A 122,343-nucleotide genomic window follows, 5' to 3' on the forward strand; every position below is an offset into this window, starting at 1 on the left:
GGTTTACATGATACACTGTGGATTCATTTTTAAATGAGCAGTGACGCGTTGGTGGGGATAGCAAGGGAGGAGGGGGGTTTGGTTGAATGAAAGTATATCCACTACTTATTACCAGACTACACCACTGAATGACGCCCACTGTCAGTATCTGAGAAGTCTGCATTCTCAATGCCTTAGACCCGAGGAAGAGTGGACCAAAAAGTTACCTCAAGGTTATTCTCAGACTCCTTGCTATTCTCAGTTAGCAACGTACACCTCTGTTTCCCCTCTCTCTCTTCACTTGTTTCCCAAAATATTCACTTTCAACCATGAGTGAACATAATTACAGCATCTCCCACCCGCTCGACTGTAATCCTCGTTTCATCCAGTTTTTGTGTGAGGCGGGCGGCAGTCTTCCAATGGCTGACCTCGCGCTGGGTTCCCACATCTCTTGAGAGCAATTAATTTACCTACCTGAAGAGTGGGAGAACACTCCTCACACGCCCGACACAGCCACGACAATAAACACACATTTACTTTCACAACATTTTTCTCTCTCTTTCTCTCTCTTTCATTCTCTCTCTCTCCATCTGCCTCTCTTTCTCGACTTGGAATCGAGTCATAATAAACTCTGACAGCCTCTCATAAGCATCAGGGTTCCTCTGGGATGATTACAGTACTGAAGGATGAAGGTGATCATCATCGTTTCAACGTCCCTCCAGAGACGTCGTGCTGGTGAGTAGGTTTCTGGAGGTGGACAGACCCAGAGACGTTGTGCTGGTGAGTAGGTTTCTGGAGGTGGACAGACCCAGAGACGTCGTGCTGGTGAGTAGGTTTCTGGAGGTGGACAGACCCAGAGACGTCGTGCTGGTGAGTAGGTTTCTGGAGGTGGACAGACCCAGAGACGTTGTGCTGGTGAGTAGGTTTCTGGAGGTGGACAGACCCAGAGACGTCGTGCTGGTGAGTAGGTTTCTGGAGGTGGACAGACCCAGAGAGGCACTCAGCGGCCAGGAGGTCCAGCACAGCCATCATCCACATTCTCATGCAGTCGTGGGTCATTTACATTTAGTCATTTAGCAGACGCTCTTATCCAGAGCGACTTACAGTAAGTACAGGGACATTCCCCCCGAGGCAAGTAGGGTGATGTGCCTTGCCCAAGGACACAACGTCATTTTTTTGGGCACGGTCAGGAATCGAACCGGCAACCTTCAGATTACTAGTTTGATTCCCTAACCGCTCAGCCAAATGACTTCTCATTTGTGCATCGGACGGTTCACGCCTACGCCTGATAATGTGCACCTCGTAGGGCATTATCCCTTACATGACCTTTTGCCAGTTGTGCTACCCAGTCCAATTCCAGAACAGAATGAAATTCAAAGACACTAGTTTCCTATCGCGTCAAAGCTGTAGGTTTTTTCGAGTCCTCCAATCATAGGGGTCCTCAGACTCCTCTTCAGTTTGGTGATGAAGATGTACAGTGACTGCGAGCCTTTGCAGGCTTACAGAGATGTGAGGCTTCACCCAGACTGACGACTAAGAGAGAGATTAGGCAAAGCTTTACTCCTAAGACTTTCTGCTGAGTTTGGAGTCTGGAGGGTGAGGAGTCAGGAAGCTTGGCTCCGCTGTCGTCAATACAGACAGGGCCGCACAGTCTGGGCTTCTACTGGGACAGACAGGCCCTATTTGGTTTCCACAGAGGGTGTCAGGGGACTGACTTCAGTTCCACCCCCAGGTTGGCACCCCTTTCCTGGGTAATACAGTTCGATCAAAGGGGAGTCAGGCGGCTTCCTTCCTCTGTGGCACATGGTTGTTAATATTGCCCCCTACTGGCCTGATTCACTCATTAATTCAAGTTTGCATCTGTGAGGGAAAAAGTTTGTACACAAATCCATCTAAACCATCTCAGATGGATCTCACCATGAAGATGTAGGGGACATCTGCCCCAATTGTATCAAAGCCTTTCAAATAGATGATGGGCAGAAAAGGCTCCAGTCCTTGGAAAGCATTCTCACTGTTATTATGGCCTGCTGAAACGCTACTGTAGTGGACATGGTGGGCAGGAAGAAGCTCTGAATGCTCTCCCAGTGCTGGGAGTAGGGTCCATCTGGTCATGTTTTACTAGCGAAGAAATAACCTTACCACAAATTTCACCTGCTCCCCAAAGAGAGACCTTCAACAGGCCATGAAAATGCAACAACATTGCCCTTGTTGAAATCTATAAAAGAAAGAGCCCAGAGTCTCCCAGAATTTCTCCATAACTCCCTCCCTCCATCCCTCAATCCCTCCAAGAGCTACCGTAGGATCGATAGCACTGAGAAGGCATCAGAGTGTTATTATATGCCTGAGCCTGATCCCAGATTGGAACTCCTAATCAAGTTGAAGCCGGCGGAGATTCCCAGCTGTGCTCTGGACTCCTGGCAGCCAGGGAGAGAGGGATGGAGAGGGATGGAGAGGGATGGAGAGAGAAAGAAAAAGAGAGAGAGATACGTCAACTAAATCAATACGCCCCAGCTTTATACATCATTCTGCTCTCCTCCAGCCTTCCTGTCCATCAACCTGAGGCTTGTTTGGTTTGTTGCATGGTGACAGCCAGAGTCAAAGGTGAGACAGTGAGTTGTCTGGGCTCTATCCTTGTTTGTTACTTTACAGCAAGGCTGTTGAAATAAAGAAATAGAGTTCTGTTGGAATATAGCCATAATAACTTTGTGTTATATCTAACTATATCTCTTTAAAGTTAGCTAACCCTTTGTTGGGTACTTAGCCTAGGTCCTAGGACATTAAAATGTTTGAATTCATATGATTTACTTCCGATATAAAGTGATTGACAGTCTTACAGCAGAGCTTGACTGCATATTGAGGGGTCAGTGTTAATTACATAAGTATGAATTATTTAGCTTTTTAACGACTCAATGAAATATAGATGGCCTCAGTCGATACTCCCCTCTATCTAAGCAGCTCAGGGACCCCCTCTGGTAGACCACAGAGAGACACTGGGGTTGGATTTCAAACACGGATCCTGGTGGGCTTGCTGCTTCAGCACTCTCCAATAAACCCCTGGAGACCCACCTCAGTCTGCCTATTGACTGATCTCAGGCTACAGTGTCAACTTGACAGAGTTTGAGGATTTAGTTTCAAGTACTTGCCTGCCATCTAGTGGTGAAGATTGTGAAGCAAACATCCAAGTTGAATTTTTGAGGTATCTGTTCAGTGGATGAAACAGTTTCCATTATATTTTGAACTGTTGGTGGATTTTTTTTGTATACGTCAATCAGTATTATTATGACTATTAAGTGCTTTATTTGCTAAAGGCAAATACATTTCTTAAAAACAGCAAGCAGCTTTTGTGATGAAATGTAAACACCCAGCTGCTGCACTTTGGAATGAAAGCTAAGAGCGTGTGTGATTGTGGTTATGTATGTACCTTCTAGAAGCATATGTTTAATCAACAGGGATGGTGGCAGTCCATCTATCTTTGCTGTGGTGCCTACTGGTGCTGGACTGCTTGCTAGGCTATGGTGCTCCAGACCCAGACCCAGGCCCAGGCCAAGGCCCAGGCCCAGGCCCAGACGAGGTGTTCCTGTCAGGCCAGGTAGCCGATAGAGTGCTGAGGAGACAGAGGCGATACAACACTGGCCTGTTTGAAGAACTTCTTAAAGGCAATCTGGAGAGAGAGTGTCTGGAGGAGCGGTGTGACCTGGAGGAAGCCAGAGAAGCCTTCGAGAACGACGAGAAGACGGTGTGTGTGCATGTGTGTGTGTTCTGCCGTCACCTGCTGAGGTCCTGAAGTTTGAAAACATATCGTTCTAACCGAAGGTTTCTATTTTCAGATGGAGTTTTGGGCCGGCTACGCAGGTAGAACTCAGCTTAATGATTGACTGTCATGTTGACATAAACGGAGCTGTGCGATTCAACAGCTGCCTCTAAACGTGTGTGTGTGCTCATGACAGAGATATCTAGGAAGATAGGAAGAGTGTGTATGTGTGTGTGTGTGTGCCTGTGTGTATGAGTAATAGGGTTCAGACTTGTGACCAGTGTTTAGCCGTGCCAGATGGTTCAGCACTCAGAGGTTTCACGCGCTGTGTGTCGTCAGATGGGGACCAGTGTAAGTCTCAGCCCTGTCAGCACCAGGGGCTCTGTACAGACCTGCGCGGCTCCTACACCTGCTCATGTCAGCCAGGCTTCACCGGCAAGAACTGTGAGATAGGTCAGTGATCGCTCTCTCTATTCCTTTCTGTCTCTCTCTGTCTTTCTCCCCCACTACCCACCCCCATCTTTCTCTCCCTCTCTCTCTTTGGGGTCTATCAATGATTTATGACAGAGCAATGATACTGGACTCCCCTGGTTTCCACAGTGACGGCCAGACAGTGTGAGATGAACAACGGAGGCTGCCGCCACTTCTGCCGCTCTGTGGTCGAGGCCGGGGCCCGGTGCAGCTGCGCAGATGGGTACAAGCTGGCAGAGGACAAGCAAACCTGTCTACCTGAAGGTACACCACGCATTTACAAAGCACCTACTCCACAGGACTATCTAACAAATGCAGCCATTGGAACAGCAGTGGATTAGGATGGATTAGCGTTATTGGCATAATGTGTGCATGTGTGTTGCCACCTCGCCAGTGGAGTTCCCATGTGGCAGAGATGCACGGATGGTGTCTACCAGATCTCTACTAACCAAGGAGAGCTCAGGCCTGGTGAACATCACCACAGTGGCCCAAATCCCTCCGGCTCCCTCCCCCACCTCAGACAGCACCACAACCCGTCCTCCCACCACCACAAAGATAAGCCGCTCCCGGAGCAGACTGCCAAACTGGGTGTACGGCCCTGCCAAGCCCCCCCCCACAGAGCCTCACCGAGCCGAGCCCCCCCCTACAGAGCCTCACCTCACCGAGCCCCGCCCCACCAAGACGGCCCACACTAAGCCCCGCCCCACTGACATCCTTCCCACTGAAACACTGTTTGACAAGACTCGCATCGTTGGGGGCTACGCAGCCAGCCCTGGGGACATCCCCTGGCAGGTAAGAGAGCTTGGGTGGATGGAGAGGTCTGTCATGGACTATTAATGGGGATTGCCATCCGTAAATGAAAGGGGGGTTCAAGGATGGAAAGAGACTGCGTTATAAGTATGTCCTGTAAAGCGCGCTTCCTGGTCACTGCCCGCAAGGTGGCGTTGGTGGTACGGTCCAGCGGTCAGGTGTTCTGTGGAGGCTCCATCCTCGGGGAGCTGTGGGTCATCACTGCTGCCCACTGTCTGGTCGAGGCCCAACACGGCTCTTACTTCGTCAGAGTGGGTAAGAATCGCTCTCTCACACACTCCTGTATCCCGGATTTGTGTTGTTGAGTCTTACATCATGCGGTATCCGTCCCTGAACGGTCACGTAAGTTCCTGCGTATCCTCCCCTCCCACAGGCGAGCACAACGTGAACAGGAAGGAAGGGAGCGAGCAGGACCGAGAGGTGGCCCAGCACGTGCCCCACCCCCTCTACGACGCCACACAGAGCCTATACAACCACGACATCGCCATGCTCCGCCTCCAGAACCCCATCACCTTCTCCATGAAGGTACGGCCCGTCTGCCTGGGCCCCAAGGACTTCACAGAGAACCTGATAAAGGAGGCTTCCCCAGCGACCGTGAGCGGCTGGGGGAGGACGCGCTTCCTGGGGGCCACGGCCAGCGTGCTGCAGTGGGTGGAGGTTCCCTTCACGGAGAGGACGGAGTGTAAGGAGAGCAGCAGCGCCCGCATCACCCGCTACATGTTCTGCGCCGGTTACCCAGACGTGGCGAAGGACGCCTGCCAGGGCGACAGCGGGGGGCCTCACACAAACCGTTTCCATGACACCCGGTTCCTCACGGGCATCGTGAGCTGGGGGGAGGAGTGTGCCAAGGAGGGGAAGTATGGAGTGTACACCAGGGTGGCCCACTACTACCGATGGATACGCCATGTCATGGGGGTGACCAGAGGCAGCCTGTTGACATCTGTTGACCATTAACTACGGGGTAGTATTTGGTTTTCAGAAATACATCCCTCCTATCTATGAGAAAAGCTTTACATGTGATTAAAAGCTTTCCACATTACAGTACCCAAGCCTGAAACACACATTCCTGGTCAAACATAAGAAAACAATGTTCAATAAATACTTTTATTTGTCTATGTACAATATTGAAGCTGTACAAAAGAACCAATTGGTAACAATGACTTTTGAAACAATAAAAATCTTAAATCTTCTCAGTTTGTTCAGTATTCAGGTACCATGCGTTTTGCCTCCAAAAAGAAATATTCAGAGACAAGCCAACAGCGCTTGTCAAGACACAGCATTTTCCAGCCATTTTTCGTTAACATTTTCGAACATCAGGGTTCAGTGCAAAATGTGCAGCATTTGGGTCTAGGGGTTGCAATCAAGGCACCAAAAAAAGACTTCTAACAGCAAATCTATCCCTTTAAGAAGGGTGAAGAAAAGCTGATGATGAGCAGCGATGCAGTCGAGCGTTGCTCCTTTTAACGTTATAAAGACATGATTTCACGGGGCTGCATAGCTAGCTCATGCTGCGAGGGAACAACTTGATAGCAAATAAATAAATTAATAACATACGAAATGTGTAGTGTGGAGCGACTCCTGCTGCTTTCCAGGCTCATTTCCACATCAAACGCGACATATCAAAGGCAGCCCACCAACTGAGGCCTTGATTTGATGTGGTAAATTCATATAAGTCCGCAATCAATATTTAATTAAGCGTTCGACACAGTTGGTATACTTCATGTTTGCTGTATGATCCCCCTTAATGGGAAGCCCAAGATAAACTGCCTTGCGGTGGCAGCGAGGCAGAAGACTGCCTCTGCTATGTAGAGGCACAGAGAGAGGGAGAGGCAGAGAGAGAACATTGTTCTCGTGCTCTGCCTCTATCTGTTGTGCTGTCATGGAGAAACAACTCCCTATCTGGAGGGGAACGACAGCAGTGTGTGGCTCCATGCTGCTAGCAGCGCCTCCCAGCCCTCTAAAGCACAGCTCAGGGCTGATGAATACACTCCTATCCATCATCATCATCTCCTCGGATGTCTGAATTTACACTCCGTGACAGGTGAACCAATGTTGTTATGCAGGCCTGCATCCCTACTGACACACAGTCAGCCTGGATGTGAAATGGAGGTGTATGAGTGACATGAAGGATAGGATACAGTACACAGTTACACTGCTCCATGGCGTAAAGTCTTCTGGCCAAACCAGGAAATGCCTTTCTTTTTTTTTCTTCCGCCTTAAATAAAGTGCAAGTTAGCATAGTTGTGAGCTCAGCCAGAAGCAAAAGAGCATTAGATATTGCTTAGCAACACCAAGCTTCTCAAAGAGAATACTGAGACTAAAATACGAAGGAATAAAAAGGCATTTTGGCACGGCACGTTTTGGCATTCAGACTCTTATCAGAGTGTAAGAGTAGGGTGCCCTAGAAATGAATGGTTGGGTACATATGATGGGTGTATAAGAGTAAATTAATATCAACCAACAACACGTACAAACCTTCAGGTAAAAGAATACGCAATGTAAATGAGGGATGTACCATATGTACAAAAATCTTCTTTTTAAGAAACCATTCAGGTGAAACCTGCACAGACAAAACACACACACATACATACACACAACAACCGCAGTATGACTGATTAGCCATGTTGGTTATGAACCTCTTTAGTAAGTCAGGAGGTAGAGTTCATAGATGTCCAGTAGTTTCCCGTTTCTGCTACACTAACCAATCAGAAAAGGCCATTGGTTGTTTCCAAGAGGAAGTGGAAGATAAAAGCGTTGGCCCAGAAGAGGGCAGTTGATTGTCCAACAGGACCCACACCACCTGTGTCTTTGTGCTGGTACAGCCCTCTGCTGTCTAAAGTGTGTCCATCATGAGAGAACACACCAGGTCCATAAGTAATGATCCATAAAAAAGTACCAGCCAACCTGTCATCTGCATGGATCAGCTAACATCAGTTTTGCTGTTGATCCTCAGACTCCATTGTTCTTCTCTTAGAGACCAGAGCGATGAGCCGATGACAGCAGACGGGGAAGATGTGCGGGTCGGTTTGAGGGTACTCCTTTTTCAGTGTGTCTGTCCATAGAGCCATCGCTCACACTGGGATCCAGGTTTGTCTCCACTAGGGAGAGCTGAGCTTTCTGCCTTTCAAATTCCCTGGATCTCCAGGAATGAGAGAGCGAGACAAACAGAGACAGAGAGAGGCGCTTCCTTTAAATTCAGGTACATGACTGGGACAGTGCAACTTGTCATTACTATTAGCAACATAAGCTGACTAGAACCAATTATGTGCAAAGCACCCACTAGTTCGATTGTGGCACAAAAGGTATAATGTACCCAGAACTTGATGTGGGCTGTGTAACATACAGTGTAACTTAGAGTGTGTTCCCTTCTTACCCCCCAGTCTGAAGGAGGGTCCCCTGCTGCTATCTCCCAGGATCAGCAGCAGGCTGGCGGGGGGGATGAGGCCCTGCTGTCTGCGACTCAGGTTCTTCACCAGCCTGAAGGAGGGAGGAGGGGGGGGTGAAAGGAGGTAAGGAAAGATCTAGTCATCCTAAAGACTTTATCCTTACCCCAAGCTTTAAAACATCATAATTCTTCACGTCCAACCAGCCAGGCTATCACACACATCCAGCCAGGCTTTCATACGAATACAGACATCCAGATTGTGGTACCCTCAGGACAGGATGCTCACCATTGGCCAGTGGCGTCTTCGTTCTGCAGCTGGATGACATCACCGCTCTTGATGGTGAGGTTGTCGGTCTCGTGGCGGGGAAGGTCAGCGAGGGCCCTGTACCTGCCTGGTGACTGGGGAACACAACACACTTAGTGGAGCAATAGAACTTGGTCAAAATGCACTGATCTGAGCCAATGTGGAAAAGTACTAGTAGCCGAGTAGGTTGCACTGCAGTTGAGGTCAAATACAGACCTTGGCTCTAACCACTTCATTGGCTCTAGTATATAGGTAGTACTTAGGAAGTTTTCAGGTATGTGTATAGTAGGTAGTGTGTAGGTGGTGTGTAGGTATGTGTATAGTAGGTGGTGTGTAGGTATGTGTACAGTAGGTGGTGTGTAGGTGGTGTGTAAGTTGTGTGTAGGTGGTGTGTAAGTTGTGTGTAGGTGGTGTGTAGGTGGTGTGTAGGTGGTGTGTAGGTATGTGTATAGTAGGTGGTGTGTAGGTGGTGTGTAGGTGGTGTGTAGGTGGTGTGTAGTCTGTCTGACCAGCGTGAGAAGGTCGTCCTCCTCGGTGTCAGACAGCTGGGAGGGGTCCAGACCTCCACCCCAGTCCTTCAGACCCTCACAGAGGTCTACTGAGTGAGGAGCGCCAGGCCAGCCTGGTTCACACAGTGACATTTTGTACATGTTACATTTTAGTATTTCTCTTACAGCCACAAAAAAAAAGAAGAAAACTAAGATGCTCTTCAAATAGTTACCAGGTATTCACATGGTATTGCATGGGTGTGTGTGTGTGTGTACTCACTCCTGCGGTTGCGCTGGTGTTGTGGGGAGTGGGGCTGGGGGTCTGGACTGCTCCGGCCTGACTCTGTCTCCTCAGAGCTCACTGACGCCCTCTGCTGTTTGCTGTGGGAGTAGCAGAACAACACAACATTAGACATGGAACTGCCTGACCTAAACCCACACACTCTGGATAGACTTGACCCCCACCACAGATCAAGGACCAGCTTGCCTGCCCCGAAATGTAATCAAACCACGATTGGAAGGCAATATAATACTGATCTTAGATCAGAGGCTTGGAGTAATTCTATCGTGTTCCGTAACCCAAAGCTACGGGCCACCAGCCAGCAGCCAGACAGGAGCAGAGCAGCAGAGCGGCACACAGAGAGCAGCCAGGGAGCAAGCTTCTCTGTAGAGGCGACACACAGGCACTCTGCAGGGGCTCAGCCCCGTACAGCACACCCACGGGTCAGCCCTGGGAAAGATCTGGTCTCGATTTGGCCAAATCCTGAATGGAAGCGTGATCAACGTGTTACTTGGACTGGTTTATCGAGAGCGAAACAGCCAGAATGGGTCATCGTTTCATTGCAGTTGGATCAGATCTCAAAATACGAGACCCATCTTCAAAGCAGGTCTCAAGTTGACATGAAGAAATAAAAAAATAAAAAACAATGGAACAATTCAACAATTCAAACCCAAACATTCCAATGTAACCTAATGTCCTTGTTCTGTAATTTTAGTTCTTTTGCATGTCATGCAAAACTGCATATCCAATGCAAACATGGGTGCAGTCTTTTGGGGTACCATGTCTGGGGTGGCTCCACTATGAAGACCTGAAGGAGATCGGGACTGGCGGAGAGGGAGTGGTCAGTTATGAGCCGGCACGCAGGCTACATAGGTGCAGATGACGGTCAGTATGAAAACACAGCAGCCCTGGGTGGAGCAGGTCCCCAAGCCGGGCCATGCTGAGCTGGGGCTGAGTTTACCACTGAGCGTCAGTACGGGTCAGTGGCGCTGGGGGTGGTGGTGGGGGCGTGGCCGGGGGCGTTGCCGGGGGCTTCGGGGGCGGGGGCTCCGGGCGCGCAGACACAGAAAGACATCGGCGGAGAGCGAGACAAGGTCCAGCCCCGGCAGACAGCCTTTAGGGAACCCTCTGGATGGACGCACGCCCCTGCAGGAGGGGCACAGGCAACCACACACACTAGGACAGAGTGGGGGCCCGGGGCCTTCACACACACACACACACAACCTAGTCCTGCAGAAGCTCTACCCATCACACTACTTCACGCAAGCAGTGAGAGTCAGTAGCTGGCAGGGAGATGGGAGAGAGAGCATGTGCGGAGCCCCCAGGGTAGACTGTGTGTGTATGTGAGTGTGTGTGGTGTGTGTGTGTGTGTGTGTGTGTGTGTGTGTGAGTAGGCTGTGGTACCCATCATGCAACAAGACTAACCTCTCAGACCGGGGAGGAGACAGCTGGATGTGGTCGACTGTTTGGCCGGGTTGACACGACTCGTCTGAGAAAATGTAGCGAAAAGGTCAGGGGAGAGGGGGGGGGCGAGGAGAGAAAGAGAGTGACAGAGAGTGAAAGAAACCAACTCAGTTAGCAGTGATCGAAATCCGACGGCGAGACGCTCTAACGATGCCGCGCACAGAGTGTCGTTCCGACCTTTGAGAAGTTTCTGTTGGCTGGTGAGGATCCTGCGTAGCTCATTAAGCCAGGCCATCTTCACCTCCACTGTGGGCGCCTGAGAGACAGCAACACAAAGACAGGAAGCTGCTATCCTTTCAACTCTTTCATCATCCACACAACTTCATCTATATTATATAGGCCTGGCTGGGTGCCCTGTGTGAGAGCCACTAAATATGTAAACTGAGGGGGGAACCGTTGGTGTGCGTGCCTCCGCTGTGGAAGACGACATGTGGAAGGGTTCCCTCACCTGCACCACGTAGACCTCCTCTCTGCCACTGTACCAGATCTCAAACTTCTTCACGTCCCCCTTGACGTTCTCCGTGATCCCCACCGCGCTCATCTACCCAGAGACACACTTCCTGTTAATTAACACGCGCTGACACTCACACACACACACCTACACGCCCACACATAACCTGGGGCCTGAAAGCACATGCCGTGCGTCAAATGTCAGACACGCATCATCTTCATGCTGTACAGCTGCTCCTTTCGACAGACCCGTCTGCAGTGTGTGGCAGCTTCCTCCCCTCGCCCTCAATAATACATTGGAACAGCTGGTGGTTTGACATCTTCCGTCATGCCGTGGGCGTGTAGACACGCGCGCGCGCACACACGCGCACACACGCGCACACCACAAAACAAGCATCCCATTTGGGAGTCTCTCTGACGGAAAGCATGTGTCGTGCATGTCATGTGTCAGACAGCGACTGCGGTACAGGAGTACACACACACGCACACACACCTTGAGACAGTGCTTGAAGCTGTAGGAGGGGGTCTTGTCACAGCCCTCTCCGTGCTCCTCCCTGCGCTTGCAGAAGAGCAGGGCCCTCTCGTACAGGAACAGGTGACGCTGCATGGGCTTGAAGCGAGCCAGCTCCTTCATCCTGGTGGGCCCCTTCTTGTGGCTGATCCACACACTGAAGGAGCCCTGCATCAACACTCGGCCCAGGTCGCTCAACTCTCCCTGGGCACACACAGGACAGAGCGGGGGGGGGGGGGGGTGAGGGACGATAGACTTGGTAACACACACGCGCACTTATAGGTAGTGTTGTGACGGTGTTTAAGATTTTACCTCATAGCCTGTGATGGCGATCTGATGCATGGAGTCGTTAACTGACTTGAGCAGCTCCAGCATGGCTGCTAGCGCCCCCTGCAGCTCGGAGGTCCTCTCACTGCCTGGGCTGTACTTTAACAGCTCCTGGGAGACACACACATACACACACACAGGTGATGGTTTCTTTCAATAGATACACAGCGAATCCACTGTACAGGACAAATGCTAACCTAATATCTAGATGGTATCTCATCACTCATGTAATCTATGAATAGGTTCATGTTTTCTTGTACAGCATCATGCTGTAGTTATGGGGTTTTGGACCATGCAGACTTGTGGTGGCACTTTTGTGTTTGTCTCCAACCTTTAGTAGTAGCTGGTACTTGGTCAGGCGCTGGACTGGCTTCAGAAGGTAAGAATCCAGGCCCAGTTTGTGCTCCAGTTTCTTCTGACACTCCTGTTGGGTCAGACGGATGGAGCACAATGAAAGAAGGGAGCATCTGTAAGACACAGGCCACAGCCCTGTGCCTGCAGAGCAGAATGGATCAAAACAGCCCTACCTGGAAAAACGCACAGTCCGAGAACTGCCTCCACAGAGTCTCCGAGCGAGGTTTGTTCTGACAGTAGCACTCATACACCTGGAAGCTCTCCTTCTGGAACACAGAAACACCTGCTGTGAGTGCACATCACCCAGGAAGGACCCATCACACACATGGATGACAGTGTCAGTCAAAAACATCCTTTGACATACAGTAAATATATTCTTGTCTCACCCGTTCCAGGAAACAGGCCCCTACCCGCTCTGGGGCCTCCAGACAGCTCTCCAGATCCTGGAGGAACACCCTGTGGAGCCAGGTCAAAACACAGCAGGTGACACACCAACTACAGAACACAATACCCCACTGTACTCCGACAATTCACCGGCTCAAAAAAGGTAGTGTCTCCAGCCTTCCTGGCCTGCTGACTGACTATCAGATATGAGGTCATGATGTCACTGAGCCCCTCCCCCCTCCCCCTCCCCCACCGCCCTCCCCCAACCACACACCCGTCTGCTTTGAACCCTCTCTCTTCAGCTTAATCAGACAGTCATTACTGCAACTGCCATTTAACAGCAGTTAGTTAGCTCTAATTCGCTAACAGGCCTCACGCAGTCATCCAATTTTGCCAGTCAGCACAGCAGGGAGGCGGGCCCAGTAGGCAGGGAAGAGGAGGATACAGAACCACTAATAAACATTTGTACAGGAAAAACTCTTTCATTCACAGGAAATGCTGCTGGTGAAATACTGTACTGTAGAAAACACTGTGTGATGAGATTCTAAATGTGAATTTTTAATCGTATAGGATGCAATTGTTCTTGCACATATTCAAGAGAAATAAACAGCTTATGAGGACAATCATAGGTCAATCTGTTTATGTATATACAATAAATGACCTCTACAAAAATACTGTAATCAGATGTGTGTGTGTGTGTGTGTGTGTGTGTGTGTGTGTGTGTGTGTGTGTGCATTCTTTGTCCTTGCCTGCTGTGGAAGTTGTAGATCTCAGGCATGTTTCCAAACAAGATGTCTCTCTTGCTATGTAGGAGTGGGGGCAGGAGTCCTGATAGGGCTGGGCTGTCCATCTCAGCCCTGTAGCCCTGTAATCACCCACACACACTCAGCACCACCTCGGGTTCTGTCAACACCAACTGTCGAACATCGGGACTAAAAATACAAAATAATAGATCAAAGCTGTGTGTCTGTCTGTGTGTGTGTGTATCCATGGTATTCTCACCAGTAACACAGAGAGAAGCTCCTCAACATACACTCTCTCTGTCTCAATCAGCTCCCTCATTACGCGGCTGTGGAGACACACACAAAGATGCACACACACACACACACAGAGAGACAGGGGGCCACTGAACAAAGGGAACAGGAGTCTTAACGAGGATCATGACCGGTGATTTGTCCTCCTCCCTACCGTTTCTGCAGGTCAGGGCTGTCGTCCCCCTCCAGGGTGTAGGACAGACAGACCCTGTTCTCCTGGTAGTCGTGCATCACCTCAATCTGACAGAACACACAGTACAATGCCCTTCCACAGTGAGAAGAGGAGAGTAGAGCACAGAGGTGAAGAGTAGAGTACAATTTCAGCGAAAGAACGGTCATTTGTGTGTCACATGTGTGTGTCTAGAGACCAAACGTTTTCCATCTCCACTGGCCACCTTCACCTCACCTTCCTGGAGTTGGGGCTCTTCCGTGACGTCCTCTTCCCAGGTAGAGAAAGATCGAAGGTGAACTTCAGACCATCCACGCCTGCAAAGAAGTGCAGCCGTCACGTTTTAAGATCCATCGAGTCCACGTCACGACCCGAACATCATCATGACAAGTTCAAACAGCGCAGTGTCTCTACAGGATTTGTCCTGCAGAGAAAAGTCATGACGAGGTGCTCTCACTTCTGTCGAGATGTCTTATTCATGCCCATGGGGCCTGTTAAGACGAGCTCTGGGCCTTTGGCTGTATATGAGCTTTACAGGCCTCCTGGGTAGGTATGTCCTGCCCCTGACCCCTGGTTTACAGCAGGCTGGTAGATACATACTCCAGGGACCAGGCCTGATCGACAGTTTACCTAATCAAGGGTAATAGCCTGGCTGTAGAAGAGCCTAGCAAAAGCTTCAGCACATCCAGTCCACTGGCTGGACGCGTTTGATCCTGTTCTATCGTATGCTCTTTACCCATGATGAGAAACCAGCCTCTGATTTTACATACAGCATGCGTGTGTGTGTGTGTGTGTGTGTATGCATGTGTGTACAGTGTTATCACACAGTAACACATGAATCACATCTAACATGCTTCCCTTCATCTCTTAAAGGAGTTTCCTCCTGTGTTCCAGAGATGGAGCTGAGCTTCATCATCGCTCTCATTATGGCCTGGCTCACATCACAGGACCAGCAAAAGCAACTCACTGATCAACATTAATGGGGAAAAGGCAAAGGCCTATCCCCTCCCCTTACCATACATACTACACACACACACACACACACACATGAAGCTGCATGGCAGCCTTTGTTCTGCCATTCCCAGAAGGCTAGTGGGAGATGAAAGGGTCTTTAATGTATATGAACTACACATGGCTCCTTGCTACTGTGGCTGGCATCCTGCTGGCTGACTGTACATCCCTAAGGACTGATTAAACTACTATGCTAATGCTATGCTGGAAAGGTGGGCCTTTTGCACAGGTTTAAGCCATAAACACTGTGTTATCCTCCTCATTAAAACAGGCTTTATTGGCAGCTTTGATGACTTCACTATGGAGCCATGCTGGACCAGGGAGTGAGTGGTGGGATGGAAGCCCTGGTTGAGGGGGTCTACGGTGGGCTGTGAGGACTCCCATGGCGCCCAGGGGAGAGGGACCACGGACTGGGCAAAGGCTGGAGGGCAGAATGAAGGGTCTGGATGATGAAAGACGTGGTGAGCTGTGAGACTCCCAGGAGGAGAGCAGCGCAGTTCAAACCTAACTCCTTTATCTCCTTTTGTATATTTCTCGAGTTGTCATGTAATTGTTTCAGTCATGGGCTTCGAGACGAACCAGGCCTCCCGTAGCACATGTATGTAAGCGCGTACATGCATGCTTTAGTGTGTGTGTGTGTGCGTGTGTGTGCTTGTGTCCATGGCAGGCTGCGCCAGATCCCAGTACCATGTTTGGGGGAGAAGAGGGGGGACTTGGAGCGTGGGGGGTTCTCTGGACGAGGAGCCACCAGCTGGACTGGGCGGACATGCTTGTCAGCTAGTTTCCTCAGGCAGACCTGTCTGTTCTGGACGAGCTCCTGCACCGCTGTGTGCTTCTCAAACGTCCTCTCAATCTGAGCCTGGAGCGGCGAGAGAGAGAGCCACAAAGGGAGACACAGAGAGAGAGAGAGAGAGAGAGACACAGAGAGAGAGAGAGAGAGACACAGAGAGAGAGAGAGAGAGAGAGAGAGAGAGAGAGAGAGAGAGAGAGAGAGAGAGAGAGAGAGAGGAGAGAGAGAGAGAGAGAGAGAGAGAGAGAGAGAGAGAGAGAGAGAGAGAGAGAGAGAGAGGAGAGAGAGAGAGAGAGAGAGAGAGAGAGAGAGAGAGAGGAGAGAGAGAGAGAGAGAGAGAGAGAGAGAGGGATGTGAAGGACAGTGAATGAGAGAGCGGGGAAGATGGTTTTGGGGGGGAGAGGAAAGGGAGCGGAAGATGAAACCGTGTGTCTACTGAATCGTCCTGCTTTTAGAACCCTGTCACAATGTAGCTATCAACAGCCTCTGGGATTGTGGTCACCTGGAGTTCCGTTGTGATGACAGCCTCGAACTCCATGGAGAGGAGATCAGGCCTGGAGCTCAACAGGGACGGCGCCCCCCTCCAGGAACTTCTCAATGTCCTTCAGCGCAGCCTGGGCGCCCTCCTTCGACTGGAACTTATCGACCAGCTGATTGGCTAAGAGGTAGGCCCCCGCATCACACCAGGTCAGAGCCTATAGGAGGAGAGAAACAGGCACAGCAAACATAACGCACACTTCCTTCCCTCTAGGGATATGTTATCATCAGGTCCCAAAGTGGGTGTGTTTGCATTCACGTGTGTGCCTCTACCTGGTCGAGGCGTAGGGGAGCAAGCTCGTGTGTGTGTGCGAGGTGTGTGTGTTTGGCCCGGAGCGAGGCGCTCAGCGTGTCACAGTGGTGGCGCAGCTCGTTACAGCGCTGTACGATCAGGGGCCATGGCGTAGTGGTGGCTGGCGGCCAGCTGGTGGCCGTGGAGGATGAGGATCTGGGCACGGCCCATCTCCTCCTGACCCCAACAACAACAACAACAATATAAACCAACAATACCGACAACAGCAACAATAACAACCTTGATAACAATATCAACATCCACAATAATACCATAAACAACATCATCCAACAGCAAACTCAAAGACAGTCAGATAGACCGTTCAACAGGACAAAGAAAACAGGGCCGAGAAAACAAGACAAAGAAAACAAGAGCTGCACTAGGTTTGCAATGACTGTAAAATAAACCACAACATATACAGGATAACTGAGTATAATCCTCTGTGCTCGCTGGAGCAGTGAGACACTGACCTGGGCCTGGTTCTGAAGGCTGTCCAGTTCTCTGAGAGTCTGTTCTGTCTGAGCCAGAGAGTCTCCGCTCAGCACCAGCGCCCTCTCCTGGACCGACAGACGCTCCAGACACAGATCCATCTAATGCGGGAAAAACACCGTTTTACTACACACTCAAAGTCTCACACACAGAGCCACACACACAGACACAGACACACACACACACACACACACTAACTGTCCCACACAGAGTTAGCTGTACCTGCTGAAAGCTGCTCTCGTAGCGGAGCAGCTGCAGGTACTGCTGCAGTTTCAGGTGGTGCTTCTCAAAGAAGCCATCGAAGGCAGACTCCATGTCTCTAAGCTGAGCCAGCAGCCTGCAGAAGAGAGAGAGAGAGAGAGAGAGAGAGAGAGAGAGAGAGAGAGAGAGAGAGAGAGAGAGAGAGAGAGAGAGAGAGAGATGGAGGGGGAGGGAGGGAGGGTAATGACGAGAGAGAAAACATAGCTGGTAGAACCTACTTAACGATCTGAAGCCACAAGTTGACTTCTTAGTAAGAATAGGATAGGAGGTTGAAAGACTCTGAGGTTCTACCTCTGGACAGTCTCCCAGTCCAGCCTCACATCCCAGTGGCAGTCCGCCTCCTTTCCAGAAGCTTCCAGGCTGGACAGTAGGTGGCGCCCTTCCTTTGACACAGACCGTATCGCCTCCTGTGGTGAGACAGCAAAGGGGAGCGCTTATGGAAAACCAGCAACACATCAACCCTAATATAAATATTTATACATTTCAAAACGATGACATTAATGGTGTCTAATGAGACATTCTTTTAAAGGTTGCTAAAGCGCTGTGCCACAGAGGGACGTGCTCTACCTTGAGCTTCCTGTACTTCTCTGTGTGTGAGCGGAGGAGGTGCTCTATAGCGCTGCCCTCGTCAGGCAGATCGGTCTCCGCCAGCTCTGTGCCGAAGGCCTGCAGCATCTGGGCGATGTCCTTCACTGTCACTGCAAAACTCTCGATGGCCTGTAGAAGGAGCCAGAGAGCCCGTAGCAGTGATGTCACTCCAGCAACAACATCTACAGAGCAAAGCAGAAGAGTCTACGAAGATCGAAATGACATGACGGACATGTGTGTTCCCTATGTGACGTCACCCTGCTGTGGGTCTGGCACGCGTAGGGCAGCATGTACCGTAGGTTGCTGGTGCCGTTGTGTCATTTGAAAGGTCAGGTGAGTTACACGAGTGTGGGTGTCGTCACCCTACCGTCCGTAAGACGATCCAGTCACTGTGACAGTAGTCTAGAGTGCCCCCGAACTCCGAGGTCAGCTGGTTCTCATCGATGTAGTGCAGCAGGTCTGTGACGGAGCTCAGCATCACCACCTGCAGGACCAAACACTCTGAGATGGGACTGCTCTTCACCCACGACACGACACACATGGCCACTGCTCACAGCCAGCGGTGTCGTCGACGTGATACGCAGGCATAAGTTGTATGCCCACTAAAACATTTCCTATGAAAAGAGCAGTGATACATGTCTGGAAGACAGCACTGGACAGTATGCCTGCTACTTCACACAGGACTGCACCACTGGGGAGAACCAGGACTGGTGTAGAGGCACGCAGACTGCAGTTGTTCAACATTTCACAGAAAGATCACAGTACAATAGATATGTTGTCCATTGTGGCAGACGATTTAGCATTGGGTGTCCCCTGAAAAGACCTGTATTTATCTAAGAGGAGATGGTAGGTGTTATTCTAGGGAGTAAGGATAAGGTATACCTTGTGGTGAGTTGAAACATGTTTGGTAACTGAGGAGGAGGAGGAGGAGCTGCCTTACGGGCATCTTGAGCATGAAGTCCTCCTGGCTGAAACGGAAGCCGATGTCTGTGACGGTGCGTTGGAAGAAGCTGGTGGGGCGCAGCACCAGGACCAGGTGGAGGTTCCCAGGGAAGGAGGCCTGGGGGAGGGGAAAGGATATGTAAGACCCCTCTCTGGGGGTGCGATGTTGGGGGGAGAGGGGATGTTAGACCCCAGTCTACAGATGGAAGAAAATAATCCACAATCCATCTTTAAACTCTGATAATAAAATGCAAGGCTATTTGAACTGATAGCACTGTACCTGTAAGTGGAAAGCAGCATGACTAACCATGGTGGAATAGTCACAATCAACTACTCTGACAAGGGAATCAACTAGCTGTCTTTACACAGAATGAAAGACACTCTGTCTCACCCACACGGTCAATCAGATTATCGGCGAGTCTAGCCTGAAAACATGGGGTCTACAGGGACTTGCACATGTTAAACAATCCTCTAAGTCTTGTTCTGCTTGTATGAGATGAACATGAATTGCACTTGTTATTAATGTGCCAGTGCTTTTTTGCTGTGGGGATATACAGGTATATCTGTGAACTAACAGGTGTACTGAAGTTGCAGTGCAGCAAAATGTCTTCACAAATGAAGAACAGAGACAGGGGTTGGTCGAGGCTAAAGAGCCACTATCTTGAAAATATTTAGGGGTCATGTTTCAGATGGATTCTGACATAGCTTCGTTTGATACCATGATCAGATGAAGTTGGAGGATAAATCTTTCATACAGTGCATTGACTGTGCAATGATGAGGGTAGATCTGTCCCATGCAGCGGTAGGCTACTGGTTAACGTTTACATGCATGACACCGTTTAAACTTGTTATGATACAACATGATGCCTAACAAAGGTCAGAACATGATACTATTTCAACATAAATAGTCCTTCTTGAGTACGATCTACGTTTGACATTCATTTGTCCTCGCTCCCAAATGTAGGAGGTATTCACAAACGTGAAATCTTACTAGGTAAAAACGCTGAACGAAAAGTATTGATCAAAACACTAATACAAATTATAGTCCATTGTGGATCTCACTGCATCAATCGCGTGACTAGGCTATATTCCGTCTGCACCGCAGTGCTACACTGACCAGCTGCAGTCGAGGAACGGAGCTCTGCCGCATTCCTACTAGCCCACCAAAACTTGAGCATAACTCTTCAGTGACTTATTGAAACTAGTCAAAAGTGCGTTACCGGTGTTCTTTGCATTCTGGGCATCCCTCGGTGCTGGAAACTCTCCGCCATCATGGTGTTAGAAGCCATTGTTACGGGGAGCCTCGCCCGTCCAGTTACTAGATCGGTGCCAAGGTAGCCTATTTGCTGCTAGTTCTCGGCGGCGGGACTACAGCCGCAGCATTGATGCTGCTGCCACAAAGAGGGTGGCAGCGCTGTCTGTAAATCTTTCCCTCCCTCCCTTCGTTTCCTTCCAACGAAAAAGCGTCATCAGCAGATTTTGCTGCCTCATGCATTCGTGTCCTCACGGCTCAGGTTACAGTGAGTAAGCCAGTACAGAACATACCCTTTAAAAACCTTGGATAAGCATGAAAATAATAGTAACTTAAAACTATCCCACATTTAACTAGAACAAAGGTGTGTGCAAAAACGGAAGCAATCAAGACCTGATTCAAAATTCGTGAAGTTGTCGAACAGGAATTCAGTACCATGGACAGCTACTCGAGCAAATCTAACTAATGGAACGATTGAGGAAGAGTAGATTCACACAAAAAAAGGTGGTTAATGTGCTTGGAATGCTTCGTGTGACACACAATCACAGATGCATAGGCCTACACACTCATACTCTCTTTTAATTATGATATCAACTTTTATAAGAAAGTGTTTTCTAAGAGTCTGAAAAATGCTCACCGCAATTCTGGCAAGTGCAGTTTTGATTGAACTCCAAGTATCCAACCTTCGGTCTAAAATGATGATAAATTTGACGCCTGGCTGCCGAGCTCTGGGAACACAAGCAATGAAACTCTTTGAACATGTATTTAAATCCACCGCAAAGTGCACAGTGTAGCCTACTTTCGACAAGAAAAGTTATAGTTATGCAGGAAAACTAATGGAATCATGTACAACTGAAAAAGAACGCAGTCAGCACTAATGAAACGTAATATATGCAATGTCGTTGAAAGGGATATCATTTTATTTAGTCTGACAGTTTTTTGGAGCCCTGCCCTTAGGCATGTGTCCAATGAAATGTTCCTATTTCTATTTGGGATTTACCTGTGTTTTACCACAGAAGATATGACTAGAATTTCTGAATTGGAGGAGTAGCTACAGAGGGAACCAGAATCCATCTGTGTGTCTGTGCTCAGAATACTAACTCTGGATAACAGAAGGGAGGGCACACTGCATTGCAGAGAGAGAGAGAGAGAGAGAGAGGGGGGGGGGGGGGAGAGAAAGAGGAGAGAGAGAGAGAGAGAGAGAGAGAGAGAGAGAGAGAGAGAGAGAGAGAGAGAGAGAGAGAGAGAGAGAGAGAGAGAGAGAAAAAGGAAGAAAGAGAGAGAGGAAGATCACTCACCGAGGTATCAGTGTGAGGTATGTCAAGACTTTGGCTAAAGATTCCTCTGGAATATCACTGAAAGCAGAGCATTCTGGGAGGGTGATGATGACGCTGGAATCCTCGCCGCGGCCACCTAGGAACAAACAACGACGTGAACAACCCCTGTGAATGAGGGTGGCCATGTTTGGTCACCCTCCAAAGCTCGTGTAAACATGGTATGAGAGGCTGGGGAGGGGCCCAGATAAATATGAAGTCCAACATCCTACCTGAGATGTAGGCCACCTGCTTCTCTATAAAACCTCCCACCTCCTTCATACACATAGGTACAGACACCTCTGAGGGAGAGAGACAGTACATTTATTATCCATGGAATTTGAGGCTAACGAGAAGATAGTTGTGAGCAGAGGGTAGGAGTGTGCTGAGTGTTCTGATGGTAGAGGAAAGGGCCATGGGTATGCTATGGATGTCAAACAAATCTTGCATAGGCCTGCTTCAGGTGTAACGACAAAATGTAAAAGTTACAAACACCGCCACCGCGTGGTCAATGTAAGTACTACAGCCACACTGCAGTGCCGACGTAAACCAACGGAAGCAGACTCATTTTGGTGTCAGTGTCTTAGTTCCCCTTATTACCCTCATTATCTGACTCCAGGAAGCCACACATAACATTACATTACATGTAGTCATTTAGCAGACACTCTTATCCAGAGCGACTTACAGTAAGTACAGGGACATTCCCCCGAGGCAAGTAGGGTGAAGTGCCTTGCCCAAGGACACAACGTCATTTGGCACAGCTGGGAATTGAACCGGTAACCTTCAGATTACTAGCCCGACACCCTAACCGCTCAGCCACCTGACTCCCTCCTTGTGACCTTCTGGCACCAGGTGGGAGGTGGGGGGGCAGCACGGACTCACACGTCCAGCTGCGGCTCCACGCTGACCTGTTCACCTCATGCTGATGTTTCTACATGACCTTCACATAGCTACTCCTCCTGTTGGATTGCGCATTGGTACATTCATCATGTACAATCATCAACATATTGCAACATCTTCTGGGTGTGGCAAAACATTTTTTGGACAAAAACACAGCATGATTGGAACTGTGTTTCCGCGTCTTTCACAAAAAGACAAAGTGAAGATATCTCTTTCCTGACAATGACATTATGCAGCGGAGCAACAGGGCAGCTGATTCACAGACAATCTTCCTCTCATGAATAATAGACTGGGGGTCATTAACTATGAAAAGGAGCGCAAATAGCGGCACAGAGAGGAAGGAAGAGAGGAAGGTGGAGAAAGAGAGGGGAAGTGAGAGAGAAAGGCGTAAAAAGAGAGAGAGAGAGATAGAGGGAGAGAGAGGTTTCCCGTGTGCGGCGGTGTCCTCTTCCACGTTGCCGCCGGTAACAGTGTCTGCCGGAATGTCAGCGAGACAATAATGAGCTCCACTGGTCGCTGCTGAATATTTCATGAGTGTGTCTGACACTGACATGACAATGACAGGGCTGAGCTGTGCTGAGCTGGTCCAGGCCAGGCCAGGCCAGGCCAGGACAAGCCAGGACAAGGTAAGATAGGACGGGTTAAGAATACACAGCTAAGGTGTAGAATTACTGCCTCAGTGTCAAGTTCAAGAAACATCAAATGGTTGTGTCAATCTGTCTCTTCTGGCAGGATACTTCCAGTTAACCAGATCTCCTGCAGTATCAGCAGTTCAGAAGGTTAACCAGACCTCCTACGGAACCAGCAGTTCAGAAAGGGTTCAGTGGGACAAAGGCGTGGCTACAGAGCAACAAGGCATTCACGCTGCAAAGCTTCTCTCCTATTTCATCACAACACAAAGAGAGCAGGATCCCCATCGTATCCAAAACAGCATTTATCATTGAAAAATACATCTAAACATCATGTCCGTCAGATATGAACACTCAAAGAACGCTTAAGAAAAATGATAACAATCAGTCTGATGACGTCTCGGCAGCTCCGTTCCCCCCTCCCCTCTGCAGTCCTTCCCCACTAGCACCACCCCATCCAGACACTCAGGGGAGAAGGCTGCTTCGCTGCTCTTGCAGCCTAGGCTGTTTATCATGCGGGCTGGTTTCATCCTCCTCCTGATTAAAATCTGCAACCACGCTCATCACGTGACCCTCTCCCTTCTCCCTGCATGCTAAACTAAGATGTCTGCCTCCAGACCCTCACAGAGAGGCTTCTATCTGGCTGCCGTGCAGACAAACTCTCCCTCATCAAAGCCCCCGGGCCAGTCAGGTGACAGGAGTGTCCAGTGTTTGTCTGGGACACACAAATAGCCCCTGTTTGTTCTGCCTGTGGCACAGAGACTGATGTTACCCAACCAGAGTGTCTGGGGAACGAGACTTCCAGTCAGCCAGACAGATCAGGCCTGGGTGATGTCAGTCCTCAGCTACAGTGAGATAGTGTCTGTTAACTGCACAGTGAGATAGGACTTTTGTTTCGGATGAGTCGGCGTCAAAACTGTTTACTGTATCTACACAGCCAGACAGATACCTCTTTTAGGGGTCGGGGGGTAAATGACCCGTTTACTTAGATAAGTATGCAATAGATGACGCGTCCACCACACCTGATCGCCCATCACCCATAAGATGCAAAACAGTGAATGTAGAATATAGAGGGGACAAGGTTTGTCCTGAACACAACAGTCACGGCTGGTTTTATAGAGGCCACTTTGTGGAGAGAGTAGGAGAGGGAAAGATAGGGAGATGGAGAGAAATATAAAGCGAGAGAGAGATGGGAGAGAGAGCAGCACATGGACACAGGCATGTGTGAGCAACAGCCAGCTACATTATTACAACAGGGACAGAGAGAAACAGTCACTAGCATGAAATCCCACACAGAGCATGCAGTCCCCCCCTCTTACACACAAACGTGCATAGTACACAAAGGCACCAGCTTACGCTTACGAGGTCAGCAGATATTTTTACCAAACAAGACTTTGAGTGATAATGGGATTAAAACACAGCTAGTGAAGTTTGTGGAGGGAGAGTTCGAGGAAATTCCACGCTTCCCCATCTAGGCTTCAAGGCAACCTAATTTAGCATTTTTGAGGATGCAAGCAGCTTTTTTAGACCTCTTTGTATAATGTGCCCACTGAAATTAAATGGGATTTAAAATGCCAGTGGATTAGCTCCCTATAATGTTGTGCTAATGATGCATGATGTAGAAGCATCTGGAAGTGTGGGTGTGTGGTTGTATGGTAATGAGCCTACAGAACATCAAGCAGGAGGCCATGTTAAGAACACACAGTACACAACACATACAACACTTACCAGTTTATCTCAGTCACACAGCCCACAGGTCAAAGTTCAATGTAGGGATTATCTACTTAAAACATTCAGCCTCCTTTTAGCCTCTCCCATGCTTTAGACATGGCTGGGAAAAGCAGTTTGTTTTGCAGGAAGCTAATGACAAAGCGCACGGTGGGAGAGGCGCATGTGTTTGACCACCTCTAGACATTTTCATAACTCAACTTGTTTACTAAAGTCACTGCTAGCTCTCTCCTCTCCCACTGTGTGCTAGGTCATGTATAAACAGATATCGAACTCACCTACTCTTTCCCTCCCCCTCCCTCATCTCCCTCCCCCTCCCTCATCTCCCCCCTGCCTCTTCTCTCCCTCTCCTCCCTCAGTCTTGGCAGGTCCATCTGTGTGGAGCGTGGCTCAGGTTACATTCACATCGTTAGGCTGAACAAACTAAACCTGGTAAAAATAGAACCTGAGGGTAACTGGTTTCCTGAGGTCCCTGTTAACTTCCAGGCTCAGAGGAAAAACACTACCATCATTTCTCTGAGGGCCCTCAATCTCACTTCCTGGCAGAGATGCTCCGATTGAGGCAGCACTAATGAGAGAATAACACTCTCCTTGCAGGCCTCAGCAGTGTGAGGTCTCCATCTCAGAGGAAATACAAGGATGGGAGAGGGGGCCATGTAGATAACAGGATCACATGGTTATCCATCACCTATTACCCTTGTGCCCTCTGGTCAGGTCTGGGGTCTATTTCCATCTATTTTAATTCATTCTCATGTCCACCAGAATGCTTGCAGTGTCCTCTGAGGTTTGTGCAACATCCTCATAAAGCTTTATATCCAAACTGATCAAGATTCAGCTTTAATCAGGGGGCTCATCTCTGAAACGCCCCCTGATAATTTTCCTGAAAGAAAATGTGGATCAATTGGGCTTTATCTGGTCAAGTCACATCCATAATTTGCTCAACTGTCAAATCTGTGGCCTGGCCTTGAGCCATTGCCAAGCCCACCCAGATGTGGTTGCAACCTACTTACAAACAAACATCCATCTATGCTACAGATGATTGCTGTGGATGAAAAAAACACAAACTAGTTCCAGTTTAAAAATAGCCCACATAATCCCTGCAAGGCAACGTCATGACCCAGCCTCAGGCAGAGCAACAACATCAGTAACATATGGAGAGTCCTCGACCTGTGTGTATGTATGCGTGCGTGTGTGAAGGAGAGAGGACTTCAATACCCTACCTGAACAGGGGTACATAAATAATAATGTGCCCTCAAGTCTGAGTTTGAGGGCGTCTGCCTGGTGAGAGCACGGTGAGGGGCAAAGCAGAACAAGGGTACTCACGTTGCAGAGTGCTCTCCAGCTCAGAGCCAGCCTGCAGCAGGCTGCGATAGCTCTCCATCTCTCCCTCACTCTCCTCCTGGTCCTGCTCGCTCTCCTCCTGCTCCGAGGCCAGGCCCATCTCCTCCCCCTCTCCCTCTCTCCTCCCCCCAGGGTTAGCCACTTCCACGTCCGTGGCTGTCAGTGCAGTGGAGGGTGCTAAACGCTGTCAAGGCCTCATATCCTCCTGAACCCTTCCGGTGGTCCTGCTGTCACTCCTCCACATGCAGGGGGAGGGCGTGGAAATGGAAGCCCACCTGCCTCTTCCCGTCCTGGGCTGAAATTGGGGCGATCCCTGGTGCCGTCTCAGGATCCTGAGTCACCTTGAGCTGCATGGAGCACATCCACACAGAGCAGCACTGCACTGACAGGGAGGAGGAAGAAGGGCTGTCCTCACAGAAACCAAGAATCAATGGTAGGCTGTTCCTGCCAATGTAGTCAAGAGTCCTTCTGTTGCAATGATGCACTTTCCCCTCACACACACACACACACACACACGCACGCACGCACACACACAACCAGACAGACAGCCACACACACAAACAGTAGTTCCGCCTAGAAAGTGTCTTTGAGTTATAAACTGCAGTGCCTTAATGAAGACCCCTTCTAAACAAACAGTACCCTCTCCGTGTGGACGTCTCTCTCCGTCTCCCTCGGCTCTACGCTCACCCCCCTCTCTGTTTCGCTCCCCCTCTCTCCGTCCGGGCTTCTGTGCGTCAGCTCTGCGCTGTGTGAGGCACAGGCTGCTGACACGCTGCCAACTCCCCTCCCAACTTTTCCTCCTCTCTCACTTCAGGCTCCTCCTCCTTTCGGCTCCGTCTGTTCTTAGTGGTCACTCTATTCCTGGGGCAGGATGTGGGCAGAGGCTGCAGAGCTGGCTGACATACAGCTTACAGCAGTGCTGGGTTATCTGACACTGCTGTTAAACTCTTCCGCAGACTCTACACAAACACAAACACAGTGGATCTATTGTAGAATTGTCTTCTCTTCTCCACGAAGCCAACACATTGTTCTGCCCATGCAAACTGCACACACAAACACACACACAGAGAGCAGAGAAAATGAACGGGTGTCATTGTGTACATAATGATAGAGAGGCTCACTCATCTCCTCCACCCCCAGAAGTCAACCTGCTTCTGCTCTGGACAGAGCACACACACACACACACACACACACACACACGAGAGGAAGAGGACACAGCAGACATTATGAATCAAGATCAGACACACAGTAAGTCACTTAGAGGGACACACATACACAGTACGTCACTTAGTTACTTGCATACACACATTTAAAGAAAGACCCACATGCACACACGCAGAGCAAGTTACAGCGTTGCTCGCACGCACACACAGTCAATCCCAGTGGCTGCTGTGTGTGTGTGGTGCCACAGTGTGGCGTCTTGAATGGCGGTGCGGAAGGAAGTGGCAGGTCTGAACTCATGGAGACCCAGTCACGCAGTTCATCCTGTTAAGCTTCTCATCCACCTCATTACTGCACAGCATCTGCTTAGCACGGCCAAGCATACGCAGCACACACACACACACACACAACATGCCTGCGAGCACAGGTGGCCTGGGAGTTGAACACGTGACACTAACATGGTTGCCACAACAGCACAACACACAATAGAATATAAGATCAAAGCAAAACACAAAAAGTTTTTTTTTTTTCTTCAAAACATTATTCAGTTTTATTCCAGAAAATTATCAGCGTTTGAACATACTGGTCTTAAAGAGAGGTACATTCAGATCTGAGGTTTCAGAGTTCTGAGGCTGGAGACTGTGGGTAGGGGGCTGCAGGGGGGGTGAGGTGAGGTGCCTGCTTGTGCCAGCCTCCACTTCCAGGCAGCACCCGCACCCCAGCGTTGAGCCCCATCATCCAGACAGTCTCCACAATCATAGAGCCTCTTGCGCTTTTTATGGATGTTTCAAATTTTCTTACAAAACAGGTGGCTGGAAAAAGGTTGCATTAAAAATACAATCATTTCTTTTCATTTTTAGTCAGGCAAAACATGATAATCCAATATTTTTTGATATAAGCTTTGAAAATAGCATCTCTGATGTTTTAAAGGTTTGTTTATGTTTATTTTTTCAACATTGCAGGAAGCGCCTCCCCCCCACACACGCCTCACCTGCTCCCTGACCTAGGACACACCCCCTGACATGAGCTGCCACCCACCTGCCACTCACACCCAAACAGGTATCTGCCCTGCCTTCTGGGTTTGGAAAAGAAACATCACAAAGCTGATGTTTACTCACCACTGTCAAACTAATCTGGACCTCGTGAGTGAAGAAAAATAGAGTATTTTCTCTCCTAACGAAGGGAGATGGTGGGTTAGAGAAAACATGTTAAATCTCTATAACATTTGGCTTGGGGGGCGTTGTTAGTTTGCCCACCATGGGAGAGTGTGATGTGGAGGGGAGCAGGGATGGGTGTGTGTCTGGGAGACAACTGTCAGATGAGTTGGCACAGGCACCCATCTGTCTGATACACAACACAGGCAAAAGGAACTGGCAAAAGCTGATCCATTCTCGGCGATAAAAAAGATTTATGTAATAAAAAATAGAACATTTGTGAGTAAAATTACACGTAACAATAAATATGTCAAATAGATTTTACACTTGCAAAGAAGAAGAAAAAAAAAGAAAAAAGAATCGTTCTGGATAGTTTCTAAAAGTGATGCAAACCGTGGTATGTAAAATGGAATGTATTAAGCAATAACTCTAAGGACATGACAGAGAAGGCTAACCCAAGCCCCACCCAGCCAGCAGGAGGCCGGGGGGGGGGGGGAGCCTCACAGTGGTAACTATGGTGATCAGAAACAAAGATGGTTCTGCAGTGTGGACCTTTGCTCTCACACTGCAGCCCATCTTGGACAAGCAATGTGGCTAACTAACCTGTAATGGGACAAAGATACCTCATTTAGGCTTTTAGTGCATGTGTGCATTTGTGAGTACAACTGTGCTGCTAGGCACACGAACGACAAACTCTGAAACTTAAAACACAAACACACCTTGTTCGTCACCTACAGTTCAGATGCTTCAAGTTGGACGTGACATTTTGCATCTCCCCATTCCTTGGCTTTTGGCTTTAAGGAAAGTTATTTAAACTCTAGACAGAACATATATCTATATATATATATATAGATATATACTAATTTTCTAACTCCAATAGGGGTCTCTTATATGATCACTGAGATTAAACGATTTCAGGTCACGTTTACTGGACCACATGAGAAGGTAGAAAGGTCGTCTGGAACACTGGCCCACTGCCCGGATTTCTTTCAACTCTGTCACACACAGGCATAGGATACTCATAGTCACACGCAAACAAACATACCGTTTTTGGAGAGATGAGGGGGTGAGTGTTCTCCACACTGGCCTACCTCAGTATTGTACTCACTTGTGTTACATTGCAAATATATCCTGAACTCGTTCTATCAGTAACTTCAGCGTGCTAGCTAACACGATCTCTTTGCTGGACTGGGTTGGAATCACATAACATGTAACGAGGAACTCATTTCAATTTGGACCTCGGGACAGCGGAATCATTGATAAAAATCAAATGTAAAAAATCATCATGTTGTCGCAACTTTTTCTTCTTTTTTTTTTTAACAAACCTTGCAGAAAAATGAACATATAATGACGACGACAGCAACATCAGTGGAATGTGGCCTTTGTGGAGCCTTGGTTCATGCAGATGAATCATTCTTGGGGACAGTGGAGGTGCGACTGACTGCCTGCTGGAACACACGCAGCCCGAAGCCCCTCACAAGGCAGCCGTGGATGCATTCATTTCAATCTGTAAGATAGTATATCAAAACAACCAAAGAGGGCCCGAAAGGAGGAAGGAAGTAAAAGAAGGAACAGGAGAAATTCATGCCCGTAATCTGAAGAGTCAATGTAAAGAACGGGATCAAAAAGAAGACAAAAAGAAAGAAAAAGCGAGGTGGGGATTCTGCGTGGGCCAGTGGTGCAGTGTTCTGCACTGCAGGCATGCGAGGGAGAGGGGACGACGACGTAGTAAGGGAACAGGAGAGGAGGGGGACGACGTAGTAAGGGAACAGGAGAGGGGACGACGACGTAGTAAGGGAACAGGAGAGGAGGGGGACGACGTAGTAAGGGAACAGGAGAGGAGGGGGACGGAACCAGCAGCTTAAACCCAGCGCTGTACTCAGCCCAGAGTCCCTCTCTAGGTTGCTCTGAGCTTCTCTTCTTTTTAGATCCTTTTCTGCTTTTTTTTTGTTTTTTGCCTCATCCCTTGTGATCAGACAGGACGGCGGGCAGCAAAGATCCACTGGCTTCAAGTCCTGAAAGAGGAAGGATGAGGGTCGGTCGTCTTTCCTGCCCATTTACTCCCCCTCCTTTAAGTGCTTGTAGGACAGCGGTGTGACAGCAGCGATCTGGGGAGGAGACACACACACACACACACACTGTATCAGCCCCTCCACGTTTCTTACCTTGTGACTACCCCTCGGCCCTGTGCCAATAACTTGGAGGTGATCAGAGCGGTGGCAGCTAAGACGTCAAGGAACACCCCAGGAATCAAAGCGTGATTGGCCACCAACCCAAACAGGCAGAACCGATTAGACCCATCTTCCCTGCTTAGAGATCATCAGAAATCAGCCCCAGGTGTCCTGCAAACTACAGCTGTAATTTGCCACCCAGGTTTTTAAGACTGGTGATCTGATGAAGGGGGAAAAGGAGGAGGCGGCGCTGAGAGAGACAGGTGAGCTTTACCTGGAGGTCTTTATGAGGGAGTCCTCTGACAGCTAGGGAGAATAAAACATGAGGTTAAACAGTGGTGCAGTGCAGAGCCAAAGGTCTAAACCTGGATCTGGTGTTACACAAACAGCCACCCAGACACCCTCGGTCCCACAGAACAGCAGGAATTAGGACCCAGTGGAGAGCCAGCAGCATTCCACATCAGGTTAGGGCTGGGCGCAGCATGCGGTGAGCTAAGCTTGACGTGTACCGAGCATTACAACAACAACAAAAACAGGCCGACAGCTGACGCAGGTTCAAACGTGCACCCAGGTAACACGGAAAACCAGTCGTGACCACCAGCCCCACGGGGAGGAGGATATAGTCAGTTGAGCAGTCCAGGTAAGCACCCCAAATACACCAACACACACACACACAAACCCACTGCACCTGATGACAGATAAATCCCCAACACAACTGGGATGGACCATTGTCAAACGATTGAAAGTTGCCGAACGGCAACAACAGTACAGAGCTCATGCGAGGGGCCGATTAAGAGGGCATCCAATGGCAGGCTGAGAAGAGCATTCATCTTTCTCTGGCTTGACCCTTCGAGCACACAAGCATAATCCCTACCGCTCAGTCTGCGCTCCACCAAAATCATTTTCATGGAGAGATTGGTAGATGATAACAAAAAGTGAAATTATTGCGTGGGATTGTGTAATATGTATTTTTTTTTAGGTCATAAAAGCACAAAACCAAGAGGCTGTGATGACGAAGACCCTTTTCAGCCAACCAATTGGAGTTCGGTACACTGCAGGAAAGTGCGCCTCCTACAGGAAATCTGGGATTACGCAGGTAGCTGAAAGGCTATACCGGGTTCCTGGACAAAAGAGCAACACACCGTCTGTGGAGGAGGCTAGGGAGCAGGAGGCTAGGGAGCAGGAGGCTAGGGAGCAGGAGGCTAGGGAGCAGGAGGCTAGGGAGCAGGATTTGGGGCGTCTTGTTAGATTGTTGTTAAAGTTAGGTGGAGCAGTGGGTCGTTGACCCTGAAAATATAGGCTGCTGGATTAAAGGGGGCAGGTCTTTGATTGGCTTATGTGGTCTCTGGGGCGGGGTGAAGGTGAGTCTGGTACCTGTTCATAGCACAGTATTGGACTCATCTGAAAAGGTTCTCATGAGCAGGGGCCTGGCTGAAGATGGGGGAACCTGGGGGTCCCCTGCGCTCGATTCTACCGGCTTCTTCTGGAAGGGTGAGGCAAGAGACACTAATGACACCTCCATGCTAGTACACACACATACACACACAATACGTACACACACACTCACATTTCAGCAAACACACAAACTTACAGTGGACAAAGCATTTTGGAGAAGACACACACACACCAGAGCTAATTTCATTAATGAAAATGTTGACGAAAAACATTAGCTTACAACCTGCGTAAGTTTGATCCTTACAGAGAAAGGTTGTGGAAAAATGTGTGACTAATACTTCTCGTCACGATTTTCACTGATGAAATCCACACTGACACACACACACACAATTGTCTGCAGTGGAGCCGTTGCAGCTGTGGTGGGTCCTGAGGCAGGGCTGTTGGCAGGAGTCTGAGCACGCATGCAGGTCAAACCCTCACGTGTTTGTGCACTGCATTCACCTGAATGGGCATCATGCAGAGACAGCAGGCACAATAGCACAGGCAGCTGGAGGACAATGATCGTGGCTAGCTGACTAGCTTTCTGGGGCTAGCTACCTGACTAGTTATCTGGGGATAGCTACCATACAAGCTGACTGGGGCTAGCTATCTGGGGTGAACGACCAAACACGTTTCGACAGGGGAAAGAGACGATTCTAGAGTCACTGTGACCCTTGCAAGTACAGTATGGAACACCCATGGCAATAGGAAACAAGCCTAACCTTCGCAATAACCAGGGAGGCACCACAGTCACAACAAGGGGGATGAGGAGGGGAACGGAAGGGGAAGGTGACACAAGGTAGGGGGGGTAAGCAAGACATGTAGGAGAAAAACATGGCAACCCAGGGCCAGGAGAGGTAAGAGAGCAAGGCGGAGAGACCTCAGTCACTCCAGGAGAAGCTGTGAGTGCTGGCGGTCTGCGACAGCATGAAGATAGTAGACGTCCCCGAGGAAGGAAGGCGATGCTTCATCTGACGGGCCAAGCAGGAGAGAGAGACCAGAGAGATACAAACGCAGGGTGAGACAGAGGGGAGAGTGAGAGCAGCAGGGGTAACAGTAGTAAGAACATTCAGAACAGAGGAAGGAAGCAGAAAGACTGCAGGTTAGCGAGTAAAGAAAAGCAGGGAGGGGCTTTAATTGAGGTTATTTTGGATTGGCAGCTCCCTGGTGCAGGTAGGCCGGTGCTACAGTAACCAACCAATCATGTTTTCAGGAAGAAACTCATAGTTCCACAAAAGGACTGGGACTATCCTGCCTGATAATTCTAGTGATGACATGAACAGCCAAATGACTGAACACCTCTATGCAGGCAGAGTGTTTGGACAAAATCAAAAAATGTTTCACATTTTCTCGAGATCAGCAACAGACAACGGCTGGCTCTGGTGATCTTTGTTAGATGAGTGGGCTCTGTTAACCACAACCAAACCATCAGCAAGACAGAAACATCACTGGTCATGGACAAGAGCCAACTCCATCCAGTGGAGACTATGATACACATTTTAAATGGAAATGCTGGAATCTGTGTATCTCCATAACAAAATGACCCACAAGAAGTGATCCTGCAAGTGAACATCATAACTGAAAAAAAAAAAAAAACATGAAATATTTGGATGATGTCTGGGTATGACAGAGTAATGTGCGTGGCAATGCTAAGGTGTGTGCGTGACAGTGTGTGCATTTGCACATGTATTTTGGTGTGTGTACCTGTCGTGAGTGGGGTCCACGGGGCTTGGTGTGTGTGTGTGTGTACCTGTCGTGAGTGGGGTCCACGGGGCTTGGTGTGTGTGTGTGTACCTGTCGTGAGTGGGGTCCACGGGGCTTAGTGTGTGTGTGTGTGTGTGTGTGTACCTGTCGTGAGTGGGGTCCACGGGGCTTGGTGTGTGTGTGTGTGTACCTGTCGTGAGTGGGGTCCACGGGGCTTGGTGTGTGTGTGTGTGTGTGTGTGTGTGTGTACCTGTCGTGAGTGGGGTCCACGGGGCTTGGTGTGTGTGTGTGTGTACCTGTCGTGAGTGGGGTCCACGGGGCTTGGTGTGTGTGTGTGTGTACCTGTCGTGAGTGGGGTCCACGGGGCTTGGTGTGTGTGTACCTGTCGTGAGTGGGGTCCACGGGGCTTGGTGTGTGTGTGTGTGTGTGTGTGTACCTGTCGTGAGTGGGGTCCACGGGGCTTAGTGTGTGTGTGTGTGTGTGTGTGTACCTGTCGTGAGTGGGGTCCACGGGGCTTGGTGTGTGTGTGTGTGTGTGTGTGTGTACCTGTCGTGAGTGGGGTCCACGGGGCTTAGTGTGTGTGTGTGTGTGTGTACCTGTCGTGAGTGGGGTCCACGGGGCTTGGTGTGTGTGTGTGTGTACCTGTCGTGAGTGGGGTCCACGGGGCTTGGTGTGTGTGTGTGTGTGTGTACCTGTCGTGAGTGGGGTCCACGGGGCTTGCGCAGCACCACCAGCAGGATGTCCGGCAGCAGGCTGAGCAGGATGAGCAGGATGATGACCAGCCAAGCCGACACCGAGCTCAGCATGTTGGCAAACACAAAGTACAGACGCTGCTGCTGCAAGAAGGGCCTGGAGGAGAGGAGAGGACAGACGGGGGAACGACTCACTACCAGGAATTCTGCTCTCTGTCAAGAGCATTGAGCTGGACACCTAAATCATTCATGAACTAAAATAACTTAACCTTCCACATTGGAATACCAAGGTAGAGCAGGGAGAGGTGTCTGGCCAGTGAGGAGGCTATGTTCCTCACCATATGATGCCTCCCCAGAAGAAGCTGAAGAACACATAGAAGGCCAGGGAGCCCCAGATGACAAAGTGGTTGATCCAGGTCCAGTGTCTGGTGTCCAGAGCCAGCTGGGGGAACACGGGACAACGGATGAAGAATAGACGTTTTTTGTTGTTTTTTTTCTTCTAATTTAATAATAAAAAATATAAATCAAAATGTAGAGCGAAATGAAAACAAAGTGCCGCACCTTGAGTGTGACGGTGAAGACGAGGACGGTGAACACTATTGTCCCGTATGACCAATTCCCAAACACCTGGAGGTAAACGAGACAAACGAGGGGCTATTTACAGCACCGCATTTGCTGACGCCTGCAGTATACCCGGGTGAACCCGTGGTGGTGGAGGGGCTTCTCTGGATATCAGGAGGACTAACCTGGCCGTTATCCTGGAGGGCAGGGTTACTGAACAGATAGCGGACCCCGAAGAAGAACAGGACGCCCTGAAAGACCCCCAGCAAGGTCCAGTACAGGAAGGGGCACCAACGCAAATTGGCATTCTTCGCTATCTCCCTTTGGAGGAGGAGGAAGGCCAGGACAGGAGGGGAGAGACGAGTCAAGCAAACACAAACGCAGTGGATTTCAGAGCACTGAAACCGTAGTTCCCTTGTCCTACCTGTAGAGGGTGGCATTGTCCAGCAGGACCTCCATGCAGATGTGCTGCTCCAACAGGCTGTAGGCCAGGATGGGCATAGAGGTGAAGCAGATGTTGTACATCGTCAGATAGGCTGCGTCGTACAGGGGCTGGGGGGAGGAGGAGGAAGGAGAGGGGGGGGTAGGAGAGGATGGGGGGGGGGGGGAGGCAGGTAAGGTAAGGGGTGGCACCCAGGGATTAATATAATGGAGAGGATGATGTTCTTACAAACACATGCACCCACCCACTCACTCACTCACTCAGAGACTTGAGGCACAGCAGTACAACTCTGTGTCAGTGTGTACCACTGTTTCTCTCTGGCTCCATGCACAGACACACATATCCTTGATTTGTATCAAGGATATACACACACACACACACACACACACACAAACTGTGTGCGTATATTATATACACACGCACAGACAGGCCTGTATGAGCTGGGACTGAGAATGAGAGGCTACTTTTAGACTTTAGGCTACTTTTAGAACAGAGTGCATCATCATATAGTGCTACTGTGCAATGAGTCAAAGCCCTGTGGGAGATGGCAAACCACTGAATAAACCATCAGGACACAGACTCTGTATGGAGAAAGGTGGAGATGCTGCGCTGTGTGAGTCTGTGCCTCTTCATGCATGCGTCTGTGCTCTTCATGTTTCGGAGGGTTCCTCTGTGGAAACGCATATGTATATCACGTCAGCCACTCCAGGATAGGGTTGGGGGGTGGGAGGGGGCAGTCAGAAGGGAGGTGCTGGTGGAGGAGGTCTCCACGGTTCAGCACGATACTCTGGACCCTTCATGTTCAGAGCATCTTTGAACCGGGGGGGGGGGGGGGGGTGAGTACTCACTTGCTGGGAATATCCACAGAAGAACTGGTACAAGAACTGAGGTAAGATGAAGCAGAGGTTCTACACAGCAAAAGAGGAGAGGGAGCGAGGGAATATGGGACACAGAGGGAAAGAGAGATGAGAGATGGGGGGAGAGAGAGGGAGAGACAGACAGAGATGGTGGTTAGTATCCTCATTAAAGGCTTTGGTGTCTAAGATCACATGAACTTGGGCATAGAGCTTCATAGAAATCAAGAACACTGAATATCTGACTTTAGGATGACTAGCCTTCCCCATTCAAACCAACACTATAGTGGCTTTAAAAAGACAACACAAGAGATATGGAGACTGCATGGCGCCTACCTTGTAGAAGAAGTATTGCACCAGGTGGGCGATGCGGACGTAGTACAGGTGCCCGTGAGCCAGCAGGAGCTTCTTCAGGTGCTTGAGTTTGGGGATGGCGTAGTCGCTGTTCCTGACGGCCTGGCGGCCCTCTTTACCCTTTATGCCTGGGGGGGGGGGGGGGGGCGGGGGACACATGGCTCAGCGACAACATGCTACATGTGTGCCTGGAGCCTGGTTAGCGGCTAACGGCTAGCGGCGCGCGTCCTACCGATGCCGACGTGTGCTTCCAGGATCATGCTGACGTCGTTGGCCCCGTCCCCTATGGACAGGGTGATGGGGTTGCCTTTGGAATTCTTCACCAGCTTCACTATCTGGAGAGGAGAGAGGGAGGAGAGAGGGAGGAGTGGAATGAGCAACTCTTGTCGACCTGACAGGAAAGAGCCCGCGAGAGAGACCTTTTCCCTGGGGGCGGGGCTACCTGGGCCTTCTGCAGGGGCGCCATGCGGCAGCAGAGCACCGCGGTGCAGTTCTGGCAGATCTGCAGGAACAGGCTCTTGTAGCTGCTGGAGATGGACTCTGGAGAGGCGTTGAACACCAGGGAGAGGGTGGCCCCGTCGATGATGAAGCCGTAGTCCTGAGAGGCCGACGACCAGCTCCTGGGGTCAGACACACGCACACACGCTAGCTTACAGTTCATAGCACGCCTAAACACACCCTGACAAACCCAAGCCCTGGTCCCCAGACATGAATTGAACACCTAAAAAAACACAACTCAAGCTCAAGCTCAGTTATGATCCATGTTTGTCCGTCGTCCAGTGCTGACCTGGTGACCCCGGCCTTGACCGGAGGGGCGTCCTTCACCGCCCTCTTGTGGTAGTCCATGAGCAGCTCGTGGAGGCGCTCCCCGCGCTTCCTCCCCCCGTCCTCCAGGGTGCGCACCGTCAGCTCCAGCAGCTCCGTGCCCCGCTGGAACAGGCGGCAGGCGTAGCACGTGGACTTGGCCGTCTCCATCTTGTCCCCCGTCAGCACCCACACCTTCATGCCCGCCCCCTGCAGCGCCTCCATGGTCTCTGCTGCCTCCTCCTGCAGCCTGGGGGTGAGGGGGGGTTAGGGAGAGGCAGGTGTAGAACAGCAAATCGGCGTAACGGAGGTGGAGGGGGAGGAACGAGTCTGAATGGGAGATGACAGGCTCACACACACACACACCTGTCCTCCACGGCGGTGGCTCCTATGAGACTCATGCCCGTCTCCACCTGGTTGTAGATGGCCATGAGCTTCTCCTCTCGGTCTTGCAGGGCCAGCCTGGCTTCCCTGAGCCCTGCGTCTGCCTGGGCGTACTCCTCCACTCCCAGCTTCTTGTAGGCCACGCACAGGGTCCTGTAGCCCTCCTGAGAGCACACACACACACAGACACACGGGCACCCCGACATAAGACAACAATAGGATTGGCTCTGACTGAAGACTGACTGTGCGTGAGTGGGGCTCACCGTGGCGTTGCGCTCTACGTGCATGCGGATCCTCTCCACCTCCTCCTGCTTCACCCGCGGGAAGATGGAGGAGTCGGCGCCCTTACAGAAGAGCAACGTGTCACCTAAGCACACACACGCACACACACAGGTCAGGGCTGGGGGGGCGTCACCAGTAAACACGGGTCAAGGCAGTGAAACGAGAGTGATTCCAGGCGCACCTGATTTCGATCGAACGATCACACTCATCCGCCTTCTCACGGGGTCAAAGTTCAGCACGTGAAGCAGCTCGTACCTTCAGAGGGAAACCAGAGGACCACGTCAACACAAATAGACGACCACCTCGGGGGGGAAAACAAACAGCAAACATGTCTGGTGTGAGAAAACTGCCGACTCACACTTCCACGTCGTTGTTCCTGTTGAGTATCTTCATGTTCTTGCTCTCCAGACCCAGGAAGGTGAAGCCGTACCTGCAGAGGGAGAGAGAAACACACGGCACGCTCGTCACAGACGTTCTTTCACATCCATTTCCCTGGTAGATTTCATGACGGACGGACGGGGGGGGGGGGGGGGGGAAGGTTGGATTCCTTAATTTCTTAGGTCTCTTACTTCATGGCTCCCTTGACCAGCGCCACCTCGTCTGGTGAGGAAGCGATGAAACCTCTCGGCTCCTCCTCCTCTGGTTGGCCCCCGTGTCCATCCAGCCCCGGCCCCAAGCCCAGCCCCAGCCCGTCCACGTGGCCCATCACCCGGTCTAGCTGGCTCTGGCCCCCTCTCTGGGCGGTCGGCTCCTTCACCTGCACCGTGTGACACAGGCACAGCGCCCGCAGGAACAGCTCCTCCTTCTCCTGAAAAGACGCCACACGGTAGGCCAAGGGTTAATGACGCCACCTTAGCGGCTCGGTCCCAAGCTGAGAGGGAATTTCGTCCGGCTTGTAAAAACCCTTTGCTGTGGGGCAGAGAGGGCAGACGGGTGCGTCTCAGACGAGCGGGAGCGCCATGCGGCCGCTGGTGGTGGGAGGGCGCCCTGAGGGGCTCATGCTGAGAGCTGTCAGGTGAGAGTGCACGCGTGTTAACTTGATGGGGGTGAACACGTGTGTGCTCTCTGAATGGCCCAGGGGGGCCCTGGAGACCACCAGGCTTGTGTGGGCCATATGCTGGATGGCGTGAAGGGAGTGGAGACGAGGGGAGGGTGGGGGGCAGGTGGACAGATGGAGGAAGAGAGGGAGGGAGGGACAGAAGGACAGGCAGACAGGGAGAGAGAGAGGGACAGAAGGACAGACAAACAGGGAGAGAGAGAGGGAGAGAGGGACAGACAGACAGGGATAGAGAGAGGGACAGAAGGACAGACAGACAGGGAGAGAGAGAGGGACAGAAGGACAGACAGACAGGGAGAGAGAGAGAGAGAGAGAGAGGGACAGAAGGACAGACAGGGAGAGAGGGAGAGAAGGAGGGAGAGAGAGAGGGAGGGACAGAAGGACACCCACCCTGCCGGCCTTCTGCTGCAGCTTGTTCACGGGTCCATCTGTGACGCAGAAGCCGTCCAGCTCGGTGTCCGCATCGCGGTATTTGTACTGGAAGCCGTCGATGCAGCACTCGATGAACTCCATGTTGTTCTGGGTCAGCGTACCCGTCTTGTCTGTGAATACGTACTCCACCTGAAGGGTGCCGGGAGAAACGGCATCAGACTCCATAAAAAAGACCTCTGCCAATTAACAGGCGCAAACAATAAGAATGGGCAATTAATCCCTGACAGAATTACACTCCAGTTTAACGAAGCATCAACTTTAATTTAAGTAATCATCTGGCAGCCCAAGCGTGTCAGATGGACCGACGCTCTGTTTGAATTGTAGGTGCAGTAAAAACAGAAGGAGTCAGGGAGACACAGCCAATGAAGTCCAATTAAGACCACTTCGACTTCAGAACCTGGGCCAGATGACTGATTTGTAATTTGGATTGAGGGACTTAAACTACTGAGTAACAAGCAGGGCGCCGCCAAACGCATGACAAACACACATGCGGAAGTGGGAGGTACCACCTGATCTGAAACTGTTGGACAGGTGTAAGCAAGGGTCTCAACCACTCCTTAAACCCATACAGTCAAGTCAGATCAGTTATTTTGCAGCCCCCCCCCCCCCCCACCTGTCCCAGCTCCTCGTTGAGGTCGGAGGTGTTGACCAGCGCCCCCTCCTGGATCTCCGGGTCGTAGAAGTCTTTGTCCCAGGAGATGAAGAAGGAGCCCAGGAACTTCTGCATCTCCACGGTAACGTACATGGACACGGGAATGATGAAGTTGAACAGCACCATGAAGGACAGGAAGTCCGTGAACATCTTAAGGTACTGAAAGAGAGGAGCGACACAAAGATATCTTCCAAAAAGTACAAACATAGGAGCCAGATTTGACTCGTGTGTGAGGTCACCAGTTATGACATCACCGGTCACAGAGCTGATCCCATAGGGTGCGAAGTCAGCGTCTGTGCTCATGCTTGTGCCCCAGTGCCCTCACCAGGTTGGTGTCCTTCTCCCGCTGGGTCTTGTGGTTGTACCAGGGCTCGTCCTGGCCCTGCTTGCTCTGCCACACGTACTTCAGTGTGGTGCACACCAGGGCCTTGCTCACCAGGATGGTCAGGTACACCAGCAGGAAGGCGTTGATAGACCTGGAGGGTGGACGTGTGTGCAGGACTGTGTGAGCCTTGCTGAGGCAGGCTAGCCTCGACTAGTAGGTTGAACTAGCACGGCTAACCGCTCGAAAGGCTAATCGTATTACAGATCGGATCTCTTTCGCTTGATCCTATTGTGGTTATGTAAATGGGGTCTCTTGCAAATGTGAGTTTTAAACTCTCTTTGACCCTGCCCCCGCCCCCCTGCTTACTTCTCCACTGCCGAGCGCTTCTGGGACTTGCCCTGGTAGTTGAGCGCCATCTTGGTCTCCATGCCTGTGTACACTGCCACACCTGCAGCAGGGGGAGGGGGGTTAGCGACACGGCCCCTCTCACGTTGACTCCCACAGTAAAGCCTCAACACACTACAGGCCCAAGAGAGACTAATGAGTTCAGTCCCACTTACCATAGATCTTCAGAGTGTTCTTCAGGGTAGCGCCTTTCAAAAGCAGGTTTTCTGGGCCTAGAGACCTGCAATACACGCACACACACACACGTATATAAACCACATTAGCTTCCTACACCATCTGTGTGTCCCTCCCTGCTCCCGCTGGAACGCTGGCACAGGCCCGGGCCTGGCAGAGGGTCTGAAAGGGCTGCTAGCGATAGCTGGCTGGAGCCGGGGCTTTTACTCTGCTCCCAATGTTCTTGAGAAGGACACGGCTGCATCTCTTTCTAAGACCATTACAGAGCGGTCAGTGACAAACGCTCCGGAGAGCGCATTCAAAGGGCTGCCTGAGACTGTGCCAGCCTGCCCTTACTTTAACACAGCTCCAGAGTTATGGATCAATGAAATAATGATTTGATGCTAATGCTCAGGGACAATACCAAAGTGCTTAAACCACTGACTGCTTTTCGTTCTTTTTTTGGAAGAGTTGAGGTGTGTGTGTGTCTGTGTGTGTGTGAGTGAGAACACAATACAAGGACATAATAATGGGGATGTTTACCTAACAGCAGGTTCCTGGTTGTTCCTGTAGATGTGCATACGCCCAACAAACCTATACAAACACACACAGTTATAGGAGTTATAGGAGCACATGAACCCACCCAATAGCAGTTGCATGCTAAGTATACCAGGACAACCCTGATGTGTTGGGCTTTGTTTAATATACTATCTTCCAGTTTAACAGTCTGCTTCTGAAGACACAGTGACACAGCAGTAATGGCCGTATCAGTATTCAGTAGTGAACTTGTGTCAAACGGAGAGTGATCGCATCACCATCTGCTCATCACCAGGACCTTACTGAGTGGACTGCACCAATTACCAGCGGGGATAATCACTGGTGGTTAGCCAGCGGCACGCCAAGCTGGCAAACCACCCTGCTTTATTGACTCTGAAAAGAGAGCATCTGGCTCCTCTCTTCCTTAGCACGTCTCCGGTTCCAATGGTGACGCGTGGGCCAGGTGTAATGACAGCTTCTTGGCCATAGGGGGCGCCCGTGGCTAGCACTGCTGAGAGAGGCTGCAGGAGGAACGTCAGGCCTCCCTCCACTGCTCTGGTCGAACCCCCCCCCCCCCCCCCCCCCCCCCCCCCCCCGCCGCCTGAACGAACTTTCCCTTCATTTCCTGGAGAGTCTCACCACCCAATATGGCTTTACAAACAGCAGTCACAATATGTCAGCGCCGTGCTGAGGCGGCCATGTTAACGCCCCTGCCGAGAGCTTCACGCTGTATAATCACACTGTCGGCAAAAGAGGGTGACTCGACATTTGGAGTTGTCAGTTTGTTCATGCTAACACTTGACACATCCCCGCCGGCACATGCTCTGTGAGTGAGGCTCCTGGGCGGAGGCGAGGAGAAGGGGCCTACTTGTAGAGGTCAGGCTGGGGCTGCTCGCACTCGATGGTGGCGCTGAGCAAGTCCAGCTCCTTCTCCGTGTCGGGTACCGTGTAGTGTGTCTGAGAGGGGAGACAGACATAGAGGAAGTGCTGACTGATGTGGGTCAGGTAGTCGTCTAGGAAGCTCGCGCAAATCACCCACACACACTCTTAGAGACAGGCGCACGCGCGCGCAGGGGAAAAAGAAAGACATTAGCATGCACACTGTGAAAACACCCGCAGAATAAGACGTCCACACAGCAAGACACATGCACGCAAACCGTTCACACAGCAGACACACGAGTTGTGGCGGCGCAGGAGTAGAGGAAGTGGTTGTTAGGGAGGGAGGGAGGTCAAACCCAGCGGGGATGAGGATGCCCCAGCGGGGGCGTCCCTGGATGACTCCAGCGTCTGCTCTGTGTCTACCTTGTGGTTGGACTCCCCGTCCAGGCTGGCGGTGGTGACGAAGCACGTGTCGTCATCCCTGCTGGACTGGAGCAGGATGAGGTCACAGGGGAAGGTCTCGTCCTCCTCCACCTCCACCACGTCTCCTACCTGGGGGGGCGAGGGGAAGGACACGGGATTAGTGCTCGTCTAAACTGGATGACACAGGAAGGAAGGGGCGCCAGGAAGTTAAACACACACAACGCAATTCATTTAGGATAATCTACTAACACTCGGCACCCACATCTCTCAGACAAGCACAAGCAAACACACACGCTACAGACACAAACACGCTACACACACACACACACACACACACGTTCCCAGCGTCAGTGTGTGTCATGGCAGACGTCTGGAGGAGGGGGCTGAGGTGCACCTTGATCTTCTCGCTCTCCTTGCGTGTTCTGAGGCCATCCTCCAGCACAGTCACCAGGTACTTGTTCACCTCGTTGTCCGCCTTGTGCCGCAGCCAGTCCTCGTAGCCCTGAGAGATGGAGGGGGGGGAGGGTAGGGTCAACGACAGCGGACAGCAAACCCAAAGCCGGAGCCAACAGGAATTTGGGAGCCAAAGAGTGGATGGGAAGGACAGAGGAAGTTAGGGGCGAGCAGGGGAGGAAAAGGAGGGTGAGTGGATGGAGAGAGAGAGAGAGAGAGACAGAGAGAGAGAGAGAGGGGGAGAGGAAAAAAAGATGAGTGCCATTTCAGGGCTTGAATAAGGGGTGGAGCAAAGAGGGGAGGAGCAGCACACCTCATCTCTCTGGCTGTACAGCACCCTCCCTCTCTCCCTCTCTCCCTCTCTCCCTCTCTCCCTCTCTCCCTCTCTCCCTCTCTCCCTCTCTCCCTCTCTCCCTCTCTCCCTCCCTCTCTCCCTCTCTCCCTCTCTCCCTCTCTCCCTCCCTCCCTCCCTCCCTCCCTCCCTCCCTCCCTCCCCAGTGTCCCACTTCAAAGTCTGGCTGAGGGCAGCAGTGGCAGCAGCGCCGGCCCGGCCTGCTCTCCCTGTGTCCCATATAAATCTGGAAGGAAGTCCACCCCTCCATTGTGCTCATTCAAAAGCCCTAGCAGCAGGCCACCGCTGAAAAGCCAATCCTAAAACAATGCATCTGAGGCTGGGACAGGGGCTGCTGAGGAGAGGGGAGGAGCGGGGAGACGCCTCTCATCCCTCTGCTTCCACACCCAGAGACCATTTGGTCCCATTCCCTGACAACTCTGTTGCCCTCGCTCGCTCTCTCTCTGATCCAACCACGGCACTTTAGACCTGAACCTTGGCAAAGGAGGAAACATCCATAATGCATTGGTAATATTTCATACGAAAGCTTTCGGTTATTTATTTATTTATTTGCTGTTTTACGACAGGGACTTGTGGTTAATGTTTGAAGAAGTGAGGATAAAATGGGAGGAAGTAAGCGAATCGGTCAGTGTGCGAGGTGAAGCAGAACCTCACCTGTTTGATGGCGGTTACTGTGATCACGAAAAACAAGGGTAGGCCACTGGTGACTGGGCTGGTGGGGGTGTCCACTATCACCTGGGGGGAGAGCAGAGGAAGATGAACTGGGTCTCCGTGTCACCTTCAACACAGTTTTCAACCTTTTACAACCTTACCATGCAGGCTACACCTCATTGCTTTACGGAACACTGCAAAGAAAGGGCGTTTGTTGACGCCATTTCGGAGACCAGAATAACTTGACATGGGAAATCGAGTCTAACAACATTTGGCAAGTTACAACACACTCATCCAGTAAGGGAGGGGGGAGGAGGGATAGCGTGGCAACAACAGCTCAGAAAGCCGAGCTGTCTGCCATAACCAGAGAGCGTATGCGTGTGTGGCATCTTCCCAAAACTCCAGGTTGGTGCCATGAACAGGAGGGGATGTGTGCAGCCTTGACCAGGAAGGGATCACAGGCTACCTGAACATGAGGCCAGCAGGCTGACTGCTTAATCTGCTGGCGGGGGATTCAGGGGGGTGGGGGGTGGTGGAGGAGGTGGGCCTCTGGTACAGCTCACCAGAGAGAGACAGAGGGAACACAAGGGCATGATAATCCTTCACCAGCTCAGGAGCACCACTTGACCAGCACTCAGAGCCAAAAGTCCTGCACAAATATCCCTCATAACACACAACCCATGTGTGTGTGTGTGTGTGCCAGTGTAACCTCAAAAGCCCTCGCAAGGCAGAATGAGCTGCCCGACTCCTGATCCTGTAGCACGCAGGGTCTCAACAACCAAGTTCCCGCTGAGAGCAAACAATGACGGCAAGTAATGACATGCACTCCGCTGTGTGCGCGTGCACGGGCACGCACGTCTCCGCGGGCACGCAGGCCGGCTGGTTGGCATTCCAGCAGGGAGCAGGACAAGCTGTCAGATAGACATCAGAGGAGGCGGGAGCAGGAGCGAAACCCTCCCTGGTGCTTTCCTCACCTGTGCTCTGACTGGGAATGAGACCAGCACACAGAGCCTGCATGCACAAACCAGGGCTCTCGCTCTCTCTCTCTCTCTCTCTGTCGCACACATATACACATTCACACATGCACACACACACACTAGAACACACACTTTTTCAGGGAACGCACCACGAAGCATCTGAGCTTTGGTGTGATTACAATTAACTGGGAGATAAATCAATTAGAAGTCGGAGACGGCCTGGTGCACATCCGACCTTCAGGAGGAATGCAAAATAAGGGAGAAGGAGCGAGAGAGAGGGAGGGAGGGAGGGAGGGAGGGAGGGAAAGAAAGTGAGGGAGCGAGAGAGTGAGGAAGAGAGTGAGTGAGGGAGAGACAGACAGAGACAGAAGAGTGTTTCTCTAGGATTAGGATACCTCCCCAGCCCCTGTGAGCAGAGCTGGAGGTGAGGGGAGCAGAGAGTGTGGGGCCACGGGGCCCGGGTGGACAGACTCTGCCTGTGTTCCAGTCTGTGTACTCAGCCCTGTTCCCTCAGCAGGCTCCAGCCGCAACCACAAACTGCTACTGACTAGCGCATCTCTATATCCCCACTCAGCCCAGCCCAGCCCTGCCCTGCAGGGGAGCTGGTCCATGCAGCAGCAGCAGCAGCAGCAGCAGCAGGGTAGGGGTGCTGAGCGGGCTGGGCCGGGAGGTGATGGATGCTGGGCGGACGAGAGCACATCATTTTTCTATTTAATAAATTGATACAATCCCATATGGAGGCAGCGGGGCTGGGCCGGGCCAGACAGATGAGAGATATTAAGAGAGTGGCTGAGGACAGTGTGTCCCTGGGCCAGAGACTTGGACCATACACACTGACCACCCCCATTACACAGTGGACACTCAGCCATCGCCTGCCTCTAAATCAAGCACACACATCCATGTACATGAACACACACACGCGTACATGAACACACACACACACACACACACAGCATCACCCTGGTGTTTCCCCTAGCATTAGCTCGATGGGGCCGGCTCTGCTCAGCTACATCACAAACTACTCACCATCTCACTCTAGGCTCATCCATTAGTCACAGCGCTACAAGCCCGCGAAACCACCTGACTAGCAAGCCCTTTCCCATCTTTCGCCATATTTAGATCAGAACCCCCCCTGCTCCAGAGCAGATGTTGCCCAGGCCCGCTCTAGCCCACATCAGAGCAGGGAAGTGTGTCAGGCTGAGCCCCAGACGGTGACAGGGTCCCTCATGACGCTCTCAGGCCAGCGCAGGGGGGCCCTCCCATCCTCAGCCCTCCCATCCTCAGCCCTCCCATCCTCAGCCCTCCCATCCTCAGCCCTCCCATCATCAGCCCTCCTATCCTCAGCCCTCCCATCCTCAGCCCTCCAATCCTCAGCCCTCCCATCCTCAGCCCTCCCATCCTCAGCCCTCCCATCCTCAGCCCTCCCATCCTCAGCCCTCCCATCATCAGCCCTCCCATCCTCAGCCCTCCCATCCTCAGCCCTCCAATCCTCAGCCCTCCCATCCTCAGCCCTCCCATCCTCAGCCCTCCCATCCTCAGCCCTCCCATCCTCAGCCCTCCCATCCTCAGCCCTCCCATCCTCAGCCCTCCCATCCTCAGCCCTCCCATCCTCAGCCCTCCCATCCTCAGCCCTCCCTCTCTCTCTCTCTCTAACCATGTCAGCCCGTCTCTCTCTAACCTTATCATCCCATCTGTCTCTCTTAGTCTCCCTCCCTCAACATTCCTCTCATCCCCAGCCCTCCTCTCTCTCTTGCTCTCGCTCTCTCTTTCTCTCTCTAACCTCATCCTATCTCTCTTTCTCGCTCTCCTTCCCTCAACATTCCTCTCATCCCCGGCCCTCTCCTCTCTGCACCTCCCTCTCTCCCCCTCAACTTCTCTCATCCTCATCCCCCTCCCCCCGGTGATCATGATCATCATTATCGTCCCTCTTTCTCTCACTTCCACCCCCCCCCTTCCCTCCCACCCTCTCTCTACCTCCTCTCCATCTAGCCTCTGATCCGCTCCCATTCGATCAGAACCAGGCAAAGGCACGCAGGGCTATTTATAGGCGCCTGGTGCTTTTTTATCGGCCAGTGTCTATTTGTGGATCCCAGAAGAACAGAGGGCTTCCTACTTGCTGACGTCAGCAGTGCAGAGCTGCAGAGAGGGAGAGCGAGGAGGGGAGGAAGGGAGAGAGAGGATGAGGGGGAGGGGGCAGCGGGTTGCAGGAGTTTGGGTTCTGATGGTGCCTTTGCTTGAAGCCCCTGGGGAATCTGAAAAGGGTTTATTTCTGGCCGTGTGATACGTGTGTTTGTGTGGGGTGTGCAGTGTGTGTGTGTGTGTATGTGTGTGTGTGGGTGCGTGCGGGTGTGTTCCCCAGCTCTCCGTGTGATATCATAGTGAGTGCGTGGGGGAGAAGTGGAGGGCTGGGAGGAGGAGCCCCTCTAGAGAGGGTGGATTAGTGGAACGACGCCAGCCACATGCCTGGCTGGGGTAAACATGGTGAGACACACACACTCAAGTTAACAAATCAGGAGCATTTGCAATCGCACTCACTGTTGAATACACACACACACACACACACACCTGAAAGTTTTGCCTGCTCTGTCATCGTATGCTAATAGTGCCGCTTAGCAGTCCCACACAGGAGAACTGCACGAATCATACGACAACAAACCGGTGGAGAGTCAACAGTAAAAAAACAGAGGCTGCGGACAAACAAACCAACAAGAGATCGTGGCCAGGTGGCGAGGCGAGAGGAGGACGAGAGGTGGACGAGAGGAGGACGAGAGGTGGACGAGAGGTGGACGAGAGGTGGACGAGAGGTGGACGAGAGGTGGACGAGATGAGGACGAGAGGTGGACGAGAGGTGGACGAGAGGTGGACGAGATGAGGACGAGAGGTGGACGAGATGAGGACGAGAGGTGGACGAGAGGTGGACGAGAGGTGGACGAGAGGTGGACGAGATGAGGACGAGAGGTGGACGAGAGGTGGACGAGATGAGGACGAGAGGTGGACGAGATGAGGACGAGATGAGGACGAGAGGAGGACGAGAGGTGGACGAGAGGTGGACGAGAGGAGGACGAGAGGAGGACGAGAGGCTCTGGACGAGACGAACCTGCCGGCGCCAGTGTCGGCTCAGAGGGGACCGCTCTGTCAACTGCAGCCCCGCTGTGAGCTCATCCTCTCTGAATGCCATCTCAATCTCCATCCCCCCACCCCCCCCCCCCATCTCCCTGAGTACACCACTCCTGTTTACACAGCAGAGCCTGTGTGTGTGGGCCCGGAGTTTAGGTTACGGCTGGAGAGCCCTCTGTTTCCATCTCCTTCCGAAGGAGAGAGAGCTACAGAGAGAGAGAGAGAGAGAGAGAGGAGAGAGAGGAGAGAGAGAGAGAGAGAGAGAGAGAGAGAGAAGACAAGGCGTCCCTCTCCAGCTCCCTCTCCATCACTGCCAGGCCAGATGGGGGGAGCTGATAGAGGAGACAAGACGCTGGGCCGAGTGTTGAGCTGAGGGATAAACATGTCACCCAGCATGTTAGCCAGCCCTCTTTTCCTAGGCCCACGCACTGTTTCCACTGATGGGTAGGAAAGACAGACACACACACACGGCAGGGAAACACACACACAGTTTTACACCTGCCTTAAATAGGCACAGACACATTTGAAGCCCACACACAAGCCACAAATATACAGCCCATCTGCACTCACCTGCACCAGGAAGATGATGAGGAAGTAGAAGTTAGCTATTCTTCTGAACTGCTCAAACAGATTCTTTGGCAGAAAGTTCCAGACAGTGTACTGGAAAACAAACAGAGGGAGAGACAGACAATTAGACTACATCACAATTGAATAAAAGCTTTTTAGTAAGTAAATATACAAACAATCTGGGGATAATTGTTTTATTCTGTACTGTGACATTTGGTTTCTCTTCAGCTCCTTACAGGAAGAAAGGCAAAGCAAGAGTAAGGATTAGACATTCAATATTCATCAGTTCCACTGTGTGTGTGTGTGTGTGCAACTTCTCCCTCTCCAATCTAGCTGTGATCCAGGGAGGTTAGCTAGTCTCCAGGGCCAGCAGGTATTCCATTGATTCAGGTAAGCGACTTATCCCCTGAATTCGCCCGACCCAGCTTGACAATTACCTTATCAAGCTGGAAGCCTGCCCTTGGTTTCTGTTCTAAGTGGCCATGGCTGCTGATAACAGTGTTGCAGCACCTACAGAGGTATCTGTCCAATCCCCACGAGACAGACAGACAATGCCCAAGTGTTAGCTGCCAACCCCGGGAGACAACAGACTAAAGATATATTATGTTCACATGCGCGTGCAAGAGCTTGCACACAATAGCGGTGTAGACAGTGTTGCCAGACCTAACTGGAAGTCTAGAAGTATATGATATTCTATGACAAATCCCCCCCCTAAAAAAAAAGAAAGAAGAAGACTAGCTAGCTTACGTGTTCAGCTTACTTACTTACTTACTCAGTTATAGAAATGTAACACAAACATAAGTGGTAAAACACTCAAATTAGACTGCAGCTGAGATGTAGTTTTACGTTAAAAACCACAACCTGTAACCTTTTTTTGTCTTTTTATTTTACCCGCGACAACATTTTCAAAGTGTCCCAATTTGCTGAGAAAACCGCAAACCTGGCAGCCCAGAGTGTGGAGGGAGGGAGAGGCTGAGGAGTGTCTTGCATGGGCAGGGGGAGGAAATGCAGAGGTTGCAGAACCGCCCGTTTAATTTGGTCAGGGAGAAAAAGAAAGAGTGAGTGAGAGTAGTAAGAGAAAGGAAGGAAGAGGCTGCGTGTGGGTGTGTAGAGAGAGAGAGAGACAAAGAGAGAGAGAGAGAGAGAGAGAGAGAGAGAGAGAGAGACAGAGAGAGAGACACAGAGAGAGAGAGAGACACAGAGAGAGAGAGAGAGAGAGAGAGAGAGAGAGACAGAGAGAGAGAGAGAGAGAGAGAGAGACACAGAGAGAGAGAGAGAGAGAGAGAGAGAGAGAGAGAGAGAGAGAGAGAGAGAGAGAGAGAGAGAGAGAGAGAGAGAGAGCAGGAGTGAGACAGAGAGCTGGTGCAGTGAGCGAGGGGGGTAGCAGCAGAGGAGGAGGCAGCAGCAGGATGATGGAAGGCAGAGGCATGGAGGAGGAAACACTACAGCCCAGGGTCATTAAAGGCTGTTTACACGGCAACGCAGGAGACTAATTGATTGGTCCATACTCAGTTGGACCCTCTGCCGCACTATAAATCCCTCCCACCCCCAAGAATAGCAGCCAGCCCACCCCCACCCCCCAACCTGGGTCTACACCCAGACAGTGACACAGGAATGGAAGGAAAAGGGGAGAATTAAGGGGGGTCCACCAGACACGCGGGACAGATTGGATCGCCCACCCTGCTGGTACATTAATAGCAACCGTGCATTTACTCCCCACAGACAGCGCTTTCCTGACAGACAAATAATGGCCTTCCATTGGCTGCGAAGAGGAGTGTGTGGAGAGGCAGTGGGAGGTGGGATAAATAAAGAAAGAAATGAAAGACAGCCTTGACTAAGTGTGTAAAGGTAGGAAATCAAACCCTGCCATGATCCCAGCATCCCTACTGGAACCTGGACAGGGGAACGGCTGTGCACAGCTCAAGGCCTCGCTCTTGTTTCATGTACACAGTGTTAGGTTTATGTGGAATGTTACGTTCATATGAAACGTAAGGCCTGGTCTGAGATGGATCCCTCTCCGTTGTGTGTGTGTGTGTGTGTGTGTGTGTGGGGGGGGGGGGGGGGGCGGTCTTACCTTGGAAGATACAATTCTATTGTCGCAGAACTTGGGGGGGATGAAAGCCTCGGCAGAGGGGCACGGTCGGTGGCCCACGTAGACAGTCCGGCTGTCTACCCTGCCCTCCTCTCCTCCAAACTAGAGAGAGAGAGAGGGAGGGAGGGGGGAGGAGTCACGAGGAGAGATGGAAAGAGAGGGGGGAAGAAGGAGCGATGGGAGGAGAGAGAGAAAGGGGAGAAGGATATCAGACACTGTTGAACTCTCACGCGGGGTGGGAGACAAAGCCAATGGAAGCAGCACCTGTAGAGAGGCCATGTGGTGGACTCTCATGAACCAGCAGAAAAATGATAAAGAGGCGCTGGGTGAAAAAAAAAGCATCCTTGGCGAAAAAAAATAATAAATGCATAACTTGACTCGAAATGAACATTTAACCCCCTTTCTGAGAAACAGAGGGCTAGATTAATCAATGAAAACAGTGATACTGCTTTCATTTCGACATTGCAGTCCATAACCGGTAACCTATTAAAGCACACTAGGCCTTTCCTAATAGTTCATTTGTCGAGAGAGAGGCTCTAGAGATTCAAATTTCAGCATTTGATGAAGGGCTCAGCTGAGCTCCATTCTAATCACACCACCCTAAATCTGAAACCACCTACCGGGGGAGCCACCAATGAGGTTAGGTGTGGAACAAAGACAGCCGTGACATGGGTCAACGGGACAACATGGAGGGCGCCACAGCCACATAACCACTTTCAATTCTTCTCTCCAAAGTGGACAGTCGACAATGATTAGCCAGTTCTAAAACAAAGCTACCTGCTGAACAGCCTGGGAAGAGGAGGGGGGGGGGGAGCAGGCAGAGATTTATGGGGTCCAGTTATCCTGTGCCCAGGCTGAAGGTGGGATGGAGAGAGAGCACCTAAGACCCAGACCTCTTCTGACAGCAGCACACTGCGACAGGCCCTTGTGGATGGCTCCTGCTTCCCAGCCTAGTGACAGGGGTCAGAAGGCGCACAGACAGCCTAGCCTGACCTGTACTTTCAGCATACCTGACAGGAATCATTCTCTTTCTCAAAGGGCAGACAGGCAGGCAGAGCCCGGGAAGCGAGCTGGGGAGAGAGAGAGTGAGTCAGAGTAGAGGAACCCTCCTCTCTCTCCTCCACAGGTCAGTCTTAGCTCAGGCCGGCTCACTGCCGGGTCCATATCCCCCTCATTGGTCTTCCTGCTTCCTTCCTGGCTGGGGACCAACAACACCATTGTCTGAAAGGGAGGGGGGGGAAGGAGTGCTATCTCCTGATATTCCCCCCTGTCTCTCGACACCCCTTCCTCCCACACATCAAGGTGGTAACACAACATGTTCTCACCTCCTCCAGTGCTCTCAGACCCACTCAAATGACACCCTAGCCCCCCTGGCTCCTCCGCCTCGAACTGACGTCCAGAGTTCTTGGGTAAAGTACAGAGCAGAAGAGCTCTTACTGAGGCTGTGAATTATTGAGGTGCCCCAGCGAGGGGGGAGCAGGAGATCGAATACCTGGGCTGGACAGGGGGGGGACCAGGGAGGGCACCGAGGGAGACGCCACGGGCAGCTGATCCTGGACCAGCGCCAGGGTCCTTGTGAGCAAAAGCCACCTGTCCACGGAGCGGCCTGGGGTCCGTTTCTGGGAACAGGTTTGATCAAAGCCCCAGCCTAAGAGACTGGGACTCTCGCTCTGCATGCAGAGATAAACACACTTACGCAATCATTTGCTTCTCATTAAGGGTTGGCGGGAAGGGAAAACAAAACAAGCATATTTTTCAGTGACAAGAGAAATGAGTGGGATGTGTGTCCCTTCCCAGACCCCCTCCTTCCTGGCGGAGAGGAGCCAGACGCGGCTTAGCTTATATAATGCTCTGTCATGCATGGCTTCTTGTGTTCACACCTCAGTGTGGCTGTCAAACCTGCAGCCCACTCGCTAGCCCACTCTGACTCCCTCCAACAGCACAGACCGGATGGATTAAGCTGCCAGAGAGGAGGTGAGAGGAGGAGGGGAGAGGAGGCACAACCGGTCCAACGACAAGACAACCATCTCTGCTTTACAATGACAAACAAGTAGTCATATGGTGTTGCAGCCTCTCCACCTCCCCCCCCCCCCACTCCCACCAACCGCCCCCACCTCCGGCCAATAGGAGCCAGCAGCTCATCTTCAAACCACATCTCCCTCTCTCTAGATAGCGCCTCTTCCACCAGCGCAGAGCTCCTCAGAATGTCTTTCCTGGCACCCCTCTAACACCAGTGGAGACAGCACTGTCAATACTGTCGACAACAACATATGTGCTGCAGTTAAAAGTAAATGGGTGGAGAAAACACACACACAGGTGTGCGGACAACGCACATTTTTGCACCGGAAACAAGGAACCATTACAAAACAAATTAGCCTTGAAGCCAGGAAATGTGCTGCCGGGGTCTTTGGCTGGGGGAGTGGAGAGAGTAGCCAACAGGACCACGAGTACCCTGCCCAGTCCACGCCTTATCTGCTCCAGCCTCTCTCTCTTTCTTGCTCTCTCTTTCTCTCTCTTTGGGAGTCATTAACCGCCAGAGCACAGCACTGCCTCAAGGTTACAGGCCTAGTAGGTAAACACAGTGGGCTTTTAAATCAAGAGTTACTCAACAGCACACAAACTGCCTTTCCCTACATGGAGCACAGACACTAAGACGCATGTAAATCTGGCTGTTGATGAAATTGCATATTAAAAGAGGAAGCTGTCCATTGAGGAGGCCCTAGGGTGATATAGATAAGAGCAGCACTATTGAATGGTCATTGATTAAGGAGCAAATGCTGTGTTAAATATAATGAGGGTCAGACTTTAGGGTCTTGATTCATTTTAGACTCGATACGTGATTTCCATATTTATCTCCAAAACTCCATGTGTGTGTGACTGTGTGTGTGTGTGTGTGTGTGCCCACTGCCATGCAACAGAAATGCTACCGTAAGGAAAACAAAAAGAGAAATGTATGGAATTATCTCTACCTCATTGTCAAAGGTCAAACTAGGCAGTTGAAAGCCACTAAAGCAGCAGTATGGCAGCAGCGTAACAGAGTGCCAGTTCCATGCTCGACAGCAGATCCGTAGCTTGATGAAAATGCATTAGCTAGAACAAGGGGACGGCTGGGATCAATACAGCAAACATAGAACGCTCAATTGAGCCCAGATGCAATTGCTCGGAAATAAACAGTGCATTAGAGAATTGACTTGAGCTCCAATTTTTTTTTTTGGGGGGGGGGGGGGGGGCATTATTAGATTACGCTTTAAAGCAAATCCTGCACACATTGTTAAAGCGGGTGCAGGCTGGCACGGGGGCGTAAATGCGTGCCATTGAGAGGCGCGCTAGGGCAACACAAAACTGCATTCAGCCTCCGCCAAGCAGAAGAGGATGACTTCACACTGATGACACTGTCACAGCATCTCACCAGCGATGGCCAACGTGGGTCCATCACAATGCCCACTCACAAGGCTGACAAACAGACCTTCAGAGAGCGCTCACTTGCGCTCGCGCAAACTCTTTGGCTCTTCCCGCTTTCATTCTTTTGCTAAAATCCCACAATGGAAGCAGCCTTCGGAGGGAGGACTTGACGGGCAGCCTTCCTCTGCCCAGCCCTCCATCTCTCTGGCTCACAGTTGGCTATCAGGTACAGCGCTAGGCTTCCTGGAAGCCCATCTCAGTCTGGCTGCCGGCCATGCCCTTGCAAAACACTCTGGAATACTGGAGACGAGAAACACAACAGCACGCTGCTGATTCCAGCCGTGCTGCTAAGAGCAACCAGACGGCTCTGCTCAACACAGGCCAGCGCTCTCCTCGGAGACCCACACTGGGGCTGATAAACATACATGACCCTGGGAAAGAAAACACCACACACACACACACACACACTCAAACACCAACCCTAAGAAAACATCTGAACAAACAGGGGTTTCTTCGCTCAAATAGAAAAAGCCCAAAGCAAGAGCTTGGGGGGTGGACTGGTCTGGGCCTTTGAATAATGCAGCCGCTGCCCTGCGCTCTGAGGAGGGAAGCCACCGCTGTCTGTCTGCATCGCCATGTCACCCTGACAGACGCGCGAGACTGAGGGGAGGTCAAAGGAGGCACAGGGACAGCAATGATCTCCCATGCACATCTCCGAGCAGATGTCGGCACTTGTCACTTGGTGTCACTGGCCAGTGACTGAACATGACAAGTACGTTTTTGTGAGCCGAGCACAGGGAGTTGGCCTTTGGTCGGATGAAAAGAGGCCGACAGGTCTGGCTGAAGGTGCTACGAAGGATAGAACGTGTACACTTCTATGGACTGCATTTATTTTCATGTCATTTGCAAATGACTTTTGAGGCTAGGCAGTCAAATGCTTATTGGTAGAAACAGGTGCAGCCTACAGTGTAAAAGAGGAACTGAGATGTATCACGTCACAGAACAAGTTGAAAAACTTAGAACAGGATTAGTTCAACAACAGATAACTACAGCTGAAAGAATAGAAGGATGCTTGTCTACGCTGTGTAAACTGAATTTAAGAGGCACGACCGCAAACAAGAGAAATCTCTGTTGTGAAATTCAGGCCTAAGCTTGTTGCCTGACGCAGGCTCCTTAAGCTTCATAAGGAATGTCAAAATCTCTTAGGCTGCTGTAATGAGGTGTGAAGTAGCCGCATGCTGGGAGCCAACAGGGGAGACCTCCAGCGCCTCTCCGGCCCCCACGACACCTGCTCCCCACGGCAGAAGCAGTGCGCTCGCTCTACCTGAGCATCTGCTTTCGAACGGGCCTCGCTCTGTACAAGGCAGAGATTGTGAAAGAAGAAGAAGTCTCTTGTTCAGCGCAGGGACAATGAGGATGTTCAATAACAAGCACAGGGGCTATGTTACACAGGATGTGAGGTGTGAAAAGAGAACGTCTACTTTGCCTGTGCGCCTGTGTGCTTTTGCGCGCGTGTACTTGAACACAACCTCCAGTAATGATTACCATGATGTTTATTGGTCTAACAACCCCTTATCTAGTGAAGAAGGAGATTATTCTCTGAGACAGAGTCAATAAAGGGCAGTCTTCCTTCCCTAACCGGTCTTGTAGCCTACTTAAGTACCCACACCGCCTCATGCATCCAAACAGGGCCACACACAGGGATATCCGGGTTGAGGGACTTCCCTCGTCGATGAAGTGCACTGTAGGAGCTCACTGTAGTGAGTGCTATGATAACAAGGATCAGGGGGGCAACATGATGGGGGTGGGGCAAATCCCAGTGTTCCCACTGTAACAAATATCTCCATTGTATGACATTATGGGGGAGGCATGCACAAAGTATATGCAACAAAAAGAATCGTTGTTGTCCAGAGCCTGGAACTGATTCCGTGTTGAACGTTCAAGCACAGGTCACGCACAAGGCCCCAATGCTGCTCTTCGATGCGTTGCTAGTCTTCCGGGAAGCCTCCTCTCTCATTCGCTCTTCTCTCTCCCTCCTCAAATCCAAAAATCGAATCTAAATGTATTTGTATAACCCTGTTTTTTACAAGCAATGTCACAGAGGGCTTCACATACGCCCATAGAACTGCCCCTCAACCAACCTAAACCCTCAAGGAAGACAAGGAAAAACTCCCAGAAAAACTCACTGCAGGAGAACAAATGGAAGAAACCTTGGGAGGAGCAAGACAGTGAGAGATCCCCTCCAGAGACGGTTGGTGGTCATTGAGTTTCAATCACACATTCTACTCTTTATGGTTAAACTCCAGACTCAGGACAACAGTGCTCCTCCAGACTCGGAACATGACTCAACATCCCCCAGGCTGCAGCATTTACACTTAGCCCTGCACACCCTTGCTTCTTGTTCTGTGTCCAGTGGGACAGTGGGCCCATACATCACACCATAATGAAACCAACGGTGTCATCTCCATCACAAGCTCCCCCACAAAGGCCCTTTATAGTCCCCGGTCCTCATGGCTCTGTCTTCCTGTCTTCAGCAGACTTGCCTTGGCAGACAGTGGCTCCATGGTGTATTAATAGTGCAACTTGAACAGAGAGCCGGTGCTGAGGAGCTGCTGTTGAATGGAAGCGGCCCATTGTTCTAGAAGCATCCACACAGCTGCAATAGGCAGGCAGGCAGGCAGGGAGATAGACACTGTACTGTACACTAAACTGGCCTACATTACACCAAGTCCCTGGACACCAGAGGAGAAAGAAAACTCATCTAGACCTCAGTCAGAGAACTGGCTGCTGCTGCTGCTAAGGAAGAAAGCTGTAGCCTGGTCGTTCTAAAGGAGCTGCTCACTAGCAGTCCTGGAGGCTGGGCAGCACTATTTAAGGAGTGTTTTTCTCGGACTGGATACGTCTGTGAAAAGGTAACAGGTGGCCATAAGCATTAGGCAGGCAAGGCTCGCCTTGAAAAGGAAGATTGATTCACTTGTCATCTGCGCCCATGTAGGGCGAGGATGGAGAATGAGGCTGACTGCTCCCCTAGTATTTTGTGTGTATCTGAGGCAATGTGCATGACATTCTTAGGTGTAGACCACAACACATGATGAAAATAAATAGGAGTAGTTGAAAATGTTTACTGTTGTGGAAAAAAAGGCCAACATAAGACAAACAGGAAACGTGCAAGCACTTTACAGAATGCTCACGTTTGTGAACAGCAATGGTGTTCAACATCGTTCCTCAAAATGCAGACTAGCCTGTGTGTTAGACTGTAACCACATTCTTTCACAACCTGCTTTTAAGGGATGATCAGTATTTGGTCATATCCACCTTCAAACAAAAGCCTGACTGAATCCGCCTATTAATGTAGCGAATCACATTCTCAATATTAGACCCAGTGATTCAGTTACTCGTGTATGATTCTTCAAGCCTTATAGGAGACAGCTCTGGCTGTAGGAGTCACGTGACTCAACCTCCCTCCAGCCTGATCCTCAGATCACAGCACCCTGGCCCCCCAGCCCCCCACCCCTCCAGCCTGTAGCAGCCTGCCCGGCTAAGTACCGGATAGCCTGGGAATTATTATTCTCAAGGGGGTCTTATGAAGGAAAATCTCAACACTTCATATTCAAAGAGAGAGGAAAACCGAGCGTGTTTCTAGAAGCACCACAGTCACTCTTCTAACTCTTCTCACTAATCTATAATTAAAGAGTGAATTTAAAGAACCACAGACATTACTGGAGTCTGGTTTCCCCAGCCAAGCACTCCAATCCGAGCGAGGCGGGAGGCTGGGATGGAGGGATGAACGAGAGCGATGGGAAAGAGAGGAGGCCAGGCATTTGGTGGGGTCAGGTGCCTGTAACGCTGTAGTATGACGTGTCTTCTCATTTCCATGTGCTGAGACGAAAACCAATCTGCTGAAAGAAGCTGGGTGGCTTTCATCCCTTCCTCACACGGGGCCACCTGGGAGGGAAGACATCATCGTGCTGACGAGCCCTAAAACATAAAAATCTACATATCGGCGGCAGCACTTCTGATCTCATCATCTTTTAGAATGCACCAAGCTATTCTGACTGTAATTGCTATTCAATTAATTATCTTAAGTTGTGGGGGGAGGGGGGAGAGTGGCCAGGCTTCATCAAGCAGGCCCCTGCAACTAAAATCAATGAGGATTATTCCTGCTTCTTCTTCTTAGCCGAGTGTGTGTCCCCCCCCCCCCCCCCCCCCCCAGTCATTCGTGACCACAGCTAAGACACTCATTTTTCTCCCCCGGGTGACTGATGCCGGCTGCCTAACTACTACTTTGCTGTGGTAATCATTGTGGGTTGTTGTTCAACTGAAGCTGTTGCTGTGGTGTGTGTGTCACCTGACACTCGTTAAACCTATGCACAGCCCTGCGGTTCCTCTCTCCTGTGTCAGCATATTGTTTCAGGTAGCAAAGAAAGTGATAATGAAAACTGAAATGACGAAACATTGTATGTGCTGGCTCCCCCTCCTCCTCCCCGGCCCCCCTTCCCCCACTTCTCTCTCTCCTGACTCAGACACAGAGAGACTCGCGCATAGACAAAAATATATCCCCGGCACACATCTCAGCATTCTCTTCACATCTCACTGCGAACGCTCTCTGGGTGACGCTGGAGCGGGAGCACCACACAGGGAAGCTCTGGATGAGCCTTTATAAATATATGGATGACAGGAATGCATTTGAAGTGCTGCTACCACGGCAGGGCTGGTGATGGGGCAGGAGAGGAGGGACGTTGCGAGGAGAATCTAAAATAAATGACGCCCTCTGAATTATTGAGAAGTACAAACTGAGAATTCAACCTCGCTTTTAGACGGAGATGGGGAAATTGCCACAGAAAGCAACCGAGCACCCACATCTGCGTCTTCAACGCCCCCGTTCCACCACTTCCGCCCCACCAGGGGTTACCCCCCCCCCCCCCGCCCCCACTCCTCTAATGAAAGGCCATTACATGCAGGAAAAGAGAGACTCTTGAGTGTGAGAGGACACGACAGGTCAACCTATTCCCTCTCCATTTCCCTGGGTTAGGTCACGCAGCATCCCAGCGCTCCATCAGCCTGTCCCATCAGCCCGCTACAGTTTATCCCCTCTTAGACTCCCTAGCCTGGCCTCCCCTGGCACCTCCCCCCCCTGCAACCCCACACTCCTCCTACCTATTCTATGTATTTATTATCCTGCTGTGTGGTGCAGATGAGCTCCACTGGCTGGCCTTTCATTACCGGGCGAGTGAGGGAGAGAACCGGGAGCGAGCAAGAAGCGAGCGAGAGAAGTCGGAGTAAGCACTTCTGTCCGCCGGCCAGTTCGGAGCGGAAGACTAATGGCGGCAAAACGGAGCCCAGCACTAATCAATACGCAGCTCTCTTGATGAAAACAGGCCTGATAAATCAAGCTCCGGCACAAGCCTAGTGTGGACTGTGACCTCTCGGTGCCCTCTTACCCCCCGGCACTCACTGGGAACTCCAGCTAGACACAGACCCACAGTTTGACACCCCCCATCACTGTCATCACCTAACCGACCCCTCCACAACAGGTGGTTTGGCCCATATATAGTGATGCTGTCAAGCGACGAGTTCACAAATAGCCCACTAAAAGCAAGGAGTTGGGGAGGGGGTCACATACGGTATGAAATGTGTGCTAAATGAACCAGAGCATCTGTAGTCATACAGAGACAGGCTCTTCAGGATGGTGGACACAACGCATCCATGCCGTGTTTAGAGGAGGCATGCAATGCTTTTTACTGGTTGTTTGAAAAGTGCAGGTGGTGAGGCACCGATGCTTAATGAATACATAAGAGAATGTGTGCCACTACAGATGAAGTGATTGCTCAACAGAACCATACCTGAAAAGGTCGTTCAAACCCCAAGAGACTGACTGCAGGGCACGACAGGGGAGGGGGCTCGCACCCAGGGAGGAGCTGTGTTATGGTAACATCCCCGTGTGCAAGCGTGAGTGTGCTGGCTGCGGACGCTACGGGTCGACCTGAGGCAGGTTGACAGCGCCTGGGCGCTCTCTCACACTGTTTGACATGCAAGCCTGCAGAGGCCTGATACCAGACAGCATCCCCTGCCAGGCCAAGGCCTGCTTATTAACACTTAGGTCACCACAGGCCAGGCCCCAACATAGGGTGTCAACCTGCAACCGGATGTGGAGAGAAAGAGAGATACAGAGAGAGAGAGAGAGAGAGAGAGAGAGAGAGAGAGAGAGAGAGAGAGAGAGAGAGAGAGAGAGAGAGAGAGAGAGAGAGAGAGAGAGAGAGGGAGAGAGAGATAGATACACAGAGAGAGATAGAGAGATATAGAGAGAATGTGAGAAAAAGAGAGGAGAGAAAGAGAAAAGGAGATAGTGAGAGAAGGAAGCAAGTGGTTGTGCATCCTGAGTGGATCTTAATGCACTCAGAAGAGTAGTAACAATCCTGCTGAAAAGACCATTGAAACTGCACCAACTGGTCACATTAAAAGGATTTCAAACAACATTGTGCATATGTAGGGGGTGTGGGTGTGAGGAAAGGAGGTGTTGGGACAAACTGTCACAATGCCCTTTTAATAATCACAGCATACTTTACAATCTTTTTAGGTCCAGCCCTCTTATGGTTTCACAGCCATGTGGTTAACCCCACCAGTTCAGTCTTTAGATCTCATCAGGGGTGAACTTCAAAAGACTGCATTAGCCTGATGACCAAATGGGCTAGCCTCTTAAACTCGTATAAAAAAACAAAGAAAAAAAGAGGGAAAGGGAAAAAAAGATTAATATGAAATTACAGTTGTTGTGCAATCTGAGCATGTGAACAGCTTTAAAAATAAAAACACTTCAACACAATAATTATAACTTGAAAAAAAAAATATATATATATATATATTGTCCGTAATTATAATTATAATAATTGAATAATAACTTAATAATTATAATGCATCTTTCATTTCAAAGCGTGAATCCGACTGCATTGGCAACTTGAAAGCATAATCATGGCAAAACACTAGGCTTGGACCAGAAAATAATCATTATCTGAAAAAAGCTTACACCCAGCTTCTGTGTTCTTTGAAGTCAATGCACTTATTACGATAGGTCAAATGAATGCCCTCACATGGAAACCGGACTAATGGCACAGTATCAAGTCAAAAAAAAAAAGGAAAATAAGAGCCACACAGTAGCATCACTGGCTCCAGCTACCCAGCAGGAGAGCACCAGTCACTGTGTGGAGAAGGACAGGTTGTGGAGGACAGCCTGGGCGATGGAATGTGTGTATGCTGCTCCCCCACCGCCAAGGCAGGGGCTTCCACAATGAATACTATCACATTTCCGCCAGGCTCCACCTCTCGCAGATCACACACTGCTGCTGCTGCCTTCAAGGGCTTGAGGGGGACATCAAAGGCAACTGTGTGATTCTGCATTCCTGTCAGAGCATTTACAACCTCTGGAGCTCCCCCCTGACGCAAAGCCAAGCACCGCTCTCTCCCACACAGCCAAGCACCGCTCTCTCCCACACAGCCAAGCACCGCTCTCTCCCACACAGCCAAGCACCGCTCTCTCCCACACAGCCAAGCACCGCTCGCTCCCACACAGCCAAGCACCGCTCTCTCCCACACAGCCAAGCCCCGCTCGCTCCCACACAGCCAAGCACCGCTCTCTCCCACACAGCCAAGCACCGCTCGCTCCCACACAGCCAAGCACCGCTCTCTCCCACACAGCCAAGCACCGCTCGCTCCTACACAGCCAAGCACCGCTCTCTCCCACACAGCCAGGCACCGCTCGCTCCCACACAGCCAAGCACCGCTCTCTCCCACACAGCCAAGCACCGCTCTCTCCCACACAGCCAAGCACCGCTCTCTCCCACACAGCCAAGCACCGCTCTCTCCCACACAGCCAAGCACCGCTCGCCCCCACACAGCCAAGCACCACTCGCTCCCACACAGCCAAGCACCACTCGCTCCCACACAGCCAAGCACCGCTCTCTCCCACACAGCCAAGCACCGCTCTCTCCCACACAGCCAAGCACCGCTCTCTCCCACACAGCCAAGCACCGCTCGCTCCCACACAGCCAAGCACCGCTCTCTCCCACACAGCCATCTTTAATGACTTTCCAAAGACACTCAGGGTTTAACCAACACATGGAGTCACGAAGACTCAAGTGAGGCTTGTGTACACTCTTCAAACTGCGTTCAGACTTAGCGAGAAAAACTATCTCGCTCATAATGCTCCCCCCCGGCCCCCCCCCCCCCCCAGAGCTAAGTCAGGGAGGCGTGAATCTGGAGGCAGAGTCTGAGATAGCACAATGTGCATCAGTGACAGTATGGCTCGCCGCTCCACACACAGTGTTATTTACAGCTCAAACCAAAAAGAAATGACAGGAGCAAATAGCTCCAGAGCCAGAGAATACGCTGACCTGGCATCACTTAGAGAGCTGTTGGGAAGAGGCTCAGGCAGCATCATTACTATATTGGTTCCCCTCATTTAACGTTGGTATCTATACTGCTCACATTGACTCTGGGGGATTCAATCCAACAGTGACAACAGGTTATTGGAGGTCGGGGACTATAAAATGTGGTCAAAATGGTTCAGTATTCATTAACCAGGATTTCCCCCCATCACTGGGCACAGCCGCTACCAATGATTTAATGTCTACAAAACCTGTGAAGTAGCATTTACATGTGTGGCTGGATTTCACAGACAATTATGAAACGCTCCAAATGACAACTTTTATGCAATGGTAATTTATCCTAATGACAAGTTTACTCTCTCCCCTTCTGAAGCAGTGCTCAGAGAGATTACACATTTTATGCAACCCAGACGACCATGAAAGCTTCGCGTGATTTAAAATTATGAACAGCAATGACTATCAGATATTAGCAAACGTCAGTTTACACATCAGATAATAAACTGAGTATCCGGCAGTGCCTGCTTTTGAATTGCAATGCAGCCTCAAAGTGTGACTCATACAAAATGCTGGCTGAGGGCTGACGAAAACGTTAGTCAAGAACTGAGCTAGCTAGCAATCTGTCTAACAGCAGCCAGGAAACATGCCCTGTTCAGGGCTTTTGCTGAAATACTACTTCTAGTCAGAATGACAATTGTATACCTAATATGAATCACTTCAAAATACATGTTTTTATAGGGATAGTCTACGTTTAAAAGTAAATATACTGGTTTTATGACACCCTTGCCTCAAAACATTTTACTAAATTGGATATAATATGTGCGTCAAAGGTAACTTTGGTAGCACTAACCGCAGTCGCTTGACTTAAAGCATCAACATTGATGGAGAGCTATTCATAAAGACCTGAGTTACAAGTAGCAAGTAGTGTAGCTTGTAATTTTGCTAGTGTTAACGTTATGAGTCAATGTAGCCTCTTTGATTTGCTTACTTGGTGAACAACCTTGAGAATGGTTAAAGACAATAGCAAGATGTGGATGACATGCCGCATGAAAGTGGTCAGTGACTGTTCTCCAGCTGTTATCCGTGTAGACCGGTGCAAGCGGGTAGCCATGTGTGTTGCCATAGAAATCCGAATGAGTGTCGCTGTCATACATACCAAACGATTAAGTCTTCTCCGCAGCATATTGCAGTTTTTCTCGTCTCTTTAGCTTTGGTAGCTGAAGACACCGGCGAACTCTTTATGTTTCAACAACCAACTACAGGCTCTGTGAGCTTTTCTGTTGAGTAACTTTGCATGTATATTAGTTCACAAGCTAGCACTAGCTATCTATTTTCTATCCTAGTCCTAGCTATATGAAATGCCGCAGCGATGCTACATTGTTTCCATTTTGTTTGAATTCGTTCTCTTCTAACCATTCGCATTCTCTCGGTTTCGAATATTTTCCGCGTTGCGGTGTACCAGGCTACTTGTGCTTTCTCAACCACAAGGCTGGAGCAGTCCACGACATCCTATGCCCTGTTGCTGTGACTCCCAGGTTGATTCGTCTACAAGTCAGCTTTCTTTCACAGCGGTCACATAAAAACCGATAAACAGAAACGTAACTTCAATTACTAAGATTCATCCACTAGTCGTATCTCCCACCACCGCCCCCTTTGCTATCCCCCCCTCTCTAGCTGTCAAACAATTTTCACTCTACCCTGCTCTAGCTAGCTACCTACCTACAAACGTTAGATGTAGTGAACTCGTTCGTGGTGCCAGTGCTCGCCGTTTCTACGGAAGAGACTGAAAAGTTAAACAAGTACCGCAGTAAGCGTGGGAACACTATTTAATTTAACCTCAAAGAGACATCTAGATGGTGAAAAATGTTGGCTATCAGCACATTTGTCAAGTTTTAAAACTATAACAACATGTCCGGTATTACTAAGTGGGCCTGATTTGGTGTTGAGAGAAATCGGAAATGAAATCCCGCCCACCTGTATGCAACCGGCTCTTCTCGGTTCACAAATCGTGCAATCACATTCCCACGTTCAGAACTCGTTCTCGGTGCGGGGACTCATAGTATTATGGGAGTTGTAGTCCATATGGATTTAATGAACTACATAATTGTCACTTCGGTACTTACTTATTCACTTGGCTTGACGTATTTACTTCTTAATTAAACCATGGCGCAGCATGAGAAGGAATGTCATAAACTGGGTGTTAACATTTTGAAAGCCCTTTCGGCGATATCCTTTTCTCTGGACATAGAATGAATGGACTGAAAACAACAACTTCACACATTTGAGAAGTTGCAAGATGCACTGTAATGATTATTACAAAGAAAAATGCAAATATATATAACAAATGATCATAGTGGAAATCAGTGAAAGAGAACTCAGTGAGTTTCCTGGTCTCAGTAGGTTTCTTAAATCAGGTGCTAATCTAATTGGGCTTATCCGAGTCCTTAATTGGTTATAAAAATTGGACAATGACAAGCGTATCTTTATATGGCATATTGTTTTTGCGTATTGATAACGTTTACAAACAGTAATAATCAATCCCTGCATTGGTAGAAACAATTTCCCCCTGCTCTCAGGTTATGTTAAACTAGGCTATACTTCCACCGTGTGGCGGTTATGTTGAACTGTAGCCCAAATTATCTCGCCCCAACACTAAATGTCTACATGTGAAATAAGATCATAACGTGTTTTTTTTAGGGGGGGGGATTTGCTTAAGATGCTTGTATGATTGTATTAATGATTGCGCCATTTTCAAGAAGCAGCCTAGAAGTCACTTTATTACAACAACTCAGTTCATACTTGGACATATTAGAGTGGAATGTTTCTTGGTGCAACTTTCATTATCTGTATCAGTGATGTGAAGCTGAACGCTAGGCTATATTGGCCTTGTGAACAGTGAGTTTTTTTGTTGTTGTTTCATTTTTGCTGCTGCTGATTGTGTCACATATTTCAGTTGCTGTCATTCGAGATATGTCCACACGAGGGCAGTCCAAGGCCGGCAATGCAGTATGACAACTTGTTGCTTGTTCCTGAACAGAAGACCGAAGGGGTTGATTTGGACCAGCGAACTGATTGTCACTGACGTTGACTACTGTGTACTTAATTCTTCCCAAGGGACTGTCAATAAGACGTGTATAATATTAACTGAGAAAACACGTCATTATGGTGACAACAAATATATTTTTTCAAATATAAACTGAAAGAGAGATTACTTGGCTTGTCACCTTTGTGAGCTTATTTAGAGTAGTTTCTTTAAATGCTAACAACAGTGCAGTGTGTATGTTTTTTTTATGTAGAAACATATCTTATTATTATATGCCATGTATGACCCTCTTCTGTTGTATGAGATGTAATAAATATGTAAAAAATGCTTCATTAATTTGATAAAACTTTTCATTTAACTGTCAATGTACACATTAAATAATTCAGAAGTAGCCCTTTAAAGAATGGCCTCTTCAACCTTTCTATACTTCATAAACATGTACAAAACTGTACAGACAGACCTGTATCAATAACAACAGAAAGTTTTGTTGATTGTTTCAATGGTGGCTCTGTGGTTACATTCAAATGCACTGTTTTATCCTAGTCTAATCTTCAGTATACAGTACTGAAACTCTCACTTGTACAGTTTTTAGGGCATTCCTTCACTGGCTCTTCCTCTCACTGTTTCAGCCCCACTTCTGAATCCAAACTGACAGTCCCCATGGAGGAGCCTTGGTCGAGTTGGGAAACTTCCCCAGCCATCTGTCCTAGAGCAGCCCCCCTGCCTCCCTCCACGCATCCCCCATTCCCACACTGGGCCTTTGTCAGCAGTTCCTGTCCCTGGACTAGGCGTGGCGTGCGCGGAGGCTGGGGCGACCGTGGGTGCTTTCAGAGGCACCTGCAGATGGGACAAAGGGCCAAGGGTGCTGGGGCTGAAGACAGATTGATGCTTTGTGCGTTGAGGCAAGAGGAGTTGGTGTGTGTGTATGTGTGTGTGTGTGTGGTGCATGTGTGTGTGTGTGTGTGTGTGTGTGTGTGTGTTTGTGTCCATGGATAGGTTGGGGGTGGGGGTGGTTGTAGTTAGCTGAGAAGTTTGGGGGAGAGGATTTTAGGGGAGCGGGGGGTTGGCTAGGGGGGGTCTGTCACTCTAGTCTGTGTGAGTCCAAGCTTTGGAGGAACCAGAGAGATTGACAGCTTTTGTGGGCTGCCTCCCAACACAATGGTAGTGCTTTAATGGGCGGTAAAGCTAGAGTAGAGCTTTGGGGAAGGATTGCGGGGAGGAGGTGGTTGGTTGTGGTGATTTCGGGGGGCGGGGGGTGGGGGGTATTTTACTGCTTTGCTTAGTGGGGACCAATTCATAGGCATTCAGTCCAAGGCTCGTTATTCACTGAATGCATCCAGTGCAGGAATGCAGCAGCATCAATTAGAATGTGTTAGCAGATAGCAAGGCATAAAAGAAAAAGCTTTCTCTCCCTTTTGCTGGCAGGACAACACAGTCTTACTATAGGAGGTGTCAGAGCCACAAAGCCTTTTTTGTGGGTCTCTCTCCATTACATTACTAGTGCAATATGTAAGGTGGGGACTCTTTTGATTTAAATTAAGTGGAAAAAACACTAAATCCTATTTTTATTCAGCAGGGATAATGGTGTTATACTCTATAAAGGTCTTTAACTACTTATCTGTGGCTTAAAATCTCCCTGGCTCCCCTTTTCTCTCCACCTCAGTGTCTTACTCTCATTCGAGGCATTATATTTATTCAATGGTGGAGGGTCAAAGACAGACTGTTAAATAGTGTTGCTTGTAGCCTTAACTGCCGCATCACTTGTGATTGTGTACCAGTGGGTCAACGGTTTGTCGTGTTGTCCCCCTGGAAGAAAGGAGGAAGGGATATGAATTAAAACAGTATCTTGTAAGCCATTGTTTGTGCTGGGCACAGGTCACCACTTCAGACAGCAAGGGCCTGTTGGGTAATGAGTTCTTCTAGAACTTTCACTGGGAGCCCAGAAAAGAACGGAAGAAGTGGAAAACACTTTGATGATGATCAAATGTCAGGGCAACACACCACTCTGTTTTGTTTTGCACATTGAAAGGACCGGACTAACATTTAAACTAATTAGCCAGTGTCGAACTAAAGATTTTTAAAGCCACAACCTTTAAAAACAAGCTCAGTCAAAATACATTTGAATTGAGATTTGTATTGGTCATATTTTATTTTTACACACAAGATTTCTGCCTTATCGTATGATTAGTGCGCGGCTTCCAATAAGTTATTTTATCCTACTCTGACTTCACCATGCAGAGAGCATCTGGAGATGTTCAGAGTGTCTGCGTTCAGCATCCATTTCATCACCCATTTCCTTGCTCTTAACACTAAATGATACAGCTGGCACGTTTGCTCAACTGGAATTGGGCATTTTTGTTCTCCAGAGGCGTAATGTGAACGTGCTGGCAGGAACCTCTCGTAGAAAGGTGTACGTTTCAATATGAGCAATTATGCTTCATTTGGAGCCAAATGAGGCAAATTTGCATCCAGTGAAAAGGGAAGGAGAGTTAAAATGTGTGAAAAGTGCAGTAAATTGAGGCAAACATCGTAACATGCAGAACTGCATCTCCGCTGTAATTGTGTAATTGTAGAATAGCTTTAAATGCAGCACCCAATTATATGTGCTTCTTCTGCAAGGCAAAGAATTGGCAGAGAATTATGCAAAGTAAGTCTCGGCCCATTTTTATAAGCTGCCTCCTTCAGGGGTTGGGGCAGGGTGAGAGGGGGGATGTTTGCAGCAAAATTGAATATCTGATCAAATATGGACAGATGTCTTCATAGATGTTCTGCGTGAGTGAATGGATGTGAAGGGGGGGGGTGGTGGCCTCTTCTGAGAGAGATAGTGCTTCCTGCCCTGAGTGGCAAAGGGGCACGGGAAGCAGAGGGTGAGAGAGAGGGACGAGGACAGGCTCTCAGTGGGGGGAGACATTTCCCTGAAACACCAGTTGATGGGTTTCTCCCAAACTGGGTGGAGTGGTGCTGTCTGCAGTGCTGCAGAACAGGCTGGTCTCTGTCTGGATTAGACCCTGCTACACACAAAGGAGAGCTCAAGTAAACGGTTCATGAATGCTGATTAATTGATGCCATTTTTCTGCAGTGTGCCATGGAGATTTAGAAGGACATGGGGGGGGTGGGTGTCTGAGAAGGGAGAGCTCTGGCATTGGCTCAAAGTGTATGGGTGTGTTTTTATGTGTGTGTGTGTGTATGTGTATATGTCTGTTATTGTTGTACATCTTGGATGCTGAGGGTGTCAGGAGGACTGGTCAGGGGTTGTTCAGAACTGCTCAAGGCTTGACAAGAGCTATTCATCTGGAAAGATCTTGGAGTGAGAAGCAATCAACAAAAATACCAGCACCTCCGAGATCATTCTGTGATACTATTCCCATCACTCTGGTTTATGTGGATAAACTTAGCACAAATAGTTTGGCCCATGGTCAGTGTCCTCTGGGAATGCCCAGCTCAGGTGGTGGAGCCTGGGAAGAAGGTTCCCACGATGGGGCTGAGGGGTACAGGTGTCCTGGGAGAATGAGGGTGGCCTGGGGCTCGAAGGGGCGAATCACTGGCCCATAGCCCGCCTCAATGGAGGGATCTCAGGGGCCAACTCAATAGGCCGGGTTCCACTTGATGGAGAGAGAAAGGGCTGTTTCAGCCGCTGCCCAGCAGGAAAGATCTGGTTGTGGAAGACTTCTTTCAGGACTCTCTGTTTGTCTGAAGGCTGTCACAGCAGATGAGTACTCAGCAAACAGCGTGAACAAGGATTTGAACCAGAAAACCAACAGAGCCTTGACAATATTGTGATTGGGCCTTGTCTCCTTAGAGGGGGTTGAAAGGCGAATTGAGAGCAGGAACAAGTGCACATTCAAAGCAGGACGTGAACGCCTTGGGTTGGGTTTTATGGATTTGGGGGATAAATCGAGTCCTGTGCTCGCTGGATAAAGCTAAATCATGTTAATCTACCATTTCTCTCATTTAAGGGCTGGGTAGGTGTGAACATGTTGTATCTGAATGTCCCTTAAACCAAAGCCATGCAAAAGGCCTGACTAATGTAGTAATTTTTCAATTAAAAAACATTTTGTGTCTGAAGAGCAATTGGGTGCCCCTGTAATAAATAATGGAATAGAAAATTCAATTTGCTCCAGCAGAAAGTATTGATTTGTTCATCAGCTGATTGTGATGCTGAATGCAAGCCATAATTAGATGGCCATCACACAGTGAGTCCTTTTCAGATCACTTGTCTGGCTAAGCTACTCTCCTCAGAGCTGCAGCCAATGCCGCAGGGCGACATGTAACCTGGAACTGCTGAAAGGAACCTTTGACACCTGAGTGTGTTTTAACCACGGTCCACTCTGAGCCATTATCCTGTTTTTAACACAACTTTCTTGTCAGGGTTTGTCTGGGGGCTGGGATTCTCCTAATTATCTCCTCGATCTATAGCTCTGCATGTGATTGGCGTGCTCTCTCTTTCTCTCTCTCTCTCTCTCTCTCTCTCTCTCTCTCTCTCTCTCTCTCTCTCTCTCTCTCTCTCTCTCTCTCTCTCTCTTCTCTCTCTGTTTCTCTTTCTTTTTTGTTTTCTTTTTCTCCCTCGCTCTACTCTCTCTCACACTCATGCACACACACACACATACATACAATCTTTGCTCACATTCAACACTTAAGTCGGAGCACACACACCTTGTCACTACACGTGCGCAGCCCCCACACACACACCTGTGCACTGTCACCTGGCCTGCCACTGAGTCCAGGGATTAGCTGTAAAGCCCAAGATCATTCCACCGCAGAACAAGAGCCCGGAGTGGAACAGGTCTGGAATCTGCGCACCTCCCACACACCCAGCCTACTTCACAACAACAACGATCAGTAACATCACTTCTCTACAGCCCCACACATTCACTGCTTAGGTCAAAAGGAAAGCATGATACATTCAGAAATCGTTGACACTGCTGCCTTGTTTCAGAACCAGGTTTTTGTGAATTTGTACAGGAGAGGGGAAATTTAGCCAAATGGATTTTTCACACTAACACGTTTTTAGAATAGCACTCCTCACTATCTTTCAGCTGTTGACAACAAACAGAATGAGGAGTCTGAATCGGTGAAAGCAGATTACCCACAAAAACAAACCGATTATCTGCTTCCATTTTGTTTCCTTTTCTGACTTTGTATACATTTATCGACCTATTTATCCATTTGATGGTGAAGGAAAGAGGCTAACAAAGGGCCATGTTGTCTGTTGGAGGAGTTGCGCTAACTTTAAAGGTTTGTGAAGAGAGAGGGCTTGTGATGGAATGGGCCGGGAAGGACTGTGACTTGTCCATTGAGAGTGGAGGGGCACGCTGGATTAGCTTGATTTGCCTCTGAATGGACGCCTTCCATTATTCTTGTTAGGGAGCTGTCACATCGAATAGAGCAAGAGAAAACCTTCTTTTATCAACCTTTTCCCAGTGAAACTGAACAGGCAATCAATAACTGAATTGAGGCTCTGGGGAAAGTCAAGCAGAATGATATGGGGGTGTAATAAAGGAGGTATTTGTCAAATTGCTAATGGGAGAAAAAGCGGATAACTGATGTAATTTGGGCTGGAGTTTGCCAGAGAGAGGAGCAGCAAATTAAAAAATAAAGCAATGAAGTCATCCCAGCAAAATGTATTTATCAGCCTCTGATAAGGAAATTACTAAATATGTAAGAATTATGCTAAATACAAAATATAGAAATGGCCAGGTATGCCACTAAAAATAAAAGCTATTTAATTTAGCCACCACTTACGGTTTTTGTTGACTTAATTTCACGTATTTCATTTGAATGTGTTTGTGTATTTGGAAAAAAAAAGTTCATTTGTGCAACGGAAATTCAATGAAGTCTAATTCAAGATTTGGCATCCACAAACACACCATTATATGAAACTCTTAAAATGTAGGTGTAGTTTATTCATAATTTTTACTACAACTGCATTCTGGCTATTCAAATCTATGATTGCAAAATGAAAATGATGTATTATTGTTAAAGTTCAACTTTACATACACGTTATCTAAAAAGCGCAATAACGTACTTACAGTATACTGGCATCTAACTAGGGACGCAAAACTGGATAGTTATCATAAGGATCATTTTGCACAGACTCTCAGTCTCAGTAATAAGCCGGAACAATCAGAATTGTCTCACTTTTTTTATTATAGGAATGACACCATATTGTTTTGGAGTTTCATTATATTGACCTTATTGTGCCATTGTTCCTTGTCTGACACCAGGATAATGCCTGAATACAGACGGAATTATGCTGTGTATAAAGAGATCCCATAGACCGGGGCCATTTCAATTATCCCTCTACACACTGAAACATGGAGAGAATAACATTGAAGCTACAGCCCAAGCTGTGTTCAAGACCGTCTCCCAACTTTGTTTCCACTATTGTTGGAGAGCTGAGCAACATCATTATAATGAACGTGAGTACCAATGTATGAAAGAAAAAAAATATCACACTTTTTAGCTGTATTTAAATTTAACTGCACATTCATTTAGCTGTACATGAATACATGAATATTGATTGATTTTTAATAAAAATATAAAAAATTATATTGTGAAAGAATAAACACAAAATCCAGCAAATCAAAATAACAGACGGAACCTAAATGAGAAGCAACTAAGACTTTACAGAGAATCCAGGTGTGTGTATACAACAAGTCAGTTGGATACTGATCGTTGGGTTAGAAAAATGAAAAGAGAGCCAGTGTACATGGTTGGCCACTGGGCAAAGAGGATTTCACCTTAAATCATTCATCAACTAATTTCCTCATATTTGTGCTGCCAGTTTTTCCAGTGGATGGAGAAAATGAATCGGATCATTAGGCCTCATCAATCAATTTAGTAATTGATGACTTAATTGATGGCGCTGTTACACAGTTAATTGAGCACCTCCATTGCAGCATGTCATTGTTCAGATTGCTTGGATACACTGCCCGGCGACCAGCCTGAAGTAGTGAGAGAATTTGAACAAAATAGAGGAATTTTATTGTTGGTAACTGGTCTTGTGAAAACACAATAAAAACATGCATACCGCCAAGCACATTCAGTCAAGTACAATTAAAGTAAATATAGATTACAATAGAGACATTTAAAACATAGTAAATATTATGTAAAAGAAGGAAAATCAAATTTGGAAGATAGTAATCTGTTGAGTTCATGAAATTCCTGATAGTTTCACACTCCAATACAGTTTACTTAACAAATATTCCTGGAGTTCTTGCCTTCCCAGTGAGTGCATATGAGGTTTTGGTCGTTGTAATTGTCAGCCATCCATCTTCAGTGCACAGAGAGGCGATAAGAGCAAGTGAATAATGAATCCTGTCTCAAATGAGAGTCTCAGTTCAGTGGGGGCCAGGTTCAAAGCCCTCCACAGAGAAACGACTTTCTTTATTCCTTTCCTCTATCCCTTCTCCACCTTATACCCATTACATTCTCTAAACCCTACCTGTTTCCTCCACCTCTTTGTCAGTAACCAGTCCAGTCTTTGGTTAATTTAGACTCGGTGCCCTGGGCTAAAAGAAAGTGGCTTCATGAGCGTTATAGGAGGTTAAGTTGCTGGTTCTCCCCAGATCAGGTCTCCTATTTCTGGGGTGAGGTAGTAGTGTGGCTTTGGAGAGGGGGGGGCTGTAGGGCAGCACCCTTAATTGGGTTACAGAATACTTTAATTATGGCGGTTTCCCACATTCCTGCCCTGATCTGAGGACGCCTCCAACACAATACGTGGTGCAGAAAAAACCCAGCGAGCCCCGGCCTCGGAGTGCAGCTGCGAAGCAATTATCATCAAGCACCACCGCATCTGTGTACAAACAATCCCACAGCTGCCGGCATTGATACTGTAGATGGGGAGCAGCCGAGAGAAAGCCCAGGTCGACCCCGGGGCCCCAGTATCTTTTCGAAGGTGGCAGCCATGCCTCCATTCATCTGGATGGAGATCTGCGACACCTCAGAACACTAAACCTGTTTACAATTTCAAATGAACTTTCACACATCACAGAACACAGACACACACACAGAGGTACAGAGGCAGAGTGTGCTCACTGTTGATGCAGGTCGTTAGATAAACATTTGTTTCATTCGGCAGTTTTGGTGACTTTGCTGGCTGCTGGGTGTCAAGGATAGCACCCCTCATGGCTAGTTATGAACTCACTTACACCTGACCCAAATATGCTGTAGACGTGAGTAACTTGACACTTCCGTAAAAGATGGCCTTGGAGAAGAATCAAGTAGCAACAATAGTGTTGGTAATCTGAGGCTTTCTGACACCATAACTAGGAAACATGTCGTTTACATACCATGTGTACTTTCTCCTCTTGTAAGGACAGGACATTTGTTTATTTCCTAATATTTATTGCCAAAGTGTGAGTTGCCTGTGTGTGCATGCATGTGTGTACATCAAAATGGCATGAGTGAGTGTGTGTGTGTATGTGTTTGTGAGGAGGCATTGACAGATAGGACCTGTGTGATGGACTGGATGTGAGGAGCTTTATGACAGGCAGGTGTAGGGGCAGAAGGAGCAGGGTGGAAGAGGGCAGAAGTGAGGGGCAGGGGCTGGGGTGGGAGAGGGACAGGGGTTGGGGTGGGAGAGGGACAGGGGTTGGGGTGGGAAAGGGGCAGGGGCTGGGAGAGGGACAGGGGCTAGGGTGGGAGAGGGGCTGCCCTGGGCTGTCAGCTCTGAGGGCTGCTGGAAGACTCAGCGGGAGCCCCTCGTGGCCCCGGGATGCCCCGTTACCATGGCGAGGCACTGGAATGTTCTGCCACACAATGGGCTCCCAGGGCTAGAAGGGCACACGATGTGATAACCACATTAAAGTCCCTCCAACATCTGTTGGGGTGCAGCAGAAAGGACTATCTGCAGGCATTAACCCCCCGAAACTGGAATCATTAACCCCCAGTCCTGAGAGAGAAGGGGGACAACAGGCCTCTATTTGTCAGCCGTCCCATGGAGGGACTGTGGGGGCTAATATTTTACCACAAACAGCGTGAGAAGAGGAGAAAACCTGGGCTCCATGGGGTCGAATGATGGAGAGAGGTTTACCACGGTCTACACACACACACCCAGGAGGTAAACTGTCGTGTGTATCATCGTTCTTGGGACACCCCCCGAGACATACACACACGGATACACACGCGTACATACGCACACACACAAGCAGAGTCTCAGAGTCATCTGGAAGTTTCACACTGCCGCAAAAGGAAATATATTTGTATATTTCTTAGTCCAATTATTATTAAAGTTTAGAAAGGAAAACACGTTATTCTGTCCTATCATCAGCTTTATTATTAAATGGTGTACTGTATCTAATAATATTTCAGTGCTACAAAATATACCTGAACGGTCTATACATAGGATGCATGTATCACATCTTGATATTCACATTAATATCAACATTTGTAGTTACCTTTATATTAAGCACAAAACAGTGGCTCCTATGAACCCATGTCGATTCATTCTGAAGTGATGACCTACTGATGAGGACACATTGGGAGGCGAGCAGCAGAAATAACAGGTGTCCCGTCACAAAGACATCTCCCAGGCTCTAGGATGCCAGGGTGCATCGTGGGTCAGCGCCAAGCCTCATCCGCCTCCACAGGTTCCAGAGCAAAGGCGACCTCTCTCTCCCCGATGAATAATTAGGAGACAAAGGCTCCAGGGAGGGCTTGGGGAGTCCTAATGCAAGCAAGCCAGATGCAGAGAGTGGGGAGATGAGTTTTAGCCCCAGCCGTCCCCCACAGACAGCATCCTCCATGTGATTCTCTGGAGATGAGGGGCTGCAGGAGGTGCCCCCTAATGCGTTGGGACCTCAAGTGCCTCCACACAAGTAATCCCATTCACTGCAGCTCATTACATGGGCAATTAAGTGCTGGGGGGGGGGGGGGGGGGGGGGGTGGAGAGGTTGGGTAGGGATGGATACGGTAGAGGCAGGGTGGGGTGTGGTGGTGTCGTGGGTGCCCACAGCCGGTCCTAAAAGTACACACACACACACACACCCTCCCTTCTGCTCTCCTTCACCTGGGCCGGGCTGTGTGGACACCTGCCTCTCCTAATGAAGATCCATGGCTTCATTTCCATTTCTGGAGTCATATCAGAGACAGAGGCGCACAAAACGGCCCTGTATCCCCCCGCCCCTCCCCCTTGTCCTCCACCCCTCATCCCTCTACTCCTCCCCGGGTTTGGAGGGCCGGATAGAATGACGTGGCTAAGTGCTCCGGCAGAGCGGGGCAGCTGCGGAGCCTGAAAATGGGATTTGGTTCGGGGACCTGAAGTGGGGGGCTCGGATGGAGTGGGCCCCGTGTTTGGATTGGCCACAATGGCAGCCGTGTGCTACCTCTGCAGTACCCCGGCTCTAATGAGGCTTTCTGCAGGGCAGGAGGAGGAGTGGAGGAGGAGGAGTGGATGAGGAAGGGAGGAGGGGGAGGGCACTACACACCTACCTCACACATCGCTCTCACCTCTTCAGCACACAACAGCTAAGCTGCTCTTGAAGACTCACTCACACATTCATGCACGTGCACACGTACAATCTTTGGCCAACGAGTTCATTTCGTTCCTCTAAGCATGCATCATCTTGGGTATACTGTGCATCCGGAAAGTATTAATAACCCTTTACTTTTCCCACATGATGATATGTTACAGCTTTATTCCCAAATTGAATTTTCTAAATTCAACACACAATATCCCATAATGATAGCTGGAAATGTTTGCAAACATTACAAAAATAATTAACTTTTTTCACTTTTGTCATTATGGGGTATTGTGTGTAGAATGTTGATTGGAAAAAATTATTGAATCCATTGTGGAATAAGTCTGTAACATAACAAAATGTGGAAAAATTTGAATGCTTTCCGGATGCACCGTATTTGTTCCAAAAGCCCCATTATGGACCTTTCTCAGCAACAGAAACACTAACACATGAACAAACATTCAACAATCCATCTGATAAGTTATTTTATATGAAACTGGTGCTTATCATTCATTCACGATCTGTACCCAGGTTTCTTGTGTGTGTGAGCGTTTGTGAGTGAGTGTGTCTGTCAGTACAGTGTTCTGTGTTAGCCTTGTTAACATGTTCTAGCTCATTGACTCCTCTCAGAGCCTCAATACTGCATGGGCGGGGGGGGGGGGGGGGGGGGGGGGGGCTCTGCAACCAGGTGAGGAGCAGGAGGGGGATGGGGAGAGAAGGAGCCAAACAAAATAAACAGAGGGATACTCCGGCCATAGCACAGCTGCCTATTCCTATGACACACCTGCTGCATCATATGATAGATTTGATGATATTCGTTTTGGGTTCAAGTTAAACAATGTATCTCATGCTGCTGGTTATGGGGGTAATATTGTTAGAATTGTTACAGTGAACGTGTGAATTTTGAAGTGTGTCTGTGTGCGTGAGTTTGTGTGTGCGTGTGTATGGGGCCTGGGGGGGTGGAGGTAGGTTGAGTTGGTGTCGTTTTGCAGGCCCCTCTGCAGTCACCTGGAACAGGGCACTTCCCCTCTCTGGGTCTTATCAGCTCTCAGAGGAAATACCTGCCACAGGTAAACACGACCCCACGGCCCCTCTGCCATCCTTCAGGACCCAGACCCAGACCTGGACCTGGACCTGGACCTGGACCTGGACTCGGACTCGGACCTAGACCCAGACCCAGACCCAGACCCAGACCTGGACCTGGACCTGGACTCGGACTCGGACCTAGACCCAGACCCAGACCTGGACCTGGACCTGGACTCGGACTCGGACCTAGACCCGGACCTGGACCTGGACTCGGACTCGGACCCAGACCTGGATTCACATTTAGAGCCAGAGCCAGACCCAGATCAGGACCTATGCAAAGAACTTCCCCACCCTCAGACCTACCCTCAATCCAGCCCCTGGCCTCTGGCCCCAGCCCCAGCCCCTGGCCCCAGCCCCTCGCCCCAGCCCCCGGCCCCTGGCCCCAGCCCCTGGCCCCAAGCTCTTACTCACCTTGTCTGGATGTTGTTCTTTCTGCTCCACTGGGGAGCATTACCCCCACCTTCTCAACCCCTCATCCCTCTGTCTCAAATGTAATCTTATCTGCATATCAGCAGGTGTAACCGTATATCCTTCTTATCAACCATGGTATCCTCTGCTCTGTTTTGCATTGTCATTCTATTGATTTATGGTGAGAAGATTCCTTAGAAATAATACATCTTACGTGGCCTCAAAACTTTGTGTGTATAATGGTGAATCGTAAGTGCTCAGAAATGTGTGATGAATTAAAATGGGATTTAAAAGAATAATGGTTATAATTAAAATGCTAATCTGTTAGATTTTTAATGGTTTTAGAGTCTAATTAATTCCTCTATCTATACTGAAGTGTGTTATAAATGTGTGGGCGGTGATTCATATGTTTGAAATATTTCCCAGGGCAGGGTGAGAGAGGAGTTTCTCTATGAAATGAGACACAGTCAGTGATCACAGCACAACATCACACAGCCAGCTCACCTTACCTCCCTCACACACACACACCAACACACACACACACACACATTAACTATGCAGTTTGAAAGTACTGTTGTCTGGTCAAAGAGCGAAGTGAGTATCCTTGTCTGTTCTCTGTGAAGGCAGATTCACACCGACACCATAGTGCCATTTCCTCTGGGATGGTTTGGTGTGTGAGTGTGTGTGTGTTGGAGAGTTTTATATCATCAGACTTTGTTTTTCTTCCATTCCTTCAAGGTGACCACTTTACTGACAGGAAGCGTTTCCAAAACGGTAACCCAATAGTCATCACAGACGAGAACAGGCTTAGAATGAAAGATCGTGGCTTCATCAGAGCCCTGTGCTGGAAACAGTCAATGGTGTGTGTGATTGAACTGGTTGTTCCAGTCCTGACTGTGGTGGAGGAGGAAGGAGGAATGGAGGAGGGGGGAGGGAGGGAGGCTGAGACTCCCGGAAGGGGGACTGCTCCCCAGGGACAGCTGTCCCTTTTAGGGAGGGAACATTCCCACAGTCCTGGCTCTGCCTCCAGGACAGAGGGCCAGGCCATGGCGCCCTGGCTGGCTCACCTCTCCCCCGCTCCCCCCCCCCCCCCCCCCCCCCCTCCGGACCCGCCACCCCCAACACACAAACCTACTCCCTCCTGTACTACACCCCCCCCCCCCCATTTTCTCCTTCCACCACAGGGTCAGGGCCACTCTCTCACCCCTGCCCCCCTACCCACCTCCCCACCCTCCCTTCTCCTACCACCCCTCCCCCTCTGTCACCTGAGCCGCACAGGTAGATGCCGAACTTTATTTGATGGATGTGGTTTCCCACGGCGACAGTGATGTACGTATGTGGCGGAGGAGTGGGGGGAGGGGGGGGGGGTACTTCTCTTCCATCCCACCATCCTGGAGTGATTCTGGGCCTGATAACCCCCGTGGTATACCTCTCCTGACGGGTGAAACAGGAGAGGACGAGACATCCTGTGTCACACACCTGAGTGTACGCCTCATCAACCTGAGACAAAGGGGCCTCCGTCCCACTCCCTCCAATTAAGACCCCCGACACACAGTGCTTGTTAAATGTGCTAGTCCTACACCAGGGAGCACGATGAGGCAGTCTATGTGTGTTTTGTTTGATTTCGACCATTTTTTTTTTCTGTCATTACTGGGATGTTTGCCAGCTCATGTTTTCAGTGTGTAAAGCAGCAGAACATCCAACGACTGACTGACTCAGCACAATCCCTGCTTTGCTGCCTGGTGACCCGTACCACTGTGTCGACTACTGGCTGTTGCTGTGCAGAGGGGGGGGGGGGGGGGGGGGGGTGAGTGTGTGTTTGAGACAGAGAGACAGGGATGCGGGGAAAGAGAGAGCCTGTGTTGGGACCAATCAAGCAAAGTAACCCCAAACCTCTTCCTAAATTCACCAAAAGTGCTGTGTTTAGTCATTATGGAGATCATCCCTTCTCCCCCTCCTCCTCCTCTCCTCCCTCCATCCCAGCAGCTGATAGGGAAGGAGGGGAGATAAGTAGAACAATGGCCAGGGTGAAGACCTGGATCCCAGTTGTTTCCTATCTGTCGCCTCATCTGCAGGGCCCGGTGCCTCAGTCAGAGGATGTTGTTAAACCAACTCAAACACTCAAACATCCTGTGCCATCACCCTGCGTATTGGCCCTCCCCCGCCCCCCCACCCCCCCCCCTCCCTCCTCCAACACACACAAGCCCCCCTAACCACCCACCCACCCACCCACACACACACACGCACACACACATTAACTTTGCGGGGCCTTCACAGAGGATGAGGGCCAGGCTGCTGTGGATGGTTTCCGAGCCCCTGGGCTGTTAGCTGAGATGAGGGCTCTGGAGCCTGCCCAGGGGTGGTGGTCCGAGCTGGGAAGAGGGTAGCAGGTGGAGTTAACACACAGGGGTTCACACACCAACACACACATGTACGCACACACACAAACCCATGTGTACATACACTAACTGACGCGTAAGCATACCCAAACACACATAGCAAGAGTTGAACCAACTCTTGGTTGAACCAAGCCAGACTGGGAAGGTGAATCTGGACTGGACGAGAGCGAGGCAGGGCAGGGCAGGGCAGGGCAGGGCAGGGCAGGGCAGGGCAGGGCAGGGCAGGGCAGGGCAGGCAGCATGTCAACAGACTCCTGGTAAGATCCCGACGGAGGATGCTTGTCAAACAGAGAAGCACTGTCCTAATATCGTATGTATTCTTTTATTGTAAGGTGACCTTGGGTGACTTGAAAGGCGCCTCCAAATAAAATGTATTATTATTATTATTATTAATATCATGTTTGAGTGGGAAAACAAGGCTATAACTATTTCATATAAACAATAGGGTTAAAACATTAATTTCTACTGTCTTTCTCTCAGAATTGGACATGGGCTTAGTACAACTCTCAACATTTTCTAAATCTTATTTTGACATAGCGGTTCGTGAACATTTCCAAGGCTTAAACGGATGACAGTAGGTTCAGTAGATCCAGTTGAATGTCAGTCCATAATATGTACACATAAAAACACACAAACATAAGCACACACACACAAACACACACACAACCCCCCTCACACACGTGTCTCCTTGAGAAGGAGGAAGCCCCAGAGAAGGCAGGTTAATATCAAGAGCACTTGACAACAATGGTATGTTACGAAAAGCTGCAGCAGTAATAAGGTCTTTTTGTTGGGACTTTAGAGCAGAGCCACATCACATCATTACTCATCCCGCCAGCCAATTTGCCTGTCGGCATGGCAACCGGCCTCAGCTGAAGCCAGAAGCAAGACCGGAATCTCAATGGCTGGATAGAAAAACACACACACAAAGAATGTTCTAGATGAGAAAAAGTTTACAAGTGGCACAGCGACCCTTGGTCAAGGTCTCCAAGATGGAAAAAGTAAGTTCTGTAACATCTGAGCTTTATCAATTCTCGCAATCTCTACGATACAAACAATTCTATACAGCTTAGCTCTGTCGAACTCTTGAGGAAAACATGAATTTTCTGTTTGGATAGGGTTCACCGCTTGTTGCCTGGCGTGTATGTGAGTTCATGTGTGTAAGGTGTCAGTCCAGTAGAGGTATGTGGTGGTGTGTGTATGGAGTTGTCCTCCAGGTCGTCGGGGTGTGTTGGGTCAGGATGAAGCGGTCAGCAGCTGCTGTCTGGCCCAAGTCCTGTGTTTCCCAGGCTGGGGGGGATTGACAGGCCAGTAATAAAACTAGGCGCCCTGGTTGGGCTGTGTGCAGGGACCATTGTTCCCTGGTCGGGGCCCGCGGCTGCTGTTCACTTTCTCCCATATGCATTATTCAACGGCACAGGAGCTCCCGGAGAAAAGGGGCCCCATTCAGGGATCCTCTTGCCCTTGTTTTGTTTTGCTAATTTTCAATTAAAATAAACCATCTCTGGCCAGAGCAGGGGCGAGCGAGAATGAGCCAAACAGGGGTAATCTCTCTCTCTCTCTGTCCCATACTTTCACACTCTCTCTTTCTTTCTATTTCTCACTCTCTCTGTTTTCCTCTCAGTCAGTCTCTCTCCCTTTACTGTCTCGGGAGATTAGACCAAACACATGAATGAGGATAAACTGCTACTTATTATCCATTCTGTGGACGATATGTTTTTTACAGTGGGATTTAGGGAAAAACAAAGACACTGTATGTGGTTTCAGTTGAGAGCATACGTTGGCCTCTGATTAACATTTGTTGTAGTCAACATGTCCAAACCATGACCCTATTACTACTAACTTGCTACAAATATCCAGATCCATTCAGATCAAGTACCTTTCTTTTCTTTTTTTGTGCTTTGTTTTCCGTTGACCTCAAATAAAGTGCCCTCCAATGATTTTCACACTTGAGGTCTGGCCAGGATTCCCATATGGTGTGAGAGGGGACAAAATAATCACAAAGACAATGACTCTCTAATGATGACTCTCACAGGTCATTAAATGAAGCTAGCCAGGACAGACTGGACTAATCAATAAGTCCACTGATAGGTCCCTTTTGTTGTCCTCTGTCACACAGGAGGGGGCTGAGCCAACCTCGGGGAGGGGGTCTGGGTAGGGAGGACAGATGCGGTGACAGTGAGGAGTGAGGAAAGTTAAAGATTCACCACACATCTGTCACTCCAACTGGGGAATCCACCATGAGTCTGCTCCGTCTGACAGCCTGCCTGCCTGCCTGCCTTTCCCCCTGCCTGCATGTCTGCCTGCCTCTCCCCTTGCCTGCCTGCTTACCTGTCTCTGGGTCTGTCGCTCAGCTTGCCCATCTGCCTCTCTCCCAACCACCCTGTCTGCGTCTGTCCCTCTCTCTGTCTGTCCTTCTGCCTGCCCGTCTCCATGCATGCCTGTCTCAGTCTCTGTCCTAGCCTGCCCATCTGCCTCTCTAATCTGTTTCCCATCCTGACTAAGCCAGCATTCGTACCCTTCACAATGTACTTAAGAGAAGACCCCTAATGGCTGTACTTGTGGGTTTCCACATGATCCCAGCACTCTCTCTCTCTCTCTCTACATTCATAATTACAGTGTTGAAACGGCAACCTGTTGTGGCCTGCTGAACTCTGTACTCTGCTGCACTGTCAGCAATAACCTCCCTCAACCTGTCCACCATTCTAGACTTGTGTAACCGGAGAGAAAAGGGGGAGAGATCCAGAGAGGGGGCTCCCCTGTGTGACAAGTGTCCCAGCTCTGTGTTAACACTCCTGGGGGTGACTGAGATGTGGAGGGCCTCTCAGCTTGGCTGGGCAGAGCCGGATCCCTGCTGGGCGCAGGTGAGCTCTCAATGCGCCCCCCCCCCCCCCAGCACCTGCCCTCTTTGTTGAGAGCTGATGGCTTTATGGTGCGGGGGGATCCGTCTGTCTCTTGTAAAGGCAGCGGCGCGGGGCCCAGTCAAACCCACACTGCTGCCTGGGTGTTGTGTGGGGCCCCCACAGCTCCCAGAGTGACCCAGTCAGCCAGACAGAGCAGCCCTGCCTGTGCCCACCCCGCGGACATGCACACATTCACGCATGCGCACATACAGAGACAAACAGATGTATGCACGCACAAACGTTACAAATTTCCCCTTCTCTCTCTAACCCCCCCCCCCCCACACACACACACACACACACATATACACACACAGACTCAAATCATGAGCCGAAGCAGTCCAGTCTATCTGCTATGTCTCTCACTTCAAGTCTTAATGACAATCTTGTTTAGAATCTGGAGTCCTGCTTCTCTTCCACGCAGCTCCAGTCACCTGTTCTTAAGAAAACATCACACAGCAAAACAACTGTTTTAGTAAAACTCATTATGCACAATTGTCCTTAAAACTTATTTGACCCTTTATGATTAGGGGTATAGTACGCAGCCACAAGAAAGGGTATCATAGTTTGTCAGTGGAACCCTAAGTCTCGCTTGGCTTTTGAGAGAGAGCTTTATTTTAATATGGGTCAAAGAGACAGTTGAAATGCCAGAGAAGGTCCTTGATGCCATCGAAATAAACCCAGCATTAATGTTCAATTTATATGATTTTCCTGGATATAAAATTTTACCGATACGCTCAACCAAATTAAGTGGCTGAAAGGAGGGCAATAAGACGTTGGGTATTTGAGAGGGGCATCTTAGAAACCAATTACCTGACAAGAAATAGATCATTATTTTTTCTCAGAGGATTGGGTTGTTGAGGAGGTGGGGGGCAAAGGTGGTTGCTAAAAGGAAGGGAAGGTTTTTTTATGATCCAGGGGAAAGGGGGGGCACAATAAAGACATAATCATCTCCTCTCAACTTTTTCCTATCCAACTTTCCGATTTTAATTTGCCGTCTGTGAAGTGGTACCTAATTTACTTTCTCCTCGTCCCTTCAATGCGCCATTGTTGCTGCTGCCGAGATTTTGAGCTTCCTCTCTTAGCTCACCTCGGCGTGAAATTGGTTTAATGAAGCTGAAAGGTATGGCTCTCTCACAACACTGTGGACTCCAGCGACACTGCTTCATCCTCATGCACGTACGCAAGCATGCGCACATGCACGCACACACACTGAAACCATCCCCACGCACTCACATTACCACGACAATTTATAACGCACCACACAAAAGATCCTTATCTTCCACATTACATCAGGGGATATTACTGGGGGCTTTGAGAGAGCCTAATTCTTTGGCAAACGGTTGATGGGGATGTGGGGGGGCGGGGGAGGAATTGGCCGAGAGATTTTCTTCAAGACATGCATGAGATGCTTCAAATTAACAGCAAGTACAAATATTCAAATGGATCACGGAGAGATCGAAAGTGAGACAGAGAGAGACAGAGAAAGATAGAGAAAGCGAGAAAGAGAGACAGTGAAAAAAAGAGAGAGAGACAGAGAGAGAGTGCAAAAGAGAGAGAGTGAGAGAGGCAGGATAGCCATGAGGAGGTGAAACGTACCTGTGGGCAGCAGCACCTTGCTATGTTTCCCACCTCCTCCTGTCTGACCCTGTGAAAGGGGCTCTCCGGTTACCGCTCGCCCTGGGTGTGGTTTCTGATGGGAAAGGGAAGGAAGTCCTGTGGGATTATTGTGTGTGTGTGTTACATTAATATGATCCCCCCCCAAGTCATATCGCTTACTTCTTCTTGTCCTCTTGTAGGACAATCGAATGGAAACGCATCCGTAACCAAATATTCTGGGCCGCACCGCATGTTTCAGGTTTGAGGGCCATTTTTGAGCTGATACACGGTTGAGAAAAAGGAGGAAGAGAAAGTTGGCCAGTGGAGCAGAGGGAAGTGGCTCAAGAGAAACGAGGTTGGCTTCAACATTGAGCTCCGGCTTCCCAGCAGAGGTGACAGAGAGCCTGGTGGGCAGCTGTTTGGTTTACAAGTGTGTGTGTGTGTGTAAGTGTCTATGTGTGTCTGTGAGAGAGAGGGAGAGGGGGGGAAAGAGAGAGAGGAGAAAGGGATGAGAGGGAGGGTGTCCCAGAGATAGCTCCTGAACTGAGAAGAGACTAAAGAAGCCATGCGACTTACAATGGTGTCTTTACTTTGTAATGACACGGGCAATATGTAAAACTACTTTCTCCTCCTCAATGGCGGCTGTTACACTAAAGAGACTGACCACTTTCTCTCTGTCTGTGTAACTATGGCAAAGAGCACGCACTGGTGTTTGTCTTTCAAATACCATCGTGGGTGAGGCTGCTATGTATACGTAAGAAGTGCGCCCTACAACTTTTCTTTCAGTGCAGGATTGTGAAACTCACAAAAGAATGTCAAATTGTCGTCCTCCGATTTTGTTCTATTGTGAAGCCCACAATCTCCTTTACAGAGTGGAGGAAAATTTGTTCTAAACACCTTTTCTTGTTTCCTGAAATTTCCGTGTCTCTGAGGCCGATTTGGTGAAAAAACGTTTGGATAGCTCTGCATTTTAAAAACCACAAACACACACACACACACTCACAGACTCACATTGTACATACAAATCAGACCACACCACACACACACACGTTTAGGGAAACACTGCTTCTAAACAGTGGTGTTTAGCCTCTTGCTGTGCTAAAACCTGATCTGCAGTAGAACCAGGCAGGTTAGATTACAGGGGGGAAAGAGGGAGTGCTATCTTTTACAGGTGATCACTCCATTATCGGTAAACACTGTGGTAGAAGACACAATACCTTCGGAGAAATCACGCATTCCACTCAGGGTCTCAAATCAACAATAGTGTTTCATAGCATACAGAATAACCATTAAGAAAATATTATCTTGTGTTGCAGCTGAAGTATGTCCTTCATATTGAGTTGGTTGATTTTCTATTTTTAAACTAATTGAGAGTGAGCCATGTAAATATTTTAAGCATGATTAATACACCAACACTGTTTCAAGAAACTTGTAGTCTTTTATCAAATTTGAAGGACTAAAAGGCAAAATCTCCTCACATCACCAGACTAAACTGTCCTCTTTTGAAAAACCATCTGAATGACAGAAAAAACTAAAGACTTCTCCATAAATTGTTTCTGGAAAGTTACAATCAATGGCTCTTTCAGAACTCCATGCATGTAGTACCCCTGCCATCCACCAGCAGGTGCTAGTGAGCAGATGCATGGTTGCCAGGTTTGCATGTGGCACAGAGAGATCTTGTTTGAACAGTGTCAGGAACCCACAGTGATTTTATTGGTTTGTTTAAAGACAGAGGTTTATATCCCAGACGATCAGGTAGTCCAACACACCAGATTGAGGCTGGGTTTTAAGTTTCACTGATAAAGACTAAAAGGATGTGTGAACCAAGACTCCCAGACAAATGCACCAATATCAAATAAGCAACCACCAGAGCACACAAGTACCCCTGCTTTTCTCTCTCTAAACAATGGAGCAGCATCATTAAGGTGGATAAGATCTCAGTCACATCGTTACGGCAGCCTATGACAGGACTGAGAATTGAGGTTGGGTACATTGGTGTTGTTTTTGTCAAAGTGAGGTTTTCCCTACATAGTTCAGTGAGAGGAGAGCACTGTGACCCTTCATAAGCCTGCCCAATGAGTGGGCAGAGAAACCACACACACACACAACCACCCACACTAACACAGCAGTGTGTCACCTGTGTGACCCGTCCATGGTCACGCACCTGGCCCGTGGCCATCCCCCACAGGGATCCCCTGCGGTTCGACACGTTCACCGCATGAGTTGACACGCACACACTCCGTAGGGCACACACACACGCGCACAGGGGGGACGTAGCCTGGAGGCCCGTTAAAGGCCCCTGAGAGAGCCCACGCTGAGGTCATGAGGAATTAGAGGGGGGGGGGGGGGGGGAAGAGGACTGAGGCAGATTTACAGGACTTACCCTGCGTTACTGTCACACAGGAAGAGCCACAGGCCGTAGACCAACAACAACAACCGCATTGGAAACAACAAACAGCCAACTCACAACCACATTACAACCACCCCACAAACTCTGCTGACACCATCCTCTTAGCTGCCACCACAGGCCACACTCCCAGAGCCTGGATCATCCATCATCCACATCACCTCTCACAAAACAGGCTGGGGCATTCGGAGATGTGAAACACCCAACTCTTTGATTGATCGCTTTTCAAAAAGGCTTCCTTTACTCACGGCATGTTTGTAGCCTGACTGGAGCGAACCGTCACCGTCACATGTAGAAACCCATGAAGACATGAGGAGGAGTATGACGTGACAGATCATGGGAATCTCCATCCTTGGATTCCCGCCCTCCCTTCCTCCTCTTCCTCTCCTGTTCATCTTCTCCTCTTCCTCTCCTGTTCACCATCCTCTTCCTCTCCTGTTCATCATCCTCTTCCTCTTCTGTTCACCATCCTCTTCCTCTCCTGTTCATCAACCTCTTCCTCTCCTGTTCATCATCCTCTTCCTCTCCTTTTAATCTTCCTCTCTTGTTCATCATCCTCTTCCTCGCCTGTTTATCTTCCTCTCCTCTTGTCATTGCCTCTCCTCTCCCCATCCTCACCCCTCCTTCAGTTACGACACAGCTCCTGAACTTAGGCAGGGGCCTCAGGTTCTGAAGATGGGCTTCCACCCAGGACTGGTATGTACTGTGCAATTACCCCAGTGGCTCAGAGCACACACTAATCATTAGACTCCATGCTATTAAGTGTGGAGGCGTTGGCACAAACAACTTTAAAGGGAGACCACTAGTGTCAGGTGTCGAATAGAAAGATTTACTACTCCAGGCCAATTTTCTCGGTTTATTTTCTTGTCTCCCTCTACTCTGTGTGGGGTGTTTAGTCAGACTAGGCCAGGAGTGTGAGAATGCACTCAGGTAAGCAGTCTGTTTGGGCCCAGAGTAGGTGTGTCAGAGCATGGGAGAATGTGTGTGGGTGTGCTGCTATTTAAAAATAGGGTTGAGGAGTGATAGACTGATGCCTCTCTCGTGTTTACGTTTGTGTGCGAGACAGACCGTGTGAATGTGAGGACAACATATTTGCAAATTGAGAGGTGGCATTTTAGTGACGGCGTGTGTACGTGTGTGTGTATATTTGCAGTATGTCTGTGTGTATTTATGTAAATGAAGAGGTCTGTTCCAGTTCCTTTGGGAACTACGTGTACCTGTCTGTCTGTGTTCTGTATTTGATGGTACATGTGAATATGCTTCATGCGTGTGTTCGTTTAGCCATGTCTGCAGGGCGAGGTGGTGGCTGATGTTTGGCAGCAGGTCTGGCACGTCTTTCAGGCCCCAACCTGTAGAGAAAGAGGAGAGAGGGAAAGAGAGTGGGAGTGAGAGAAAGTGATAGAGAGAGAGAAAGAAACTGAGGGACAGAAAGAGAGTGGTGATTTTTTTGCCTCTCCTGTGTTTTTGACATGCTTCACTTCCACATCACCGTGAGACCAAGGAGGCACCTACAGCCCTCTCTCTGTCACCACTGCACTGCATAAGGAATGTGACTGGAATCATGTATGTCTGTGTGCACGTGTGTGTGTGTACGCCTGTCTGTGTAACTGCATACTCACATCCTACAAGTGTGTACTACCAGTGTAAACTAATTTATTTGAGGCTCGGACAGCAAAATATCAAAATGTGGATCGCTCATCAGTTGTATGTTGCAACCATGTCTAGAGAGAGTATCCACTCTTGTACCTCAACTGGAAACTGTATTGAATGCCTAAAGAGACAGCTCGAATGCCTCTATGCGGCTGTGAGTCAACCATGGAAAAACAGGATTCAAAGGAAACAGAGGGGAGGAAAGAAAGAGGGTTGATAGAGTCACAGAGAGTGAGTGAGAGAGAGAGAGAGAGAGAGAGAGAGAGAGAGAGAGAGAGAGGAGAGAGAGAGAGAGAGAGAGAGAGAGAGAGAGAGAGAGAGAGAGAGAGAGATGAGAGAGAGAGAGAGAGAGAGAGGTGCAGGTGAGCTGCAGTGGCTACGGTGGTCTGCTCAGCTGTGTGGCATTCAGGGCCCCACCCTGTAACCAAAGGTCAGGTCAACGCTTTATTTCTGTTTTTCCTTCTCTTTTTGTTCTTCGCCTCTCTCTGTCTCTCTCTCCTGTTTGTTCAGGTGATTGGACACCAATGCCATGGGTGTGTGGGTGACTTGAAAATCAGGTTGTCTTGGTGTGCAGAGTGGAGGCAGAAATGATCAGGGAGATCAGCTATGGCCTAGAGATAGATGGGGGGATGGATGGATAAAAAGATGGACAGACAGGCGGACGATGGATGTCGTGGGCGAGAGCCAGGAATGACCAGGCCTTGTACAGACTACAGACAGACACCTGAGGAGAACGGCAAAGGGAGGGACCACCAGATCACAGCACAGCTTCACAACAGCATGGAAACTGACCTGGATGACGAAGAGAGGGAGATGGGGCAAGGGCACGGGTGAGGTGAGGGAGGGGGGGGGGCAGGGGCGAGGGCAAGGGGGGGGGGGCAGGTTGCTGGACGGGGGGTTATAGAGTGAGATGTAGACACACAGACAAATAGGGAGAGAGAGAAAAAGAAAGATGTCGTGTAGAGGAAAAAGTGAGTTTGAAAAATTATAGGTGAAGGTATAGGCTTCTGTGATGACAGGGAAGGAGGGATATTTAATAGAGGAATATAAGTGGAGGAAAGTATGAAAGTATGTGGAGTCAATGAGAGAGGGAGAGATGAAGGGTAGGACGGGGGGGAGGAAAGGCAGGTGAAGGGTGATGGGAGGGATCAGGGCGGGGAGGCTGTGCTCCCAGGGCCAATAGTTCAGCATGGATGCAGAGTGAGTGAGAGAGCGAGTGAGATAGTGAGAGGGAGCAGGTAGGTAACCCTAGCCAGCCTGTGCCACAGCCTCACGTGTTCCTCTCATTGTGTCAGGAGGAGCAGGATCAGGTTACTACGCTGCACTTCCTGGGAGCTGACAACCCACCAACCCCGGCCCTCCGTTCACACACACGCACACACACACCAAAACACACACATTGAAATATATACGTTGACATACTTTTAAGCAAACACAATAAAACACCTATATCATGTGGTTTGACTCTCACATTCCCTGGCTCTCGCATTCTCTCCCTCCCTCTCTCTCGCACACACACGCACACGAAATCATCCAAAATTGGCACATATACTTACCCATAATCACAGTGCTCATTTCTTATGCTTTGCGTTTGACCCTCTCATCCTCTCCCATCTCCAGATACGAGCCTGTGGCATGTAACGCCGCGGAGATAAGCAGTAAATCTTCCTTAACCATAATTACCATAGCAGGACTGAGTTCTAACAAGTGATGGGAGATAACACCTAGACACATAACGACAGACTATCAGACAGGAGGTTATATGTACACCAGGGGCAGATCACTCTCCCGTTCTTCTCTGCCCATCTCTACCTTTCTTGCTATCATCCTGAATCCCTGGAGAGGATTTGGGTCCATGTGAAATTGATCTTGGGTACAGAAATGATATTCTCTGAACATCTCTACTTCATGTCTGGGGCCAGGTAGCTCAGTGTGCAGCTTCTCATCTGGTTTCCTGTTATTAATGTGAAAGATATGAGGGACGGAGAAAGAAAACATGATATCTTATTAACTTTCAAAAGAAAATATATTCTTTACTGTTCCATTAGTTTATATATTTTTGCTGTCTGTTTTTCACTGAGAATAAACATAGTCCGGCTTGTCTCTGGTGAAGTACTACAGCAACAGGCAGGCTTGTGACTGTTAAAGATGGGTTGTAGCAGTGAGCACAGGCCTGTTTCTGCCTGCAGGCAGTATTTGGTGTTTTGTAGGTTCAGCTTGATGTTTGTACATTGTAAGTTAGTTTTGCTGATTAGGAGGACCCAACCCCCAACCAAACAGAAAGTACCATACACAACCCCTCTAACTCCCTCTCCCATGCCACCCCCTCCCCCACTCTCTCTTTCTCTCCCACCCCATCTCGCTTTTTTCTCTCTCTCCACCCCTGTCGCTCATTCACTCCCCTCTTTTTATTCCTCTTTTCACCCTCTCACTCTCTCTCTCTCCCCTCTCTCCCCCCCCTCCCTCTCCGTCCCTACCCCCAGCCCCCTCTGTGGGGCCAGACAGGAGGCCAGAGCTGAGTGGTCACTAAACACAGCAGAACCGGGGTACCTGTGATGTCATCGGGATTCCACGAGGCCTAGACAATGGCTGTCTCCGGGCATAACTCAAAATGAAGGGTGGGGGGAGTTGTGTTTGTGTGTGTGTGTGTGTGTGTGTGTGTGTGGTTGGTTGGGTGGATGCTAATCACAAGCCAAACACACTCACTCAACCACTCACTCACATTCCAGATCCCTCTCTGACTCTCCTGTCTCACTCTCTCACTCACCAGAAATGGGTATTCACTCAAGCCCTCACTGTTGATGTTGAACAAAACTACACTAACTGTGAAACTATCAAAATCATCCCAGAAAAATCTAGGGGAGGCACATGTGGCCCAAATCAAGCTCATCCAACCCCTGTACACCGGCAAAAGATGAAATAAAGATGACCAGAAGAGGACCAGGTTGACCCGAGGTCTGGATGATCATCAGTTCAGCCAGAAGCAGATCTGATTCCGGCCTGATTGATCCATGTCCGTTATAGCTCTGTACATACTGAGTGTTCCTCAGTAGGAAACAGAGAGACTCAACAGCCATGGGGTCACTCTCTGATTGTGACTCCCCACTGTTAATGGGGAAGAGCCCAGACTGAGAGATAGGGAGAGAGAGAGAGAGAGAGAGAGAGAGAGAGAGAGAGAGAGAGAGAGAGAGAGAGAGAGAGAGAGAGAGAGAGAGAGAGAGAGAGAGAGAGAGAGAGAGAGAGAGAGAGAGAGAGAGAGAGAGAGAGAGAGAGAGAGAGAGAGGTGCAGGTGAGCTGCAGTGGCTACGGTGGTCTGCTCAGCTGTGTGGCATTCAGGGCCCCACCCTGTAACCAAAGGTCAGGTCAACGCTTTATTTCTGTTTTTCCTTCTCTTTTTGTTCTTCGCCTCTCTCTGTCTCTCTCTCCTGTTTGTTCAGGTGATTGGACACCAATGCCATGGGTGTGTGGGTGACTTGAAAATCAGGTTGTCTTGGTGTGCAGAGTGGAGGCAGAAATGATCAGGGAGATCAGCTATGGCCTAGAGATAGATGGGGGGATGGATGGATAAAAAGATGGACAGACAGGCGGACGATGGATGTCGTGGGCGAGAGCCAGGAATGACCAGGCCTTGTACAGACTACAGACAGACACCTGAGGAGAACGGCAAAGGGAGGGACCACCAGATCACAGCACGTGATCTGGTGAACATGTGTTCTCCTTACAGTGTCATCATCATCACATCTCAGATGTACTGTGATGGAGGCACCAGGGGTCTGTTCCAGAGAAGTGGAGGTATCACACAGTGTGTCCACTCAGCTCCTGCGTACAGACTGTGGCTTTGGAGAGCCTGGGTCTCTCCTGGGTATCTCTCTGCCTTTGATGGGATTGATCACAAAGGATATTTGAAAAAAATGTATGTGTTGGGGTTTTGCTCCATCTGCCTTATCATGGATAGAAAGCTATCTATCTATCAATCTATCTATCTATCTATCAATCAATCAATCAATCTATCGGAAGCTTATCAGATACAAGACATGAATAATGTGGAATTCCACAAGGAAGTTTGCTTGACCCTCCCCTTTTTCTGTATTTATTGATGTATACATGATAAATGTGTCAAGGTTCATAACAGTTCTGTTTATGCACCAAGTAAATGAAACCCAGAAAAAAAGAATTTCATACAGTACAAGAATGAGTTACTAGCAAAAAATGTGCTTACGTAAAATATCAAAGGCTATTGCCAGTTTTCCTTGGGTTAAATCACTCCTTGAGCTCTAGACCTCAACTGAATCTAATGCTGAACAACATAGCTGTTGAGTGAGTAAAGAAAATAAAAACTGCTTGCTGTTATTTTAGATTGGGAACTTTCGTGTACAAGGCACATTGATGATGTAGTCCTAAAGATGGGAAGGGACCTATTGCATCTGTAGTGCTCTGCTTTTCTAACAACACACTTGACCAAACAAGTCCTGCAGACTATTCCTATCACACCTAGACTATTTTCCAATGACATGGTCAGATGCTGCAAAAAGGGATCTTGGAAAACAGCTGCTAAGAAAAAAGCAGCTTGTCTTGCCCTTAACCATGTTTGACGATCTCTCCTGTTTGAAAGCTGAGGAAAGGCTGATAACATCACTTTTTATACCTTATTGTTTGTTTAGTCAAATTCAGCTCGAACTTTTGACTGGTACTGTACATACATACATACCTCACCAGACATGCCACCAGAGGTCTCTACACAGTTCCTAAATCTAGAATCAAATCAAAGCAATGCACAGTATTATATTGAGCCATGGCTGCATACAACTCACTTTGAGCTCAGGTCACTTAAGCACACAATAAACCAAGCTTTAATATCTGTATTTTATCTGTATACGAATATCAAAATGTATATTGTCCATTTTTGTAAGATTTTGTTCTGTGTTGAAATTAGGTGCTTATGAATTTAGTATTGTAAGTATGTACGTTGTAAGTATGTATTACATACAATAATATGAATATGTATCGTAATATGTTTGCATGAAAGCATATTGTTAGTTACACTGTTATTTATCATTTAAACATGTTGTTGTTTTGTCTGTAAGTTTCTCGTGTGTTTTTAAGTTTGTGTGGACCCAAGGAAGAGTAGCTGATGTCCAGCTACTGGGGATTCTAGTCAAATCCTAATCTTCATCCTGGATCCTGCAATGTGCACCTCATCCTCCAGACCAGGTACAGGTTAGGCCCTCAGAGAAGTGGAAGCCCCAAAATGTCTCAGATAGCTCAGATAGCATACCTGGCTCAGATAGCATACCTTCCTCTACACTCTAAGACCCAGTCATATATTGAGAGAGAAGGAGAGAGCAAGGGAGAGGGAGAGAAGAAGAGAGAGCAGGAGAGAGCAAGGGAGAGGGAGAGAAGAACAGAGAGAAGGGGAGAGAAAGCGGGAGCCAGGGTGCTACGCGCAGGTGTGAATGCTAACGCAGCTCAATCTGGGAGCCATAGAGAAAACAATCCATGCTAATGCCTCCACAGACAGGAGTCCAGTTAGGCCAATCAGAGCTGAATCATCTGGAGAGGTGAGGGGCTCCTGGCCTGTAACCCTGGGCCTGATTGCAGGGTGATTTACCCGGGGGAGGGTAATGGCTGCCTGGGATGGGGTCCCACTGCCTGATGGAGGGGTTGAGGCTGCAGATCTGGGGGAGGGGGGCACCCCGCCTCCGACTACCTGCCCTGCTCCAACCTGAGGTCACACGGACACACACACACATATGTGCATGTATACATATCACACAGAGAAAACACAGCCACTCCTTGTGGTAGGGGAGAGCATGTCTTTGTGTGCGTGTGTTGGGGAGGACTGCAAGCCAGGTTCTGTGACCCAGCCATGGCCTGGAGTGCTGGGATCTGACCCTCAGCTTCCCATCACAAAAGATAAATCACAACAACTCAGCAAGCGACTTCCTAGCCCAGAACTAACAAACAGAGAGAATGGGAAACTAGCCTGGCACTACAGTGGGGTTTGTAAATATACGGAAAAGGGTGAGGTGCACATGAATGCAGGGGTTTTTCAAATGGTAAGTGTGTCAGTAAGGAGAGTGGGAGGGAAATAGGTGGAGGTAAGAAGGGGAGGTCAACATGAAGAAGGGTTTCTATGGAGATTTTTTCTTTGATGTACCGACAGTCCACCTTGCATCCGGTGGGGGGTGGTGGGGAGGTGGGCGGGGGGGGGGGGGGGGCTTCGAATTGGCCCCTGTGACTTCGCAGAGACGGTGACCAGTGGCGGCACGAGGGACGTCCATGACTGCAGGTCGTGTCTGGGTGGATCTCCATGGTGATCCATGGTGACATTTGAATCATACCTACAGTACATGCCCTTATCTGTACCAGATCATTGGTTCATCATCGGTTTACTTTATCTATATATTTATTTAGGTCTATTTATCTACATATCTATACTCCATGTGTAATGCAGACATCTTGCGAGGAGGAGGGCTTCTCCTCTGTCTGGGTGATACTGGGTGGAATGGGAGCCTGGCAGGTAAAGAAGAGAGCATGAACGATAGAGAGAGAGCAGTATACATTTACATTTACATTTACATTTATTCATTTAGCAGACGCTTTTATCCAAAGCGACTTCCAAGAGAGAGCTTTACAAAGTGCATAGGTCACTGATCATAACAACAAGATAGCCAAAAAACATCGCGAGTAGCCAAAACATGAAGCACACATTGTGAACAACCAAAGTAAGTGCCAAAGGGAAGAACCATAAGAGCATGTAGTTAAACAAGTCACAACCAAACAACATGAACAGCTATAAGTGCAAATGTACCTGTGGGAAAAAGCAATAGACATTAACCAGAGAGAGAGAGAGAGAGAGCAGTATAGACATTAACCAGAGAGAGAGAGAGAGAGAGAGAGAGAGAGAGAGAGAGAGAGAGAGAGAGAGAGAGAGAGAGAGAGAGCAGCATAGACATGAACGAGAGAGAGAGAGAGAGCAGCATAGACATGAACGAGAGAGAGCAGCATAGACATGAACGAGAGATAGAGTGAGAGAGAGAGAGAGAGAGAGAGAGAGAGAGAGAGAGAGAGAGCAGCATAGACATAAACCAGAGAGAGAGAGCAGCATAGACATGAACGAGAGAGAGAGAGCAGCATAGACATGAACGAGAGAGAGAGCAGCATAGACATGAACGAGAGAGAGTTTGAGAGAGAGAGAGAGAGAGAGAGAGAGAGAGAGAGAGAGAGCAGCATATACATAAACCAGAGAGAGAGAGAGAGCAGCATAGACATGAACCAGAGAGAGAGAGAGCAGCAGCATCTAACAGAGCACCACAGCTAGACCTGGATGTGCTCCTACTTGCACCTGGTGAGAAGGAGGGAGGGTATTAGGCCAGGGTGAGTCTGGGGTTTGTGTTCAAGTGGTCCCTAGCCTCAGGTGCAGTGTGAGGGAGTTGAGTGACTGTCTCATTAGAAGAGTGATACTCCACAGATTGCTCTCTGCCTCTAGTGCGGGTTGGTTGACACAGCTAGACTTCACCGTCATCAATCCACATGACTGACATAGGGGAAGTTGTGAAGTAAAAAGAGGATACACAAAGTATGAAAAGCGGACACACTTTAACTGTTAGAGTGTCAGATATCACATTGAATACATGTTCTTATCCCAAAGTCAGTGGAGCCTGCTGTTTTATTGACTTGGCAACAAGCCTTATTTAATGTGGAAACAGCTGACTGAATTTGACTGGTTTCTTTAGATGACCAATCTGTTTTGGAACAGTGACTGCGATAGGTGACAATTATACAGCATTTTTACAGTGAAACTGTTAAAACTATGAACTCCTGTAAGTACAAATAGGCATGTGTGAGTCCTTGTCACTTTCACCAGCGGGCTGGACCCACCAGCCACACACCCCTGAGACAGCAGAGAGGGGAAGCCGGGGGCAGAAGTTGAGGTTTTAGGGGTGCATGGAGTTTGTTGGGGCCGAGTGGGCCTATTGAGCCCCCAGCAGATCCCCCCCCCCACACACACACACACCACCACCCTTCTACCCTCCTCCCCACTCTCCCCTCCCCCTGCTCTTCTACCTCCCCTCTCCTCCCCCTGGCTTTGTGTGCCCTGAGCCCACTCCTCCCCCTTTTGTCACCCGGGCATTCCGCTTTGGTTAGCACACACAATGGCTGCTCAGTGCTCAGCCTCCTGACACTGCATTCTGCCTGTGCACTGGGGAGGGAGCATGCACGGGAGGGGGAGCGGGAGGGGGAAATGGAGGGGAACTGGGGAAAGGGGGGGTGGGATGTAGGGGAACAGGGAGGGGGGGGGGGGGGGTCCTGGTGCTGAAGGATGACAGCAGCACACCCCATGTGACCAAAAATGCCATCATCCAGTACCCCCCCCCCCTCCCTCCCAACAACACCACCCAATCACCATCTAACTTCAGCCATGCCCCCCATCCACCATCCATACACAGATGGGCTGTAAAACTAGTGCCAGTAAGCCTGGCATTATGCTCAATCCTCAACTCAGCTGGACAAACAAACAAACAGGTGTCTGCCATGGATGTGTGTTTGTGCGTGTGTGTGTGTGTGTGCGTGTGTGCGTGTGTGTGTGTGACTTCATGCATGCTTGCATGTGTGTGTGCTAAACTACATGTATGTTCCTTTCATCTTTTCACTACTGGACACATGTCCCAAATTGAATTTTAAGACCTGGATTAAAGAATATTTCTGACTGAAATATAATCCTTCTGCAATAAACAAATAAAGTTTAGTACATTTAAAATGTGATTACTTCTGGGTTCCAGTTCCAGTCCCTGGTGAACCCTGGTGATGGGAGGATGAACAATTTCTCATACTTTTCAGAACGCATGTGTCAGGTGACATATTGTCTGAAATTGTGTCAGATTTCATCTCTCTCTACAGTCCAGACACTGGCTTGTTAAGTCTTTAAAGTTAAGGAAAGAAAGGAGGGGGTCTAGTGTGTGTGTGTGTGTGTGTGTGTGTGTGTGTGTGTGTGTGTGTGTGTGTGTGTGTGTGTGTGTGTGTGTGGCAGTAGTAGTAGTAGTATTGTGGAGGGGGTCAGTTAGAGTTTCAAAGCCCCTGGTTGTTCGCCCATATTTCACACCACAGTGACATCTTAAAGCCCAGACGGGCCTGGTTGCTTTGCCCTCTCTTTCACTTTCTGAGAAAAAAGTGAATTGGGAGGTGAGGTGGGGGCGATGATGTTGGGGGGGGGGGGGCTGAAATATATGCAAATGATCCCCCAGAGGGGATAGGAATTTTATGGGTTTAGAATTTAGTTCAGCCAACCTGAATAATCAAATGTGGGAACAAAAAAACAACCCCCACCTTCACACACACACACACACCACCTTCACACACACACATACACACACACGTCACCTCCACACACATATACCACCTCCACCTCCCTACCTCCAGCCCTCACCCCAGGCCCCATCTCTCCTCCCTCCTGCCAAGTCTTCCACATAAGAGGAGCTCAGTATGCCCTAACTCTCATTAGGATCTCCTTACGGGGCAGGGGAAGGGAACGGGAGGCGAGGGAGGGAGGGAGGTCTGGGTGAAGGGAAGGAGGGAGGAAGGGAGGGACGGTCGGAGGGTGGGAGGGAAGGAGGGCTGGCGTACCTGATCAGGCAGAACTGCCGGCTCCTGATTACGACACCATTTTCTCAGCAGGTCTCCCCGTCTCATCCTGGGCCGGTGAATACGGAGTGGGAGCCCAGCCAATCGCCACAGCGCTCCCTCTCGCCTAATGGCAGAATTAAGGCCGTTTAGAGTGATTTCGTCAGCCTGCATGGTTGTTCTCTGAAAGAGCTGAATCTTTCCCTTCCAAATAGAGGACTGGGATGAATTACAGTGTGGGGGGTCTGGTTCGCATGGTGAGAGAAAAGTTTTACATGACTGAACATTACATTACAACAGGTGGGTAGTTGGAGACTGACGTCTGGTATGACACTAACAAAAATGTTTTGACTGGACTTTCTTTAGATTGTCACAAGTTGTGTTAACTCTTGCATAGTAAAATGTAACTGAACAACAACATAAATGTACAAATGGTTAAGTAACATTTCTGATTAAAAATTATATATTCAGACAAGTTACTTTCACATGCAATACATATTAAAGTCACTAATACCACCATCTAGAGTAGTACATTTAACTATTGACACAGAGCATTTTGTGTCTGTAGTGAAATACAGTATATACTTTTAATAAACTTTTGCACATGCTGAGAATTAATTGGCAATTATCAGGCAGTCTCTATACATATAGATTAGTACTGACACCAACCCAAACAGGTTAAAAGTCTGGTCCAGCTTTAAGGACCACAGGGACACAAATCCCCTCAACCCTCTCCCTCTCTGTCAAACTGTATTACATCTACCACACACACTGTGATATTACCCAGCACCAAATCAAACCACAACAGTCAGATCTCGGTGCTTTTGTGTTGTCCCCACGGCAACAGTTCAACCCCTCTCCTCCTCCGACCCTCAGCAGACCCCAATCCTTCAGCTCTAATGCCCAGACTCAAGGGTTGCAGGTGCGCCAGCTACAAAGGGAGAGAGAGAAAAGGGGGGGGAGAGAGGTGGTAAGGAGAGGGGGAAGGGAGGACGGGGAGGGGGCACGGGGTGGGAAAGAGAATGGTCAGTCAGGAGATAAGAGGAAAAACCTTTCCGCCCTCATTTGACCCCAGTGCACAAACACACGCTCGCTTACACACCCACACAGATGCTTGTGCGTGCACAAACACACACTTGACATCTACTTTCCTCCCAGCCTCACTGTTCACTACATGTGAGAACAGTGGGAACAGTGCATGGTGCTGCCTGGTACCACTAAGACTTCCAAGGTGGGGAAACAGAAGGCAGGAGTTGGGAAGGGGAAACAAGATGGGGGTGTTAGATGGGGGCAGGGGGGAAGGACCTAGGAGCTAGGACCGGGGCTTGGAGTTGGGGTGGGTGGTGGGGGCCAGAGGGAAGGCCTGGACATGGGCAGTACTGGGGGGTAGTCATGCAGCAAGTGCCCTTTTCTTCCCAGCCAGCAGAGGAGCAGTAATGACAGAGAGGTGCAGCTGTGCCCACTGAGGCCTGCATTAGCTCTTCCATACCACCCCACTCTCCCCAACACACTACCCCAAGCAAGACCCCAGCTCCTGGCTCACACCACTCCATGCTCAGGACCAGGGTCATGGTAGTGTAGCCGGATCGGAATATGATGTGAGTTCCCCTGGATTCTCCATGTTTGACCCTACTGGTGTTTGATTGGAGCTGGCACTAGACTCAGACAATTGAAAGCAGTCTATGAGCCTCAGTACTGGTTAAAGGAGGGACTGGGATAGATTCGACCTGTCTTTTCAGGCATTAGAGAGTATTCTCCAGTGTTGTCGCTGCTCTGACATCATTATTTTAGGTCACAGTTTTCAAACAATACCATTTGGTTTGAGATCAAATCACCACATGTAAAATAATACGATTTTAAGTTAATATCATGTCAAAGCAGGAGGGGATACTAGGTTTGTTGGGAGTGGAAAACCACACACACTCAGTGATCATAGAAAGCAATGAGATTCTAGCTCTGGCGTCTGTCATCAAAGCATTACCTGCCAGGTATTTCACATGATATCTGGTGTTGTGGTTACTGTATGGTGACTCATTTGTAGCTAAACACTACGTAGCGATGTGCTAGTGTCACTAGGGAGAATGGAAAACAACAGAACCAGAGGAATGGAAGGCAGAAAGGGGGAGGAGAAGAGGGCACCTCTCAAACTTTGCCCTGAGAGAAAGGAGAATATCAGGGTTGCGCACATACACCTGTCTTGCGTCACTGGAGCTGTTCCTGCAGAGAACACGCCCTGAGGGACAGGAAGAACAGGCCGCTCCAGAGCCGTGGACACATGAGACACAGAGGCACCATGCCATGATGACTTCCCCGGGAGCCTCTATGTCTCCTTAGCTTCCCCAACGCCTCCCCATCAGCTACTGTTTACAGCCCCCACGAGTCAAGAGGAAACACAGAGTGCAGACTCTCCCCTCAGAAGGTAATAGTTTGCTGCAAAACACAGCTCGGCCTTCCTGCACGCGAAGAGGTACACTTGTACTTAAGAGAGACTTCAATTTACATGACAACTCAGGAAAAATGCTTTTTTATTACTCATTCAGCCTCTAAATCACTTGGCTCCCCTCTCTCTTTCCTTTGCCTGGGCTATTAAATCAGCATCTTGACCCAATGACCCCGGGGCCGCAGCCATAAAGAGACCCCCGCAGCTCGGAGGCCTGATTGTAGCATTTGAATAAGAAATGGCCTCCGTCAGGCATGGAAACAGGCCGCGGCACAGAGACACAGGCTGACCCCCAGGAGAGGGGCCCGCTGATCAGCAGCCCTGGCACAGGGACTCTCTCCCCCTTCTTCTCTGTCTCTCTACCTCTTCGTTTGCTCCCTCTCTCTCTCTCACACACTCCTTTTCTCACTGTCTCCCTCTTTCTCTCCTTTGCCATTCCTCTCTCTTTCCCCCTTTCTGTTCCAATCTCCCTTTCTTTCCCTCTCCCTCTCCCTCTCCCTCTCCCTCTCCCTCTCTCTCCCTGCCCCTCTATCCCTCTCACTCCTCTTCTTTCTCAAAGCGGATTTACTTGGCCTTGAGAGAGAGGGAAAGAGGGATGAAGACAGGGAGGTTGAAGGGTTAGTGGGGTTGGGGAGGGTGTTGAGTGAGAGCGATGGAGAGGGTTTACAGGGTGGGGGGAAACAGGGGAGGGCGGGTGGGGGGGTCATTTGAATAAGACAAGAGGAGATTGGTGTTAGCATGACAAAGGAGCCCGCCATCTCCCCTGATAGGTGTCACAGCTCAGCAGTAAAGCCATGCAGGCCCCCTGGGTGGGGTGATGTGAGGAGCACAGGCATGTTTATGCATCCGAGGTGTGATATCGGGGAGGAGTAGTAGAGGGCTGGGGGGGTGGAGGGGTGGGGGTGCTGTCATCAAGTTTCGGGGTGGATTTGAGAGTGTGCACTTTCTCAAAAAGGACTTTTGAAATCTTGAGGTTGGGAAAACTGGAAATCCAGATTACTTCAAAGTATAGTTTGCGCAAGGACGAAAACTAAAAAAAAAAAAATGTCAGAGTGCTTGTAGAAACAAGAGAGCATGCTTGTCCTGCTGTGACAGTAGGTGCCTCGAGGCCAGACTACATTAACACAAGAGACAGACGAGGGGGAGAGGAAGACAGAGCCCTCCCTTCACTGTCTCATCACCTGTTCCCTCTCTCTTTCTCTCTTACTCTAGCCCAGGTCTCCTGTCCCACCCTACCTGTGGGCCCAAGCTTGCTGGACACTCCACCCCTCCCTCCATTTCTTCCTTCACAAGAGCCCTGAGAAGCATGCTAATGTTCTATGGTAATGTTCTATGCTAATGCTACATGCTAATGGGCCCTAAGGTGTGAAGGGCTACACAGGCTCCTGCTGGGCTCTAAGTGGAGTTATCAGCTAACTAGCAGCTACTGCAGGTGGAACTCTGGCACCACGGGCTTCCACACCAGGAGGCTTCTCTCCAGTGCTCCAACCTCCTCCACGAACGACCATGACAATGCGAACCAAGGCAATGGGGGAAATTAAATCATATAAGAAAGACAGCCATGAGTAGAGGGGCATTTCACAGCTCAGTAGCTGTGGACAATCTATTACCAATCCCTATTATGACATGCCCCGTGGGACTGGGGAATATGCATAAATATGGATGTATTTCCATAGAGATGGAGTGGCCACTGCAGATGAACTGTGTCAGGGCTTGGACCAGGAGAACCCCTCACCCTGTGACTGAGCCCTTGGAATCCGTCAGAGGTGTAAGAAGGAAAACAAAAAAAGGAAAAATGAGGATGAAGAGTGAGAGAGGTCACACACACAGCCCCCAGCCTGCCCCAGACAAAGCCTCTGCAGGCTCATCTGGGCAGCGCTGACCCTTCAGGACACACCTCCGGGAGAGTTTGCTGACTAACTCACCATGGCAACTAATCAATAAGTGACAGATTCAGTCAGGACTGAGCCACGGCTGAGTGTGTCCTACCTCCCCCCACGTTCCCAGGGTTACGCTCCCCTCTGGAGAAGGAGGGGACCCCTATAAACTCCACACAGACCTGGGCCAGGGAGGGCCATCACAGGACTCAGAGCCAGAGTGTGTGCAGCGCTTTGTTTACTTGTGCTAATGCGGTGTGTGTATAGTGTATATTTGTGGGAGAGGGTAACAGTCTGTGTGAGATTGGGGTTGGGGGGGGGGGGGGGGGGTCTGTTGGGGGGGGGGGGGTCAGACAGGTTACACCTCGTTGCTTAGGAAACACAAATCCTGACAATACGAATATGATCAGGAGCCTATGATGGGGCCAAAGTGACGAGCCCGCCATTGTGTGTCTGTCAATCTGTGTTCCTTCTCAGTCTCCCCCAACCATCACTAATCAATATCTGTGGCCTAGATGAGAGGCCTAATCTGCCCCCCGCGTCGCCTCCCCCCCGGGGATCCGCCACCGAACCCCCCCCCCCCCCCCCCCCCCCCCAGCTCTGCATTGTCTCCTCACAATCCCATACTCAGACCACTGTCCCTGGGCATATGTACAGCGTTTGGAAAGCGTACATACGTTGCCCCATTTCTACACTTCCAAGATGGGGACAGACAAACCGGACGGTGGTAAATTAGCCAGTGCCATGTTACATGCTCCAATGTTTATAGACAAAGTACTATGGGGTATAGAACTCGACCATCTGTGTCGTGGACACTTTCACACAAGGGAGACTCCTGTAGAATCTGTGTTTACACTGGCACACACAAGAACCAACCATTCGTATGTAATCCCCCATACAGGTTAGTCTGGAGGAAGCTCTTAAATCTTGTTTCCCCCTCGGCAATGTGTGTGTGTGTGTTTGTGTGTGTATGTCTGTGTGTGCGTGTGTTTCGTCGCCCTCCAAAACAAGTTCAAGTGAACCGCAACGGATATTTTGCAAACAAAAAGAGACAAAATCCCCATTGGAACACTCAACCTCACCGACAACAACATTGAATATTACCTTTTCATCTGTACATGTGATCTATGTTTGTTTGCTGTGGGGACAAAAGGCAAGGACAAAAGCCTGTCTGATATTTGACAAGTTTCATATTCACACGCACCTGCAAGGCTAAAACAAACAGGGAAGGAGATTCAGACAGCCTAATGGATGGCCATGCTCTAAGTCTGGGAGAACCAGAGCCCTGGGCTCGTGTGATGACGTGTCTTGGGCTCAGGGACGGGGATGGGCAAGGTGTGGGTGTTGTCGAGCAGAGGTAACCCTGGCGTGGCACCTAAGTTCGGGTCCCCGCCTCACCCCCCTAGGCTGGTGAGTCATACGTGTGGCATGTGTACACAGGAAGGTAGCAGGCCTGGTAACATGGAGCCGGCCAGGTAACACTGGCCTGGCTCAAACCAGTGCCAGCTTTGCTATCTTCTCTCCCTAGGCATGATAATTGCCGTCCAACCTGAAAAGCAGGACTATTCAAGTTATTCAAAAAATCGGAATGATTTGTTATTTTAGTCTAATATTTATGTTGTGTCCTTCAAGGATAGGTACAGCATTGGCATGGTGTTCACTGTGCTGACCAGTAGCATGTTATCAATCACATAGCCTACTTCTGTCTGTCATTCAAGGAAACAGACGAGCAGACAACCAACCCGTTCAATATAAGCTGCCAAGCGACAATTCTACATTACACGATCCTGACAGGAAAAGGTTGTGAATCGGTATCACTGGAAGTATCATCCGCCAACAGGTTTTCTCAGACTCATAAAAAATGTCACTTTCATCTCCAACATCAGCGGGTCCACTCCCCTGTCATACATGCCCTGACATCGAACAACCTTTAATTGTAATCATTTAGCTTCCTCTGACATCAATCGAAGTAGCTTGCTCCTGGGCCTTTTCTGGCGCTGTGGAGAGTCGGCACCCTCACCTTTGAACAGACTCCCACTCTACATTCTTTGTGGTTGTGTCAGGCATGGTGATAGAACCACAGTTATAATTAACAAGAGACACACATCGGCATTAGGACATTACTGATTTGGCTCTCACAAGCTCACAGCAAAAGCTGATGTGGGTACAGAATAAATAATATAAACAAATATCATCAGATTTCTTGTCTTGAGATTGAGTGCTGTCAGTGGGAGTGTGTGTGTGAGTGTGTGCGTGCGTGCAGTTTTATGTGTGTGTGTGTGTGTGTGTGTGTGTGTGTGTGTGTAAAAGAGAGAGAGTGGTGCTGAGAGGGAAGGCTCTCAGTGGGTCAGCCCAGAAGCCCTGACCCCAGGAGGATTTGGTGCCATTTTCCCACGAAGGGAGCCGACCTGAGAGGAGCTCGTTAACAACATCTGCCCCAGTTCAGGGAGATTAACCCCCACCCTCCACCCCCAACCCCCGCACCTCCTCATACACAACACACAACAAACACACACACACACACCTCTGCTGTCAGTCTCAGAGTCACCCACGAGTCTCACCACTCCGGATAGGCCAGGCAGCCTCCGGCTGGACATGGTGCTCGGGGCTAGCTGAGCAGAACAGGCCTCCTGCAGTTCCCAGACACAGAAGATCAATAAAGCCAGCCTATGGTATGTCCACACCACTACCTACACACAGATCTGTGTTGTCTGTGTGTATGCCTCATACACTACACTCAAGACCTATACTATTCTATACCCTGACTTTTTGAACCCCTATTGAGAGGAAGAGCTTGAGTCCATCATTACGTGGAAGTGTGTGTATTTTTAGTGAGAGGTGTGTCCCTGTGTATAGTTGTCAAGCAGGTTCAACGGAGGAGCTGTGATGTCATCAACGTAAACCAGTCTCAGTGATATGAATGGGTTTCCACACATCACTGTGACATACAAGGCACCCACACACACACCTACTCACATTCTAACATGCATGTTAACCCGCATTTCACATCTTGACAAATAGGGGGGGAAAAAACTTTGAATGACAGAAATAACTGATAAGAAGAATGATACAATTCTGACATAAACCTGTATGGAACACACACAAACACATATCTTTATCATACAACCACACAGCCAACCACAGGGAGGCCGAATCCTCTGGGAATCCGCTGAATCCGTGTTCTACAGGGGTATAATTAGGTTAGTTTTTGGAGAGGGGGTTAAACAAACAGGCCCAGTGAGGTCATAGGCAGATGGAAGTGGGGATATGCCTGCACTTGCTGAGTGGGCACAGCTCTCCACATGACAGGAGAAAGAGAGAGAAAGAGAGAGAGAGAGAGAGAGGCCCTCTGGTTTTTGGCAAAGAGAGCAGGATGGATGGAGGTTGAGTGGGGGCTGGACCATGGCTGGCTTCACTGCCACAACATTCAAAATCAGACACTCACCAAGGTATATAATATGCACACTGTTACCTAAGCACTCATTCTTTTTACTCTTAAATTACCATAACCATTGAGCACACAACTCTATACGAGCAATACTACCCATGTAGTCCTGTGTAGAGTCATCTACGTTGATCATTTTTCTGACAAATTGTTGTGAGGCACCAATAAAGACTTTGATGATATAACTTATTTCATGGGGGAGCCTTGTTTTTTCTCGAAGCGGAAAAATACCACAGAATCCGTTCAGGTTATCAAACTAGCAGCAATGCCGGAGGCCACTTTGAGATTGCATACCAACTGACTGATGGACCACATTTTGACAGATGGCACAAAACCACCGCTTTCTCTGGCCCACTGCAGACACTTCGGACCTGCAGCACCAGGAAGGGAAAAGCTGCTTAATTACAAAAAAATGACTTGGAGAGGGTGATTAGCTGATGGACAGCCGCTGACTCGCTAGAGTGACTTAAGACCCTGTCAGTGAATGCAGGGAGGTCTGGATAATCTTTCCCTCCACAAAGGTGCGTGGGGCTAATCCTGGCCGCTGTGCTGAGCCGTAGATCAAATCCTACAGGGAGTGTGGGAAGGCCAGCGGGACCGCCAACGCTCCGGCCCTGGTGGCCGAGGACATGTATCCCAGGGTGCTTTGCAGTCGTTAAGGCCTGCCCTGTTTTCCTGCTCCAACTATAAGAGTCTGGTGGAGGGAGTGAACATTTAGCTCCTGTCTTCCCCTGACTGCAATATTTCTGTATTTACATGTTAGACTTTCTCAAAGCCTATGATGAACTATATTTAGGTGACAGGGATTTTATTGCCAGATTAGAATGAGCATGACTATGAGGAGCTGTCAAATCTGCTCTAGTTTAGACCATAAGTGCAAAATGTATGTGTGCACGCATCTGAGATGTGAATAAAATTACCTGAGTATACTTTTCCTGTACAGCTGACTTAAATATAGTTTACACACCAAAAACAATTGTTTATTATTGTTTAGGAATGAACTTTTCCTAAATAACAAAAATATTAACAGGACTGTATTGAGCTTTATTCTGTGTTTGTGAACTCATTAAAAGAGTTCCAGCTCAGAGATGAACATGCACCGTGATGAACATTTATAATTGTAATGGTCCTTCACCTTGATAAGCAGTTCTATTCTGAGTAGAAGGTTTCTTGGTGGTGTTTTGTATTTCAGTCATTTCATGTCGGTTTCCTCTGTATTTATTGTATAATTTGGTCCAAACGTCAAACATGGTTTTACATTACAATACATAGAAAGCAGTGTAATAAAATGTACATATATTAATTATGCATTTATTTACAAAGCACTGTTGAAGAAAACATAGCACGCAATTTGTTTTGCAATCTTACTATTTTTTACCTTGATCATACATGCTGCCAATGAAATGTGTAAGAGGAGACTTTTAGAGTCATGTCACCTATATCAACTATATGGGTTGGGTGTAATGATATAATATAGGTCTGTGTTTATCTAAAGTCAATATTGAACAAACTTCCGAATGACTTTGCTGAACTCAATGGTGTGAATAGGAGGGGTATATAAAGCTCAAGTGTGTAAAATAGATTTAAAAAACAAACAAGGCTTGTATGGCAAACCATGACTTATCTGACAAATTGAGTGACCACATTAGAGAAAAATAACCTATGGTAACAATAACAATTTAAAAAGGAAATCTAATATAGGGGATATTCCAGAGAAATAACTGTCAAATGTTTTTTCCAAATATCCTGACGCTCCAAATTGCAAGGCACCATGAAGATAAGAATTTAAAATGATTTGTAATTGATTTGTCAATTTATGAGCTGTTTTAACTGCCAACAAGACAATCCAAGTTTACCCTCAACAGTCATGTCAGAACTTAGTCCTGCTCTTGCTTACATTCTAAACTGAAAGGAGTTATCTTAAATATTCAGGCCTATCAAATATAGGCTTACATGTTTTCAATTCAAACGATTTAATTCACTTTTAAAAATACATATTGTTTATAATTCTATGATAGTTTTGTTTTAATTATCACACCAGAATAATTAGCCAATAGCCTAAATATTTGCACACATACAGTGTTCATCTAATGATCTTAGATTTGTCACACCTCGTTTGACACATCACCAAGATAATAACTTAGCTTTTTCATTTTACGCCAAATTCATTCCGGAGTCTATGATAGGCCTACCTGACAGATTATACCAATCATACTTAACACTACCAGAAATTCAGTTCCTCATAACCCAACAGAATAACAAAGGTGTCTGGAGTCAGAAATCATGTTTCATACAAATTTATTCATCGTTTAAGAATAGAGGATGGTCTTAAAATAAGTAGAAACGTCAGTTTAAATAAACAATTTTGTCCTTGATATGAGTAAACCTGACACTGTCAAAATATCACAGAAAAGAAATTTCACAAAATAGAATTGAACATCCTAACATGACGAACAGAGGGTTCACAAGCTATGAAAACAAAACAACTTGCTATAAATAAACTTGCGCTTGCGACCCGCACAGTCTTACATTTCATTAAAACCTAGGTCATGAGGGGAAAAGACTACAAAGATTTGGACACAGCCGACACAAACTGACATTCTACAAATTAAGTGTAAACATTTATGAACCAACTCTCCATCCAGCTTTTCTGAAATACAACAGCCTCTTCACGAGGCCACATGCCTTTTTTCAGAGAGAAAATATGATGGCATCATTAAAATATAGAAGTCCAATTCTTCTACAGACGTTGATTGCTTATACTCATGATAAAACCCTCTTTGCAATGCAATTTACTCTGATGAGCTCGACATTCAGTTTCAGTCCAAGATATGTAGTTTTAAAATGCTTTAAAATGGACAACTTATTGAGAAACAAAAAATAAAATTTCATTTTTTAAACAATACTACTGAACGTCGATTCTTTTAGCAACCAAAATGTTCAAGTATCCGAAGTACTTAAGTTTGAAGTCTCTTTTTAGATGTGGGTTAGGGGTAGCGTTCCATTGACGCCAGTCCCCGCGGTCTGATAGTGCGGATGTACACTGTGTAACCGACTTGTCTGCAGGGAGGTATGGTCTGCGCTGTCTCCTCCGGGAGGCAGGTACATGCTTATCATATCCCTCAGATCACCCAAACACGCTCTCTGTGAGTGGGAGGTAATGGCCGGGGGTGGGGAGCTCGGCTCGGTCTTGCACACTGAGGCCATGGAGCCCAAGCCCATGGCGCTCGAGGTCTGCTGCGTGTAAGCTGGAGACATGCTGTACGTGGACGCCGCGTTCATGTAGGTCTGCGCTGAGGACATCATAGGGTACTGGAGCCCTGCCATCTCGTACCGGTGCATCTGCTGGATCTGGGGGCTGTTCATGCTGTGGTGCTGAGGGTAGGCCAACTGGTCCTGCATGAGAGAGTAAGCACTATTTGTCCACCCATTCATGTGAGCGTAACTGTCCATCCGCTGCCCCACCGAGACAGCGTTGTTGACAGCATTGGCACCTGGCGCCAAGAGTCCCCCAGGCAAAGAATACTTGTCTTTCTTGAGTAGGGTCTTGGTCTTCCTACGGGGACGGTATTTATAATCCGGGTGCTCCTTCATGTGCATGGCGCGCAGACGCTTGGCCTCGTCTATGAAAGGTCTCTTCTCAGCGTCTGTCAGAAGTTTCCAGTCTGCCCCCAGCCGCTTGCTGATCTCTGAGTTGTGCATTTTGGGATTCTCTTGTGCCATCTTTCTCCGCTGTCCACGGGACCAGACCATGAAGGCGTTCATTGGCCGCTTAACCCGGTCCTGGTCGTTGGCACTGTTGTTCTTGGCGCCCGCCGCAGAGCCCGAATTGGACTGCGGGAGCGGGCTCTTTATTTCGGTCTCCATCATATTATACATTCAAGCGATTTTAAAATGTTCACTCTCAGGCGCGGAAAATGTTTAACAGAATTCCCTCAATCTAAAAAATAGGTAGAAATATTACTGACCAGTCTCATAGGAGGGAAAAGTTGTGTAAAAAAGCAGAGGTGTCGTTTGCCCGGTTTGTCTTTTCTCTCAGTTCAGCTTGCTCTGCTCCCTACTGCTCTGAAACAGAACTCTGCAAAACTTGTCGGCCAACCTCAGCTGTTAATAGTGCCCGGGCCCCATGTGATTTGGATTGACAGCATAGACTAACAATGAGTTGCCTCCCAGCCAATCACAGCACAGCTTCCCATCAGTCGTCTAACGAATTGAATTGGACAGCGCACTGTTTAGGGAGAGAGTTTAAGAGAGAACATTTTCAAGTTTAAAGAACACATTTTCAACGTCACAAATTTTCCCTTTTAATTTCAAACTGACACAAGATACAACAATAAATCGAACTACGAGGCAAGAACAGTCCACATTAGATAGGCTATGCCAAAATACATTATATTAAATTATGAAACTTGAGCAAAAGTGTCAAGGCTGTGTCAGGTATGAAATGTGTATCCCTTTCATTGGTACAACGAATAGCAACTAATAACTAACGGAATAAAATGTGTAATTTGCCAAAAAGTTCACTAATTTGGAGTAAAACTATTTTATTTGTGTTAATGCTCCAACGTATATAACACCAAGCATCCAAATTGTTAAATCGTGCGTAAACGCATTAGCTCTAATTCTGTCAAATCATAAATCCATCACTGCATGGGCATTGTGCACAGAAACGACGTTAGCAGAAGCGTTGGAAAATAATCCTCAGAATTCTATATAATCCCTTTCTAGAGTGAGCATGGAGGCGGGTCCAAACAGGCCTGCAGACAATCCTAAAAGAGTGCAAGGCAAACATTGAGACAGAAAAGTGCTATTATCCCATTCGAGTCTCAATTCATCAAACAACTGATGTTCCACCTCACATGTGTTGTGTTGTCCTAAAGTAGAACATATTAGTCTAGATGCATGGATAACGTTTGAATAAAACTAAATTCGAAATTGATGTCATGTCTTTTAAATCGATTTCAGAACTATAGGCTATTTCTTCTTTAATAAAATATAGGCTACATCTTCGCGATGTATAAAAAGCCTGGAAATGTTGCTCATCATTCACATCAACAGGATCATGGAGAACTTCCCTGAATGAAAACAATCAGACCTGACTGGCAACGATGGAGGCCAAAACAATTATCCTTTTACGACCTCTTGTGGAGAGGATTGTCCACAGCTCCGAATTTACCCCTAAAAGTTGGGTTTTGAGCCTAGAAGACTAGGCCTACTTCGAAAATGAATGTTGCTATTTATGACCTACCTTTTCCTGGAACTCGGCAGTTTCCCCTTTCGATGCTAATTCTCATTATAATGCTAAATCGCAGCCTTGATTAACATAACCTGTTTCTTACAAATTACTCGAAATGCAAAGCTCCTGTTTTGAAGCTGAAACTGAGGTGGGATTCTGAGGCAAACATCAGGCAAACTTCACACCTGAAAATGATTACGAGGCCCTCGAGTATCGAAAACCATGTTAATTAACACATTGGCCATTCGGTATGCAACGCAGAATGGGAGCGATTCACAAGAGATCCCAATGAATTTACAATTTTTCAAAACGTCCCCATTACTCACGTAGGGCTACATTGTTTTGTAGGCTAAAAAGTGTGTTCATGTATAGGCTAGGCTTATTTGTTGTAGGACAGCATTGCCTTATGGTAAAATCTGTCTGAAACGCAACAATAATAGCCTATTTATTAACATCCACTGTCCAACTAAAATATTATGAATTTAAAAATGAATTATTGTAATTAATTATAGCCTACCTAAAAATTAAAATGGTTTGGCAAAATGTATAGGTATATACTGTATAGGTTGGCTGTATAAAGTCCAAATTGCTATTTGGTTATACTCATGCATGCTGCGTAAAAATAGGATAAGATACTCATTCACAATGGGATCGTTTTCATTTAATGTTGACCTAAAATGCAAATTAATAGATTTGATAAAGAAATGGAGACCAAAATTCTGACATAAAAATGTCGGTCCAAAAACATAGATTTAGCTTAGGCCTATATGTTGAAAAAAAGAACACTTTGATTTCGAATAAATGCAAACATTTAGTTGGGAGCTTATCAAAAGAGGGGGATATCTTATACGCTAACCTCCAATTAGTGTCTGTGGGTTAACCCATCAAATTCTTAGAAACCAGTTATTTGTTTATCCGGGTATAGATCTAAAAACGGATCCGCTTGTAATCTTCTTATGGAAATTGACCAGACAGCGGGAAAGGGAAAACTAGAAGTTACTCGGGGCTTAGTAATGAGGGCTTCTGTGCACCTAATTTCCTAATTAACGAACGCGGTGGGCGCAGAAGACCACCAGCAAAGCCTGCCACTGTTCGACCTCAGCTAGCTCCACGCCCCACGGCCCTACTGGATCAGCACGTCACGGCTGCAAAACCGCACTGTTGCAAACAAGTGTAGGCCTATGGGACATCAGTGGATTTTCAACAAGTAGGGTAATGTTTAACTAGATTTACTAAATATGGACAGTTTAAATTAATTAGACTATAATGGGCCTACTGCCCCTGTAACCTACGTGTTTATAACCTCTAGACTGTGCCAAGTTACGTATAAGGTGTCTATTTAGGGTTTTCTTTTACCGGAAAATATGGTAGGTAAATCAAAGAGGTTCTATTAATTTCAGAATTCTAGCCTTGTGATTAGCCTACTTTCTTTTTCAAAGACAACAGGATTGGCATTGGCTGGGATATCACTTTCACAGAAAATAGGTCTCGTGAACTCAGGGTTGTATTTGCAAGGGTTGATTTTAAATTATCATGTAGAACAGCAGGCCTAATGAATTATTATCAACAACACATAACCTGGTTGTCTTCCTATTCGTAGGCTATTGGCTACACATTCAGTGAAAATACCCGGTTACGTATAGGCCTACTCTACAAGCAAAAATAATACAACCATATCTTATAATTACAAGGAATAATTTGCTGTCCCTATTTGCAAGGTATTTTAGGGGAGTTATAATTAATTCTACCTGACACAAAACAATTTATTCCTCCTTGAAAGGAAATGCATCTGCATGATGTCCGTATACAACCGCCCACAACCCCATGTGTGAATAAAGCTTTTGGTGAGACAAATTCAATTGACGACTAACAATGTGCTGACGTTGTAATGCATAAAGCAAAGGGAACTTCATGTTCCTGCATAAGATACTTTACTAGACAAAATTGTCGTTCTTGTTTCTAGTTTCTTGTTGCTGAATAATGTAAATTATAAATGAATGTATTAGCCGAATAGAATAGGCTATACAACATTACACCAGAATAACAACAAATATGTAGATGGTTATTTTTATTTTTTTAAATGTTTTTAGAGATATTGCTTCATATTTTTGGGGGTTCACCTACACACCAGAAAGACCATTTGAAAATATGTGTAGTACCTTAAACAGACTAGGACCTACAAAATCTTACTTTAGATGTCCATTTAAACTCCAGCCTTTGGAATCAATAACTTTTTTGTTTCAGCTCGGTGACTGCGGACAAGGCCTTTGAGAAACAGTAATTAACAATGAATGAATTTTCAATTACAGACACAATAGAGACAGCCTCATTAAGATTTGCATGATTTTTGGACTCGGAATGCAAATGAAGATGCAATTTACGCACGGTCTGCTGTTCCCATTGTGTGAACGTGAATAGTTGCGTCCTCGGTTTCAACACAGGTAAAATAATATTCACGGGTTACTTAAAGGAATGGCAGAACATTCCTGCATAGTATAAGTCATGACATTGGTGCCAAATCGTGCTTCAATGCAATCAAGGACATAAAAAGTAATGCGCATTTAATGCTATGTTAATGTGTCCTACATATGCCAAATTGAGATATTGCTTGGTAATTTACTGCTAGTGGAATCACTATATGGCCATATGAGCCAATCACATTTGACCAGAAATTACAAGTAAAATTACATGACAATGTGCTCATAGCTGTCAGTTATCCAAACAGTATTTAAAACGAGTCAATTGAAACAAAGAGGTTAACGGTATGTGCCAGACCTAGAAAGGTCAGAGATGAAAGGGTCATGTACCGAGTTACATGTTCTTTATAACTGAACATTTTCTGAAGACGTCTATAAAGGTACATCTATAACATTGTTGATAACAAACGTCACTTGGAGAAGGGTACAATCTCAACGTTTCATAAAGGCCTATAAATCACGCAAGTGCTGTACCTAAAGATGTTTTATAATAACCTAATACATAACTCGGTTAGCCCAAGAACAATAATCTAAATTACTGAATATCCAGTAGATTGTTATTATTCAACAGTCTATTAACCATTTTAACAAGCCTTTAACATTTGTTGGCATGCCTTTTTTGGCCTATAGCCCAACATTAAGAATGCTGTTCCGTACATCCCTTCAAAAACCAAGGTAAACTGATAACACACATGCAATATAAAGCTTTTCTGCAGGTGAGCACACCACTTCAATGAGAAACTTGTTCTTCATTCTGCAAGACTTGTTTGTATAATAAGCCATCTAATTCAGTTTACCACATAACTACATGTCAAGGTGTATGCACCCAATTATAAAATATATCTAGTTAGAGGAAACAAAACATCAAATCAAGGTTAAGTCAATATGTCAGAAAATGCAATTCAGCAATACAAAACATTGGGCAACTCCAGGTCATCAAGCTAACTTGATGGCCACTCAGCCTGGCCCCTCATTGCTTTCCTTCACAGACGTTAAAGTTGAAGTAAAGGATGGTTGAGAGACAACAATAGTTTTTCTGGATCAGCGGATGGAGGAAGGAAGCAATGACAGACTGAGTGGATTAATGTTGTTTACCAGAAACATCGTTTTTTCCACAATAACGTTACATCTCCCACAAAGATCCTTCTCGCATTGCATGCAGCCATGGCCTAACTGAATGTACAAGTTGGAGGTTGGAATGACAATGGGTGAGACTATAGTGTCTGGTTGGGAATGTCCTTTATTGAACCATCTATGTTGTTGATCTCATTCATCAATAGCAGGAACTGTCCGTTATCTTCAACAGAACCAAAACAAACAGAGAACAGAACAGAACTTGAAGCTATACGAGATTCAAAATAGTGTTACTGCCATTACATATCTGTCAGGAGGTCTTGAGCTAAGCTTACGTAGAGTACTTTATTTACATTGTCCCCATGGTACAGTAGTGTTGCCTGTGTTCGTCCCTTCTCACCACACAACGGAGCACCTTGCTCAGCCTGGTGGAACATAACCAAGTCAATTCAGCTGTGAGACTACAGACAACATGCAACATGCTATTGGCCTCCTGTAGCTGTCTGTCAGGAATGCCTAGAGTTGCAGCCTCTATTTTTCCCAGCAGCCCAAGCATGTCCTTCCTCATTATGTGGCGGTGTTAGCAGGGCCAAGCCCGGCTGCTGACACACACCGTGGTGTAATCTCTTTAACCCACCACTGTCACCCGCAGACAAGGCGTGACCACCCAACGCTCTCCATGCTTGGTCTCACTCGGTCAAGGGGGCCGGGTCTGGAGGTTGCCCTCGGTTGCTTGTTTTCCTACCTGCCCTCTACTTGACGCTGCATTATCAATCAGGATTGACTGCCTCTTTGCAATGAAAAGCTTAATTTCAAATGCAGTTAAACACCTTGCACTCCTTCCACTACAACAACACTGGTGAGATGACAAGAGAATCCAAACTGCATGAAAATAATCAATCGGTAAAAACCAGACTTGTTTACTTAACACATTTTAGGCGAACATACTTAAGTCTTATAATGATAATACTTTTTTTTTTTTTGCTTCAATGATGGCTGAAGGGAGGGATGCATTTTTCATGCATTATTAAGCAATGAAGTTGAAAGCTAATGAACATACTATGTCACAGCAAAAGAAAACTGGAGGAGAGGCACTTGAAATGAATACACAATTATTTTAAGCTTCCCTAGGCAGATTTCCTTACTTCTATTACAGAAGATTAAAAAAACATTTATATCAACACATTTGGTACATGATGCGTTAAACAGAGGAAAAAATACGTAAATTACCCTAAATTATAAGATTATACCCATAGAAAGCTAATTTCAATTCAGTTTTAATTAAGCAGACAATTTTGAAAAAATGGTTTTACTTCTAAGTCACTGGGTAGGGGCTGGAGGTTACCTTCCATTGTCTCTGAATGAGGATGTAACATGATCTGCAGTGTTTTTTCCTCTAAAACCCATTCTGCTGGTAAGAACTTCCTCCTCCGACAGGGCCCACAAACTCCAATCTGTAACCTCTGCTATCTTTACTAAGCCCACAGGCCCGGTCACATCCATCTACACATCACCTGAGGTCTTAGCCTTGCACAGTGTCCTCCTTGATTTACTGCATGAGTATATTATGCATAGTGCTTCACCTGCAGACAGCCCTGTGTAGTGTGCAGATATAAAGGGGAAATTATTAAATGCACTGCTTTTCTTTCTTCCCATGACACATGGGTTAAAACACAATATCCAGTCTACAAGCTGATGCCATTCTGTTTAGTGATGTCACCTGTAAATCATATTTCATGAAACACCTCTTCCTCTCAGTATGATCATTTTACAGACTGTTATTGCCTGGCAGGCTAATTACAGCCCTCATTATTCCCCATGTATCTTTTAAATCATTGCCATGTTCTACAGTTTCCCAAAAACAATGGAAACTTTCTTCTTTTTTTGTTATGGAGAAAATGCTGAATCGTCATTTTTTGCATTGCACCGTGCCCATGCAAGTGCCTGCCTTTTGTTTTAGCCATAATTGAGATCCCACTAATCTAGACCCTTTAAAAAAAATGAAACAGTCTTTTTGTCAAGCCTTCATTAGTTAAAGATAATATTGTTAGAATGCGCAATTAATTTGCAGGGTATCTTTAATTAATTAAATACACCCAATTTTGTAATATGATTAATACGACCAAGTTGTTATCTGTATTTCCCCCCAAAAAACGAATATGTAATAGGAATACTTTATGCATTGATTGCAGGAATTGGGTCTTTTACAGTAGCCAGAACTGGAGGAGGTAATTACAAAAGGTAATTTATTAAATCTTTAAAGAACAAAACAAACAAGTATAAATTGATACATTAATCATGAACGTCATTACGCCTAATCTACGAATGATTTGGGTGAAAATGACAAATCTCTGTTGCGCTCAGAGCACTTGATAATGGAGATAATGGTCATAAATTTAGTTTCAGTCAAGGTCTCATTAAAATAGGCATAATTTAATTAAGAGTTAGCCATCGCCCTCCAAATATATTAATTACCTTGAGCGTGACGAGATGATTGGTGCGATTACGGATGATTTCATTACAGCCAGTGTTCTGGGTGCAGAGCAAACTAAGGTTGGAACCTGGCTGTGTTGACAGGATAATGGATTGGCTGGCCCAGGACCAGGGTGGTCACCTTGCCTGAGGTAGTAGGGCTGAGCTCACTTGAAGAGGTGACACAGAGGAGCCAGGATCCAGACATGCTAAGACATATACCCACTCTTTACCAGTTGCCTTACTTTGCACACAAACAAACAGTTCAGGCACTTTAGACATATTTTAGTATTATAACTGGCTTTGAGCCATTCATACAAATTTAATAAAATATAAAGTCAATACGCCATTTGGAACATATCAAATATACCTACACAATATATATATATATTATCATATTTGTGTATATAGTTTATACAAAGCCTCATGGTATTTGTAGGAGCTGTAATTATATTACATTAATTTGCAACAAAGAATATAAAAAAAACAACAGCAGAAAGAACACTAAATCATATACACGTGTCTGTTCTTGTCCGGAATGTTAAACCTTTTGATTTATAATAGTGTGTTCAAAACAGTGTCTTTCACTAATGCAGGAGATTTGTCAAGGAGGGTCTGAGACTGACACCTACTTTGTACATATGGAGCAGTGGACTTGTATGGTGATGCACTCGTAACAAACACACATACACAGACACCCACACAAACCAGAGAGGAGTGCAGCAGAGTGGACATCTCAATGCCACCCCCAGACTGATGTGTCAAAGAGAGACGCAGGCTGCTCTATCTGCGGCACGGGACAGACGTCTCACAGACCCACTGCACTCCTCACTGACAGCCACACAAAGACACTAAGCCACCTCGAACCGGAGCGAGCTCTGACTCTCTCTCTTTTATCTCTTTCTTTCTTTCAGTCCCTCATTCACTTATGTAAACCCATACGCATGTATGTGCCTGTACAAACACAAGATCCCCAACATCAACTCACTGAAGCATCCAAGTAGAGATGACAGAGGCAGTAGTATTATGTCATATGGTAAATAGGTTAGACAAACAACACTGTGAATTGCATTTCCTCACTGAAGGCAATATATTTTCATCAATACACTAATCAAAAGCATCTACAGTAGTGTATAATTGTGGTAAGGTTTGCTTTTAAGTGCATTTTAAAACATTTGCTCAGAAACTACAGTGTAAAACTATTTCTTAAATGACCAACAGGTGATACCTGTGCTGGACAGACAGTATGTTTCCTCTAACAAACCCTACAAAGCAAAACCTCATGAAACCCAACAGTACAACTGCATGTCTATTTTCATGTTGTATATTTCAACATAGAACAAACAAGTAGTCCTCAGAACTCCAGAGACCCCACACCATATCACTGTAAACAACCCTCTCTGTCTCCTATCTTCCTACCACCTCCAGCTCTCTCTCTCTCTCTCTCTCTCTCTCTCTCTCTCTCTCTCTCTCTCTCTCTCTCTCTCTCTCTCTCTCTCTCTCTGTTTCTCTCTCTCTCACACACACACATACACACACACACACAGACTCACCCAGCTCTCCCTTGCCCAAGGCTCCAGCTTCCCGATCCCTCTCAATGTCACACACACCTTCAGCGGCTGCCAGGCACCAGAGGACAGGGGACAGGGACGGGGGGAGGGAGGGAGGCAGAGGACAGGCGCACAGCAAGGGGACCGGGAGGGCATGTCTGTCCCTGCCCAGACTTCTGGCCGCAGCCACGGTAACGGAGAAAGGAGGAACGGCCGCTTCCTCCACCACAGGGGTAGAGAGAGACATTGAGAGAGTGAGAGAGAGAGAAAGAAAGTGAGAAAGGGAGAGAGTGAGAAAGGGAGAGAGTGGTAAAGGGAGAGAGCCGGGTGGCGGCATGGCGGTGCACACCACTGTGGAGCCCTCCCTGCTCTGGGACCCATCTCATTCAGCCAAGATTGCTTCATACAAAAGTTGACAATGCACCAGTGAAAGCCATTGTTGATATTCAACATTTTTTAAATTGCTGAGCAGAATAGACAACATGGCAGGCCGTAAAACTTGGCAGGGAAAACTGACCTGGAGCTTCCTAGCTGAAAGGGCCGGTGAGCAGGGGAAAAGTAGAGAGTATGTGTGCTGGTGCAAAATAGTACAAAAACAAAAACATCTCCCATCCCAGAAGAGCGGACAACAATGCCCTCTGTGTTCCTTTGAGAGGACAATAAACCTTGGAGGGAAAATGCAGATCTGTATCACTAGCTACCAAACATGAATAATACAGCCAAATATCAATGCCATCAGCCTATTGTAGTATGGGATATTGTATACTCAAGGCCAAACTCATCCATGCCAATCTTATAACAGCAATTAGGTGAGTTAAGGGTAAACTTTTACAGTATATGCTACTATTATTTTAGTTTGGGTAGTTATTAATATTACCATGGGAATTGTGCTTGTAGTGTAATTTCATAACAGGAATTTGTAATTTTTGCAGAAGGCAATCTAATGTCTATTCAGATAGTGTCGTGTCACGCCATCTTTATCTCTGATGTTAGTCTGGTTAGACTTGCTGATGTGTCCCGACAGCTAATGGTGTTGTGTTTCCGTCATTGTCACCGTGACAACTGTGCAGATTGATATAGACATTTAAGAAGCCTTTAGCCTCTCATCCGTCACAGCATAGGAGCATCTCTCACAGGCATGGAGGAGTCTGTGAAGGAGGGTCTTACTACCTCATGGTGAGTGTGCCTGTGCATGTGACCCTGAGGCCAGTCACAGTGTAGTGTTACCTCCGTCCCTGGGTCTCGGAGGCGGGACGGGGGTGGAATCTTTCCGAGGTTCTCTCTCTGTGATTAATGCAGATTCTGAAGACCCTAAAGAACCCCGCTCTGCTATCTGAAACCCACCCATGTTCCACCAACCCAGGACACTGGGTTACCATGGGTTACCAGTACCAGCAATCTTATCAACTCCTCATAAATCTCAAATGAGGTTTTGCACTTTAGTGCTTCATTCAATGAATATTCTATCATTTCTTCTACCTTGTGCCATTTATGTGCCATTTTTACTGAAATCCTTAGCAAACATTCATGTAATGGCAATTTATGAATGTCATACTTACTGTACGTGCAACCACACGTGGTGTCATAACGGTTATGTCAGTGAGGCGTGTCCTGTCTGCCTGAACAAGAGGGTACATGGTGGGTCTTGTTCATGTGTTGAGAACCTATTCTAGCAGGCTGATCTCCGTGACAAGGGGCTTCATCAGCTCCGGGGAACACAGCCAGTCTGGCCCATTGACACAGCCAGTCTGGCCCATTGACACAGCCAGGTAGAAGTGGAGATGTATAATTATATTGATCAGAGAGAAATTACACCTTAGAGAGATGAGGCTGGGCCCGTATAATCTTACAGGTGTGTTAACGCCAAGCCTGGGGACAGAGGGAGACAGCCGAGGAAAGAGAGAAGGAGAGGGAAAAAAAGGGGAGGGAGAAAATGAAGTAGAGAGAGAGAAGACGAGAAGCAGAGAGAGAGAGATGAAGAAAAGAGAGAGAGAGAGAGAGATGAAGAAAAGAGAGAGAGAGAGAGATGAAGAAAAGAGAGAGAGAGAGAGAGAGAGAGAGAGAGAGAGAGAGAGAGAGAGAGAGAGAGAGAGAGAGAGAGAGAGAGAGAGAGAGAAGCAGGAGTACAGAGAACATGCAGTGTCTTTACTGGAAGCCCACGTCAGTCCCACCCATCACATACTATTAGCTGCCATCAAAGTGCTAATTTTACTCTAGCATTACGCCCCCTCCGTGCCGCCCCCGTCCCTCCCCCACTGGGCTGGATGGCGTAGCCTGGTGGGAAAACGACATACAATCCCCCGGCCGGCCCATTCAGGCCAAATTGGCAAATGACAGCTCTCCACCTCTCGGATTTCGGGAAGTAAAAGGTACCAACGCTACTGTTCCACTGTGCACTGGTGAACCAGGGGTGGGGGGACGATGGAGGAGGAGGCGGGTAGGGAGGTGGGCTGGTGTGGCCAAGGGGGAAAAAGGAAGGCTAGGCTGGGGTTAAGCTCCTCTGTCCCTCTCCCCTGGCCTGTCCTCTGGGTCACGGTCCTCACAGGTAACATAGAGAGGGAGGAACAGTGCCTGTCTCAGCAGATCAAAGGAGCTTCCCTGGGACCAGTGTTAAAGAGCTTACTACAGATTCACCCTCTGCCTGAGGGGCACTGTCAGCTGATAGCACAGCTCCACACTCACTGGCTATAGCAGGTAATGGCCGAGAGGAAGCTACCGCTCCGATATAAACATAAACCTGCTCAAATGGGCCCGGACACACACACTTCTGATCTGATGCCTTAAAGGCCAGCTTTTAGAGGTACTGTCTCCCTCCAGACAGGATGTGATTTATTGGGATTAAATCCAACATCTTATCCCTCAGCTCAGCTCACATAAAGCAGGAAGACGAGAAGCTCGTCATTCATTCCCAGCACTGAGCAGTAGCATATCAGATGAACATTGGATGGCGAACACAATACAATGAGCACAAAACAGGCTTGGCAAGCATATGTACAAAAGCACGCATATACACACATGCTCACAAACACACACGCACGTTACACCCAACAAAAGGGTCCCTTTCCTTAGCATTAGTCGTGACACACACAGGGAGAAGACACGGAACATATTGTGTTGGACAC

The 122,343-nt window shown here is 48.4% G+C and overlaps 4 protein-coding genes across 9 annotated transcripts; 1 reads left to right on the top strand and 3 right to left on the bottom strand.

Moving 5' to 3' along the window:
* Positions 1-3,430: 3,430 nt before the first annotated feature.
* On the top strand, positions 3,431-6,166 carry f9a (coagulation factor IXa). Its single transcript, XM_067248172.1, has 7 exons — positions 3,431-3,715; positions 3,807-3,831; positions 4,070-4,183; positions 4,331-4,465; positions 4,596-4,993; positions 5,140-5,266; positions 5,385-6,166. The coding sequence occupies exons 1-7, from the start codon at positions 3,431-3,433 to the stop codon at positions 5,963-5,965; spliced, it is 1,665 nt and encodes a 554-aa protein (XP_067104273.1). The 3' UTR covers positions 5,966-6,166.
* On the bottom strand, positions 6,108-26,334 carry mcf2a (MCF.2 cell line derived transforming sequence a). The gene is given in 32 exon segments (XM_067247539.1): positions 6,108-8,150; positions 8,385-8,488; positions 8,683-8,795; positions 9,210-9,322; positions 9,469-9,569; positions 10,894-10,957; positions 11,110-11,188; positions 11,381-11,473; positions 11,876-12,097; positions 12,206-12,331; positions 12,552-12,644; positions 12,748-12,840; positions 12,961-13,030; positions 13,708-13,823; positions 13,961-14,027; positions 14,147-14,232; positions 14,399-14,478; positions 15,860-16,031; positions 16,465-16,542; positions 16,544-16,657; positions 16,773-16,892; positions 16,894-16,968; positions 17,262-17,381; positions 17,503-17,617; positions 17,833-17,948; positions 18,109-18,258; positions 18,497-18,613; positions 19,070-19,189; positions 20,961-21,051; positions 21,622-21,736; positions 21,870-21,938; positions 26,217-26,334. Coding segments are annotated over 32 exon segments (3,351 nt in total). The 3' UTR covers positions 6,108-8,109.
* A 4,031-nt stretch (positions 26,335-30,365) lies between these two features.
* Positions 30,366-64,711, bottom strand: atp11c (ATPase phospholipid transporting 11C). 6 transcript variants are annotated; one of them, XM_067247270.1, is made up of 31 exons: positions 64,237-64,711; positions 51,286-51,405; positions 49,215-49,304; positions 44,554-44,634; positions 43,489-43,596; positions 43,095-43,223; positions 42,661-42,749; positions 41,799-41,849; positions 41,258-41,322; positions 41,064-41,145; positions 40,698-40,848; positions 40,334-40,531; positions 39,679-39,849; positions 38,801-39,039; positions 38,590-38,661; positions 38,413-38,486; positions 38,213-38,316; positions 37,932-38,113; positions 37,549-37,815; positions 37,204-37,381; positions 36,994-37,096; positions 36,744-36,889; positions 36,402-36,461; positions 35,536-35,663; positions 35,297-35,432; positions 35,112-35,177; positions 34,889-34,992; positions 34,551-34,707; positions 32,095-32,203; positions 30,995-31,026; positions 30,366-30,657 (listed from the first exon to the last, which is right to left on the bottom strand). In XM_067247270.1, the coding sequence occupies exons 1-29, from the start codon at positions 64,261-64,263 to the stop codon at positions 32,099-32,101; spliced, it is 3,483 nt and encodes a 1,160-aa protein (XP_067103371.1). In that variant the 5' UTR covers positions 64,264-64,711; the 3' UTR covers positions 30,366-30,657; positions 30,995-31,026; positions 32,095-32,098. The 6 variants fall into 6 exon arrangements, with proteins under 6 accessions (XP_067103371.1, XP_067103372.1, XP_067103369.1 ...); XM_067247271.1 differs by lacking the exon at positions 64,237-64,711 and adding an exon at positions 51,568-51,613 and having other exon boundaries at positions 32,095-32,200; XM_067247268.1 differs by lacking the exon at positions 64,237-64,711 and adding an exon at positions 51,568-51,613.
* A 43,982-nt stretch (positions 64,712-108,693) lies between these two features.
* On the bottom strand, positions 108,694-110,516 carry sox3 (SRY-box transcription factor 3). Its single transcript, XM_067247457.1, has one exon. The coding sequence runs from the start codon at positions 110,289-110,291 to the stop codon at positions 109,389-109,391; it is 903 nt and encodes a 300-aa protein (XP_067103558.1). The 5' UTR covers positions 110,292-110,516; the 3' UTR covers positions 108,694-109,388.
* Positions 110,517-122,343: the final 11,827 nt, after the last annotated feature.

This window comes from Osmerus mordax, chromosome 12 (genome assembly GCF_038355195.1).
Source record: "Osmerus mordax isolate fOsmMor3 chromosome 12, fOsmMor3.pri, whole genome shotgun sequence".
In the NCBI taxonomy this organism is placed as follows: Eukaryota; Metazoa; Chordata; class Actinopteri; order Osmeriformes; family Osmeridae; genus Osmerus; species Osmerus mordax.

Bases quoted from the DNA above. Each gene is read 5' to 3' on its own strand.
- f9a (XM_067248172.1), top strand. From the start codon at position 3,431: ATGGTGGCAGTCCATCTATCTTTGCTGTGGTGCCTACTGGTGCTGGAC. The intron at 4,184-4,330 runs GTCAGTGATCGC...TGGTTTCCACAG, and splicing joins CGGCAAGAACTGTGAGATAG to TGACGGCCAGACAGTGTGAG. The intron at 4,466-4,595 runs GTACACCACGCA...CCACCTCGCCAG, and splicing joins GCAAACCTGTCTACCTGAAG to TGGAGTTCCCATGTGGCAGA.
- atp11c (XM_067247269.1), bottom strand. From the start codon at position 51,597: ATGAGAGTCCACCACATGGCCTCTCTACAG. The intron at 43,224-43,488 runs GTGCACCTCAGC...TCGCCCCCCCAG, and splicing joins AGGAGAGCGAGAAGATCAAG to GTAGGAGACGTGGTGGAGGT. The intron at 32,204-34,550 runs GTACACACACAC...TCACCCTTCCAG, and splicing joins GTGGACCCCACTCACGACAG to AAGAAGCCGGTAGAATCGAG.
- sox3 (XM_067247457.1), bottom strand. From the start codon at position 110,291: ATGTATAATATGATGGAGACCGAAATAAAGAGCCCGCTCCCGCAGTCC.